This window comes from Mustela lutreola, chromosome 11 (genome assembly GCF_030435805.1).
Source record: "Mustela lutreola isolate mMusLut2 chromosome 11, mMusLut2.pri, whole genome shotgun sequence".
Lineage (NCBI taxonomy): Eukaryota > Metazoa > Chordata > Mammalia > Carnivora > Mustelidae > Mustela > Mustela lutreola.
The window spans coordinates 81,659,310-81,803,488 of record NC_081300.1 but is presented as its reverse complement, the minus strand read 5'-3'; positions in this window follow the sequence as shown (position 1 = coordinate 81,803,488).

The following is a 144,179-nucleotide window of genomic DNA, read 5'->3' as shown; positions in this document are numbered from 1 at the left end:
GGCATGAGAGAGGAGCTCAGTGGGCTTGGTCAGTGTCCCACCTAATGAAAGGCAGAGCAGATTCAGGCAAAATAAAAAATTATTAGTTCTTTCCAAATTAGATTTAATGGGATTCTATTTTTCATTTATGAATTCATTTTACATTTTATATTCTATCGATTTTTCTAAGCTTTGGCCAATGTTCACTGCATTTTTGAATAGCTTTTATCTATTATTGTAAATCATTTTTCTGCTACATTTGTTTAGTCATGGTTATCCATTTCTTCTTCCAAGTTTTTCAGATATGTGATATCATTTTCCAAATAAATTATTTAAAATGTTTATTTTTTATACTAAACTTCTATGAAAAACATTGATATATGTATTATGGCATATTGTTCCCCTTTTAACTTATTTTTTAAAATGTGAATGTGCCTTGGCAAATTCATATTGTTTCTTTTTATGTTTATGTAGATTCTTCATAATTTTCCCAAGTTCATTGGCTTATGGTTTATATTTTTTTAATAATTCTCCTACTGCCAATTAATAGATTTTTTTTTCCATTACATTGTCTAAGTTGCTATTGCCATTATAAGTAAAAAGCACCTGGAAATCTATATCCCTGTCCATTTTCCTCAAATCACTGATTATTTTCAGGATCCAGTTGGATTTTCTTACGGGTTCCAGGTGGACAAGCTTTTGAACTGGTGCTAATTATTTTTTCTGTTTCTGGCTTCCTGCATTTACCAGCTTCAGGGATCATTTTTAACAATTATGATGAAATGAGGCATCATATTCTTATTCTCAACTTCATTAATAATGATATTAGTATACCATGTCCTACAAGATAATAATAGATACATGTAAAATAATTTCATTGACCAAATAAATGTAAATAAAACACAGTGGCAACCAACTAGTCATTTCAAGTTGAGCTATTTTTTCCCCCTTTATCTCCCTGTCTCCTTAATTTCCTGTAGCACATTCCTACAATGTATTTTAAGGTGTTTTACATGCACATACATAGAGATCATCATGGAGTCTAAATCTAATAATTCCTTGTCAGTTTTAAATATTTTAAGTATTGTTCATTCCTATGTCAGTTGTCTATGAACTTTTTCTCCACACTGTACTTAATTACAAGGAAATATTTAATTTTAATATAAATTAATTAATCACTTTAATACATGCGTTTACCTTATGGATTAATCTTTGATGCTTATTTCTTAATTTTTTTAACTTTTAAAATTTTATTTAGAGAGAGAGAGAGAAAGAGAGAGAACAAGCACAAGCAGGGGAAGCTGCAGAGGGAGAGGGAAAAGAAGAAGCAGGTTCCCCACCAAGCAGGGAGTCAAGTTCAGTCTCAGGGCCTTGGGATCATGATCTGAGGTGAAGGCAGAGGCTTAGCTGACTGAGCCACTGAGTCTAATTGTTATCTTTGATATTTAAGGAAATACTTTATCATCTCTAATTGATCCCCTATGTCACAAATACAGTTTTCTCTATGGTGCTATTAATTTTATTGTCTTAAAATTAGACTCTTTTTCTAGAAGCATTTTTAATCATTCTCTTAGGTCTATACTTTAGTTTTTATACATTTCATTTAGTATTTTATTTTATCTTCATAATCTCTGAGTATTTCTGACCAGTACTCATTGGTCAAATATTTTTTATTAATCTATTCCAAAAATTTGTTTGATTCTATAATATTTTGTTATTACTGCTGTCGTTCTTAGGTTTTGCCTTTATATTCCTTTTGTTTTGTTTTGTTGTTTTATGCTTTGGTGTTTTTGTTGTATTGTTTTGTTTTTCTTTTGAATTAATACAATTAAACCTTTAGATTTCCTTAATACCTTTAATTATTGTCACTTATTTTCACAAATGATATTACCATAGTACAGTAATTCTAAATATTTCTGAATTAGCTGTATTATTTCTTTTTAGGTGTGAAGTTAACTTCCAGTTACATGGACTTAATATTTTGGTCATTATATTCTAGTTTTATTGCCTTATCATTGGAAAATATAGCCTGATACTTAACTCTAGGGAATGATGTGGGAGAGCTAGGTTCTTGTCTCTTGGAGTCAAAGAAGGAATCTCGTGGGCAATGGAGAGTGAGTAAGTGACAGAAGTTTATCAAGTGAATATATAGAAAAAGCTCTCACAACTAAGAGGGGTCCCCACACAGTTAACAATGAGTGCCTTCAGGGTTTATTTTTATAAAAAGGTAACCAGGCAACTTTAATCCTTTTAACATCTCTATCAATAACTCCTTCAGTGGCTTATCTCCTTTTTAGCCTCTGATTATTCTTTTTTGGTTACAGGTGATTATCATAGAGACACCCACCCCACATGACCCACCCCATACACCTAGGGCAGGGTGGTCCTCCATCCCACATGCCTAGATCAGGGTGCTCTTCCCTGGGGTAGGGTGGTCCAATTTATCTCTTTACTCTGGCTTTCCCACACCACATTTTGGGGATTTCTGAGAGCCTGTTCACAAAGTTCCCTATGGATCTCTTCCTCTCTAGCCCCGCCTGTCCGTTACTCATTTTGAGAGTTGATATTACCAAAGTACTGTAATTCTAAAAATTTCTGAATTAGCTGTATTATTTCTTTTTAGGTATGAAGTTAACTTCCAATTATATGAATTTAATATTTTGGTCATTGTTTTCTAATTTTATTGCCTTATTCTTGGAAAATATAGCCTGATATTTAACTCTCGGAATTGATTGGCATATACTTCTGGCCTAAATAATGGCCTGTTTGTGTAAATGTTCAACTTATGCTTATATACTTACTGAAGACTATTGTTTTGGGGTCAGGATGGCTACATTTATTAATAGATCAGGACTATTAGATTCTCTAAATTTTGATGTCTCTTAATTTAATCTAATTAAATTATCAGTTAATGAAAGAAGTTAAATTTTTATGTACTACTGAATCTAAACTTATCAAAGTCTTTTGCTATAATTAGACAAGTATGTCATCCTGTTTTTATACCAAGTCTTACATTAAAAAAAATCATACTATCTGAAATATTATTTCTTTATTATTATTATTATTATTTTAAAGATTGTATTCATTGGGGTACCTGAGTGGCTCAGTCAGTTAAGTGTCTAACTATAACTCAGGTGATAATACCCGGGTCCGGGGATAGAGCCCCGCAGGGGGTTCCCTGCTCAGTGGGGTGCTTCTCCCTCTCCCTCTGTTATTCCCCCTGCTGTGTGCATGTTTTTCTTTTCTCACTCTCTCTCAAATAAATAAGTAAAATTTAAAGATTATCTCTCTCAAATAAATAAGTCAAATTTATTTTCTCAATGGGAGGGAGAAGCAGACTCTCCACTGAGCAGGGAGCCTGATGCAGGGCTCAATACCAGGACCCTGGAGGGATCATGACCTGAGCTGAAGGCAGACACTTGAACCGACTAAGTCACCCAGGCACTCCAGTTGTTCATTCATTTATTTATTTTTATTATGCATATGTTTTATCTCTCTTTTCTTCAAGTCTTTTTTTCGATCTTTTTACTTTTTTCTTAAAACTGAATTATTTCAAGATGACTTGGTCATCCTCTTTTCCCCAACCCCATAGGTCATAGAGTACATTTTTACTGTTAAAATAATATTAGTATGTAAGTGCTGCCTACACAAATTAAGGCAAATTATCTGTGGTCTGTATTCCTGAAAATATTTTTTTTATTATGCCTTCCTATTCCAATGACATTTTATAAGGATCTAAATGTTTACATTGTGATTATTTTTTTCAAGATAATAAAGCTATTACTTCATTCTTTTTTATATCTGATGTTATTTAAAACTTTTCTGTCAATCTGAATCTTGTTTCTTTATTAATGAATTAATTTTTTTCTCTCTAACACTTATGAGTTTTTTTTTTTTTTTTTTTTTTGTCTTTGGTATATATGCCCTAGTTTGGGATTCATAGAGTCAACTATAGTCATGAATATTTTCTTTCTTTTCTTGTATGTAAGTTTCAATCCAGTGTCTTGACTATTTTATGCTTGAGAAATATATGTACATTAATATTCAAATATTTCTTTCCTTTTTTCTTCTTTCATTAAAAAAAAGTCATTTATTTTATTTTATTTAAAAAATATTTATTTATTTATGTGGAGTAGAGAGAGAGGGTCATGAAGAGTGGCTGATGATATACTTTCAATTTGGGAGGAGGATAGGGATAGCACAAGCCTCCAAGGTATTTTATAAACAAGGTTTCTAGCACCTTGAGGGGGCTAGCTATTGTTAGGGGAATATCATTTATTACTATTTAGTAAAAACTCAGGGAAGACACTCTTCTGATGTGTATCAGTGGGTATATGCTTGGGAGATGATTGCCAATGTATATCTTGAGGGCAGGGTTGGGGAGTAGAGATAAAGAAGTTTCCAAAGTAAGTTTTACATGTGAAAGTAGATTTTCGGTATCCTGGGGGGTGGACTAAGAATGCTTTTTGCCCTGAGTGGATGTGTCCACATTGAAGCAGCTGAGTCCCCAGAGGAACTTCAAGGACTTGTCAACAGGCTATGAGAAGTAAGGAAATCTAATTTTTTCTCTAGCTTTTGTTCCACACACATCACCTACATCTTACACCTCTTTTATATTGATAATTTTAATGCTTTGCTGGTATCCAGATGACTATATCCTTAAGTGACTTCTTATCTCTATTGAATCCATTACGTATTCTATCCATTGTATTCTTAATTCAACTAGATTACATATATTTAATCTATTAGTACCACTAGGTTCTTATTCCTGTTTTTATTTCAAACTCTTTCGTAATTTCCTTACACTATTTATTGGGTATATTTTAAACCCCTGATATACTCACTTATTATATATAAGCTGTCAACCTTATTCTTATTTTGAGGTAGCTATATCTTTTTGGGTTTTAGGACATCATACCAACAATGCCAAATAATTTTCAGACAACAGCAGGATCTCCAAGAATTCAACTAAATTCTGACACTATCTACCTGAACATAGTGTAAGATTTCATCAGTTAAGGGATCAGTCCTCCAAGACTATCTCCAACCCCACCTCAGATGCCTGTCTCACTGTAGGCCCCAGGTTATTACCTGTGCTTGTGACTGAGCAACTACAGGTTGGAGGTCCCAGTGGCCTAATTCTTACGTTCTTTTAATTTGCTACAGGGACTCACAAAACTCATAAAAATACTTAATTTATGTTTGCCAGCTTATTAAAAGATATAATAGAAGATTTAAATCAATAGATAGATAAAGAAGTGCACAGGGCAAGGTATGGAGAATGGGCACAGAGCTTCTATTACCTTCTGTAAGACTGCCACTCTTCCTGCCTTTTCATACATTTAACAAGCTAAAAGCTTTCTGAACCCAGTCCTTTCAGGTTTTCTGTGGAGGCTTCATGACATAGTCATGACTGACTAAATCATTGTCATTTGCTGATCTAATCTCCAGCTCCTCTTCCTTCCCCAGATAATCCTGAATTCAGAGGAAGGGGAGGCATGTTGGGAAAAAAGTTATGAAGGCTTTCACCAAGTGGGTGGTCCTTCAGGCAAACAGCCCTTGCCTTGAGAGAGGTCTGAAGGTCACTTCATTAACATAACAAAACACACCACTCTCACCCTTATCACAGGAAATTCCAAGAGTTTTAGGAGCTGTGAGTCAGTAGCCATGGTTGAAAACCAAATATTCAGATGACCAAAATATATTTCTTGTAAACCACTATATTACACTACATGCTTAAGTATTTAATTATGTGATCTTTTAAACTAATATTTTTCTAAGAGTATAAACTGTTCTGTCAGAAATCTGGATTGGGGAGTGATGTATTGCCAAATTTCTGTCGTTTTAGTCCAGGAAGGCAAAGAGAAACAACAGGAGAGCCCCTTATGGCAGGAAGTTCAAAGTAACAATGTTGACTACTACTCCCTTTTCTTGATTTTTTTTTTTTTAAACAAGCAAATCATCTCTTCAGAGTTGCAGTTTAAAGCCAAGAAAATGCGGAATTGCGAGAAAAAAATAGTTAAATTTGGAGACTTGCAGAGGTAGAATCAGAGGAGTGAAAGCCATTACAGTAACTGAACTAACTGAGGTCAACCTTTGGTGAATCACACAAACAGGTGGAGTTGTCAAACAAGGAATCTTTGTTTACAACATACAAGGAGATCACAGGGAATAAGTTCCAAAGCCTTGACTGTTTGAACAGGAGAGAGATTTTTATTTAGTATTTAAGATGAATACTCAGAAGGGAGAGTTTTATTATCCCGTGTATGGTTGGTCATAAGGTTGTGGATGCATGCACATCCACATATGTATTTGTACAATATGTATTGCATGTTCACCTGAATGAAGCTTGTATTCCACTGAGGGCAGAAACTTCACCGTTAGAATAAAGCAGAGGTAACTGTTGGACAAGGGAAAGGGACGCTGCAGGCTTCAAGAGCAGATATAAACAAGATGGGGTCTTGGGCTCATTTTCTGGGACAAGGAATGCAAGGCCTTGATTACTTTTAAAATAGCACTACGGAGTTTTACCACTGATTTATTGTCTCAATAGCTTAGGCTATTTCCTGGTCTGGTGGTGAATGTTAGTTTTCCCATTGCCTCATTCCCTCAAATTCCTTAAGTAGTGAGGTTTTTGCATTTCCTTGTAAGGACCTCCCAGGAAGTTTTGGAAGAAGTGTGCTTGGGCAAGTACACAGGTGGGGTATGGATCACTGAAAATAGCTGGAGACACAAAATGACTTTTCTTATGTCAGGAAAACTATATCTCATCTTTAATTTTCTGGGAACCTCTAACTCTTTCTGCTGATGTTACCAGCAGGCATCTGAGATATTACTGATTGTTCTCTTGAACCTAAGGAAAAGGAAATGTAGAAAGCAAAAGACAAAACTTTAAAATCTATCCTGCAACTCATCAATTCACTGCAGCCACCTCTCTGTCTTTCCCTTTCTCTTTTTCTCTCTTTCTCTTTCTCTCTCACTTTCTCTCTCACATACGCACAAGACACGCAAATCAACTTAAAACAATTTTTAATTTTCCCTATTCCATTTTAATATACTTGAGGCATGATCATTTTCTTAGTAAATACAAGAAAAAAAATATAGGATTCCATCTTTCTGTGTGATTAAAGTATTGAGGAATTTACTTCCAATAGCACTTATAAAAACATATTTTATTTAAGTAATATTATATAATCAGGTGCTTGCATTTTTCTTATTCTCCAACTACTGTTATTTGGCAATTAATATTTTGTCAATCAATATTACACTATATCTGAATGTGTGGGCAGTGAGAGATGAGTTAGAGGCAAGAATGGTGAAAAATGGGTTACACATTAGAAGACTGAGGGCACAACCTCCCACTTTGTGACTTCTGAGACCCTGGGCCTAACAAACCAGGAGACACTGGTACTGAAAATGTTCTCTCCTCTTCTACCTCTACACCAGAGTAACCCCTAGATCTATCATAATGCATTTGCATTGCCATCCCCATGTAAAATAGTTGCCATGATGGTTCCAGAACAAACCTTTTAAGGTAAAAAACAACTCTTCCCACCAGGCTCCCTCAAAAAAATAGAAAACTACAGAATAAACCAGCTCTCTTTACACCTTAAAGACCAGGAGAATCAACAACAAATTAAGCCAAACCCACATGCAAGAAGGGAAATAATCAAGATTAAAGCAGAGATCAATGAGATAGAAAGTAGAGATACAGTAGAACACATCAATGAAACTAGAAGCTGAATTTTGAAAGAATCAATAAGATTTATAAACTACTGGCCAAACTAATCCAAAGGAAAAGAGAGAATACCCAAATTAATAAAATTATGAATGAAAAGGGAAAGATCATGACTAATAGCAAGGAAATAGAAACAATCATCAGAAATTTTTATTGACGGTTGTAACAGTTATATGACAATAAGTTAGGCAACTAGACAAAATAGATGCATTCCTAGGAGCCTATAAACTTCCAAAACTGAATCAGGAAGAAATTGACAACCTGAATAGACCAATATCTAGTTAGGAGATCAAAGCAGTCATCAAAGACCTCCCAAAAAACAAGAGCCCAGGACCTGGTGAATTCCCTGGAGAATTCTACTAAACTTTCAAAGAAGAAATAACACCTATTCTTCTGAAGCTGCCTCCAAAAATAGAAACAGATGGCCAAACCAGGCAAAGACACTCTCCAAAAGAATTTCAGACCAATACCCCCGATGAATATGGATGCCAAGGTTCTCAACAAGATCCTAGCTAATAGGATCCAACAGTACACTAAAAAGATTATCCACCATGACCAGGTGGGATTTATCCATGGGATACAAGGGTAGTTCAACATTCACAAATCAGTAAATGTGATAGAACAAATCAATAAAAGAAGAGAGAATAACCACATGGTCCTCTCAATTGATGCAGAAAAAGCATTTGGCAAGATACAGCATCCACTCCTGATTAAAACACTTCAAAGTACAGGGATACAGGGAACATTCCTCAACTTCATAAAATCTATCGATGAAAAACCCACAGTGAATATCATCCTCAAACGGGAAAAGCTGACAGCCTACCAATTGAAATCAAGAACACGACAAGGATGTCCACTCTAAACCCTGTTATTCAACACAGTACTAAAAGTCCTAGAAACAACAATCAGACAACACAAAGAAGTAAAAGTATTCGAATTGGCAAAAAATAAGTCAAACTCTCTCTCTTTGCAGATGACATGATACTTTATATAGAAAACCCAAAAGACTCCACCCCCCAGCTACTAGAAGTCATAACAGCAATTCAGTAATGTGGCAGGATACATAATTAATGTACAGAAATCAGTTGATTTCCATAGAAAGGGAAATTAGAGAATTGATTCCATTTCCTATAGAACCAAGAAGCATAAAATACCTTGGAATAAACGTAACCAAAGAGGTAAATGTACTTGAGGAACTACAGAATACTCATGAAAGAAACTGAAGAAGACACAAAAAGAATGAAGATCATTCCACATGCATGGATTGGAAGAATAAACATTGTGAAAATGTCTATACTGCCTAGAGCCATCTATACTTTCAGTGCTATCCTGATCAAAATTCCACTGGAACTTTTCAAAGAGCTGGAACAAACAACAACAAACAATTCCAAACAATTTGTATGGAACCAGAAGAGACCCTGAAATGCTAAGGGAATGTTGAAAAAGAAAAAGCAAAACTGGGGGCTTCATGTTGCCTAATTTCAAGCTTTACTACAAAGCTGTGTTCACCAAGACAGCATAACACTGGCATAAAAACAGACATGTAGACCAGTGGAACAGAGTCGAGTGCCCAGATATGGACCATCAACTCTATGGCCAAAAAATCTTTGACAAAGCAGAGAAAATTATACAATGGAAAAAAGACAGCCTCTTCAATCAATGGTGCTGGAAAAATTGGACATCTATGTATGGAAGAATGACACTCAACCATTCTCTTATACCATACAGAAAGATAAATTCGAAATGGACAAAAGACCTCAACGTGAGGCAGGAATCTATCAAAATCCTAGAGGAGAACATAGGCAGTAACGTCTTGGACACTGGCCACAGCAAATTCTTTCAAGACATGTCCCCAAAGACAAAGGAAACAAAAGCAAAAATGAACTTTTGGGACTTCATCAAGGTCAAAAGTTTCTGCACAGCAAAGGAAACAGTCAACAAAATGAAGAGACAACCCTCGGAATGGGAGAAGATTTTCACAAAGGACATTACAGATAAAGGGCTGATATCCAAGATCTATAAAGAACTCCTCAAACTCAACACACACAAAACAGATAATCATGTCAAAAAATGGGCAGGAGACATGAACAGACACTTCTCCAAAGAAGACATACACATGGCAAACAGATGCATGAAAAAATGTTCATCATCATTAGCCATCAGGGAGATTCAAATCAAAAGCACATTGGGATACCACCTTACACAGTTAGAATGGCCAAAATTAACAAGGCAATAAACAACACGTGTTGGAGAGGATGTGGAGAATGGGGAACCCTCTTACACTATTGGTTAGAATGCCAGTTGGTGCAGCTACTTTGGGATACAGTGTGGAGACTCCTTAAGAAATTAAAATTATAGCTACACTATGACCCTGCAATTGCACTACTGAGTATTAACCCCTAAGATACAGATGCAGTGAAAAGAAGGGGCATCTGTACCCTAATGTTTATAGCAGCAATGGCCACAGTCAGTAAACTTTGGAAAGAACCAAGATGACCTTCAATGGATGAACAGATAAAGAAGATATGATCCATTTTTACAATGGAGTATTATGCTTCCTTCTGAAAGGAAGGACAACCAACTTTTGTATCAACATGGACGGGACAGGAGGAGATAATCGTGAGTGAAATAAGTCAAGCAGGGATTGTCAATTTTCATATGGTTTCACTTAATTGTGGAGCATAAAGAATAACATGGAAGTCACTGGGTGATCAAGAGGAGAAGTGAGTGGGGGGAAATTGGAGGGGGAGACAAACCATGAGAGACTCTGAGAAACAAACTGAGAGTTTTGAGGGGAGGGGGCAGAGGGTTGGGTAAGCCTGTTAATGGGAGTTATGGAGGGCACATATTGCATGGAGCACTGGGTGTGGTGCATAAACAGTGAATTTTGGAACCCTGAAAAAAATAAAATATAAATGACAACAACAACTCCACTTCCCAACCTGTGGTAGGAGTCCCCCAAATTATTGGAAGCAGCCTCCATTAGAGATCAATCCACTGCATGTTGAGGGTCCTCCCACTTCAAAAAGACCAAGGAATATCCAATCCCAAAACAAAGTAAGGGCCAGCTCCACCTCATGGAATACCACCTGCTCTCCCTTAGAGAGTGTGCTGTTGCTTTAATAAACCTGCCTTCTGGTTTCACTTTGGGCATTGATCTCTAATTCTCACGTGCCAACATAAAAATAATGATGGGTTATCTTTACAATTCATAGAAAAGGAGGTACATGGAAATTGAATGAAAGGGAATAACAAAGTAGGTTCATAAGTCCATGTTCCTTGTAAAAAAATTAACATGAAAGTGCGTTTCTACCACCTCTCTCCTGTTTGATCTCATAAAGAATGACCACGATACATGAATTATAGTTCGGGGTTTTGAATAACACAATTGCTTTATACCAACACTTGAGCTTTTTATTTATTTATTTATTTATTTATTTATTGCTAACAAGATAGCTCAATTTGATATGCGGTTCCTGACAACCAACCTCAGAAGTAATTCCATCTTCATGAGAAGTCAGAAAGAACCACAAACCAAACCTCAAAATAGATTCATAGAGAAAATACTCTTAAAAAAATTTCCCTTCCTGGGGCACCCGAGTGGCTCAGTTAGTTTGTCTCACTGGGCCTTTGCGTTTGGCTCAGGTCATGATCCTAGGGTCCTGGGATTGAGCCTCATGTCTGGCTCTCTGCTCAGCAGGGAGCCTGCTTCCACTTCTCTCTCTGCCTGCTCTCTGCCTACTTGTGATCTCTGTCAGTCAAATAAATAAATAAAATCTTTAAAAAAAATTTTCCTTGGGCACCTGGGTGGAAGAGTGAGTTAAAGCCTCTGCATTCGGCTCAGGTCATGATTCCAGGGTCCCGGGATCGAGCCCCACATCAGGCTCACTCCTCAGCAGGGAGCCTGTTTCTTTCTCTCTCTCTGCCTGCCTCTCTTCTACTTGTGATCTCTATCAAATAAATAAATAAAATCTTTAAAAATAAAATTTCCCTTCCTATCAGAAGCAGACCAAACCACCAACAAATTCCCCAGAAAGCTTCATCTAAAAGGTTGTACTTTCTTCAGACACCCAGCAGGACCTTCTTCTCTGGGCCTGGTATTTCTTCAATGGCCTATTCCAGAGAATAAGACACTAAACTACTGAGCACCAAGGGCCTCAGAACCACGAAAGATATGATGAGGGGCACAAAGCACGCCTCTGGTCACCAAGAGGGTTTGTAAACGTTTGCTGCTTTTCTGTATTTTTCAAAGCTGAGTTTTTAGCGGGAGGCCGCTCCTTTAGGATTAATTGCTGATACCTTATAGTAAAAGCTATTATATGATCTTTTACAAACCATTTCCTATCTTTGCATTCTCATGTGCCGAGACAGACACGGATTATTTATTTATTTATTTATTTATTTATTTATTTATTTTAAGATTTTATTTATTTATTTGACAGAGAGAAATCACAAGTAGATGGAGAGGCAGGCAGAGAGAGAGGGAAGCAGGCTCCCTGCTGAGCAGAGAGCCCGATGCGGGACTTGATCCCAGGACCCTGAGATCATGACCTGAGCTGAAGGCAGCGGCCTAACCCACTGAGCCACCCAGGCGCCCCCAGACACGGATTATTTAAAACCCTGAAGAGAGTGCTATTGCATTTAAATTGCCTGTAACCTTCGTGTAATAGATTTATGATTGATGATAGATTTAGTTAAAATATCACTGTTTTAAATATTTATTCTCAGTAAACGATTTCAGACTATGCTCATTTAAGTAAGTTGGTGCATAATCCCTTTTCTATTAAACCCTAGTGCAAGGACCAATGCCCCGCTTCCGAGAGAACCACAAGCTCTTTTTCTAGAATGGCCATATGCGTATGTATCAGGCATCCTCTTTTCACTCCCTTTCTGGAGCACCTACAATGGAGGTCATGTAATAACCAATAACGAAAAAACAAACAAAAAACCCAAACATCCAGGTCGAAGTGATTCAGGGGTGCCATCATGCAATGGCGGACCCTGCCTGGAGACGAGGAGACTGCTCAAACAGATCGCAGGCAGGCATCTCAGCCCAGGCCTGTGCTGGGGAAGCTGGTTCCCGGCTTTGCGCACAATCAGGAAGCCAGCGAATTGACCCGAGAGTGCAGCCGGGGTTTAGGGATGATGATCTTTTCGCAGCCAGGCAGCACGCAGACACCGGCTCTGGGAGCCAGGCTAGGAGGCCGACCAGCGCCCGCGCTGGCCATGCTCAGCAGGCCCCCGGGGCTTGGCCAGCCCCTGTGCCCCGGGCCGCGCCTCAGGACTGAAGGGGAGGGGGGCGGGGTTGGGGGCGGCCCGGAGAAGGGGCTTTGATAATTGAAGAAGCGGGAAATGAGCTTGCGGAGGATGGAGGAAGCGGGGGAGAGTCTGAGAGGAGGTGGAGGGGCTGGCAGAGAAGGGGCCCACAGTGCCAGGGTGCTGTACTGGGGCCCAGTCGGGACTGCAGGACCCCTGGAGTCGCCGTCCCTGCACTCCTGCGCTCCAGCCCAGCCCTTGAGGCCACGCTGTCCTGCTCCTGAGGCCTGCTGCCCCGCCCCGCCCCATGGCTTCTCCGGAGGACCCTCTGCGGGCAGGTAAAGTGACACCGCGCCGCACCCTCACCTGGAGCAGAAAGCGCCGGCCCTGAGCTCGCGGGGGTGTTGGGACCCAGCCTCCCGCGACCCCCGGGGCAGCGGGACCACCCCGGACGCCTTGCTGCACTGGGGTCCTAACGGGGTCGGGCCAGGGACGGAGCCACGCAGGTGCCCCCCGCCTATGAGCACAAAAGCCCCCATCGTTTGGCACCCCACGTGCGGGTGGCGAGGACCCCCTTCCCTCATCCCGTGCTGTGGCCCCGCCACTTTTGTTCTGGACTTGGGATCCCAGGTGGAAACTAGTCCCTCAGACCTCCCTGGCAGCAAGGAGCGCAGGGAGGGATTCGCGGTTTTTCCGCCCTGGTCTTCCTCTCTCCCCATTCACATGCCTTATTGAGTCCCTTTCCTCTCCTCATTGTCACTTTTATTAAATGGTTTTGTTCTGCATGTTGACCCGCAGAGCGATTTCATGAATTAATATGCAGGATACTGAGTGGGAGCCCACCTGTGAGAGCCCACCTGTGGAGGCCTTTCATTAGAATGGTCTCTGGTTCTAGCCTCAGTTCAGAATACTGCGTGTACCTGAGGACCGAGTCCAGATGTTTCTTTCATCTCTGACTTGAATTTGAAATCCTAACGTCACTATGACCTGGGAAGCCGAGGTCCACAGCATCTTCATCTGAAATTCCACTAGAGCTCCCATTTACCTAGTGCCCAGCCTGAGTCTGTTTTCCACTACTGTCAGGGTTCTAGAAGTTCATGCACTGCCCACCACTGACAGTAGGGGCATCTCTCTGTCCAGATTTTCCCTTTACATAAGGAGGACAGTTACAGGAGATTAGGGCCCACTCTAATGACCTCACTGTAATGTGATTGCATCTGTAAGGACTCTAGTTCCAAATAAGGTCACGTTCTGTGGTACCAGAGATAAGGACAGCAGCAAGGTTTCTGGGGGAAATGCAGGTCAGCTCTTAACAGTCCACTCTCTGGCTCCCCAAATTCGTGTCCTTCCCGTGTGCAAAATACCTTCACCCAATGCCCTCCAAAGCACTAATCATCCCAGAATCAACTCAAAATCTGAAATCTCATCTGTCCTCCTCCACTCAAAGACCCAGATCTCACCCAGACCATGGGACCCGAGGACTGCATCTAGAAGCCACCATCTCCTGGTAAAGCTGCCCATCAGGTCCTGACATCACCCTCACTCGTCCCAGCAGCCGAGGGCCTACAGTTCCTAGAGACAGTTTCTCAGAGGAAGTTTGAAGACCACCTCAGAGGGCATTCTTTGGAAGTGAATGAAGAGGGAAGGGGGTCAGAGCCTCCTGCCATTCCCAGGGCACCCAGAACCCAGACAGTGAGGCCTTGGGTGCTTTCTAGTGACAGATTCAAGGCAATTCTTCGACTTTGGGACTTAGAGTTAACTTAGTTTTCATTTGTGATTATTATTTTTGTGTGGGGGCCATAGCTTTTCTTTTGACCTATGGCTGCTTTCACTCTCAGTTCTGAAGAAGCCCCTAAATCCTAACCCTGTTTAGGAATCTGAAAGCTCTCAGAGCAGCAGTACTGGGGGACAGTGTGGACACATGGTTTGGTTTCTCCTCTGGCCTGATTCTGCGGCAGCCCCGCTCTGTCCTCCTCAGACTTCAGAGCAATAGCTGAATAAGTGGAGAAAGGACCATGGGGTCAGGAAGGTGGCCACCGAAGAGTGATTCTCTGGAGGGTGGCTGAGCTAGCCAGTGAGCGTATTAGTCCAGCTCTGCCTGCAGTCTGGATGGAGCTGAACAGGGGCCAGGGAAGGGGAGGAGGAGCAGAGAGCGGGGACAAAGGGACCAAAGAGTAGATTCAGACGAAGGGATGTAATTGGGAGGAGAGAAGAAACTCAGAATACTGCATGTACCTGAGGACCAAGTCCAGATGTTTCTTTCATTTCTGACTTGAATTTGAAATCCTCCTCAGACTTCAGCTTCCAGGATTTCTCCAGTCCTTGCTCTCCCACTGTCTTGGTGGGGATCCGCCATGAGTGGTGAACACAGGAATGAATGAGTGATATATACCCCCAGATCGCTGGGGCTTTGTCTTGTTTTGCTGAGGTTGGAAAGGCTTGGGAGAGACCCCCTGTATGCAGATACAGAGTTGCATGCAATTGCTTAGATAAACATGTTCCCCACTTAATTGCCTGGGCATTAAACATTTCGCCCATAACCCGTGGCTTGAGCAGTTAGGAGGAGACAATCTGGAGGTGAATCAGAAGATGGCTTAATCCACATGGTGGTGGGCTGGGTTTGGGAGATTTTCCTGGAGATTCTAAAGAAAGATCTAAATTCATCCAATGGGGAGTGGTAAACATTTTATCAATGGGAGATGGAAAATAAATTGTCTGGTTAACCTTTCCCTCCCCCTCAAAACCATTATTTGAAAAAACAAAAAAGGAAGTGAAGGGAGAAATCCTCCCACTCCCATCCCCACTCACCTCCATAGCCACCTCCTCTTCCAAGAACCTAACAGACAAGCTGCCAAGAAGTGTTAGGTACCAGCAGTGGTCTCAGAGCTCATTCAAGGATCATGGTGAAAGGCATTCAAAGAGATTGTGTGGGCACAGGGATCCAATTAAGGGGAACAAGTTTAAGGTTTGCCTGGTCCCCTACAAATTAATGGCACTAGAGAAGATGAGCTTTGGGAACTATAGCTTAATGGATACAACGTGTAAAAAGCTTCAGTGAGGCATGGTGGGAAGAGGCCATGAGGGCAGCAAAGACAGTCTTAGATGATGTTATTAATAGCACTACAGGCTCTAAATTTCCTGTGGTGGTGTTCTTGGAAGACCAGCCTGGCCAAAGTGGATACTCACAACGTGGAACAGAGGGTCTTGCAGATCCCAGCATGTGAGGTATGATGAGGGGGTAAAATGATAGGTGTCCTTTGGAAAGACCGTCTCCTTGACTTTAAAAGGGAGAACCCAAATCTTCAGGTGAAATCTTTTTGGCTACAAAGAAGTACGAGCCTCCTAAGGTCAAGGTCTCCTCGTCACTTGCAAAGATGTCGAAGAACATATTCAGACATTTCAAAGATGTCCTCATGTCCATCCGTTCCCACTCTGGAATTCTATAAATAAGGTGAGAGTTCCTCTAGTTGGAAAAAAGATCTAAAAAGACTTCCCTTTCTCATGTAATTTCTGTAACCTCCAGGACACACCCAACTACCCCTTCCAGCGCTGTAATGAAGCTACAGCTGGTGCCAATTTGTGGAACTCATTAAAGGCTATTTTCCCTTATATACCCCCGGACCTAGTTCCCATGCTCCCTCACCTGATTTCCTGCACTCACCTCCCACCTGGTGTGTTCACACCTGCACGTGCCTTTTACCAACCCCTTTGCCAAAAGGCAGCCAGAGTGACCTTTCAAAGACCTATCAGTTCCTGGCATTTGTCTCCATAGAAATCTGCACTGAACTTCTAACAAATTCTCAGTCCTCCAAAGGCATCCATAATCCTCCCACTCATCTCTTCCTACCCTTCTAATTGAATGATGCCTGTTCTGCCCTGTCTTTCTGCCCTTCAACCACGCTGCCTCCCTCTTCCTGTGGAGACCCCTCATGGCGCCTGCCTCCAAGCACAGGTGATTCCCATTAATGGGAAGACCCTCTTTTTCTCCCCCGTCTCCCCACTCCAGTTACTCCCACTTATTCGTGAGCTCACAAGCCCCATGGTACACACACTCCATGCAGCCTGCTCTCTCTTTTCTAACACTGGCCTCCGTTTCTAGCTGTGGTTGTGTCACGGATGTCCCTCCCCAGCCTGCCTCCAAGCCCTCCATCGGTTTAGCTCCAAGACCTGACACAGTGCCTGGCACGTAGTAAGCCCTGGCTAGCTTCTAAGAGCCTCACTGTGGGACTGAACGCATTTTAAAAAAGGTCACCACATAGTCTCCAAACTGTAGGCAGAAAAAGCTTTGCCTGGATTGACATTTTAGAGACGTATTCGTCAAGTTAGATGTGTTCACTGACTTTACCTTGTAAAATTAAAAAAAAAAGGGACCTCTGTATCACTTCGCATCTAATGAAGGCACATGTATACTATTAGACCACGTTATGAGCTTAATGGAAGGAGACAAGATTTTTTTGCTAAGAAAATGTATAAGACTGTGGAGGTCACGTGGGAGGAAATAGTCCGTTTGTTGGAGCATTGCTATCTTACTCTATCACAGCCACTAATAAAAATCTGACACGGGGTGAGTCAGAATTGTCTGTCGGAGATGAGTTAGATCTGTCTCATGTTCGTACAGACATGAAAGCCAGGAACGAAGAAGCAGGCTTTGAAAGCCTGGGTTGAGGAGGTGGTGTGGTTCACTGCGATGAGCTAAGTGCCCAGGGCCACCGGCAGACATGTGGGCCTGTGTCCTTCCTTTGTTCTGGAGTCCGTCTTGCACCATGTGGTGAGGTAGCAGCTGGGAGCAGCTCAGGACAGGACCCGGTGGCATCTTACCTCTCCCACCCTCCTGTAGGATCCAGTGGGCTCCAGTGGGTCCCGGGGACAGCCTGCCTTCCTTGCAAAGCCCAGTAGCACTGGGAGCAGAAACTGAGACCAAAGAGTGAGCACCCTGTTTGACAAGCCAGACCAGCCACCTCTTCTTCAGATGCAGGGGGAGCCCTGGCTTGCTGACTCCTCCCTTCTTCCTTTCCCTTTTCCTCCCTCCCTCCCTCTTCCCTTTCCCTCTCTCCTTCCCTGGTGGTGCCCTTTCCCGATGCCCACTTCATCCCTTTTCCTTTCTTACATGCCTGTCTTCTAGAGTTTCTTCTCTCCTCCCAATTACTTCCCTTCGTCTGAATCTCCTCTTTGGTTCCTTTGTCCCTGCTCTCTGCTCCTCCTCCCCTTCCCTGGCCCCTGTTCAGCTCCATCCAGACGGCAGACAGAGCTGGACTAACAGGCTCACTTGCTAGCTCTGCCACCCTCCAGAGAAGTCACTCTTCGGTGGCCACCTTCCTGACCCCCTGGTCCTTTATCCACTTATTCAGCTATTGCTCTGAAGTCTGAGGAGGACAGAGCGGGGCTGCCGCAGAATCAGGCCAGAGGAGAAACCAAACCATGTGTCCACACTGTCCCCCAGTACTGCTGCTCTGAGAGTTTTCGGAGTCCTCAACAGGGTTAGGATTTAGGGGCTTCTTCAGAATTGGAAGTGAAAACAGCCATAGGTCAAAAGAAAAGCTATGGCCCCCACACAAAAATAATAATCACAAATGAAAACTAAGTTAACTCTGAAGTCCCAAAGTCGAAGAATTGCCTTGAATCTGTCACTAGAAAGCACCCAAGGCCTCACTGTCTCGGTTCTGGGTGCCCTGGGAATGGCAGGAGGCTCTCACCCCCTTCCCTCTTCATTCACTCCCAAAGAATGTCCTCTGAGGTGGTCTTCAAACTTCCTCTGAGAAACTGTCTCTAGGAACTGTAGGCCCTCGGCTGCTGGGACGAATGAGGGTGATGTCAGGACCTGATGGGCAGCTTTACCAGGAGATGGTGGCTTCTAGATGCAGTCCTCGGGTCCCATGGTCTGGGTGAGATCTGGGTCTTTGAGTGGAGGAGGACAGATGAGATTTCAGATTTTTGAGTTGATTCTGGGATGATTAGTGCTTTGGAGGGCATTGGGTGAAGGTATTTTGCACACGGGAAGGACACGAATTTGGGGAGCCAGAGAGTGGACTGTTAAGAGCTGACCTGCATTTCCCCCAGAAACCTTGCTGCTGTCCTTATCTCTGGTACCACAGAACGTGACCTTATTTGGAACTAGAGTCCTTACAGATGCAATCACATTACAGTGAGGTCATTAGAGTGGGCCCTAATCTCCTGTAACTGACCTCCTTATGTAAAGGGAAAATCTGGACAGAGAGATGCCCCTACTGTCAGTGGTGGGCAGTGCATGAACTTCTAGAACCCTGACAGTAGTGGAAAACAGACTCAGGCTGGGCACTAGGTAAATGGGAGCTCTAGTGGAATTTCAGATGAAGATGCTGTGGACCTCGGCTTCCCAGGTCATAGTGACGTTAGGATTTCAAATTCAAGTCAGAGATGAAAGAAACATCTGGACTCAGTCCTCAGGTACACGCAGTATTCTGAACTGAGGCTAGAACCAGAGACCATTCTAATGAAAGGCCTCCACAGGTGGGCTCTCACAGGTGGGCTCCCACTCAGTATCCTGCATATTAATTCATGAAATCGCTCTGCGGGTCAACATGCAGAACAAAACCATTTAATAAAAGTGACAATGAGGAGAGGAAAGGGACTCAATAAGGCATGTGAATGGGGAGAGAGGAAGACCAGGGCGGAAAAACCGCGAATCCCTCCCTGCGCTCCTTGCTGCCAGGGAGGTCTGAGGGACTAGTTTCCACCTGGGATCCCAAGTCCAGAACAAAAGCTGCGGGGCCACGGCGCAGGACAAGGGAACAGGGTCCTCAGCATGCGCATAGGGGTGCCTAACGATTGGGGCTAGCGCGCCCTCTGGCGGTGGGCACCGCGCACAGCATATTCCAAGGCCCGACCCCATGCGAACTCAGGTGCTGCACGGCCTCCGGGGTGGTCCCGGTGCCCTGGGGGTCGCCGGAGGCTGGGTCCCGACACCCCAGTGAGCTCAGGGCCTGCGCTTTCTGCTCCAGGTGAGGGCACGGCGCGCTGTCACTTTACCTGTGCACAGAAGGTCGTCTGGAGAAGCCATGGGGCTGGGAGGGCAGCGGGCCGAGGGAGCAGGACAGCGCGGCCTCAGGGGCCGGGCTGGAGCGCTGGAGCTCACCAGAGGCGAGTCCGATGGGTACTGCAATCCCGACTGGGCCTCAGCTCAGCACCGCGGCGCTGCGCGTCCCTCCTCCGCCACCCCTCCTCCTCCTCCCAGACTCTCCGCTGCGTCCTCCACGAGCTCACTTCCCGCTTCAGCAATTAGCAAAGCCCCTTCTCCGGGCCTCTCCCGCCCCCCTCCTTCCTGAGGCGGGGGCGGGCCGAGGCCGGGCGCAAGGCGAAGCCCGGTGGCCTGCCAGCTCTGCCAGCGCCCGCGCTGGGCGGCCTCCTAGCCTGGCTACCTGAGCGGGTGTCCCGCGCGGCCTGGCTGCGAAAAGATCATAAGCCCTAATCCCCGGCTGCACTCTAGGGTCACTTCGCTGGCTTCCTGATTGCCACCGAAGCCAGGAACCAGCTTCCCCAGCACAGGCCTGGGCTGAGATGCCTGCCTGCGATCTGTTTGAGCAGTCTCCTCGTCTCCAGGCAGGGTCCGCCATTGCATGATGGCACCCCTGAATCACTTCGACCTGGATGTTTGGGTTTTTTGTTTGTTTTTTCGTTATTGGTTATTACATGACCTCCATTGTAGGTGCTCCAGAAAGGGAGTGAAAAGAGGATGCCTGATACATACGCATATGGCCATTCTAGAAAAAGAGCTTGTGGTTCTCTCGGAAGCGGGGCATTGGTCCTTGCACTAGGGTTTAATAGAAAAGGGATTATGCACCAACTTACTTAAATGAGCATAGGTTCAAATCGTTTACATAGAATAAATATTTAAAACAGTTATATTTTAACTAAATCTATCATCAATCATAAATCTATTACACGAAGGTTACAGGCAATTTAAATGCAATAGCACTCTCTTCAGGGTTTTAGATAATCCGTGTCTGTCTTGGCACATGGGAATGCAAAGATAGGAAATGGTTTGTAAAAAATCATATAATAGCTTTTACTATACGGTATCAGCAATGTACCCTAAAGGAGCGGCCTCCACCTAAAAACTCAGCTTTGAAAAATACAGAAAAGCAGCAAAAGTCTACATACCCTCTTGGTGACCAGAGGCGTGCGTTGTGCCCCTCATCATCTCTTTCCTGGTTCTGAGGCCCTTGGCACTCAGTAGGTTAGTGTCTTATTCTCTGGAATAGGCCATTGAAGAAATACCAGGCCCAGAGAAGAAGGTCCTGCTGGGTGTCTGAAGAAAGTAAAACCTTTTAGATGAAGCTTTCTGGGGAATTTGTTAGTGGTTTGGTCTGCTTCTGATAGGAAGGGAAATTTTTTTAAAAGATTTTATTTATTTATTTGACAGACAGAGATCACAAGTAGGCAGAGAGCAGGCAGAGAGAGAGGTGGAAGCAGGCTCCCCGCTGAGCAGAGAGCCAGACATGGGGCTCAATCCCAGGACCCTAGGATCATGACCTGAGCCGAATGCAGAGGCTTTAACTCACTGAGCCACTTGGGTGCCCCAGGAAGGGAAATTTTTTAAAGATTATTTTCTCTTTGAATCTATATTGAGGTTTGGTTTGTGGTTCTTTCTGACTTCTCTTGTAGGTGGAATTACTTCTCAGGTTGGTTGTCAGGAACCGCATATCAAATCGAGCTATTTTGTTAGCAAAAATAAATAAATAAATAAATAAATAAATAAAATGTCAAGTGTTGGTATAAAGCTATTATGGTTTTCAAAACCCCAAACTATAATTCATGTGTTGTGGTCATTCTTTATCATATGAAACAGGAGAGAGGTGGCAGAAATGCAATTTCAGGTTAATTTTTTTACAAGGAAGATTGACTTATGAACCTACTTTGTTATTCCTTTTCATTCAATTTCCCTGTACCTCCTTTTCTATTAATTGGAACGGTAACCCATCATTATTTTTATGTTGGCACGTGAGAATTAGATATCAAACCCCAAAGTGAAAGCAGAAGGCAGGTTTATTAAAGCAACAGCACACTCTCTAAGGGAGAGCAGGCGGTATTCCATGAGGTGGAATGGGCCCTTACTTTGTTTTGGGATTGGATATTTCTTGGTCTTTTGAAGTAGGAGGAGGACCTTCAACATGCAGTGGATTGATCTCTAACGGAGGTTGCTTCCAATCATTAGGGGGACTCCTACCACAGGTTGGATAGTGGAGTTGTTGTTGTCATTTTTATTTTATTTTTTTCAGGGTTCCAAAATTCATTGTTTATGCACCACACCCAGTGCTTCATGCAATATGTGCCCTCCATAACTCCCATTAACAGGCTTACCCAACCCTCTGCCCCCTCCCCTCAAAAATCTCAGTTTGTTTCTCAGAGTCCACAGTCTCTCATGGTTTGTCTCCCCCTCCAATTTCCCCCCACTCACTTCTCCTCTTGATCACCCAGTGACTTCCATGTTATTCTTTATGCTCCACAATTAAGTGAAACCATATGAATATTGACAATCCCTGCTTGACTTATTTCACTCAGGATAATCTCCTCCAGTCCCGTCGATGTTGATACAGAAGTTGGGTGTCCTTCCTTTCAGAAGGAAGCATAATACTCCATTGTAAAAATGGATCATATCTTCTTTATCCGTTCATCCATTGAAGGTCATCTTGGTTCTTTCCAAAGTTTAATGACTGTGGCCATTGCTGCTATAAACATTAGGGTACAGATGCCCCTTCTTTTCACTGCACCTGTATCTTAGGGGTATTCAGTAGTGCAATTACAGGGTCATAAGGTAGGTCTGATTTTAATTTCTTAAGGAGTCTCCACATTGTATCCCAGAGTAGCTGCACCAACTGGCATTCTCACCAATAGTGTAAGAGGGTTCCCCATTCTCTACATCCTCTCCAACACTTGTTGTTTATTGCCTTGTTAATTTTGGCCATTCTAACTGTGTAAGGTGGTATCCCAATGTGCTTTTGATTTGAATCTCCCTGATGGCTAATGATGATGAACATTTTTTCATGCATCTGTTTGCCATTTGTATGTCGTCTTTGGAGAAGTGACTGTTCATGTCTTCTGCCCATTTTTTGACATGATTATCTGTTTTGTGTGTGTTGAGTTTGAGGAGTTCTTTATAGATCTTGGATATCAGCCCTTTATCTGTAATGTCCTTTGTGAAAATCCTCTCCCATTCCGTGGGTTGTCTCTTCATTTTGTTGACTGTTTCCTTTGCTGTGCAGAAACTTTTGACCTTGATGAAGTCCCAAAAGTTCATTTTTGCTTTTGTTTCCTTTGTCTTTGGGGACATGTCTTGAAAGAATTTGCTGTGGCCAGTGTCCAAGACGTTACTGCCTATGTTCTCCTCTAGGATTTTGATAGATTCCTGCCTCACGTTGAGGTCTTTTGTCCATTTCGAATTTATCTTTCTGTATGGTATAAGAGAATGGTTGAGTGTCATTCTTCCATACATAGCTGTCCAATTTTTCCAGCACCATTGATTGAAGAGGCTGTCTTTTTTCCATTGTATAATTTTCTCTGCTTTGTCAAAGATTTTTTGGCCATAGAGTTGATGGTCCATATCTGGGCACTCGACTCTGTTCCACTGGTCTACATGTCTGTTTTTATGCCAGTGTTATGCTGTCTTGGTGAACACAGCTTTGTAGTAAAGCTTGAAATTAGGCAACATGAAGCCCCCAGTTTTGCTTTTTCTTTTTCAACATTCCCTTAGCATTTCAGAGTCTCTTCTGGTTCCATACAAATTGTTTGGAATTGTTTGTTGTTGTTTGTTCCAGCTCTTTGAAAAGTTCCAGTGGAATTTTGATCAGGATAGCACTGAAAGTATAGATGGCTCTAGGCAGTATAGACATTTTCACAATGTTTATTCTTCCAATCCATGCATGTGGAATGATCTTCATTCTTTTTGTGTCTTCTTCAGTTTCTTTCATGAGTATTCTGTAGTTCCTCAAGTACATTTACCTCTTTGGTTACGTTTATTCCAAGGTATTTTATGCTTCTTGGTTCTATAGGAAATGGAATCAATTCTCTAATTTCCCTTTCTATGGAAATCAACTGATTTCTGTACATTAATTATGTATCCTGCCACATTACTGAATTGCTGTTATGACTTCTAGTAGCTGGGGGGTGGAGTCTTTTGGGTTTTCTATATAAAGTATCATGTCATCTGCAAAGAGAGAGAGTTTGACTTATTTTTTGCCAATTCGAATACTTTTACTTCTTTGTGTTGTCTGATTGTTGTTTCTAGGACTTTTAGTACTGTGTTGAATAACAGGGTTTAGAGTGGACATCCTTGTCGTGTTCTTGATTTCAATTGGTAGGCTGTCAGCTTTTCCCGTTTGAGGATGATATTCACTGTGGGTTTTTCATCGATAGATTTTATGAAGTTGAGGAATGTTCCCTGTATCCCTGTACTTTGAAGTGTTTTAATCAGGAGTGGATGCTGTATCTTGCCAAATGCTTTTTCTGCATCAATTGAGAGGACCATGTGGTTATTCTCTCTTCTTTTATTGATTTGTTCTATCACATTTACTGATTTGTGAATGTTGAACTACCCTTGTATCCCATGGATAAATCCCACCTGGTCATGGTGGATAATCTTTTTAGTGTACTGTTGGATCCTATTAGCTAGGATCTTGTTGAGAACCTTGGCATCCATATTCATCGGGGGTATTGGTCTGAAATTCTTTTGGAGAGTGTCTTTGCCTGGTTTGGCCATCTGTTTCTATTTTTGGAGGCAGCTTCAGAAGAATAGGTGTTATTTCTTCTTTGAAAGTTTAGTAGAATTCTCCAGGGAATTCACCAGGTCCTGGGCTCTTGTTTTTTGGGAGGTCTTTGATGACTGCTTTGATCTCCTAACTAGATATTGGTCTATTCAGGTTGTCAATTTCTTCCTGATTCAGTTTTGGAAGTTTATAGGCTCCTAGGAATGCATCTATTTTGTCTAGTTGCCTAACTTATTGTCATATAACTGTTACAACCGTCAATAAAAATTTCTGATGATTGTTTCTATTTCCTTGCTATTAGTCATGATCTTTCCCTTTTCATTCATAATTTTATTAATTTGGGTATTCTCTCTTTTCCTTTGGATTAGTTTGGCCAGTAGTTTATAAATCTTATTGATTCTTTCAAAATTCAGCTTCTAGTTTCATTGATGTGTTCTACTGTATCTCTACTTTCTATCTCATTGATCTCTGCTTTAATCTTGATTATTTCCCTTCTTGCATGTGGGTTTGGCTTAATTTGTTGTTGATTCTCCTGGTCTTTAAGGTGTAAAGAGAGCTGGTTTATTCTGTAGTTTTCAATTTTTTTGAGGGAGCCTGGTGGGAAGAGTTGTTTTTTACCTTAAAAGGTTTGTTCTGGAACCATCATGGCAACTATTTTACATGGGGATGGCAATGCAAATGCATTATGATAGATCTAGGGGTTACTCTGGTGTAGAGGTAGAAGAGGAGAGAACATTTTCAGTACCAGTGTCTCCTGGTTTGTTAGGCCCAGGGTCTCAGAAGTCACAAAGTGGGAGGTTGTGCCCTCAGTCTTCTAATGTGTAACCCATTTTTCACCATTCTTGCCTCTAACTCATCTCTCACTGCCCACACATTCAGATATAGTGTAATATTGATTGACAAAATATTAATTGCCAAATAACAGTAGTTGGAGAATAAGAAAAATGCAAGCACCTGATTATATAATATTACTTAAATAAAATATGTTTTTATAAGTGCTATTGGAAGTAAATTCCTCAATACTTTAATCACACAGAAAGATGGAATCCTATATTTTTTTTCTTGTATTTACTAAGAAAATGATCATGCCTCAAGTATATTAAAATGGAATAGGGAAAATTAAAAATTGTTTTAAGTTGATTTGCGTGTCTTGTGCGTATGTGAGAGAGAAAGTGAGAGAGAAAGAGAAAGAGAGAAAAAGAGAAAGGGAAAGACAGAGAGGTGGCTGCAGTGAATTGATGAGTTGCAGGATAGATTTTAAAGTTTTGTCTTTTGCTTTCTACATTTCCTTTTCCTTAGGTTCAAGAGAACAATCAGTAATATCTCAGATGCCTGCTGGTAACATCAGCAGAAAGAGTTAGAGGTTCCCAGAAAATTAAAGATGAGATATAGTTTTCCTGACATAAGAAAAGTCATTTTGTGTCTCCAGCTATTTTCAGTGATCCATACCCCACCTGTGTACTTGTCCAAGCACACTTCTTCCAAAACTTCCTGGGAGGTCCTTACAAGGAAATGCAAAAACCTCACTACTTAAGGAATTTGAGGGAATGAGGCAATGGGAAAACTAACATTCACCACCAGACCAGGAAATAGCCTAAGCTATTGAGACAATAAATCAGTGGTAAAACTCCGTAGTGCTATTTTAAAAGTAATCAAGGCCTTGCATTCCTTGTCCCAGAAAATGAGCCCAAGACCCCATCTTGTTTATATCTGCTCTTGAAGCCTGCAGCGTCCCTTTCCCTTGTCCAACAGTTACCTCTGCTTTATTCTAACGGTGAAGTTTCTGCCCTCAGTGGAATACAAGCTTCATTCAGGTGAACATGCAATACATATTGTACAAATACATATGTGGATGTGCATGCATCCACAACCTTATGACCAACCATACACGGGATAATAAAACTCTCCCTTCTGAGTATTCATCTTAAATACTAAATAAAAATCTCTCTCCTGTTCAAACAGTCAAGGCTTTGGAACTTATTCCCTGTGATCTCCTTGTATGTTGTAAACAAAGATTCCTTGTTTGACAACTCCACCTGTTTGTGTGATTCACCAAAGGTTGACCTCAGTTAGTTCAGTTACTGTAATGGCTTTCACTCCTCTGATTCTACCTCTGCAAGTCTCCAAATTTAACTATTTTTTTCTCGCAATTCCGCATTTTCTTGGCTTTAAACTGCAACTCTGAAGAGATGATTTGCTTGTTTAAAAAAAAAATCAAGAAAAGGGAGTAGTAGTCAACATTGTTACTTTGAACTTCCTGCCATAAGGGGCTCTCCTGTTGTTTCTCTTTGCCTTCCTGGACTAAAACGACAGAAATTTGGCAATACATCACTCCCCAATCCAGATTTCTGACAGAACAGTTTATACTCTTAGAAAAATATTAGTTTAAAAGATCACATAATTAAATACTTAAGCATGTAGTGTAATATAGTGGTTTACAAGAAATATATTTTGGTCATCTGAATATTTGGATTTCAACCATGGCTACTGACTCACAGCTCCTAAAACTCTTGGAATTTCCTGTGATAAGGGTGAGAGTGGTGTGTTTTGTTATGTTAATGAAGTGACCTTCAGACCTCTCTCAAGGCAAGGGCTGTTTGCCTGAAGGACCACCCACTTGGTGAAAGCCTTCATAACTTTTTTCCCAACATGCCTCCCCTTCCTCTGAATTCAGGATTATCTGGGGAAGGAAGAGGAGCTGGAGATTAGATCAGCAAATGACAATGATTTAGTCAGTCATGACTATGTCATGAAGCCTCCACAGAAAACCTGAAAGGACTGGGTTCAGAAAGCTTTTAGCTTGTTAAATGTATGAAAAGGCAGGAAGAGTGGCAGTCTTACAGAAGGTAATAGAAGCTCTGTGCCCATTCTCCATACCTTGCCCTGTGCACTTCTTTATCTATCTATTGATTTAAATCTTCTATTATATCTTTTAATAAGCTGGCAAACATAAATTAAGTATTTTTATGAGTTTTGTGAGTCCCTGTAGCAAATTAAAAGAACGTAAGAATTAGGCCACTGGGACCTCCAACCTGTAGTTGCTCAGTCACAAGCACAGGTAATAACCTGGGGCCTACAGTGAGACAGGCATCTGAGGTGGGGTTGGAGATAGTCTTGGAGGACTGATCCCTTAACTGATGAAATCTTACACTATGTTCAGGTAGATAGTGTCAGAATTTAGTTGAATTCTTGGAGATCCTGCTGTTGTCTGAAAATTATTTGGCATTGTTGGTATGATGTCCTAAAACCCAAAAAGATATAGCTACCTCAAAATAAGAATAAGGTTGACAGCTTATATATAATAAGTGAGTATATCAGGGGTTTAAAATATACCCAATAAATAGTGTAAGGAAATTACGAAAGAGTTTGAAATAAAAACAGGAATAAGAACCTAGTGGTACTAATAGATTAAATATATGTAATCTAGTTGAATTAAGAATACAATGGATAGAATACGTAATGGATTCAATAGAGATAAGAAGTCACTTAAGGATATAGTCATCTGGATACCAGCAAAGCATTAAAATTATCAATATAAAAGAGGTGTAAGATGTAGGTGATGTGTGTGGAACAAAAGCTAGAGAAAAAATTAGATTTCCTTACTACTCATAGCCTGTTGACAAGTCCTTGAAGTTCCTCTGGGGACTCAGCTGCTTCAATGTGGACACATCCACTCAGGGCAAAAAGCATTCTTAGTCCACCCCCCAGGATACCGAAAATCTACTTTCACATGTAAAACTTACTTTGGAAACTTCTTTATCTCTACTCCCCAACCCTGCCCTCAAGATATACATTGGCAATCATCTCCCAAGCATATACCCACTGATACACATCAGAAGAGTGTCTTCCCTGAGTTTTTACTAAATAGTAATAAATGATATTCCCCTAACAATAGCTAGCCCCCTCAAGGTGCTAGAAACCTTGTTTATAAAATACCTTGGAGGCTTGTGCTATCCCTATCCTCCTCCCAAATTGAAAGTATATCATCAGCCACTCTTCATGACCCTCTCTCTCTACTCCACATAAATAAATAAATATTTTTTAAATAAAATAAAATAAATGACTTTTTTTTAATGAAAGAAGAAAAAAGGAAAGAAATATTTGAATATTAATGTACATATATTTCTCAAGCATAAAATAGTCAAGACACTGGATTGAAACTTACATACAAGAAAAGAAAGAAAATATTCATGACTATAGTTGACTCTATGAATCCCAAACTAGGGCATATATACCAAAGACAAAAAAAAAAAAAAAAAAAAAACTCATAAGTGTTAGAGAGAAAAAAATTAATTCATTAATAAAGAAACAAGATTCAGATTGACAGAAAAGTTTTAAATAACATCAGATATAAAAAAGAATGAAGTAATAGCTTTATTATCTTGAAAAAAATAATCACAATGTAAACATTTAGATCCTTATAAAATGTCATTGGAATAGGAAGGCATAATAAAAAAAATATTTTCAGGAATACAGACCACAGATAATTTGCTTTAATTTGTGTAGGCAGCACTTACATACTAATATTATTTTAACAGTAAAAATGTACTCTATGACCTATGGGGTTGGGGAAAAGAGGATGACCAAGTCATCTTGAAATAATTCAGTTTTAAGAAAAAAGTAAAAAGATCGAAAAAAAGACTTGAAGAAAAGAGAGATAAAACATATGCATAATAAAAATAAATAAATGAATGAACAACTGGAGTGCCTGGGTGACTTAGTCGGTTCAAGTGTCTGCCTTCAGCTCAGGTCATGATCCCTCCAGGGTCCTGGTATTGAGCCCTGCATCAGGCTCCCTGCTCAGTGGAGAGTCTGCTTCTCCCTCCCATTGAGAAAATAAATTTGACTTATTTATTTGAGAGAGATAATCTTTAAATTTTACTTATTTATTTGAGAGAGAGTGAGAAAAGAAAAACATGCACACAGCAGGGGGAATAACAGAGGGAGAGGGAGAAGCACCCCACTGAGCAGGGAACCCCCTGCGGGGCTCTATCCCCGGACCCGGGTATTATCACCTGAGTTATAGTTAGACACTTAACTGACTGAGCCACTCAGGTACCCCAATGAATACAATCTTTAAAATAATAATAATAATAATAAAGAAATAATATTTCAGATAGTATGATTTTTTTTAATGTAAGACTTGGTATAAAAACAGGATGACATACTTGTCTAATTATAGCAAAAGACTTTGATAAGTTTAGATTCAGTAGTACATAAAAATTTAACTTCTTTCATTAACTGATAATTTAATTAGATTAAATTAAGAGACATCAAAATTTAGAGAATCTAATAGTCCTGATCTATTAATAAATGTAGCCATCCTGACCCCAAAACAATAGTCTTCAGTAAGTATATAAGCATAAGTTGAACATTTACACAAACAGGCCATTATTTAGGCCAGAAGTATATGCCAATCAATTCCGAGAGTTAAATATCAGGCTATATTTTCCAAGAATAAGGCAATAAAATTAGAAAACAATGACCAAAATATTAAATTCATATAATTGGAAGTTAACTTCATACCTAAAAAGAAATAATACAGCTAATTCAGAAATTTTTAGAATTACAGTACTTTGGTAATATCAACTCTCAAAATGAGTAACGGACAGGCGGGGCTAGAGAGGAAGAGATCCATAGGGAACTTTGTGAACAGGCTCTCAGAAATCCCCAAAATGTGGTGTGGGAAAGCCAGAGTAAAGAGATAAATTGGACCACCCTACCCCAGGGAAGAGCACCCTGATCTAGGCATGTGGGATGGAGGACCACCCTGCCCTAGGTGTATGGGGTGGGTCATGTGGGTGGGTGTCTCTATGATAATCACCTGTAACCAAAAAAGAATAATCAGAGGCTAAAAAGGAGATAAGCCACTGAAGGAGTTATTGATAGAGATGTTAAAAGGATTAAAGTTGCCTGGTTACCTTTTTATAAAAATAAACCCTGAAGGCACTCATTGTTAACTGTGTGGGGACCCCTCTTAGTTGTGAGAGCTTTTTCTATATATTCACTTGATAAACTTCTGTCACTTACTCACTCTCCATTGCCCACGAGATTCCTTCTTTGACTCCAAGAGACAAGAACCTAGCTCTCCCACATCATTCCCTAGAGTTAAGTATCAGGCTATATTTTCCAATGATAAGGCAATAAAACTAGAATATAATGACCAAAATATTAAGTCCATGTAACTGGAAGTTAACTTCACACCTAAAAAGAAATAATACAGCTAATTCAGAAATATTTAGAATTACTGTACTATGGTAATATCATTTGTGAAAATAAGTGACAATAATTAAAGGTATTAAGGAAATCTAAAGGTTTAATTGTATTAATTCAAAAGAAAAACAAAACAATACAACAAAAACACCAAAGCATAAAACAACAAAACAAAACAAAAGGAATATAAAGGCAAAACCTAAGAACGACAGCAGTAATAACAAAATATTATAGAATCAAACAAATTTTTGGAATAGATTAATAAAAAATATTTGACCAATGAGTACTGGTCAGAAATACTCAGAGATTATGAAGATAAAATAAAATACTAAATGAAATGTATAAAAACTAAAGTATAGACCTAAGAGAATGATTAAAAATGCTTCTAGAAAAAGAGTCTAATTTTAAGACAATAAAATTAATAGCACCATAGAGAAAACTGTATTTGTGACATAGGGGATCAATTAGAGATGATAAAGTATTTCCTTAAATATCAAAGATAACAATTAGACTCAGTGGCTCAGTCAGCTAAGCCTCTGCCTTCACCTCAGATCATGATCCCAAGGCCCTGAGACTGAACTTGACTCCCTGCTTGGTGGGGAACCTGCTTCTTCTTTTCCCTCTCCCTCTGCAGCTTCCCCTGCTTGTGCTTGTTCTCTCTCTTTCTCTCTCTCTCTCTAAATAAAATTTTAAAAGTTAAAAAAATTAAGAAATAAGCATCAAAGATTAATCCATAAGGTAAATGCATGTATTAAAGTGATTAATTAATTTATATTAAAATTAAATATTTCCTTGTAATTAAGTACAGTGTGGAGAAAAAGTTCATAGACAACTGACATAGGAATGAACAATACTTAAAATATTTAAAACTGACAAGGAATTATTAGATTTAGACTCCATGATGATCTCTATGTATGTGCATGTAAAACACCTTAAAATACATTGTAGGAATGTGCTACAGGAAATTAAGGAGACAGGGAGATAAAGGGGGAAAAAATAGCTCAACTTGAAATGACTAGTTGGTTGCCACTGTGTTTTATTTACATTTATTTGGTCAATGAAATTATTTTACATGTATCTATTATTATCTTGTAGGACATGGTATACTAATATCATTATTAATGAAGTTGAGAATAAGAATATGATGCCTCATTTCATCATAATTGTTAAAAATGATCCCTGAAGCTGGTAAATGCAGGAAGCCAGAAACAGAAAAAATAATTAGCACCAGTTCAAAAGCTTGTCCACCTGGAACCCGTAAGAAAATCCAACTGGATCCTGAAAATAATCAGTGATTTGAGGAAAATGGACAGGGATATAGATTTCCAGGTGCTTTTTACTTATAATGGCAATAGCAACTTAGACAATGTAATGGAAAAAAAAATCTATTAATTGGCAGTAGGAGAATTATTAAAAAAATATAAACCATAAGCCAATGAACTTGGGAAAATTATGAAGAATCTACATAAACATAAAAAGAAACAATATGAATTTGCCAAGGCACATTCACATTTTAAAAAATAAGTTAAAAGGGGAACAATATGCCATAATACATATATCAATGTTTTTCATAGAAGTTTAGTATAAAAAATAAACATTTTAAATAATTTATTTGGAAAATGATATCACATATCTGAAAAACTTGGAAGAAGAAATGGATAACCATGACTAAACAAATGTAGCAGAAAAATGATTTACAATAATAGATAAAAGCTATTCAAAAATGCAGTGAACATTGGCCAAAGCTTAGAAAAATCGATAGAATATAAAATGTAAAATGAATTCATAAATGAAAAATAGAATCCCATTAAATCTAATTTGGAAAGAACTAATAATTTTTTATTTTGCCTGAATCTGCTCTGCCTTTCATTAGGTGGGACACTGACCAAGCCCACTGAGCTCCTCTCTCATGCCCAGTAATAGTAAAGTCATGGACATTAATTACTTCTGAGATGAATTTTAACCACTGTGGATAGGATGCAGAAGCCAGTGGGTTAAACAGATTCTTCCTTGTTTCAGGAAAATAATTCTGAGATGTATTCTGTGCATTAGGATTGATGCTCTGTTGCCTACAATCATAATCTACTCAGTCTGAACTCATATATGTTTCTCCTGGACCACTTAGCTCTTCTCATTCTCTCCTCTTCCACGTGATCAAATCCCAAAATAATTATTTAGGTTGTGTATGCAAGTCCTGATTTTGAAGGGAAACTCAGTTACAGAAAGAGATGAAAATAAAGATACAGGGAAAAAAATGGTGCACTTGGGTGACTCAATTAGATAAGCATCTGACTCTTGATTTCAGCTCAGGTTGTTATCTCAGGGCGATGAGATGAAGCCCCTATAGGCTCTGTGCTGGGCAAGGAGGTTGCTTAAGATTCTCTCTTCTTATCCCTTTCCTTCCACCCCTCACCTCCCATGCTGTATTTCTCTAAAATAATAAGCACTGCTGAACTATCTTAGATTCTGTACCTTCTCTCCAGCCATGAACCTATCACTGTCTTTAACTCTTGAAAACTTCATTAGACAAATTAATGTGGTGAAGGAAGCAATATGAGAAAGCCTCTTAATCTGATGAGCATGGATCTGAACAAACCCTATAGATACTATCCCTTTGACTTCAATATACTTCAATATACTATCAATACCTACAGTGAGTCACATACACACAAGATTATTGTTTTTATTGTATACTTCATATATTCATTAATATATGACTCGTTATCATTTTGTTGAAGTGCTAAACTATGGTAATAAACAAACTTTTAATTAACTTTTCCTCCTATGATACAAATATAATTTGCACTTGAGCTTTAGCTAATTTTATGTTCTAAAATTGTCAAAACAAAGTGATCAAGGTTTCTAGATTATTTACTGTATTTTCTACTATATAATATTGTTCTATCTCTTCTGTATAAAGAAAATGAATGCTTGGGGCTCTTGGGTGGCTCAGTGCGTTAAAGCCTCTGCCTTCTGCTCAGGTCATGATCCCAGAGTCCTGGGATAGAGACCCACACCAGGCTCTCTGCTCAGCAGGGACCCTGCTTCCCTTCCATTCTCTCTGCCTGCCTCTCTGTCTACTTGTGATCTCTGTCTGTCAAATAAATAAATAAAATCTTTAAAAAAAAAGAAAATGAATGCTTGATAACTAAATGAATGCTTTACTGAACAAATTAAATATGGCAATAGCATTTTATTTTATCATGCTTTACATTTAAACTATAATATTATATCACTGGTCTACAAATAATCTACTCACAAAGTCATTTGGAAGCTTTTAGCAAAAGAATTCTTCCTCCTGATTGTAGTATAAAAGCCACAGAAATATACAGAAGACTCCTAGGATAGAAAGTTAAATCCAGTTATCCGTGATGCCTTGAGTAGGACCTGACCTATGTATGTCCTGGGAAGCACTAGTAACTGTTACATGTGATAGGATTTTATTTAATATATACAGTTTCATTTACTTCACAAAGGAGATATAAATTTGAGAATAAAATATTTGATGAATCTATAAAGTCTATATCTATTTGTTACCAATGTGGTAGAATTAAGATGTTAATTTGAAAAAAAATTTCATTGAACACATACACATAGTCAATTGTTTTTATATATATAAACAGCATTATTTATTTATGTAAATAAATGCATTGTCAGTAAAATCCATTTACTTATCAATCATAAGGGTAATTTTAAGTACTAAGGATAAGAAATATGTGAAAAGATAAGTGTTCAAGAGTGCAGTTTGTGGTAATTAATACAATATGATAGGCTCATAAAAAAGATATATTACTTGTACTTAAAAGGTTCTATAATTAAGCGATGACCACTTGAAATTTGTAATTAGTCTTGCTGAGTTTTTCCTTGCACTTACTGCCCTTCCCCAGAAGTTCATTAAGAATTTCTGTGAATGTCCTTATGTTTAATCTCATTCATGGATTCCACTGCTGCTCACAAAACAAAGCCAAAAAGAGAGGTAACTCTATGTGGCACTCCATCCACAAGCAATACATTCATAAATAATTAAAAAGCTCTCTACTTCATTTGTTACCCATTCAGCTGATGATTTAAATGAGTAACTGAGGCCATTTTATCAGCATGTTTAATAGAATGCGACTCAGAAACTTAACAGTGTTATTTAAGAAGAAATGTTCATGTGTTAAGGTTTTTATTTTTTTTAAATCAACAAAATAATTTTCAAATATTAAAAGCAAATGTCCTCTTTTCCTCCAAGTTTCCTTGCTATGTCAAAGTTATAAATAAATACATTACAATCGTATTTTGAGTAGTAGATAAAAACAAATGTTTTGAAACGGTCTGTGCGTTGAGTGTCTGTGTTAACTTGTATAAATATCTGAACTCAATGTATTTAGACTTTATTAGATGGTTTATTTTAGACTATTTAAAAATACATGCTCAGATAATGACTTAACATTATTTTATTCATTTTAATAAATAAATTATTTTATTTAATTATGTTTAGATATTTATTTAATAAATTAATGATTTAATATTTAATAATCTAAATTTGAAATATTTTAAATTCTAAAAAATATTTATTTAATTAAATTGATATATTTAATAAAAATATTTAATAAATTGTTTAATCATTATTATAATTATGCAATACATTATGTATAGTGTAATAATTGCATTTTAATAAATAAATAAGTGTATTATTTACATTATTTTATTTTATTTTATTTAGTTGACAAAGAGAGGGCAAACGAAAGCAAAGGGAGCTGCAGGCAGAGGGAGAAGGAGAATTAGGCTCCCAGCTGAGCAGAAAGATCAACCTGGGGTTCCATCCCAGGACCCTGGGATCACCACCTGAGTCAAAGGCAGATGCTTAACTGACTGAGCCTTCTAGATGCCCAAGGTTTTGTATTCTTAGCTTCTAAATATTTATGCTGCTTCATCTCTGGAGTTAGTATATTGATGTTGAGAATTCATATCAAAGAATTGATAGTAGCTGTTAAGCAGAAACTTATAATTTAGTGGGAAAAAAAGAACAGAAGGAAGGGAAAGGGCAAAAGTCAAAAGCACATTAATATAAAATTTAATTAGATAAATAAAGCTGATATTCCTAAAGGGGGCTAATAAAAGAGCTGCAAAGAGCTGATAGGATTAGGAAAATTGTCCACTCCTGGTCATTTCATAATTTTAAACTATTCCTTATTAATAAATATACTTAGTTCCAGAAACACAACCACATAAGGACATTTCCACCAAGTTTCCTCTAACAGCATTTACAAATTAGACGTTCAAACAATGTAGTTCGTTACATGTTGCCTCTGTATCTTAAAGTTTACACACTTTCTGTGACACATTTTCTAACAATTAAAAAAAAAAAATATATATATATATATATATATATAAACCCTCACCCTAAATGGAAAAAAAAACATATATATATATATATATATATATATATATATATATACCTTATCCCTAAGTGAAACCTTTCTTTGTTTATTAGCTTAAATAGGTAAATTAGCAACAACAACAACAACAAACAGCTAATATTATAGAGGTAGGAACAATTTACCTTTTCATTCATTGCTATATTCTAAAAATTCCTATTTTTTTTCTCAAGTATGTCATAATAATTTTCTAAATCTCCTGCCTTATTCAATTTTTTTTAGTGGAAATCTCTATTTCATATTTATTTTCTCTTCCTCCACTCTTTGCTCTAATAATTCAATGTATTATTAGATTTTCTGTTTTTCTCTTTATCCAGATATATCTTTTCTTTCTTTCTTTCTTTCTTTTTTAAATAATTTGATTTGCTGGCACTTTACATCAGTACATGCTTTCTTATGGATGTTAGAAATGTCTCTGGAACTACTAGAAGAATAAACTTTTTACCTTTAAGAAGTTTACAGTCTAGAATGCCTGGGTGGCTCAGTTGGTTAAGTGTCTTCCTTCAGCTTAGGTCATGATGCCAGGGTACTAGGATCCAGTCCTGCATCAGCTGCCTGCTCAACAAGGAGTCTGGTTCTTCCTCTCCCTCTGCCCCTCCCTGCCCACTCTCTCTCTCTCTCTAATAAATAAATAAAATCTTAAAAAATAAAAGACTTACTGAAATCTGAGACTGAATTACTAAATTCAGTCTTAATAAAGACAGCTAAACAAAGCAATGATCACAACTGGAAAATTTAGTCAGATCATGGTTTAACATTTTTGGTTGACACAGGACCTCTTTCAGTAACAACTTTCCCTAAATATCAATTTCTTTTTAAGGCAAAAAATTTTGACAAGAAATTCAGATCCTTCTCATCATTTTCATATCAATTTAATGTGACATCCTCGGAGTATATAATCAAATATGTAATTATTCTATCTGTTGCTTTGTATATTGCCTGTATCTTTTTCAGACCCAAACTTTCATTGAGGTAGAGCTTTTTTGTTTTGTTTTGTTTTGTTTTAAAGCAGAGATTTTTAAAGTGTTTGATATATACAAGATACTTAATAAGTGTTTACAAAACCTATGTATTTCAGAAGCCTTAACAGGCTTTAAAATAATGTAGGTGATATTAGTATTCATATCAAAGAATTTGTAGGTTTCAGTCATGTAAAGAACTACATTTCTCAGAGACAGAGAAACATACAAATGATCTGGGTCCAGTAGGATAATGCTAGCATGTGCTGTAAATTCTCTTATATGACCTTATTCTTGCAAGAATTGGTTATGTGGCAGAAAAAAAGGTACCACTATCTTATACTTTATTATTTAAAGAGATTTATGGAAGTTATTAATATCTTACACTACCCCTTTGTTGCAAAAGACCCAGTTTCCATGGTAATGGTGAGAGGAAAGTAGGCAATTTAGGCAGCAGCAAAAGTCTCCTACAAGGCACTATAAAATAAGGCTTGTTCTAGATCATGGGTCTGTCCAAAGGGGAGTGTTAAGGGGTAGGATGGATGATGGATGCATTGTGGACTTATAACTATAAGATTAATACTGTTATGCCCCAATAATGGGTCTATGATTAAAGTAGCGAGACTGATGTAACGCGAAGGTCAAGCAAAGCTTTATTTCATGCCAAGCATCAAGAATCTAACCGAACGTTCATGGCCACACCTCTTACGAGAGAAGGCAACCCTTCTCTGTTTCACAGTCTAGCTTATAAGGGCAAAGGCCATGCAGTCAGGCCTGGCCACGCACAGGTGACCAATGAGATTTTAACACACACAGAAAACTCCACAGTGAGGCTAGGTGACCAATTGAGGTACAATTTACCCTAGTATAGACATTTGACCCAGCCTATTACACCTTGATTAGGATTGGTGCCAAAAAGGTTCCCAAAGGGTGGAGGAGTGGGGCATACTCCTTAGTATCTGGGAGACAGTGTGCAAATCCCCCCCCTCCCCGCTGATTGATGTCTCCACCTGGCCTGGCCGACCCTTGTATATGTGCTTTGTTACCTGGAGCTGATTTCCAGGACTTGTTTTTAAGTGAATCCCCTGGGGGAAGGGGAGCAAGGACAGTTTAAGGGTTAACCTCAATGAAAGACTCTTGCTAAAATATAAAAATATTAAATAGGTCCTTACATTACAACAACTCAATAGGGAAAGTCCCAGTGTGGTGATAAAAGACATGATGTAACTTGCATTGCACATTTGATTTTTAAAACGTGTTTAAGTTGTATTTTTCCCTGCCATGACATCATACTTTATCTTCATCTCTGTCTACTAGTTTAAAACTAGTTAAACAAACTCAACAATTCTTTTAAAAATATTTTTTTATTTATTTGAGAGCAAAAGCCAGAGAGAAGAGAGGGAGAGATAAAGAGCATGAGCAATATGGGGCTCGATCCCAGGACTCTTGAGATCATGATCCAAGCCAAAGGCAGACACTTAACTGACTGAGCAAATGAGACTCCCACAAACTCAACAATTTTATAAAATTTTTATTTGTTGGGGTGCCTGGCTGGATCAGTCAGTAAAACATGTAAATTTTGATCTTGAGTGTAGAGGTTTTTAAAAATAAAATCTTTAAAAATTTTTTTTTCATTTTTTTTAAAGCCATTGTATGGCAGTGTTGATCACTATATTGTACACCTGAAACTAATATTAACCTTATTTTAACTAACTGGAATTTAAATAAAAACTTTAAAAATAAAATAAAAATAATAATCATAAAAATAAAAAGAGGAAAAATTATTTGGCAGGCAATTTTCTTAATTGCATTATTATTTATTATTATATAGTGTGGGTGTGTCGGTGGGAAGTGGCTGGTATTACAGTGAGTTCCATATCTGTGTTACACTGACGTCCATGTCTGTAGTCAGTCTTTTTTTTTTCTTTTAATTTATTTTCAGTGATCCAAAATTCATTGTTTATGCACCACAACCAGTGCTTCATGCAATAAATTCCCTCCTTAATACCCACCACTGGGCTCACCCAACCACCTGCCACCCTCCTCTTCAAAACCCTCAGTTTGTTTCTCAGAGTCCATAGTCTATCATGGTTTGTCTCTCCCTCCGATTTTTCCCAGCACACTTCTCTCCATCTCCCAGTGTCCTCCACGTTATTCCTTATGTATTGAGTCTTCTAAAAACTTTTATTTTTTCCCTATTCTGCTTTGCATATGCTTACCTTAGATGTTAAAATATTATAAACCTCTCCTGCCTGGTCCATTTTCTCTCTCTGCTCTCATGATTTCTCATGCTCTCCCTGCCAATCCCACATGCCTTACAATATCTGGATATGACTAATCTCTTCCTGAGCTACTTTATTCTACTCTGCCATATGGTTGCCCTTCCCTCTTCTGTACCATAACTTCTATCCCCTGCATTTGTGCTTTAACAATACCTAATTCTTTTCACTACATCTGTATCTTTGAGGTCAATACTCAGTAGTGCAATCGCTGGGTCATAGGCTAACTCTATTTTACTGGAAAGAAGGGCCATATGCACCCCAGTGTTCGTAGCAGCAATGTCCACAATAGCCATTCTGTTGAAAGAGCCAAGATCCCCTTCAACAGACAAACGGATAAAGAAGATGCGATCTATGGATACAAGGGAAGATCACTCAGCCATCAGAAAGGATGAATACCCAACTTTTGCATCAACATGGATGGGACTGGAGGAGATTATGCTAAGTGAAATAAGTCAAGCAGAGAAAGTCAATCATCATATGGTTTCACTTATTTGTGGAACCTAAGGAATAGCAGCATGGAGGACATTAGGAGAAGGAAAGGAAAAATGAAGTGGGGGAATTGGAGGGGGAAATGGAACATGAAAAACTATGGACTCCAAGAAACAAACTGAGGGTTTTAAAGATGAGAAGGATGTGGGGATGGATGAGCCTGGTGTTGGTTATTAAGGAGGGCACATATTGCATGGGGCACTGGGTGTTTTACACAAACAATGAATCATGGAACACTACTTCAAAAACTAATGATGTATTGTATGGTAACTAACATAACATAATTAAAAAAAAAAGGAGGGGGACAATTCCTAACACTCAATTTTTCCTAGTTTCTTGTTTACCTCCTTTTAAGAGTAAGCTCATTAGTGGTTTTTTGTTTGTTTGTGTTGTCTCAACTAAAAGAAGAAAAATAATCCACATTATTTTGAAAACTTTTTGAACAGTGTACAAACCTTAGTCAAGTCCACAATGTCTTATCTCTTCCTCCTAACATGGCTATGTTGAAAAACCCTTTATCTGGGAAAAGATCATTCTTCTGCCACCTTGTGTAAGATTTTGGCTTTAGCTTAGATTATCCTTTCTTTCCTTTTCTGAAAATAAGTTGAAAATATTAATAGCCTCAGTTTCTTCTTCCAAAATATGACTGCTTCTTTACCAAGTGCAAAAGCAACCCATTTTGACCATAATAAACAGCTTGGACCTACTTTTTTGGCTCACTGTTTTAGTGAGACAAGTGGAGTGAAGATGACACACCATTTCCAAATGTATTAATAATTGGTAGACCATACTTCTAAATTGAAGTTTTGTTGCCATTAAACTACGACCAGACTCGCTATAATTACAGAGGTAAATTCTTTATATTTACTATATTTGAAATTACCATATAATACTGTTGGGCCCCAAGAGGCTAAGATGGCGCCGGGTGGCCTTCTCTTCCGGATCGGGAACCCACATTGCCGACCACAAAGGTGCCAAAGTGGCGGTTTCGGTTTCCCATCAGTTTCGTTTCCCGCGAGCCTCCACCCCCTGCAGAGCGTGTCTCTCCCAACTCCCGCCAACAGGGCACATCCCCATTGGCCCCCACTTTGCTGACCTCACTTCCCTTCCCTCACCCCATATAAGCCGCTGCCCTGCTCAATAAAGCGAGATCCTGCTTCGACAGATCCCCCAAGTCTGGTGTGGTTCGTTATTGCGCCTGGACTCGCGACACTCGCCATCCCGCTCAGCCCCAAGGGGAGCTACCGGCTGGCCCGGACGCTCTCCTCGTGCCTATCGGCCCGCAAAACCTACCGGAGTCCGACAACTGGTGCCCCGTGTGAGGACCCTCTCCTCGTTCTTCTCACTGACGGGCCAATCGGTCTTCGGGTGAGTGTACCCCCATAAATTATGGGGCAGTCATCTTCCTAAAGTGACCCTGCCCTCGAATCCCTGCGTTTCCTTTTGAGAAGACGCGGTCTTTCCCTCACGGATTCCCAAGCCCTTAGGACATGGGAGGCCTTTGTTAAGGTGGCTCCTTGGCTTCCGGAAGGTAACCTTTTTGATTGGGACACGTGGGATCGTATTGAACAGCTAATCCATAAAGCCCACGTAAACAGGGGGGAGATACCCCCTTTGGGTACTCTGGCGGCACTAAAGAGTTGCTTTCCACCCAGACCCCCAAAGGGGCTTAAGGAGTCACCTTGCCCCCCGAAATCTTGCACCCCTCCCCCTTCCCAATCCGAGGCAACCAAACTCCCTTCTGGGACGCCCACTCCGACTATATCAGACAAGCCACAAGAGAAGGCCACCCGGCGCCATGAGTCAGCTAGTAAACGTTCTCCTCACATATTGGATGGTAATTACGTAAGTAAGCCTTCTTCTAGTAAACCCGGGTTGCTGGGCCATCCCTAGCAAAGGGGACTCTGGCTTTATTTCTCTCTGTTTCTCCTAATAGATGTGGGAGCTTCTCCCTCACTCACTTCCCATGTTAATGGCTATAACTGGAGCCAACTGGGGTTGGTCTAACTCGAGACAGAGACCATAAGGAATATTCCCAAGCAGCTGCCGAAACTCTCTTTGTTTTGGGGAAGTTTCCCTGTGTTCTCTGGCCTGACTTGGACTGCCTAACCCCTTCCCCCTTGCTGGTGGGAAAGCATGGCGTCTGCTCCTCTGTTGGGGCTTATGAGCTCTAAAACCGGGAATCTTTTCTCTGCCTCCTGGCAGCACTTTGTTTCTTCTGTTTCCCCCTTATTGTGTTTCTGTACCAATGCGCGTGCAACCTGCATGACTAGCCTCTAGATCATGCACCACGGCTCCTTCTCTCTCCACTGTAAAGGAGCAAGAAGAGCACCCCCTGGACCTAACACCCACTCCGGATCTTCCCACGCATGTCTCAGGTAAACATTCAAAGTGGAGTGGGCCCAGGTGGAACGTAAATCGCTATTGGAACTAAGTTACGTTTGTTGGTTTAATTAAGATAAGACCTGTCTTTTAAGTTATCAGCAGTAAATGTGAAACTTCGAAGTTTACTGAAGGTCAAATAAGCTTGTGTTATTTATTAAAATTTGTTAGCAAAGAAATGACTAAACTGATGGTTAATTGTCTGTCTCAAAGTTCTAATGGGTAATTGCTGAAGTAGCTTTCAAAGTCTTTGGTAACCTGAAAGTTTTAAAGTTTTGCTTGGATGACAAATGGAATTAAATTGTGGACATCTAGGTCTTAACCAAACAGGATAAAATGCTAAGTCATTAATTTCTGGATGTAGGTTTGTGCTTTTGACTTCTTACTGCAAAGAAACTAAGAGTCTTTAAATCTGCTGGTAGACTTGTTTTCCATGTAACTGATTCATAAATTGCCACCTGAAGAATTCTGCTGTAACAGTTCACAATTGGTTAATAACTAAAGGTGTTTCTAAGAATACGAAGTTCTGCTTAGTGTAACTAAGACTGATGGAAATAAAGGGAAACTCTGTATGTAGGAAAGTAGGAGATATGTAAGAAAGATTTAAGGAATGGGAATACATTTTGTTGAAGGTAAAGGAAGGTAATTTTGTCCTAAATGAGATGGTTGTTTAGAAGGAAATGGCTTGGGACAAAACCTGAATGCAAAGGAAAGTTGTAGAAGGTTTGTGAAGGGAAATCTTCAGAAAAGGAATTTTAGCTATGGTCAAGAATGGATTAAGATTGAAATGAATGGGTTTTAAAGGTACATTGGTACAAGACTGAAATTCTCTGTTCAAAAGGACAATGTTTTCTTAGATCAATTGATCTGCTGTTAAGAAAATGTAAATAAATGGTTTTCTCTTTGCCTGCCCAGAAAAACCAGTTTCTATGTTCAGTTTTATCAGGTGTTTAACATCCCTAATTATATTTAGGCATGTGCTTTAAAACTTCATAAGATTTTAGCAAATGTTGACAAGATTTAAATCGTAAATCTCTTTAACTCAGGCTTTTCCTTGGTATGTGAAGTTGCTCATGAAGTACTACTGAACCAATGATAAACCTTGGGTTACATTTGGGAAAATACTATAACTATTCTAGAGATTCTACGCACTTCCTAAAGATTTAATGTTTTGAGAGATCACCGCTTGATACTGTAATTATGGAAATGTTATGTATCACAGAAATAACCTGATTTCCTTGCAGCTAAATTGTAAACTCCCGTGTCTCTTTAGCTCTAACCATATCCATTCTGAGTTTTTGTCATTTATAATTGTTTTAATTCTCTGGTATAATGAGTTTTATCTTCAAGGAGATTCCTATAAAGGACTTTCAGGACAAATACAGATATTTGATATGCTTGAAAATCCTAAAACTGAAATGGGTAAGAATTCCCAGAACAGATCAAGACTTATAATGGCCCCTGCTTCACTAGTCAGGCCCTCAAGGATTTCCTTACTACCTGGAATATCTCCCACTCCACGGGAATCCCCTATAATCCCAGGGGCCAAGCAATCATAGAAAGACAAAACCACACCCTTAAGGAAAATTTACAAAAACAAAAGGGGGAATCACTCCCCCCACACGACCAACTTAAGAAGGCATTATTTACCCTAAATATATTAAATTTTTCCAAATCGGATGGCCTATCCGCATTCCAGAGACACTGGGCCACTGCAGCCCCACATCCCGCTGTCCTGGTTAGATGGAAAGACCCCCTGACGGGCCAATGGAGAGGGCCCGACCCCCTCCTCACAGCAGGCAGAGGATTTGGATGTGTGTTCCCACCCTCTGAAAAGAAGCCCATTTGGGTGCCTGCCAGGGATCTTAAGTACCTCCCAGAGGCGAAGGAGATTGCTAACTCTGACCCAGAGGGTCCCCTTATTGATTCATAGGCCCACCAATCAGGATGTCTTGGGTGGCACTGCTTCTTCTTCTGCTGGCTCATGGACAAGTCACTCGCGCTGGCCTATGCTTAAAGAATGGGCCCCTACTGGCCCAGGCTTTCCTCACCAATGTCTCCCTGCTCCTTCCCACCATGAACTGCCCTCTTTGGCCTCCCAGAGACTATGTGTACATATCCCCCCTCTCTTCTAATGTCACCTGTCTTTGGGTGCCCCCGTTGGTGGACAATGGCTCTAATATTGACCTCGGGGCTATTGACCCCAGCTACTGTGACCAAAACACCACAGTAAACAATACTCAACTCTGCCCCCCCAATGCCACTGTATTCGTCTGTGGGGACCAGGCATTCAGCTTCCTCCCCACTAATTGGACTGGACTTTGTGCCTTAGCTTGGCTTCTGCCAGATCTCAACATTATTCCCAACAATCAGAGCCTTCGGATTCCTGCCTTCGATTGTCTCGGAGGGCGATCCAAAAGAGCCATCCAGGCCATCCCCATCATGCTGGGATTAGGGATCACTGCGGGAGTTGCAACCGGCTCTGCCGGGATAGGTACCTCTCTCCACTACTATAACACATTATCCCGACAGATGATTAATGACTTGGGTGCAGTCTCGGAGACCATCCTTGACCTCCAAACATAGATGGACTCGCTGGCTGTGGTAGTCCTCCAAAACCGGCGAGGCTTAGATCTATTAACAGCCGAAAAGGGGGGCATATGTTTGTTTTTACAGGAGGAATGTTGTTTCTTTGCCAACCGGTCGGGTATTGTATGAGACAAAACCAAGAAGCTACAGGAGGACCTAGAGAAGCGCCGCCACGCCCTGATGACCTCCCCCTTCTGGACAAGCTTTAATGGCTTACTTCCCTTTCTCCTCCCCCTCCTGGGGCCCATCCTAACCCTACTTCTCCTGCTGACCTTTGGCCCTGTATTATCAATAAGATTGCCCAATTCGTCCAAAAAAAGAGTGGAGACCATTCAACTCATGAACGTCCATGTTCAATACCAGAGACTGGCCACCCGTGACGACGAGTCCTACGAGGAGCCCCATCAATAGTCTCACGACCTATGGCGGATGGGATTCCTTGCAGGAACAACCCACACCAGGGCAGGGACCAAACCCCCATACAGGCATGATATTCAATGACGGGTAAGACCGGCGGGGGATGCAGAGCAACCTAAGACAGGGGGAACACCAAAGCAGTGTGATTCCCCAATGACGGGTAAGCCTGAAGGCCCACCGCCGGCAACCTAAGACAGAAGTCATGCATACAAAAACAAAAGGGGGAGATGTTGGGCCCCAAGAGGCTAAGATGGTGCCGGGTGGCCTTCTCTTCCGGATCGGGAACCCACATGGCCGACCACAAAGGCGCCAAAGTGGCAGTTTCGGTTTCCCATCAGTTTTGTTTCCCGCGAACCTCCACCCCCTGCAGGGCGTGTCTCTCCCAACTCCCGCCCACACGGCACATCCCCATTGGCCCCACTTTGCTGACCTCACTTCCCTTCCCTCACCCCATATAAGCCGCTGCCCTGCTCAATAAAGCGAGATCCTGCTTCGACAGATCCCCCGAGTCTGGTGTGGTTCGTTAATGCGCCTGGACTCGCGACACTCGCCATCCCGCTCAGCCCCAAGGGGAGCTACCGGCTGGCCCAGACGCTCTCATCGTGCCTGTTGGCCCGCAAAACCTACCGGAGTCTGACATAATACCAAAATAAAATTATGACTATGTGAAGAGTCTGTAATATTAAGAAGATGACTTTGAAATTATTGCTTATCTAAATGAAATTTCCCATTTTATAATCTTGTATAAGCTTCCGTTGTCATTTCCTATTTAAAATCTATTAGAAGGCACTCTTATTTTCCCTTAAGTGGGAAGTCAAATGTGGAACAAATTCATCCCAAAGGAATTGATTCTATATTCCACAGAAGACCAGGTGGCTTCCATGTGGCATTTTGCCTCTTGCATATTGTTCATCTCCTACAACAAATGGGGGTATGCTCTTTAGTAAACTAATTCAACTCAATTAGAGACATTGTCTTCAAGGGATAACATCATAGAGACTAGAATCAGAATCATACTTTTGGGAAAATTGGGCCCAGGTTTTTTGTGTTCTTTTGTTTTGTTTTAAGATTTTATTTATTTATTTGACAGACAGAGACCACAAGTAGGCAGAGAGGCAGAGAGAGAGAGGGGGAATCAGGCTCCCTGCTGAACAGAGAGCCTGATGTGGAGCTCGATCCCAGGACCCTGAGGTAATGGCCTGAGCCGAAGGCAGAGGCTTAACCCACTGAGCCACCCAGGCGCCCCTGGGCCCAGGTTTTGATGGCTTCTTTCCTCAATCTTATAAAACCTATTTGAACTCTACTGGATGCCAGAACTGCTTAAAAATATTTGGTCCCTTGTAATTTTAACCTTCCAGTATACAATGCACCTGATCCATGTAATATCCTATAGTATTTTTCAAGTGAAAACTCTCAAAGTGTGTTTATTGGGAGACACTTTTCAATTGGTTGCTTACATTATTGCATTTATTATTTGTTCTAGACCATCCTTTGAAGATGGTTGTATTGAATAGACTTGGAAGACAGAAATAGTATCTTTTTTTTTTACCTTAACCTGTTGTGTTTGCAAATATTATCTGCCTCTGTTTTGATTCTTCTTGTGGGAACTGAGGCTCAGAACTGATATATAACTCCTACCCCTACACAGACACACACACACACACAAATACAGTTAATGTTCTGGCTACATCTATTGCTGTGAATAATAAACTATATTATTTCTGAACCATGAGTCTGTGTCTTCTATGAACACCTAAGAAACCATAGCAGACTCATACACCAGCTTTTAAATAAGGGAAAATAATCTCAGATGCTTTATATTTTTTGATCGTGTTACCTACTTCTGAACATATGACTGAACACATAAAAAGCTGGAGCCATGACAATTTAGAGCTTCTTCTGTGGAAGAACTATGCATTCACTAGTAAACAAAAGTAGTTTCATCCTTTTTTTTTTTTCCTCCTGTACACAATTTCCGCTCTCACTCTGTTGCTCAAATTGGGGAGTCTAAGGTCCTTTGAGGAAATTTTTGTTTAATGACTCAAAATAAAATAGGAAGAATCTAAAGTGCTAAAAATAATTCTAGATAAAAGGAATAAGATCATGCCAGGAAGGATAGTAATTTTATCTAACAACTGCCTGTTCACCCCTTTATTTGTTCATTAACTAATCTCCAAATTCCTGACTAAATCCCTGTTGTAAGCCAGAATGTGAGCTAAAAACTGGGTATTTTAAAAAAGTTTTCATTTGAAATCCAGTTAGTTAACATATATGGTTGTATTAGTTTCATGTGTACAATATAACATATAACACTCAGTGCTCATCATGACAAGTGCCCTAATTAACCCCCATCATTTATTTAACCATCACTCCTTCCAGATCCCCTCAAGTAACCATCAGTTTGTTCTCCTTAATGAAATGTCTGTTTCTTGCTTTGTTTCTCTTTCTATGTCTTATTATTTTCCCCTTTGCTTATTTGTTTTGTTTCTTTTATTCCATATATGAGTAAATGTATTTGTCTTTCTCTGACTGACTTATTTCACTTTTAGCATTATACTCTCTAGTTCCATCCATGTTATTGCAAATGGCAAGATTTCAGTCTTTTTTTATGGCTGAATAATATTCCATTGTATATACATACCACTTATTCTTTATTCATTCATCAATTGATGGATACTTGGGCTCTTTCCATATCTTAGCTTTATAAATAATGCTGTTATGAACATAGGGGTGCTAGCATCCCTTTGAATAAGTTTTCTTATATTCATTGGGTAAATACACACCAACAGGATTGTTGGATCACAAAGGACTTCTATTTTTAAATTTTATGGAAATTCCATACTGTTTTCCAATATGGCTGTATCAGTTTGCATCACCACCAACAGTTCACAATTGTTACTTTTTCTTTTTTTTAAAAGATTTTATTCATTTGACAGAGAGAGATCACAAGTAGAGAGAGAGAGGAGGGAGCAGGCTCCATGCCTGCCAGAGAGCCCGATGTGGGACTTGATCCCAGGACCCTGAGATCATGACCTGAGCTGAAGGCAGAGGCTTAACCCACTGAGCCACCCAGGCAGCCCCCACAAGTGTGACTTTTTCACATCCTCTCCAACACCTTTTGTTTCTTGTAGTGTTGATTTTAGCCATTCTGACAGGTGTGAGGTGGTATCTCTTTCTAGTTTTGCTTTGCAATTTCCTGATGATACATGATGATGGACATCTTTTCATGTATCTACTGAAGATTTGAATGTGTTCTTTGGGGAAACACTTGTTCATGTCTTCTACCCATGTTTTTATTGGATTATTTGTTTTTGGATGTTGACTAAAAACTGGATATTAATTAACACACAAGACAGGTTTCCTTGAGCTTAAATTTTATTTGCATGAGTATCATTAACAGGAAAAAATATGCATATGTGTATGTACAAGTGTGTTTATGTATACATCTATCTATCTATCCTCTATCCCCTGTCTTCTAATTGTGGTAAATCCTGTAAGGTGGGGAATGGGATAGTCTGAAGAAATATGCTGCTGGATATGTTGGGTAAGCAAATTTAATTGCACTCAGATGCATTGGATATAAGTGAATCCCTCAAATGAGTTATTTAAAATTATATAGAAACAAATTAAAATTTTATGTAGTTGAAAATAATAGGTAGTTAAAATAATTTTTGTTGTTTGTTGTTTCTGTGTCTTTTTTTGTTTATATATACTATGGTGTGAATGTTTATGTCTCCCAAAATCATATTATGAAATCTAAATCTGGAAGTGATAGTATTAAAACATAGGGGCCTTTGGGAGGTGATTAGATCATAAGTGGGATTACAGTCCTTTTAAAGGAGACTCCAGAGAGTTCCTTTGCTTCATTCACCATGTATAGTTACAGTGAGAAGATAGCCATCTATGAGGAAGTGGGCTCTCCCTGGATCTGCCCATTCCTTAATCTTGAACTTCTCAGTTCTAGAACTGTGAGGAATAAATTCCTGTTCTTTATAAGCTATTCAGTCTATATTATGTCCGTTATAGCAGCCTGCATGCAGAAAGACAATATGACCAAAAACGAGAGCAATAAATATAAAGTTTCAGTAAAGTCAGTTGGTACAATGTTTTTTTCCTTAGAGAAGACATGCTGCTTCATGTTAAACCTTGATATTGTATATGTTTCTTGAAGGGCCACTTCTTACTCCTTTGTATGTTTTCCACAACGTCCAGGATGCTGCCTTACATAAAGGTAATATTTTATAAATACTGTTGGAAATATATACTTCTCTAAAATCTTATTTTGCCTACAGATTACTTGGATCCACTTTGCCTTGTGTAGAATATTTGAAATATATTAAGAACAGAATGTCTCTCTAAAAAACATTTAGGGCGCCTGGGTGGCTCAGTGGGTTAAGCCGCTGCCTTCGGCTCAGGTCATGATCTCAGGGTCCTGGGATCGAGTCCCGCATCGGGCTCTCTGCTCAGCAGGGAGCCTGCTTCCTCCTCTCTCTCTGCCTGCCTCTCTGCCTACTTGTGATCTCTGTCTGTCAAATAAATAAATAAAATCTTTAAAAAAATAAAAATAAAAAAAATAATAATAAAAAACATTTAGAATCATCATTAGTTTATGACTCCTGACTCATTTGTTTATGAAGTGATACTTACTGCAAGAACACTGAAGTTTGTAATATAATTTTTGAATTAATCACCAAGCTACTTTATTATAAATTATGAAAGAATAATTTCTCATGTTGTGTTTAATTCTGCTCTTACGTTATGGTCATGACATTTTCATTAAAATAAAGTAGAAAATAGAAGTAAATAATAAGTGAAAAATAAAAAATAATAAATTAAAAATAAAAGTAAAACTCTTGTGAAATGTTAAACTTTTCTTACTTATTTTGTTTTGCTTTTCCTCTACCATGCTGGCAAAGCTGTATTTTGCAGATAGATACAATTTTCTAGTTGCTAGGTTTGTTGCTTTTTTTTTTTTTTTTTAATAGATTTTATTTATTTTATTTGACAGAGAGAGATGACAAGCAGGCAGAGAGGCAGGCAGAGACAGAGTGGGAAACAGGCTCCCTGCTGAGCAGAGTGCCCGATGCGGGGCTCGATCCCAGGACACCGAGATCATGACCTGAGCCGAAGGCAGCGGCTTAATCCACTGAGCCACCCAGGCGCCCCAGGTTTGTTGCTTTTGCTAAAATTTTCAAAATATAAGAAGTTGAATAGTCATGGATTGTTTACTAAACTCCTTATCTACACTTATAAAAATAAAACAATGATGGTGACCTGGGTATTTCTAAAATTGTATTCTGTTTTTCCATATTATGTTTTACAATGTAATTAATAAAGATTCTGCATATAGTAACACCCATCCCCTTCTATCTCATCTGTATGTCCATTACAGAACATGTATGATTTTTATTCATTGCTATGTTGTGGTGAAGAGACTGTCTGAAGTAGTCCTATATTTATGCATGTAGATCTTAAGCTACAGTGCTCTTGTTTATTTGCTTGTTCGTGATCAGTATGTCTGAAAGATGGTAACTATTGCATCAGGTATGACGATTAAAAAATATTATTGGTGCCTGATACACTGTGATGAAATAGGTAAGTCGATTTATAATTTGTTAACTAAATTAGAAAAGAAATTCCTTTGAATTTGTCCTTCATTAAGAGATTTTGTTTTAAACGAATTCCTTGGGATCGTTTTTGTGTAATATATATCACATGCCTCAACCTTTAAATTTGAATGTAGGAAAGAGCCTAGAAAATATTTTTATGAAATATTTTTGTTCTGTTATATTATGATAACTTGGGAAATACTGGTAGTTTTTTTTATTAGCATTTCCTACTTTCCACATGCCCTTAGAGATGAGTTATCATGTTTTTCCTACTATTTTTATCGTGGTTGTTATATTCTTCATGATCAATAACAATCAATGAAAATTCATAACATTAATTTTCTTTGGGAAAGTGATATTTTAGCAAGAATCCATGACCAAAAATTTTAGCTGTTGTCCATCCAGTAGGTGAGACTATCAATGTTCCCGAAATTTCAAGAAATAGAACTTATTAATTGTGTTGGTTAATGTTTATTGTCTCTGAACTTAGAGGTGCATAATTCAATTTAAAATTTATTTTGAATTGAAAACAAGATCTTACTGAAGCTTAGTCATCCCACTTTATATCAGGCCTCCAGTACATTCTAATTTATGTATAGAAAATATCATAAACATGAATGTCACTTTTCCTATTGCATTTCTACTGAAACTGCAATGACTCAAAGATGTCAGATCTGAAAAATACTACCTTTCTATAATTTCTGTTTCCTAGGAAGAATGGATATACCATTTTAGCACAATTATCCAACAGTATTCAAAACCACCATGAATTTTAAAACATAGTTATTACACCCTAAAAATCAAGTATGAAAATGTATAAACAATCAAGTCTCTATCTGTAAATGAAGTACTCCCACTTAGACTGGTTTTAAAACTTTCTAACTTAAGGAATTTGATAGCACAGACTCAGGTAGTAGTTTCAGTGCCTATAGTATACTTTCAGGGAGAGAGTAGTATAGGCTCTGAGTCACTTTCTGCCTAGAGATGACCTAATAGTGGTTTTGGCATTGTTTGTTTGTTTTTGAAAATACTTTCCTGGGCGTCATTCAGAAAATGCAGAGTTTGGCAATCTATATAAATTAAGGATGATCTTTTTGAATGTTTGTCTTTCACTACATCAAATTAACATAATTGGACAGAAATTCCACTAAATTAAGCATTGTTAGGAAACGTGTAAATTGGAGCTGCTCAAATTAGTTGCTCTTTGAACTATGTGCTGTTGGCTCAGGATTAGATAAGGAGTTTGAAGGAAAACTTAAATCATTGCTTCCTTTTTTGAGAGAGTCTTAGCATATTTTCTTAAAATTAGCTGAAATAAACAATGTGTTTAGTCGCAAAGTGACTTGCATTTTTGCACAATCTCCCTATCTCCTTGAGAATTATAACAAATATTTCATGAAACATCATTGATCTTTACTTTGTTACACTGCTCTAAAGTACATTCAGAGTTGCCAGTTAAAAGTGTTAGTGTTGAGATGAAATGTCATGCATTTTTCTTCACTTCCATGCAAATGAACACAGTAATTTATTAAGACACAATGAAGAAAAAAAAATTGACAATGAGTTCCAGATGTTAAAAATCACTTGCCATTCAATCCAAATTGTGAGTTTGATCAGTTACCGAACACTTTATAATGCACCTCCGGTAATTTTACAGAGATTATTTTTTTCTTACAATTCTTGATTATTCTGTCTTGCAATGCAGAGAAAGCTAACTAATTTAAGATAAACTTCCGTTAATTTTGATTGTTATAAACTTAAATTTGATTAATTTCCATATACAGAGTTTAAAATGTTCACAGTTTACATTAAATATATATTCTGTGTATACCTTGGAAAAATTATACTGAAAATTGAAATTAAAATGATGTTGTATATAGCTGCAAGAAGCCGCCTGTCCCATTTCATATCTACTATATAAGTTGTGTCAGGTAATTTATAAAATCCCTACTGCATAACAAATCTATTTTTTGTTGGAATGGGTAGTAATATTTGTTCTTATTTCTAAATAAGAGTTGGTCTATGAGTGCATCTGCAACTGTATTTTTCCTAAGTGGCTTCAGGGTCTTGAACTGAGAAAACTCAGAACATTAAACATCTAAGTAATATAATTTGACATAATTAGACATCAAGGAAATGCAATTAAAATGACACTGAGATATCACTACACACTTATCAGAATGGCTAAAATAAAATATAATGACAAGACCAAAAGAAAAAAAATATACCATTTGATGATACACAATGGCAAGTTGTACCATCACATAACCATCTCAGACTAGTGTAGTGTTAAATTTGTTTTTCTAAGCAATGTTTTGTGTCACGTACCACTTTTCAAGGATATAAAGTGCTATCATTTTACTTAAAACTGTGAAATTTGGTCAGATTTAAGTTTCAATTTATGTTAAAACATTCTGTACACTGTGTTAAACTTTGACATTTGTTCCCTCTGTTCAGTGAATAACACTATATCATAGTCTGAAAAATACACTAATTTTCATTTTGAAAAATATCCCTTTTTCCTCTTATGGTAATTATTAATATGAATTAATAGAACTTGATATGGTTCCATATGACCATAAATACTTTATTGTATATTATCAAATTTAAGAATGAATATAATATACTTCTTTGACAATTTTTAAAGACCATTCTACTCTTTTTTTTAAGATTTCATTTACTTATTTGACAGAGAGTTCACAAGTAGTCGGAGAGGCTAGGAGAGAGAGAGAGAGGGAAGCAGGCTCCCCGCTGAGCAGAGAGCACGATGCGGGACTCGATCCCAGGACCCTGAGATCATGACCTGAGCCAAAGGCAGCGGCTTAATCCACTGAGCCACCCAGGCGCCCCAAGACCAGTGTACTCTTAAAAAAAAAAATGGAGACGCACTTCTTCAGTTCACACAAATTTCATTTTATTATATATAAACTCAGATAAATTTCAACAAATCATAATTTATTAAAATTATGTCTACTTCAAAATCTCATAGAAGAGTAAAACCATCAAAAATAAAAATAAACACACACAACACACACATCACCCATGTATTGGCAAATCACAATTGCTGTAACAATACATTAGGCATTCCACAGTTAAGGGCTATCAAAATTTCCATCAGTGACAAAGAGATTTGTATACAAATGGACTGATTTTCCAGAATCTAAGAAAAAGTCTCCTAGGATTTATTTAAATATTAAATATTTGAACAAATACTTCTTAAATTTAGGAAATTCAGAACATACGATTAAAGAATATTTGCAGTGCAGACTATATTCAATCCTTCCTTCAAAATGTGGCTTTGAGTACATAATTCTGTTTTCTCTATCTAAATTGAGCTTTCCTCCAAGGAAGTTTTCTAAAATGTGTGTCTCTGTGTGATAAATGTTCTAAGACCTAACATGCTTCATTGTATTTTTACTGTGCTCTCACATTTAATCAATAATTTGGCTTGACGTATAATATCTAGTTTCAAATATCTTTTCCATCTATACAAACACCCAGCTGTCTCCTTTATATGCTATTACTATTGAGAATTCTGCTGTCAGTATTATTCTTGTACATTTTAGGTGATCTGTTCTTGTCTTGGGCATCATTTATGCTCTTCCCTGTTTTTGATATTCTTAAAACTCACCATAATATATATGAGTGGTTTTTTGTGTGTGTGGTTTTTTTTTTTTTTTTTGTTTTGTTTCTGATTTCTCATGTTTGGCATCATTTTAAGTCTGGTATCTTTCATCTTTCTTTAATTCTCCAAAATTTATCTCAGTATGTACTTAAATATTTTCTTTTTTTTTTCTCTTCTGCTGCATTTGGGCAGAAGTCATTAATTTGTTTGTTTGTTTGTTTTCCCCAACTCATTTATTCATTTTACAGCTATATTCATCTTAGTCTCCATTTATTGTATTCTTTATTTCAACAATTTTCACGTAATTTATATTCACAGTATAGTATCTTTCTTTGCTTTGTATATATATATATCATTATTTTATCATATACGTTTAAGCTACTTTTTAAAATATTTTATTTATTTATTTGACAGTAAGAGATCACAAGTATGCAGAGAGGCGGGCAGAGAGAGAGGAAGGGAAGCAGGCTACCGGCTGAGCAGAAAGCCCGATGTGGGGCTTGATCCCAGGACCCTGAGATCATGACCTGAGCCAAAGGCAGCGGCTTAATCCACTGAGCCACCCAGGCACCCCTTTTAAGCGATTTTTTAAAAGTACAGTCATTCTGTTTTTTTAAGATTTTATTTATTTTTTTATTTGACAGAGAGAGATCACAAGTAGACGGAGGGCAGGCAGAGAGAGAGAGAGAGAGAGAGAGAGAGAAGCAGACTCCCTGCTGAGCAGAGAGCCTGATGCAGGACTTGATCCCAGGACCCTGAGATCATGACCTGAGCTGAAGGCAGTGGCTTAATCCACTGAGCCACCTAGGTGCCCCAAGCTATTTTTTTAATTCCTGTTCCAATAACACTTGGATTGCCATATAAAGTTAACTACATTATCTTTTTTAGGTAAGTAATTGTACTTTTTATGTGCATAGTTATTATGGTCCAAGAGTTCAGCTCCTCTTAGGATCATCAAATCTCTGTAAAGTCTGGGTATACTAGGATTTTCTAAGCAACAATAAAATACATTGAAACCTGGTAGCTTAATTATAATAATGTTTTCTTTCTCAATCATTCACAATAGCATTACATTCTGAGTAGCTTCCTTCTAATTTGCAGCTCTAGTGTTTGGAAAAACTTGGAATTGTGATATCAATGTGATAATGTGAAATAGTCAGGGTTTTTCAGAGAATCGGGAAGAGAAAAAAATGAAGATATTCTCCAGGGCCGACTCTAGAAGTGACTATTAAAACATCTCCCCAAATTCAATTGAACAAAACTTGGAAATGCCATCTCCAGTAAAATACAAAGAAGATTATATATAGTTCTGGGCACACACATCTCATTTGACCCAATGATGTACATCAATGAAAGACTGAAGGCCAATCACCACTCCATGGGAGAATTTAAAAATAAATTTACTAATGAGGCCAAGAATTCAGAATCACAAATACTTCAGAACTAATAATAACTGCCTTCACTTGATGTTATTCTATAAAATAAATCCTATGATCAAGTTTCCATTTTAAATTCTTAAAATTTTAAATTCTTAAATCCTTATGAAGAAGCATCATTTGGAGGGAGCAGTTTTCATAATTTATCATCCATCTGCCTTTTTTAAAGATTTTATTTACTTATTGAACACAGAGAGAGAGAGAGAGAGATTACAAGTAAGCAGAGAGGCAGGCAAGCAGGGAGGCATCCCAGGACCCAGAGACCATGACTTGATATGAAGGCAGAGGCTTTAACCACCACCCACGTGATGAGAGAGCCACTCAGGTGCCCCTCATCCATCAGCCTTAATTGTTTGGAGGAAAATGTGTGGAGGAATAATGCCTTAGGGAGCTAATCTCTCTAAAGAATCTTCAAGACTTTGCCCCTTCAAGGTTTTTGCACAGTTCTGATAGCCTCTAAACATCCAACTGATTTCTACAGTGACAGGCCTGTTAAAACCTGTACTCAAACCAGGAATAGAGATTGAAACATACCAGTCAAGAGCAACTTTGAGTCTCTTAAGGAATTTATCATCATTTCTTTGTGTTTCGTTAATATCTGAAATAGTTCTATATTACACTTGCATAATTTCTCCAGAGCTGACTTTGAAGGAGGCATCCCGTTCCAGCTAGTTCCATATTTTGGCAAGAACTATAATTCTATATTAAAAAAAACATATTTTAGAGCGCCTGGGTGGCTCAGCGGGTTAAAATCTCTGCCTTCGGCTTAGGTCATGATTCCAGGTTCCTGGGATTGAGTCCCACAGTGGGCTCTCTTCTGAGCAGGGAGCCTGTTTCCATTCCTCTCTCTCTGCCTGACTCTCTGCCTTCCTGTGATCTCTGTCAAGTAAATAAATAAAATTAAAAATATATATTTTATACCAGTAATTCATGTTTATTAACTAAGATATCAATACAAATAATACAAACAGTTGTTCTTTATTAATACCTACAACATGATTAAAAAAAATTATGTCATATTTTCTCCAAAATTTTATATCATCTGATAGGTCAGATATATATAAAATTACATTTAAAGTTTTTAAAATATCCGCAAATATTTTCATTTAAATGAAAATTTGAAAAAAGTCTACTTTTCCAAACACGACTTTTAATAATAATTTTTTAAATTTTGTGGACAACTGATCAATTGTTTAGCGAGAATGTAAATGTTAGATCGAATAAAATGATTAATAGATGTAGGTTCAAAATATTATGTTCCATTAAAAATGATTTAGTCTTTGATGAACATCTGTTTGGTAATATGTTGTATCCAGATATAGTAAAATATGGAGAAAATATGACAACGGGCATGTCCATGGTGCAGTGTGACAGGCTTTATTACCACAGGGAGATAAAAGACTGCCAAGGGTAGGTTGGAGCTGGGAAAAGCCACTTAGGAACAGATTTTCATTGGAGGTGATAGACAAGGGCAAAGCGAAGAATGAGGATGAGTGTGTCAAGTTTCAAAGTGCCAGGAGGCAGCACAGTGCATTTGGGAAACTACAGCAAGTTCATGACAACCGACAACTGATCTGGCAGCATCACATGGGGATGGAGGCTGAGCCCCGGGGTTAACACTGGGCTTGAGATGGTTTGTATACTATGCCGAGGAGGTGAGGTACTACACGGTGGGGGCACAGGGAGCTACCGGAGGATTTCAAATATCAGAATCGTAACCATAATAGAGTATTTAATTGCATCCTAGCTTTCATCACGTGTAAGATGTACTAGAGTTTATGTTCGACTAAGAAAGAGAAATGCTGTCAGTTAAACTAGGATAGGACATCAAGTGCAAGGTGAGTGCCACCTTAAAAGATATTAAAATGGGGTTGGGTGGACACATCTTAGAACAAGTAAATTGTGGTACTAGAATAATTAAGAAAGGTCGAACACTTGGATCAACAAAAAAAGTGATTATTGCTTACCATGTGACCCAAACTATATTAAGACTTAGAACAAAAGACGTTCTTCTCTTGATGCCCCGCAGCTGTTAGCCCCAAGGTACAGAGGGCAGTAGGCAACGACCAGCAGGCCTCAAGTGCCATGTGCAGACTCTAAGAGCAACTGCCTTTGAGAGAGGAAAGGGTAGAGAGTGGGCTTTCGGAGGTAGAGAATTACTAGCTGGGAAAGTAGGAAAATTGACACAGAATCGGGATTGATGCCACTACATGACAGAGTTGGTGAAACGTCCCTTCTCAGAGATCTTGAGGCTCCTCAGAAATGTATTTTTCATTTTGGACAGAACATTCAGGATAAATATGATCTGTTCGAGTTCCTGGTTCTCTCATCAGGACTGTTTCTTAGGCTTCACTGGCACAAGAAAAGGGTTTTGATGGTCCAGGGTAAATCCTGACCAAAGCAAAGCACGGTATCTATGAAAAACTAACCACTCAGAAGAGAACGACAGATAAAAAGCCAGGCCGACCTGACCCTGCAAAATAGGTAAGGTTGGTCCGGCAACAGGGGTAGAGGGGAAGTGCCCATCTCCTGCTAGAAGAGCTAGAGAAGACCCCTTCCGGAGAGACCACCAGGAGAGGAGAGCAGAAGGTGCTGATGAGGAAGAATATTTTAATCAGCAGAGAAGGTCAAAATGACAAAGTTCCAGGATCAGTGTAAACATATGGGATGAAAAAATAAAAAGGAAAAGAAAAGATCATTTTAAAATGACTTTTTTTTTTAAAAGGACTTGTGTAAACAAAAGTCCTTTTTAAGAGACAGTTGGCTGTTTAAAGCAGAAGTACAACTCACTGAGAGAATCACCGCACTATTTATTTGGGTAGAAAGGACCTGGAATGTAGAAAGGCCCATTCTGCAGAGGAAAAAAATAGAATCACTAACAGGCCTCGTGCCTTGCACAGCCAGTGGCTAGAATCCCTGCCTCATGAGACCCTGTGCTAGAAGGCCGCTAGAACCATCTACAACTATGGTAGTCTTTCTTGGAAGCCAACACGTGTTTGCCCAGTTAAGAGCAGAGTAACAATCAGTCACGTATTTGGTGATAATGTTTATCGATATCTTTAAAAGCCGTGTCAAGTTTCTTTTTGAGTAACCCTCACCCCACCCTTAGAGAAATTTATCTGAGGTTCACCTCTTTGAAATACCTCATTGTAGTTCCACATTTACCATATCCAAAAAACAAACAAACAAAAAAAAACCATTTTCTTAACAAAGTGTTCAGAAGGGGGCGCCACTGTAAACAATTAGAGCTTTCCCTGCCAGGACAATTTTGTTGCAGAAACAGCTGAAAGCAATCAGGTCAGACAGAGCCAAGGGCTGGAGGGAGTTTTAAATGACAAAAACCGATCCAAATCAAACCAAAACAAAAATCAAACCCAATGGCCAGGATTTCAAGTTTGCTACTAAAGGTGTGACATTCTCCTAAGACATGCGAGTGACTTGATCAATATATTTACATATTTATATTTGAAGAAGAAGGAACTATTTGATGCAGCAAATCCACGTTGATTAAAATATACCAGATATGGGGGCTCCTGGGTGGCTCAGTGGTTTAGGCCTCTGCCTTCGGCTCAGGTCATGATTTCAGGGTCCTGGGATGGAGCCCCACATCGGGCTCTCTACTCAGCGGGGAGCCTGCTTTCCCCCTCTCTCTCTGCCTACCTCTCTACCTACTTGTGATCTGTCAGAAAAATGCGTAAATCAGATCTTTAAAAAAAGAATTAGTAGATGTGAAATACATCGAGGGTATGGGGGAAGGAAAACGATTTCACCTGATCTGACTAGGAAGTGGTTGAAGCCTGAATTAAAGTGCTATAAAAAGAGTAAAGACCTGGGAATTCTATGGGGAAAAATCCCTAGAAAAACAGCAGTAATAACTGGCTGCTCTTTATTGATCCAGATGCTGCGGTAGGCAAAGAAGAGCTGGTTTTATTCAGAGGATGATCTCCATTTGACTTCCTGATCTGGCATTTCCTGCAAGCCAGGTATGGGGCTCTGCTCTAGAGCTGCAAATGCTGGGGGGCCCTCACTGTCCCTTTTCTCCTCTCAGGGGGACAACGGGCATGTCCACGGTGCAGTGGGACAGGCTTTACCACAGGGAGATAAAAGACTGCCAAGGGTAGGTTGGAGCTGGGAAAAGCCACTTAGGAACAGATTATCATTGGAGGTGATAGACAAGGGCAAAGCGAAGAATGAGGATGAGTGGGTCAAGTTTCAAAGTGCCAGGAGGCAGCACAGTGCATTTGGGAAACTACAGCAAGTTCATGACAACCGACAACTGATCTGGCAGCATCACCTGGGGATGGAGGCTGAGCCCCGGGGTTAACACTTGGCTTGAGATGGTTTGTATACGATGCCGAGGAGGTGAGGTACTACACTGTGGGGGCACAGGGAGCTACCGGAGGATTTCAAATATCAGAATCGTAACCATAATAGAGTATTTAATTGCATCCTAGCTTTCATCACATGTAAGATGTACTATAGTTTATGTTCGACTAAGAAAGAGAAATGCTGTCAGTTAAACTAGGATATGTCATCAAGTGCAAGGTGAGTGCCACCTTAAAAGATATTAAAATGGGGTTGGGTGGACACATCTTAGAACAAGTAAATTGTGGTACTAGAATAATTAAGAAAGGTCGAACACTTGGATCAACAAAAAAAGTGATTATTGCTTACCATGTGACCCAAACTCTATTAAGTCTTAGAACAAAAGACGTTCTTCTCTTGATGCCCCGCAGCTGTTAGCCCCAAGGTACAGAGGGCAGTAGGCAACGACCAGCAGGCCTCAAGTGCCATGTGCAGACTCTAAGAGCAACTGCCTTTGAGAGAGGAAACGGTAGAGAGTGGGCTTTCGGAGGTAGAGAATTACTAGCTGGGAAAGTAGGAAAATTGACACAGAATCGGGATTGATGCCACTACATGACAGAGTTGGTGAAACGTCCCTTCTCAGAGATCTTGAGGCTCCTCAGAAATGTATTTTTCATTTTGGACAGAACATTCAGGATAAATATGATCTGTTCGAGTTCCTGGTTCTCTCATCAGGACTGTTTCTTAGGCTTCACTGGCACAAGAAAAGGGTTTTGATGGTCCAGGGTAAATCCTGACCAAAGCAAAGCACGGTATCTATGAAAAACTAACCACTCAGAAGAGAACGACAGATAAAAAGCCAGGCCGACCTGACCCTGCAAAATAGGTAAGGTTGGTCCGGCAACAGGGGTAGAGGGGAAGTGCCCATCTCCTGCTAGAAGAGCTAGAGAAGACCCCTTCCGGAGAGACCACCAGGAGAGGAGAGCAGAAGGTGCTGATGAGGAAGAATATTTTAATCAGCAGAGAAGGTCAAAATGACAAAGTTCCAGGATCAGTGTAAACATATGGGATGAAAAAATAAAAAGGAAAAGAAAAGATCATTTTAAAATGACTTTTTTTTTTAAAAGGACTTGTGTAAACAAAAGTCCTTTTTAAGAGACAGTTGGCTGTTTAAAGCAGAAGTACAACTCACTGAGAGAATCACCGCACTATTTATTTGGGTAGAAAGGACCTGGAATGTAGAAAGGCCCATTCTGCAGAGGAAAAAAATAGAATCACTAACAGGCCTCGTGCCTTGCACAGCCAGTGGCTAGAATCCCTGCCTCATGAGACCCTGTGCTAGAAGGCCGCTAGAACCATCTACAACTATGGTAGTCTTTCTTGGAAGCCAACACGTGTTTGCCCAGTTAAGAGCAGAGTAACAATCAGTCACGTATTTGGTGATAATGTTTATCGATATCTTTAAAAGCCGTGTCAAGTTTCTTTTTGAGTAACCCTCACCCCACCCTTAGAGAAATTTATCTGAGGTTCACCTCTTTGAAATACCTCATTGTAGTTCCACATTTACCATATCCAAAAAACAAACAAACAAAAAAAAACCATTTTCTTAACAAAGTGTTCAGAAGGGGGCGCCACTGTAAACAATTAGAGCTTTCCCTGCCAGGACAATTTTGTTGCAGAAACAGCTGAAAGCAATCAGGTCAGACAGAGCCAAGGGCTGGAGGGAGTTTTAAATGACAAAAACCGATCCAAATCAAACCAAAACAAAAATCAAACCCAATGGCCAGGATTTCAAGTTTGCTACTAAAGGTGTGACATTCTCCTAAGACATGCGAGTGACTTGATCAATATATTTACATATTTATATTTGAAGAAGAAGGAACTATTTGATGCAGCAAATCCACGTTGATTAAAATATACCAGATATGGGGGCTCCTGGGTGGCTCAGTGGTTTAGGCCTCTGCCTTCGGCTCAGGTCATGATTTCAGGGTCCTGGGATGGAGCCCCACATCGGGCTCTCTACTCAGCGGGGAGCCTGCTTTCCCCCTCTCTCTCTGCCTACCTCTCTACCTACTTGTGATCTGTCAGAAAAATGCGTAAATCAGATCTTTAAAAAAAGAATTAGTAGATGTGAAATACATCGAGGGTATGGGGGAAGGAAAACGATTTCACCTGATCTGACTAGGAAGTGGTTGAAGCCTGAATTAAAGTGCTATAAAAAGAGTAAAGACCTGGGAATTCTATGGGGAAAAATCCCTAGAAAAACAGCAGTAATAACTGGCTGCTCTTTATTGATCCAGATGCTGCGGTAGGCAAAGAAGAGCTGGTTTTATTCAGAGGATGATCTCCATTTGACTTCCTGATCTGGCATTTCCTGCAAGCCAGGTATGGGGCTCTGCTCTAGAGCTGCAAATGCTGGGGGGCCCTCACTGTCCCTTTTCTCCTCTCAGGGGGACAACGGGCATGTCCACGGTGCAGTGGGACAGGCTTTACCACAGGGAGATAAAAGACTGCCAAGGGTAGGTTGGAGCTGGGAAAAGCCACTTAGGAACAGATTATCATTGGAGGTGATAGACAAGGGCAAAGCGAAGAATGAGGATGAGTGGGTCAAGTTTCAAAGTGCCAGGAGGCAGCACAGTGCATTTGGGAAACTACAGCAAGTTCATGACAACCGACAACTGATCTGGCAGCATCACCTGGGGATGGAGGCTGAGCCCCGGGGTTAACACTTGGCTTGAGATGGTTTGTATACGATGCCGAGGAGGTGAGGTACTACACTGTGGGGGCACAGGGAGCTACCGGAGGATTTCAAATATCAGAATCGTAACCATAATAGAGTATTTAATTGCATCCTAGCTTTCATCACATGTAAGATGTACTATAGTTTATGTTCGACTAAGAAAGAGAAATGCTGTCAGTTAAACTAGGATATGTCATCAAGTGCAAGGTGAGTGCCACCTTAAAAGATATTAAAATGGGGTTGGGTGGACACATCTTAGAACAAGTAAATTGTGGTACTAGAATAATTAAGAAAGGTCGAACACTTGGATCAACAAAAAAAGTGATTATTGCTTACCATGTGACCCAAACTCTATTAAGTCTTAGAACAAAAGACGTTCTTCTCTTGATGCCCCGCAGCTGTTAGCCCCAAGGTACAGAGGGCAGTAGGCAACGACCAGCAGGCCTCAAGTGCCATGTGCAGACTCTAAGAGCAACTGCCTTTGAGAGAGGAAACGGTAGAGAGTGGGCTTTCGGAGGTAGAGAATTACTAGCTGGGAAAGTAGGAAAATTGACACAGAATCGGGATTGATGCCACTACATGACAGAGTTGGTGAAACGTCCCTTCTCAGAGATCTTGAGGCTCCTCAGAAATGTATTTTTCATTTTGGACAGAACATTCAGGATAAATATGATCTGTTCGAGTTCCTGGTTCTCTCATCAGGACTGTTTCTTAGGCTTCACTGGCACAAGAAAAGGGTTTTGATGGTCCAGGGTAAATCCTGACCAAAGCAAAGCACGGTATCTATGAAAAACTAACCACTCAGAAGAGAACGACAGATAAAAAGCCAGGCCGACCTGACCCTGCAAAATAGGTAAGGTTGGTCCGGCAACAGGGGTAGAGGGGAAGTGCCCATCTCCTGCTAGAAGAGCTAGAGAAGACCCCTTCCGGAGAGACCACCAGGAGAGGAGAGCAGAAGGTGCTGATGAGGAAGAATATTTTAATCAGCAGAGAAGGTCAAAATGACAAAGTTCCAGGATCAGTGTAAACATATGGGATGAAAAAATAAAAAGGAAAAGAAAAGATCATTTTAAAATGACTTTTTTTTTTAAAAGGACTTGTGTAAACAAAAGTCCTTTTTAAGAGACAGTTGGCTGTTTAAAGCAGAAGTACAACTCACTGAGAGAATCACCGCACTATTTATTTGGGTAGAAAGGACCTGGAATGTAGAAAGGCCCATTCTGCAGAGGAAAAAAATAGAATCACTAACAGGCCTCGTGCCTTGCACAGCCAGTGGCTAGAATCCCTGCCTCATGAGACCCTGTGCTAGAAGGCCGCTAGAACCATCTACAACTATGGTAGTCTTTCTTGGAAGCCAACACGTGTTTGCCCAGTTAAGAGCAGAGTAACAATCAGTCACGTATTTGGTGATAATGTTTATCGATATCTTTAAAAGCCGTGTCAAGTTTCTTTTTGAGTAACCCTCACCCCACCCTTAGAGAAATTTATCTGAGGTTCACCTCTTTGAAATACCTCATTGTAGTTCCACATTTACCATATCCAAAAAACAAACAAACAAAAAAAAACCATTTTCTTAACAAAGTGTTCAGAAGGGGGCGCCACTGTAAACAATTAGAGCTTTCCCTGCCAGGACAATTTTGTTGCAGAAACAGCTGAAAGCAATCAGGTCAGACAGAGCCAAGGGCTGGAGGGAGTTTTAAATGACAAAAACCGATCCAAATCAAACCAAAACAAAAATCAAACCCAATGGCCAGGATTTCAAGTTTGCTACTAAAGGTGTGACATTCTCCTAAGACATGCGAGTGACTTGATCAATATATTTACATATTTATATTTGAAGAAGAAGGAACTATTTGATGCAGCAAATCCACGTTGATTAAAATATACCAGATATGGGGGCTCCTGGGTGGCTCAGTGGTTTAGGCCTCTGCCTTCGGCTCAGGTCATGATTTCAGGGTCCTGGGATGGAGCCCCACATCGGGCTCTCTACTCAGCGGGGAGCCTGCTTTCCCCCTCTCTCTCTGCCTACCTCTCTACCTACTTGTGATCTGTCAGAAAAATGCGTAAATCAGATCTTTAAAAAAAGAATTAGTAGATGTGAAATACATCGAGGGTATGGGGGAAGGAAAACGATTTCACCTGATCTGACTAGGAAGTGGTTGAAGCCTGAATTAAAGTGCTATAAAAAGAGTAAAGACCTGGGAATTCTATGGGGAAAAATCCCTAGAAAAACAGCAGTAATAACTGGCTGCTCTTTATTGATCCAGATGCTGCGGTAGGCAAAGAAGAGCTGGTTTTATTCAGAGGATGATCTCCATTTGACTTCCTGATCTGGCATTTCCTGCAAGCCAGGTATGGGGCTCTGCTCTAGAGCTGCAAATGCTGGGGGGCCCTCACTGTCCCTTTTCTCTTCTCAGGGGGACAACGGGCATGTCCACGGTGCAGTGGGACAGGCTTTACCACAGGGAGATAAAAGACTGCCAAGGGTAGGTTGGAGCTGGGAAAAGCCACTTAGGAACAGATTATCATTGGAGGTGATAGACAAGGGCAAAGCGAAGAATGAGGATGAGTGGGTCAAGTTTCAAAGTGCCAGGAGGCAGCACAGTGCATTTGGGAAACTACAGCAAGTTCATGACAACCGACAACTGATCTGGCAGCATCACCTGGGGATGGAGGCTGAGCCCCGGGGTTAACACTTGGCTTGAGATGGTTTGTATACGATGCCGAGGAGGTGAGGTACTACACTGTGGGGGCACAGGGAGCTACCGGAGGATTTCAAATATCAGAATCGTAACCATAATAGAGTATTTAATTGCATCCTAGCTTTCATCACATGTAAGATGTACTATAGTTTATGTTCGACTAAGAAAGAGAAATGCTGTCAGTTAAACTAGGATATGTCATCAAGTGCAAGGTGAGTGCCACCTTAAAAGATATTAAAATGGGGTTGGGTGGACACATCTTAGAACAAGTAAATTGTGGTACTAGAATAATTAAGAAAGGTCGAACACTTGGATCAACAAAAAAAGTGATTATTGCTTACCATGTGACCCAAACTCTATTAAGTCTTAGAACAAAAGACGTTCTTCTCTTGATGCCCCGCAGCTGTTAGCCCCAAGGTACAGAGGGCAGTAGGCAACGACCAGCAGGCCTCAAGTGCCATGTGCAGACTCTAAGAGCAACTGCCTTTGAGAGAGGAAACGGTAGAGAGTGGGCTTTCGGAGGTAGAGAATTACTAGCTGGGAAAGTAGGAAAATTGACACAGAATCGGGATTGATGCCACTACATGACAGAGTTGGTGAAACGTCCCTTCTCAGAGATCTTGAGGCTCCTCAGAAATGTATTTTTCATTTTGGACAGAACATTCAGGATAAATATGATCTGTTCGAGTTCCTGGTTCTCTCATCAGGACTGTTTCTTAGGCTTCACTGGCACAAGAAAAGGGTTTTGATGGTCCAGGGTAAATCCTGACCAAAGCAAAGCACGGTATCTATGAAAAACTAACCACTCAGAAGAGAACGACAGATAAAAAGCCAGGCCGACCTGACGCTGCAAAATAGGTAAGGTTGGTCCGGCAACAGGGGTAGAGGGGAAGTGCCCATCTCCTGCTAGAAGAGCAAGAGAAGACCCCTTCCGGAGAGACCACCAGGAGAGGAGAGCAGAAGGTGCTGATGAGGAAGAATATTTTAATCAGCAGAGAAGGTCAAAATGACAAAGTTCCAGGATCAGTGTAAACATATGGGATGAAAAAATAAAAAGGAAAAGAAAAGATCATTTTAAAATGACTTTTTTTTTTAAAAGGACTTGTGTAAACAAAAGTCCTTTTTAAGAGACAGTTGGCTGTTTAAAGCAGAAGTACAACTCACTGAGAGAATCACCGCACTATTTATTTGGGTAGAAAAGACCTGGAATGTAGAAAGGCCCATTCTGCAGAGGAAAAAAATAGAATCACTAACAGGCCTCGTGCCTTGCACAGCCAGTGGCTAGAATCCCAGCCTCATGAGACCCTGTGCTAGAAGGCCGCTAGAACCATCTACAACTATGGTAGTCTTTCTTGGAAGCCAACAAGTGTTTTGCCCAGTTAAGAGCAGAGTAACAGGGGGCACCTGGGTGGCTCAGTGGGTTGGGCCGCTGCCTTCGGCTCAGGTCATGATCTCAGGGTCCTGGGCACGAGTCCCGCATCGGGCTCTCTGCTGAGCAGGGAGCCTGCTTCCCTCTCTCTCTCTGCCTGCCTCTCCGACTACTTGTGATTTCTCTCTGTCAAATAAATAAATAAAATCTTAAAAAAAAAAAAAAAAGAGCAGAGTAACAATCAGTCACGTATTTGGTGATAATGTTTATCGATATCTTTAAAAGCCGTGTCAAGTTTCTTTTTGAGTAACCCTCACCACACCCTTAGAGAAATTTATCTGAGGTTCACCTTTTTGAAATACCTCACTGTAGTTCCACATTTACCATATCCAAAAAACAAACAAACAAAAAAAAACCATTTTCTTAACAAAGTGTTCAGAAGGGGGCGCCACTGAAAACAATTAGAGCTTTCCCTGCCAGGACAATTTTGTTGCAGAAACAGCTGAAAGCAATCAGGTCAGACAGAGCCAAGGGCTGGAGGGATTTTTAAATGACAAAAACCGATCCAAATCAAACCAAAACAAAAATCAAACCCAATGGCCAGGATTTCAAGTTTGCTACTAAAGGCGTGAAATTCTCCTAAGACATGCGAGTGACTTGATCAATATATTTACATATTTATATTTGAAGAAGAAGGAACTATTTGATGCAGCAAATCCACGTTGATTAAAAATTACCAGATATGGGGGCTCCTGGGTGGCTCAGTGGTTTAGGCCTCTGCCTTCGGCTCAGGTCATGATTTCAGGGTCCTGGGATGGAGCCCCACATCGGGCTCTCTGCTCAGCGGGGAGCCTGCTTCCCCCCTCTCTCTCTGCCTACCTCTCTACCTACTTGTGATCTGTCAGAAAAATGCGTAAATCAGATCTTTAAAAAAAGAATTAGTAGATGTGAAATACATCGAGGGTATGGGGGAAGGAAAACGATTTCACCTGATCTGACTAGGAAGTGGTTGAAGCCTGAATTAAAGTGCTATAAAAAGAGTAAAGACCTGGGAATTCTATGGGGAAAAATCCCTCGAAAAACAGCAGTAATAACTGGCTGCACCTTATTGATCCAGATGCTGCGGTAGGCAAAGGAGAGCTGGTTTTATTGAGAGGATGATCTCCATTTGTCTTCCTGATCTGGCATTTCCTGCAAGCCAGGTATGGGGCTCTGCTCTAGAGCTGCAAATGCTGGGGGGCCCTCACTGTCCCTTTTCTCTTCTCAGGGGGACTACGGGCATGTCCACGGTGCAGTGGGACAGGCTTTACCACAGGGAGATAAAAGACTGCCAAGGGTAGGTTGGAGCTGGGAAAAGCCACTTAGGAACAGATTTTCATTGGAGGTGATAAACAAGGGCAAAGCGAAGAATGAGGATGAGTGTGTCAAGTTTCAAAGTGCCAGGAGGCAGCACAGTGCATTTGGGAAACTACAGCAAGTTCATGACAACCGACAACTGATCTGGCAGCATCACCTGGGGATGGAGGCTGAGCCCCGGGGTTAACACTGGGCTTGAGATGCTTTGTATACTATGCCGAGGAGGTGAGGTACTACACTGTGGGGGCACAGGGAGCTACCAGAGGATTTCAAATATCAGAATTGTAACCATAATAGAGTATTTAATTGCATCCTAGCTTTCATCACGTGTAAGATGTACTAGAGTTTATGTTCGACTAAGAAAGAGAAATGCTGTCAGTTAAACTAGGATATGTCATCAAGTGCAAGGTGAGTGCCACCTTAAAAGATATTAAAATGGGGTTGGGTGGACACATCTTAGAACAAGTAAATTGTGGTACTAGAATAATTAAGAAAGGTCGAACACTTGGATCAACAAAAAAAGTGATTATTGCTTACCATGTGACCCAAACTCTATTAAGTCTTAGAACAAAAGACGTTCTTCTCTTGATGCCCCGCAGCTGTTAGCCCCAAGGTACAGAGGGCAGTAGGCAACGACCAGCAGGCCTCAAGTGCCATGTGCAGACTCTAAGAGCAACTGCCTTTGAGAGAGGAAACGGTAGAGAGTGGGCTTTCGGAGGTAGAGAATTACTAGCTGGGAAAGTAGGAAAATTGACACAGAATCGGGATTGATGCCACTACATGACAGAGTTGGTGAAACGTCCCTTCTCAGAGATCTTGAGGCTCCTCAGAAATGTATTTTTCATTTTGGACAGAACATTCAGGATAAATATGATCTGTTCGAGTTCCTGGTTCTCTCATCAGGACTGTTTCTTAGGCTTCACTGGCACAAGAAAAGGGTTTTGATGGTCCAGGGTAAATCCTGACCAAAGCAAAGCACGGTATCTATGAAAAACTAACCACTCAGAAGAGAACGACAGATAAAAAGCCAGGCCGACCTGACGCTGAAAATAGGTAAGGTTGGTCCGGCAACAGGGGTAGAGGGGAAGTGCCCATCTCCTGCTAGAAGAGCTAGAGAAGACCCCTTCCGGAGAGACCACCAGGAGAGGAGAGCAGAAGGTGCTGATGAGGAAGAATATTTTAATCAGCAGAGAAGGTCAAAATGACAAAGTTCCAGGATCAGTGTAAACATATGGGATGAAAAAATAAAAAAGAAAAGAAAAGATCATTTTAAAATGACTTTTTTTTTTAAAAGGACTTGTGTAAACAAAAGTCCTTTTTAAGAGACAGTTGGCTGTTTAAAGCAGAAGTACAACTCACTGAGAGAATCACCGCACTATTTATTTGGGTAGAAAGGACCTGGAATGTAGAAAGGCCCATTCTGCAGAGGAAAAAAATAGAATCACTAACAGGCCTCGTGCCTTGCACAGCCAGTGGCTAGAATCCCTGCCTCATGAGACCCTGTGCTATAAGGCCGCTAGAACCATCTACAACTATGTTAGTCTTTCTTGGAAGCCAACACGTGTTTGCCCAGTTAAAAGCACAGTAACAATCAGTCAAGTATTAGGTGATAATGTTTATCGATATCTTTAAAAGCCGTGTCAAGTTTCTTTTTGAGTAACCCTCATCCCACCCTTAGAGAAATTTATCTGAGGTTCACCTCTTTGAAATACCTCATTGTAGTTCCACATTTACCATATCCAAAAAACAAACAAACAAAAAAAACTTTTTCTTAACAAAGTGTTCAGAAGGGGGCGCCACTGAAAACAATTAGAGCTTTCCCTGCCAGGACAATTTTGTTGCAGAAACAGCTGAAAGCAATCAGGTCAGACAGAGCCAAGGGCTGGAGGGATTTTTAAATGACAAAAACCGATCCAAATCAAACCAAAACAAAAATCAAACCCAATGGCCAGGATTTCACGTTTGCTACTAAAGGCGTGAAATTCTCCTAAGACATGCGAGTGACTTGATCAATATATTTATATATTTATATTTGAAGAAGAAGGAAATATTTGATGCAGCAAATCCACGTTGATTAAAAATTAGCAGATATGGGGGCTCCTGGGTGGCTCAGTGGTTTAGGCCTCTGCCTTCGGCTCAGGTCATGATTTCAGGGTCCTGGGATGGAGCCCCACATCGGGCTCTCTGCTCAGCGGGGAGCCTGCTTCCCCCCTCTCTCTCTGCCTGCCTCTCTACCTACTTGTGATCTGTCAGAAAAATGCGTAAATCAGATCTTTAAAAAAAGAATTAGTAGATGTGAAATACATCGAGGGTATGGGGGAAGGAAATCGATTTCACCTGATCTGACTAGGAAGTGGTTGAAGCCTGAATTAAAGTGCTATAAAAAGAGTAAAGACCTGGGAATTCTATGGGGAAAAATCCCTAGAAAAACAGCAGTAATAACTGGCTGCTCTTTATTGATCCAGATGCTGCGGTAGGCAAAGAAGAGCTGGTTTTATTCAGAGGATGATCTCCATTTGTCTTCCTGATCTGGCATTTCCTGCAAGCCAGGTATGGGGCTCTGCTCTAGAGCTGCAAATGCTGGGGGGCCCTCACTGTCCCTTTTCTCTTCTCAGGGGGACAACGGGCATGTCCATGGTGCACTGGGACAGGCTTTACCACAGGGAGATAAAAGACTGCCAAGGGTAGGTTGGAGCTGGGAAAAGCCACTTAGGAACAGATTTTCATTGGAGGTGATAAACAAGGGCAAAGCGAAGAATGAGGATGAGTGTGTCAAGTTTCAAAGTGCCAGGAGGCAGCACAGTGCATTTGGGAAACTACAGCAAGTTCATGACAACCGACAACTGATCTGGCAGCATCACATGGGGATGGAGGCTGAGCCCCGGGGTTAACACTTGGCTTGAGATGGTTTGTATACGATGCCGAGGAGGTGAGGTACTACACTGTGGGGGCACAGGGAGCTACCGGAGGATTTCAAATATCAGAATCGTAACCATAATAGAGTATTTAATTGCATCCTAGCTTTCATCACGTGTAAGATGTACTAGAGTTTATGTTCGACTAAGAAAGAGAAATGCTGTCAGTTAAACTAGGATATGTCATCAAGTGCAAGGTGAGTGCCACCTTAAAAGATATTAAAATGGGGTTGGGTGGACACATCTTAGAACAAGTAAATTGTGGTACTAGAATAATTAAGAAAGGTCGAACACTTGGATCAACAAAAAAAGTGATTATTGCTTACCATGTGACCCAAACTATATTAAGTCTTAGAACAAAAGACGTTCTTATCTTGATGCCCCGCAGCTGTTAGCCCCAAGGTACAGAGGGCAGTAGGCAACGACCAGCAGGCCTCAAGTGCCATGTGCAGACTCTAAGAGCAACTGCCTTTGAGAGAGGAAACGGTAGAGAGTGGGCTTTCGGAGGTAGAGAATTACTAGCTGGGAAAGTAGGAAAATTGACACAGAATCGGGATTGATGCCACTACATGACAGAGTTGGTGAAACGTCCCTTCTCAGAGATCTTGAGGCTCCTCAGAAATGTATTTTTCATTTTGGACAGAACATTCAGGATAAATATGATCTGTTCGAGTTCCTGGTTCTCTCATCAGGACTGTTTCTTAGGCTTCACTGGCACAAGAAAAGGGTTTTGATGGTCCAGGGTAAATCCTGACCAAAGCAAAGCACGGTATCTATGAAAAACTAACCACTCAGAAGAGAACGACAGATAAAAAGCCAGGCCAACCTGACGCTGCAAAATAGGTAAGGTTGGTCCGGCAACAGGGGTAGAGGGGAAGTGCCCATCTCCTGCTAGAAGAGCTAGAGAAGACCCCTTCCGGAGAGACCACCAGGAGAGGAGAGCAGAAGGTGCTGATGAGGAAGAATATTTTAATCAGCAGAGAAGGTCAAAATGACAAAGTTCCAGGATCAGTGTAAACATATGGGATGAAAAAATAAAAAAGAAAAGAAAAGATCATTTTAAAATGACTTTTTTTTTTTAAAAGGACTTGTGTAAACAAAAGTCCTTTTTAAGAGACAGTTGGCTGTTTAAAGCAGAAGTACAACTCACTGAGAGAATCACCGCACTATTTATTTGGGTAGAAAGGACCTGGAATGTAGAAAGGCCCATTCTGCAGAGGAAAAAAATAGAATCACTAACAGGCCTCGTGCCTTGCACAGCCAGTGGCTAGAATCCCTGCCTCATGAGACCCTGTGCTATAAGGCCGCTAGAACCATCTACAACTATGTTAGTCTTTCTTGGAAGCCAACACGTGTTTGCCCAGTTAAGAGCACAGTAACAATCAGTCAAGTATTAGGTGATAATGTTTATCGATATCTTTAAAAGCCGTGTCAAGTTTCTTTTTGAGTAACCCTCACCCCACCCTTAGAGAAATTTATCTGAGGTTCACCTCTTTGAAATACCTCATTGTAGTTCCACATTTACCATATCCAAAAAACAAACAAACAAAAAAAACTTTTTCTTAACAAAGTGTTCAGAAGGGGGCGCCACTGAAAACAATTAGAGCTTTCCCTGCCAGGACAATTTTGTTGCAGAAACAGCTGAAAGCAATCAGGTCAGACAGAGCCAAGGGCTGGAGGGATTTTTAAATGACAAAAACCGATCCAAATCAAACCAAAACAAAAATCAAACCCAATGGCCAGGATTTCAAGTTTGCTACTAAAGGCGTGAAATTCTCCTAAGACATGCGAGTGACTTGATCAATATATTTATATATTTATATTTGAAGAAGAAGGAAATATTTGATGCAGCAAATCCACGTTGATTAAAAATTAGCAGATATGGGGGCTCCTGGGTGGCTCAGTGGTTTAGGCCTCTGCCTTCGGCTCAGGTCATGATTTCAGGGTCCTGGGATGGAGCCCCACATCGGGCTCTCTGCTCAGCGGGGAGCCTGCTTCCCCCCTCTCTCTCTGCCTGCCTCTCTACCTACTTGTGATCTGTCAGAAAAATGCGTAAATCAGATCTTTAAAAAAAGAATTAGTAGATGTGAAATACATCGAGGGTATGGGGGAAGGAAAACGATTTCACCTGATCTGACTAGGAAGTGGTTGAAGCCTGAATTAAAGTGCTATAAAAAGAGTAAAGACCTGGGAATTCTATGGGGAAAAATCCCTAGAAAAACAGCAGTAATAACTGGCTGCTCTTTATTGATCCAGATGCTGCGGTAGGCAAAGAAGAGCTGGTTTTATTCAGAGGATGATCTCCATTTGTCTTCCTGATCTGGCATTTCCTGCAAGCCAGGTATGGGGCTCTGCTCTAGAGCTGCAAATGCTGGGGGGCCCTCACTGTCCCTTTTCTCTTCTCAGGGGGACAACGGGCATGTCCACGGTGCAGTGGGACAGGCTTTACCACAGGGAGATAAAAGACTGCCAAGGGTAGGTTGGAGCTGGGAAAAGCCACTTAGGAACAGATTTTCATTGGAGGTGATAAACAAGGGCAAAGCGAAGAATGAGGATGAGTGTGTCAAGTTTCAAAGTGCCAGGAGGCAGCACAGTGCATTTGGGAAACTACAGCAAGTTCATGACAACCGACAACTGATCTGGCAGCATCACCTGGGGATGGAGGCTGAGCCCCGGGGTTAACACTTGGCTTGAGATGGTTTGTATACGATGCCGAGGAGGTGAGGTACTACACTGTGGGGGCACAGGGAGCTACCGGAGGATTTCAAATATCAGAATCGTAACCATAATAGAGTATTTAATTGCATCCTAGCTTTCATCACGTGTAAGATGTACTAGAGTTTATGTTCGACTAAGAAAGAGAAATGCTGTCAGTTAAACTAGGATATGTCATCAAGTGCAAGGTGAGTGCCACCTTAAAAGATATTAAAATGGGGTTGGGTGGACACATCTTAGAACAAGTAAATTGTGGTACTAGAATAATTAAGAAAGGTCGAACACTTGGATCAACAAAAAAAGTGATTATTGCTTACCATGTGACCCAAACTCTATTAAGTCTTAGAACAAAAGACGTTCTTCTCTTGATGCCCCGCAGCTGTTAGCCCCAAGGTACAGAGGGCAGTAGGCAACGACCAGCAGGCCTCAAGTGCCATGTGCAGACTCTAAGAGCAACTGCCTTTGAGAGAGGAAACGGTAGAGAGTGGGCTTTCGGAGGTAGAGAATTACTAGCTGGGAAAGTAGGAAAATTGACACAGAATCGGGATTGATGCCACTACATGACAGAGTTGGTGAAACGTCCCTTCTCAGAGATCTTGAGGCTCCTCAGAAATGTATTTTTCATTTTGGACAGAACATTCAGGATAAATATGATCTGTTCGAGTTCCTGGTTCTCTCATCAGGACTGTTTCTTAGGCTTCACTGGCACAAGAAAAGGGTTTTGATGGTCCAGGGTAAATCCTGACCAAAGCAAAGCACGGTATCTATGAAAAACTAACCACTCAGAAGAGAACGACAGATAAAAAGCCAGGCCGACCTGACGCTGCAAAATAGGTAAGGTTGGTCCGGCAACAGGGGTAGAGGGGAAGTGCCCATCTCCTGCTAGAAGAGCTAGAGAAGACCCCTTCCGGAGAGACCACCAGGAGAGGAGAGCAGAAGGTGCTGATGAGGAAGAATATTTTAATCAGCAGAGAAGGTCAAAATGACAAAGTTCCAGGATCAGTGTAAACATATGGGATGAAAAAATAAAAAAGAAAAGAAAAGATCATTTTAAAATGACTTTTTTTTTTAAAAGGACTTGTGTAAACAAAAGTCCTTTTTAAGAGACAGTTGGCTGTTTAAAGCAGAAGTACAACTCACTGAGAGAATCACCGCACTATTTATTTGGGTAGAAAGGACCTGGAATGTAGAAAGGCCCATTCTGCAGAGGAAAAAAATAGAATCACTAACAGGCCTCGTGCCTTGCACAGCCAGTGGCTAGAATCCCTGCCTCATGAGACCCTGTGCTATAAGGCCGCTAGAACCATCTACAACTATGTTAGTCTTTCTTGGAAGCCAACACGTGTTTGCCCAGTTAAAAGCACAGTAACAATCAGTCAAGTATTAGGTGATAATGTTTATCGATATCTTTAAAAGCCGTGTCAAGTTTCTTTTTGAGTAACCCTCACCCCACCCTTAGAGAAATTTATCTGAGGTTCACCTCTTTGAAATACCTCATTGTAGTTTCACATTTACCATATCCAAAAAACAAACAAACAAAAAAAACTTTTTCTTAACAAAGTGTTCAGAAGGGGGCGCCACTGAAAACAATTAGAGCTTTCCCTGCCAGGACAATTTTGTTGCAGAAACAGCTGAAAGCAATCAGGTCAGACAGAGCCAAGGGCTGGAGGGATTTTTAAATGACAAAAACCGATCCAAATCAAACCAAAACAAAAATCAAACCCAATGGCCAGGATTTCACGTTTGCTACTAAAGGCGTGAAATTCTCCTAAGACATGCGAGTGACTTGATCAATATATTTATATATTTATATTTGAAGAAGAAGGAAATATTTGATGCAGCAAATCCACGTTGATTAAAAATTAGCAGATATGGGGGCTCCTGGGTGGCTCAGTGGTTTAGGCCTCTGCCTTCGGCTCAGGTCATGATTTCAGGGTCCTGGGATGGAGCCCCACATCGGGCTCTCTGCTCAGCGGGGAGCCTGCTTCCCCCCTCTCTCTCTGCCTGCCTCTCTACCTACTTGTGATCTGTCAGAAAAATGCGTAAATCAGATCTTTAAAAAAAGAATTAGTAGATGTGAAATACATCGAGGGTATGGGGGAAGGAAATCGATTTCACCTGATCTGACTAGGAAGTGGTTGAAGCCTGAATTAAAGTGCTATAAAAAGAGTAAAGACCTGGGAATTCTATGGGGAAAAATCCCTAGAAAAACAGCAGTAATAACTGGCTGCTCTTTATTGATCCAGATGCTGCGGTAGGCAAAGAAGAGCTGGTTTTATTCAGAGGATGATCTCCATTTGTCTTCCTGATCTGGCATTTCCTGCAAGCCAGGTATGGGGCTCTGCTCTAGAGCTGCAAATGCTGGGGGGCCCTCACTGTCCCTTTTCTCTTCTCAGGGGGACAACGGGCATGTCCATGGTGCACTGGGACAGGCTTTACCACAGGGAGATAAAAGACTGCCAAGGGTAGGTTGGAGCTGGGAAAAGCCACTTAGGAACAGATTTTCATTGGAGGTGATAAACAAGGGCAAAGCGAAGAATGAGGATGAGTGTGTCAAGTTTCAAAGTGCCAGGAGGCAGCACAGTGCATTTGGGAAACTACAGCAAGTTCATGACAACCGACAACTGATCTGGCAGCATCACCTGGGGATGGAGGCTGAGCCCCGGGGTTAACACTTGGCTTGAGATGGTTTGTATACGATGCCGAGGAGGTGAGGTACTACACTGTGGGGGCACAGGGAGCTACCGGAGGATTTCAAATATCAGAATCGTAACCATAATAGAGTATTTAATTGCATCCTAGCTTTCATCACGTGTAAGATGTACTAGAGTTTATGTTCGACTAAGAAAGAGAAATGCTGTCAGTTAAACTAGGATATGTCATCAAGTGCAAGGTGAGTGCCACCTTAAAAGATATTAAAATGGGGTTGGGTGGACACATCTTAGAACAAGTAAATTGTGGTACTAGAATAATTAAGAAAGGTCGAACACTTGGATCAACAAAAAAAGTGATTATTGCTTACCATGTGACCCAAACTATATTAAGTCTTAGAACAAAAGACGTTCTTATCTTGATGCCCCGCAGCTGTTAGCCCCAAGGTACAGAGGGCAGTAGGCAACGACCAGCAGGCCTCAAGTGCCATGTGCAGACTCTAAGAGCAACTGCCTTTGAGAGAGGAAACGGTAGAGAGTGGGCTTTCGGAGGTAGAGAATTACTAGCTGGGAAAGTAGGAAAATTGACACAGAATCGGGATTGATGCCACTACATGACAGAGTTGGTGAAACGTCCCTTCTCAGAGATCTTGAGGCTCCTCAGAAATGTATTTTTCATTTTGGACAGAACATTCAGGATAAATATGATCTGTTCGAGTTCCTGGTTCTCTCATCAGGACTGTTTCTTAGGCTTCACTGGCACAAGAAAAGGGTTTTGATGGTCCAGGGTAAATCCTGACCAAAGCAAAGCACGGTATCTATGAAAAACTAACCACTCAGAAGAGAACGACAGATAAAAAGCCAGGCCGACCTGACGCTGCAAAATAGGTAAGGTTGGTCCGGCAACAGGGGTAGAGGGGAAGTGCCCATCTCCTGCTAGAAGAGCTAGAGAAGACCCCTTCCGGAGAAACCACCAGGAGAGGAGAGCAGAAGGTGCTGATGAGGAAGAATATTTTAATCAGCAGAGAAGGTCAAAATGACAAAGTTCCAGGATCAGTGTAAACATATGGGATGAAAAAATAAAAAAGAAAAGAAAAGATCATTTTAAAATGACTTTTTTTTTTAAAAGGACTTGTGTAAACAAAAGTCCTTTTTAAGAGACAGTTGGCTGTTTAAAGCAGAAGTACAACTCACTGAGAGAATCACCGCACTATTTATTTGGGTAGAAAGGACCTGGAATGTAGAAAGGCCCATTCTGCAGAGGAAAAAAATAGAATCACTAACAGGCCTCGTGCCTTGCACAGCCAGTGGCTAGAATCCCTGCCTCATGAGACCCTGTGCTATAAGGCCGCTAGAACCATCTACAACTATGTTAGTCTTTCTTGGAAGCCAACATGTGTTTGCCCAGTTAAGAGCACAGTAACAATCAGTCAAGTATTAGGTGATAATGTTTATCGATATCTTTAAAAGCCGTGTCAAGTTTCTTTTTGAGTAACCCTCACCCCACCCTTAGAGAAATTTATCTGAGGTTCACCTCTTTGAAATACCTCATTGTAGTTCCACATTTACCATATCCAAAAAACAAACAAACAAAAAAAACTTTTTCTTAACAAAGTGTTCAGAAGGGGGCGCCACTGAAAACAATTAGAGCTTTCCCTGCCAGGACAATTTTGTTGCAGAAACAGCTGAAAGCAATCAGGTCAGACAGAGCCAAGGGCTGGAGGGATTTTTAAATTACAAAAACCGATCCAAATCAAACCAAAACAAAAATCAAACCCAATGGCCAGGATTTCAAGTTTGCTACTAAAGGCGTGAAATTCTCCTAAGACATGCGAGTGACTTGATCAATATATTTATATATTTATATTTGAAGAAGAAGGAACTATTTGATGCAGCAAATCCACGTTGATTAAAAATTAGCAGATATGGGGGCTCCTGGGTGGCTCAGTGGTTTAGGCCTCTGCCTTCGGCTCAGGTCATGATTTCAGGGTCCTGGGATGGAGCCCCACATCGGGCTCTCTGCTCAGCGGGGAGCCTGCTTCCCCCCTCTCTCTCTGCCTGCCTCTCTACCTACTTGTGATCTGTCAGAAAAATGCGTAAATCAGATCTTTAAAAAAAGAATTAGTAGATGTGAAATACATCGAGGGTATGGGGGAAGGAAATCGATTTCACCTGATCTGACTAGGAAGTGGTTGAAGCCTGAATTAAAGTGCTATAAAAAGAGTAAAGACCTGGGAATTCTATGGGGAAAAATCCCTAGAAAAACAGCAGTAATAACTGGCTGCTCTTTATTGATCCAGATGCTGCGGTAGGCAAAGAAGAGCTGGTTTTATTCAGAGGATGATCTCCATTTGTCTTCCTGATCTGGCATTTCCTGCAAGCCAGGTATGGGGCTCTGCTCTAGAGCTGCAAATGCTGGGGGGCCCTCACTGTCCCTTTTCTCTTCTCAGGGGGACAACGGGCATGTCCACGGTGCAGTGGGACAGGCTTTACCACAGGGAGATAAAAGACTGCCAAGGGTAGGTTGGAGCTGGGAAAAGCCACTTAGGAACAGATTTTCATTGGAGGTGATAAACAAGGGCAAAGCGAAGAATGAGGATGAGTGTGTCAAGTTTCAAAGTGCCAGGAGGCAGCACAGTGCATTTGGGAAACTACAGCAAGTTCATGACAACCGACAACTGATCTGGCAGCATCACCTGGGGATGGAGGCTGAGCCCCGGGGTTAACACTTGGCTTAAGATGGTTTGTATACGATGCCGAGGAGGTGAGGTACTACACTGTGGGGGCACAGGGAGCTACCGGAGGATTTCAAATATCAGAATCGTAACCATAATAGAGTATTTAATTGCATCCTAGCTTTCATCACGTGTAAGATGTACTAGAGTTTATGTTCGACTAAGAAAGAGAAATGCTGTCAGTTAAACTAGGATATGTCATCAAGTGCAAGGTGAGTGCCACCTTAAAAGATATTAAAATGGGGTTGGGTGGACACATCTTAGAACAAGTAAATTGTGGTACTAGAATAATTAAGAAAGGTCGAACACTTGGATCAACAAAAAAAGTGATTATTGCTTACCATGTGACCCAAACTATATTAAGTCTTAGAACAAAAGACGTTCTTCTCTTGATGCCCCGCAGCTGTTAGCCCCAAGGTACAGAGGGCAGTAGGCAACGACCAGCAGGCCTCAAGTGCCATGTGCAGACTCTAAGAGCAACTGCCTTTGAGAGAGGAAACGGTAGAGAGTGGGCTTTCGGAGGTAGAGAATTACTAGCTGGGAAAGTAGGAAAATTGACACAGAATCGGGATTGATGCCACTACATGACAGAGTTGGTGAAACGTCCCTTCTCAGAGATCTTGAGGCTCCTCAGAAATGTATTTTTCATTTTGGACAGAACATTCAGGATAAATATGATCTGTTCGAGTTCCTGGTTCTCTCATCAGGACTGTTTCTTAGGCTTCACTGGCACAAGAAAAGGGTTTTGATGGTCCAGGGTAAATCCTGACCAAAGCAAAGCACGGTATCTATGAAAAACTAACCACTCAGAAGAGAACGACAGATAAAAAGCCAGGCCGACCTGACGCTGCAAAATAGGTAAGGTTGGTCCGGCAACAGGGGTAGAGGGGAAGTGCCCATCTCCTGCTAGAAGAGCTAGAGAAGACCCCTTCCGGAGAAACCACCAGGAGAGGAGAGCAGAAGGTGCTGATGAGGAAGAATATTTTAATCAGCAGAGAAGGTCAAAATGACAAAGTTCCAGGATCAGTGTAAACATATGGGATGAAAAAATAAAAAAGAAAAGAAAAGATCATTTTAAAATGACTTTTTTTTTTTAAAAGGACTTGTGTAAACAAAAGTCCTTTTTAAGAGACAGTTGGCTGTTTAAAGCAGAAGTACAACTCACTGAGAGAATCACCGCACTATTTATTTGGGTAGAAAGGACCTGGAATGTAGAAAGGCCCATTCTGCAGAGGAAAAAAATAGAATCACTAACAGGCCTCGTGCCTTGCACAGCCAGTGGCTAGAATCCCTGCCTCATGAGACCCTGTGCTAGAAGGCCGCTAGAACCATCTACAACTATGTTAGTCTTTCTTGGAAGCCAACATGTGTTTGCCCAGTTAAGAGCACAGTAACAATCAGTCAAGTATTAGGTGATAATGTTTATCGATATCTTTAAAAGCCGTGTCAAGTTTCTTTTTGAGTAACCCTCACCCCACCCTTAGAGAAATTTATCTGAGGTTCACCTCTTTGAAATACCTCATTGTAGTTCCACATTTACCATATCCAAAAAACAAACAAACAAAAAAAACTTTTTCTTAACAAAGTGTTCAGAAGGGGGCGCCACTGAAAACAATTAGAGCTTTCCCTGCCAGGACAATTTTGTTGCAGAAACAGCTGAAAGCAATCAGGTCAGACAGAGCCAAGGGCTGGAGGGATTTTTAAATTACAAAAACCGATCCAAATCAAACCAAAACAAAAATCAAACCCAATGGCCAGGATTTCAAGTTTGCTACTAAAGGCGTGAAATTCTCCTAAGACATGCGAGTGACTTGATCAATATATTTATATATTTATATTTGAAGAAGAAGGAACTATTTGATGCAGCAAATCCACGTTGATTAAAAATTAGCAGATATGGGGGCTCCTGGGTGGCTCAGTGGTTTAGGCCTCTGCCTTCAGCTCAGGTCATGATATCAGGGTCCTGGGATGGAGCCCCACATCGGGCTCTCTGCTCAGCGGGGAGCCTGCTTCCCCCCTCTCTCTCTGCCTGCCTCTCTACCTACTTGTGATCTGTCAGAAAAATGCGTAAATCAGATCTTTAAAAAAAGAATTAGTAGATGTGAAATACATCGAGGGTATGGGGGAAGGAAAACGATTTCACCTGATCTGACTAGGAAGTGGTTGAAGCCTGAATTAAAGTGCTATAAAAAGAGTAAAGACCTGGGAATTCTATGGGGAAAAATCCCTAGAAAAACAGCAGTAATAACTGGCTGCTCTTTATTGATCCAGATGCTGCGGTAGGCAAAGAAGAGCTGGTTTTATTCAGAGGATGATCTCCATTTGTCTTCCTGATCTGGCATTTCCTGCAAGCCAGGTATGGGGCTCTGCTCTAGAGCTGCAAATGCTGGGGGGCCCTCACTGTCCCTATTCTCTTCTCAGGGGGACAACGGGCATGTCCACGGTGCAGTGGGACAGGCTTTACCACAGGGAGATAAAAGACTGCCAAGGGTAGGTTGGAGCTGGGAAAAGCCACTTAGGAACAGATTTTCATTGGAGGTGATAAACAAGGGCAAAGCGAAGAATGAGGATGAGTGTGTCAAGTTTCAAAGTGCCAGGAGGCAGCACAGTGCATTTGGGAAACTACAGCAAGTTCATGACAACCGACAACTGATCTGGCAGCATCACCTGGGGATGGAGGCTGAGCCCCGGGGTTAACACTTGGCTTAAGATGGTTTGTATACGATGCCGAGGAGGTGAGGTACTACACTGTGGGGGCACAGGGAGCTACCGGAGGATTTCAAATATCAGAATCGTAACCATAATAGAGTATTTAATTGCATCCTAGCTTTCATCACGTGTAAGATGTACTAGAGTTTATGTTCGACTAAGAAAGAGAAATGCTGTCAGTTAAACTAGGATATGTCATCAAGTGCAAGGTGAGTGCCACCTTAAAAGATATTAAAATGGGGTTGGGTGGACACATCTTAGAACAAGTAAATTGTGGTACTAGAATAATTAAGAAAGGTCGAACACTTGGATCAACAAAAAAAGTGATTATTGCTTACCATGTGACCCAAACTATATTAAGTCTTAGAACAAAAGACGTTCTTCTCTTGATGCCCCGCAGCTGTTAGCCCCAAGGTACAGAGGGCAGTAGGCAACGACCAGCAGGCCTCAAGTGCCATGTGCAGACTCTAAGAGCAACTGCCTTTGAGAGAGGAAACGGTAGAGAGTGGGCTTTCGGAGGTAGAGAATTACTAGCTGGGAAAGTAGGAAAATTGACACAGAATCGGGATTGATGCCACTACATGACAGAGTTGGTGAAACGTCCCTTCTCAGAGATCTTGAGGCTCCTCAGAAATGTATTTTTCATTTTGGACAGAACATTCAGGATAAATATGATCTGTTCGAGTTCCTGGTTCTCTCATCAGGACTGTTTCTTAGGCTTCACTGGCACAAGAAAAGGGTTTTGATGGTCCAGGGTAAATCCTGACCAAAGCAAAGCAAGGTATCTATGAAAAACTAACCACTCAGAAGAGAACGACAGATAAAAAGCCAGGCCGACCTGACGCTGCAAGATAGGTAAGGTTGGTCCGGCAACAGGGGTAGAGGGGAAGTGCCCATCTCCTGCTAGAAGAGCTAGAGAAGACCCCTTCCGGAGAGACCACCAGGAGAGGAGAGCAGAAGGTGCTGATGAGGAAGAATATTTTAATCAGCAGAGAAGGTCAAAATGACAAAGTTCCAGGATCAGTGTAAACATATGGGATGAAAAAATAAAAAAGAAAAGAAAAGATCATTTTAAAATGACTTTTTTTTTTTAAAAGGACTTGTGTAAACAAAAGTCCTTTTTAAGAGACAGTTGGCTGTTTAAAGCAGAAGTACAACTCACTGAGAGAATCACCGCACTATTTATTTGGGTAGAAAGGACCTGGAATATAGAAAGGCCCATTCTGCAGAGGAAAAAAATAGAATCACTAACAGGCCTCGTGCCTTGCACAGCCAGTGGCTAGAATCCCTGCCTCATGAGACCCTGTGCTAGAAGGCCGCTAGAACCATCTACAACTCTGGTAGTCTTTCTTGGAAGCCAACAAGTGTTTTGCCCAGTTAAGAGCAGAGTAACAATCAGTCACGTATTTGGTGATAATGTTTATCGATATCTTTAAAAGCCGTGTCAAGTTTCTTTTTGAGTAACCCTCACCCCACCCTTAGAGAAATTTATCTGAGGATCACCTCTTTGAAATTCCTCATTGTAGTTCCACATTTACCATATCCAAAAAACAAACAAAGAAAAAAAACCATTTTCTTAACAAAGTGTTCAGAAGGGGGCGCCACTGAAAACAATTAGAGCTTTCCCTGCCAGGACAATTTTGTTGCAGAAACAGCTGAAAGCAATCAGGTCAGACAGAGCCAAGGGCTGGAGGGAGTTTTAAATGACAAAAACCGATCCAAATCAAACCAAAACAAAAATCAAACCCAATGGCCAGGATTTCAAGTTTGCTACTAAAGGTGTGACATTCTCCTAAGACATGCGAGTGACTTGATCAATATATTTATATATTTATATTTGAAGAAGAAGGAACTATTTGATGCAGCAAATCCACGTTGATTAAAATATACCAGATATGGGGGCTCCTGGGTGGCTCAGTGGTTTAGGCCTCTGCCTTCGGCTCAGGTCATGATTTCAGGGTCCTGGGATGGAGCCCCACATCGGGCTCTCTGCTCAGCGGGGAGCCTGCTTTCCCCCTCTCTCTCTGCCTACCTCTCTACCTACTTGTGATCTGTCAGAAAAATGCGTAAATCAGATCTTTAAAAAAAGAATTAGTAGATGTGAAATACATCGAGGGTATGGGGGAAGGAAAACGATTTCAGCTGATCTGACTAGGAAGTGGTTGAAGCCTGAATTAAAGTGCTATAAAAAGAGTAAAGACCAGGGAATTCTATGGGGAAAAATCCCTAGAAAAACAGCAGTAATAACTGGCTACTCTTTATTGATCCAGATGCTGCGGTAGGCAAAGAAGAGCTGGTTTTATTCAGAGGATGATCTCCATTTGTCTTCCTGATCTGGCTTTTCCTGCAAGCCAGGTATGGGGCTCTGCTCTAGAGCTGCAAATGCTGGGGGGCCCTCACTGTCCCTTTTCTCTTCTCAGGGGGACTACGGGCATGTCCACGGTGCTGTGGGACAGGCTTTACCACAGGGAGATAAAAGACTGCCAAGGGTAGGTTGGAGCTGGGAAAAGCCACTTAGGAACAGATTACCATTGGAGGTGATAGACAAGGGCAAAGCGAAGAATGAGGATGAGTGTGTCAAGTTTCAAAGTGCCAGGAGGCAGCACAGTGCATTTGGGAAACTACAGCAAGTTCATGACAACCGACAACTGATCTGGCAGCATCACCTGGGGATGGAGGCTGAGCCCCGGGGTTAACACTTGGCTTGAGATGGTTTGTATACGATGCCGAGGAGGTGAGGTACTACACTGTGGGGGCACAGGGAGCTACCGGAGGATTTCAAATATCAGAATCTTAACCATAATAGAGTATTTAATTGCATCCTAGCTTTCATCACATGTAAGATGTACTATAGTTTATGTTCGACTAAGAAAGAGAAATGCTGTCAGTTAAACTAGGATATGTCATCAAGTGCAAGGTGAGTGCCACCTTAAAAGATATTAAAATGGGGTTGGGTGGACACATCTTAGAACAAGTAAATTGTGGTACTAGAATAATTAAGAAAGGTCGAACACTTGGATCAACAAAAAAAGTGATTATTGCTTACCATGTGACCCAAACTCTATTAAGTCTTAGAACAAAAGACGTTCTTCTCTTGATGCCCCGCAGCTGTTAGCCCCAAGGTACAGAGGGCAGTAGGCAACGACCAGCAGGCCTCAAGTGCCATGTGCAGACTCTAAGAGCAACTGCCTTTGAGAGAGGAAACGGTAGAGAGTGGGCTTTCGGAGGTAGAGAATTACTAGCTGGGAAAGTAGGAAAATTGACACAGAATCGGGATTGATGCCACTACATGACAGAGTTGGTGAAACGTCCCTTCTCAGAGATCTTGAGGCTCCTCAGAAATGTATTTTTCATTTTGGACAGAACATTCAGGATAAATATGATCTGTTCGAGTTCCTGGTTCTCTCATCAGGACTGTTTCTTAGGCTTCACTGGCACAAGAAAAGGGTTTTGATGGTCCAGGGTAAATCCTGACCAAAGCAAAGCACGGTATCTATGAAAAACTAACCACTCAGAAGAGAACGACAGATAAAAAGCCAGGCCGACCTGACCCTGCAAAATAGGTAAGGTTGGTCCGGCAACAGGGGTAGAGGGGAAGTGCCCATCTCCTGCTAGAAGAGCTAGAGAAGACCCCTTCCGGAGAGACCACCAGGAGAGGAGAGCAGAAGGTGCTGATGAGGAAGAATATTTTAATCAGCAGAGAAGGTCAAAATGACAAAGTTCCAGGATCAGTGTAAACATATGGGATGAAAAAATAAAAAAGAAAAGAAAAGATCATTTTAAAATGACTTTTTTTTTTAAAGGACTTGTGTAAACAAAAGTCCTTTTTAAGAGACAGTTGGCTGTTTAAAGCAGAAGTACAACTCACTGAGAGAATCACCGCACTATTTATTTGGGTAGAAAGGACCTGGAATGTAGAAAGGCCCATTCTGCAGAGGAAAAAAATAGAATCACTAACAGGCCTCGTGCCTTGCACAGCCAGTGGCTAGAATCCCTGCCTCATGAGACCCTGTGCTAGAAGGCCGCTAGAACCATCTACAACTATGTTAGTCTTTCTTGGAAGCCAACACGTGTTTGCCCAGTTAAGAGCACAGTAACAATCAGTCAAGTATTAGGTGATAATGTTTATCGATATCTTTAAAAGCCGAGTTAAGTTTCTTTTTGAGCAACCCTCACCCCACCCTTAGAGAAATTTATCTGAGGTTCACCTCTTTGAAATACCTCATTGTAGTTCCACATTTACCATATCCAAAAAACAAACAAACAAAAAAAACTTTTTCTTAACAAAGTGTTCAGAAGGGGGCGCCACTGAAAACAATTAGAGCTTTCCCTGCCAGGACAATTTTGTTGCAGAAACAGCTGAAAGCAATCAGGTCAGACAGAGCCAAGGGCTGGAGGGATTTTTAAATTACAAAAACCGATCCAAATCAAACCAAAACAAAAATCAAACCCAATGGCCAGGATTTCAAGTTTGCTACTAAAGGCGTGAAATTCTCCTAAGACATGCGAGTGACTTGATCAATATATTTATATATTTATATTTGAAGAAGAAGGAAATATTTGATGCAGCAAATCCACGTTGATTAAAAATTAGCAGATATGGGGGCTCCTGGGTGGCTCAGTGGTTTAGGCCTCTGCCTTCGGCTCAGGTCATGATTTCAAGGTCCTGGGATGGAGCCCCACATCGGGCTCTCTGCTCAGCGGGGAGCCTGCTTCCCCCCTCTCTCTCTGCCTGCCTCTCTACCTACTTGTGATCTGTTAGAAAAATGCGTAAATCAGATCTTTAAAAAAAGAATTAGTAGATGTGAAATACATCGAGGGTATGGGGGAAGGAAAACGATTTCACCTGATCTGACTAGGAAGTGGTTGAAGCCTGAATTAAAGTGCTATAAAAAGAGTAAAGACCTGGGAATTCTATGGGGAAAAATCCCTAGAAAAACAGCAGTAATAACTGGCTGCTCTTTATTGATCCAGATGCTGCGGTAGGCAAAGAAGAGCTGGTTTTATTCAGAGGATGATCTCCATTTGTCTTCCTGATCTGGCATTTCCTGCAAGCCAGGTATGGGGCTCTGCTCTAGAGCTGCAAATGCTGGGGGGCCCTCACTGTCCCTTTTCTCTTCTCAGGGGGACAACGGGCATGTCCATGGTGCAGTGGGACAGGCTTTACCACAGGGAGATAAAAGACTGCCAAGGGTAGGTTGGAGCTGGGAAAAGCCACTTAGGAACAGATTTTCATTGGAGGTGATAGACAAGGCCAAAGCGAAGAATGAGGATGAGTGTGTCAAGATTCAAAGTGCCAGGAGGCAGCACAGTGCATTTGGGAAACTACAGCAAGTTCATGACAACTGACAACTGATCTGGCAGCATCACCTGGGGACGGAGGCTGAGCCCCGGGGTTAACACTGGGCTTGAGATGGTTTGTATACTATGCCGAGGAGGTGAGGTACTACACTGTGGGGGCACAGGGAGCTACCGGAGGATTTCAAATATCAGAATCGTAACCCTAATAGAGTATTTAATTGCATCCTAGCTTTCATCACGTGTAAGATGTACTATAGTTTATGTTCGACTAAGAAAGAGAAATGCTGTCAGTTAAACTAGGATATGTCATGAAGTGCAAGGTGAGTGCCACCTTAAAAGATATTAAAATGGGGGGGGTGGACAAATCTTAGAACAATTAAATTGTGGTACTAGAATAAATAAAAAAGGTCGAACACTTGGATCAACAAAAAAAGTATTTATTGCTTACCATGTGACCCAAACTATATTAAGTCTTAGAACAAAAGACGTTCTTATTTGATGCCCCGCAGCTGTGGGCCCCAAGGTTCAGATGGCAGTAGCCAACGACCAGCAGGCCTCAGAGTGCCATGTGCAGACTCTAAGATCAACGGCCTTTGAGAGAGGAAACGGTAGAGAGTGGGCTTTCGGAGGTAGAGAATTACTAGCTGGGAAAGTAGGAAAATTGACACAGAATCGGGATTGATGCCACTACATGACAGAGTTGGTGAAACGTCCCTTCTCAGAGATTTTGAGGCTCCTCAGAAATGTATTTTTCATTTTGGACAGAACATTCAGGATAAATATGATCTGTTCGAGTTCCTGGTTATCTCATCAGGACTGTTTCTTAGTCTTCACTGGCACAAGAAAAGGGTTTTGATGGTCCAGGGTAAATCATGACAAAAGCAAAGCACGGTATCTATGAAAAACTAACCACTCAGAAGAGAACAACAGATAAAAAGCCAGGCCGATCTGACCCTGCAAAATAGGTAAGGTTGGTCCGGCAACAGGGTAGAGGCGAAGTGCCCATCTCCTGCTAGAAGAGCTAGAGAAGACCCCTTCCGGAGAGACCACCAGGAGAGGAGAGCAGAAGGTGCTGATGAGGAAGAAAATTTTAATCAGCAGAGAAGGTCAAAATGACAAAGTTCCAGGATCAGTGTAAACATATGGGATGAAAAAATAAAAAAGAAAAGAAAAGATCAGTTTAAAATGACTTTTTTTTTTAAAGGACTTGTGTAAACAAAAGTCCTTTTTAAGAGACAGTTGGCTGTTTAAAGCAGAAGTACAACTCACTGAGAGAATCACCGCACTATTTATTTGGGTAGAAAGGACCTGGAATGTAGAAAGGCCCATTCTGCAGAGGAAAAAAATAGAATCACTAACAGGCCTCGTGCCTTGCACAGCCAGTGGCTAGAATCCCTGCCTCATGAGACCCTGTGCTAGAAGGCCGCTAGAACCATCTACAACTATTTTAGTCTTTCTTGGAAGCCAACAAGTGTTTGCCCAGTTAAGAGCACAGTAACAATCAGTCACGTATTAGGTGATAATGTTTATCGATATCTTTAAAAGCCGTGTCAAGTTTCTTTTTGAGTAACCCTCACCCCACCCTTAGAGAAATTTATCTGAGGTTCACCTCTTTGAAATACCTCATTGTAGTTCCACATTTACCATATCCAAAAAACAAACAAACAAAAAAAACTTTTTCTTAACAAAGTGTTCAGAAGGGGGCGCCACTGAAAACAATTAGAGCTTTCCCTGCCAGGACAATTTTGTTGCAGAAACAGCTGAAAGCAATCAGGTCAGACAGAGCCAAGGGCTGGAGGGATTTTTAAATTACAAAAACCGATCCAAATCAAACCAAAACAAAAATCAAACCCAATGGCCAGGATTTCAAGTTTGCTACTAAAGGCGTGAAATTCTCCTAAGACATGCGAGTGACTTGATCAATATATTTATATATTTATATTTGAAGAAGAAGGAAATATTTGATGCAGCAAATCCACGTTGATTAAAAATTAGCAGATATGGGGGCTCCTGGGTGGCTCAGTGGTTTAGGCCTCTGCCTTCGGCTCAGGTCATGATTTCAAGGTCCTGGGATGGAGCCCCACATCGGGCTCTCTGCTCAGCGGGGAGCCTGCTTCCCCCCTCTCTCTCTGCCTGCCTCTCTACCTACTTGTGATCTGTCAGAAAAATGCGTAAATCAGATCTTTAAAAAAAGAATTAGTAGATGTGAAATACATCGAGGGTATGGGGGAAGTAAATCGATTTCACCTGATCTGACTAGGAAGTGGTTGAAGCCTGAATTAAAGTGCTATAAAAAGAGTAAAGACCTGGGAATTCTATGGGGAAATATCCCTAGAAAAACAGCAGTAATAACTGGCTGCTCTTTATTGATCCAGATGCTGCGGTAGGCAAAGAAGAGCTGGTTTTATTCAGAGGATGATCTCCATTTGTCTTCCTGATCTGGCATTTCCTGCAAGCCAGGTATGGGGCTCTGCTCTAGAGCTGCAAATGCTGGGGGGCCCTCACTGTCCCTTTTCTCTTCTCAGGGGGACAACGGGCATTTCCACGGTGCAGTGGGACAGGCTTCACCACAGGGAGATAAAAGACTGCCAAGGGTAGGTTGGAGCTGGGAAAAGCCACTTAGGAACAGACTTTCATTGGAGGTGATAGACAAGGCCCAAGCGAAGAATGAGGATGAGTGTGTCAAGTTTCAAAGTGCCAGGAGGCAGCACAGTGCATTTGGGAAACTACAGCAAGTTCATGACAACCGACAACTGATCTGGCAGCCTCACCAGGGATGGAGGCTGAGCCCCGGGGTTAACACTGGGCTTGAGATGGTTTGTATACTATGCCGAGGAGGTGAGGTACTACACTGTGGGGCCTCAGGGAACTACCGGAGGATTTCAAATATCAGAATGGTAACCATAATAGAGTATTTAATTGCATCCTAGCTTTCATCACGTGTAAGATGTACTATAATTTATGTTCGACTAAGAAAGAGAAATGCTGTCAGTTAAACTAGGATATGTCATCAGGTGCAAGGTGAGTGCCACCTTAAAAGATATTAAAATGGAGGGGGGGTGGACACATCTTAGAACAAGTAAATTGTGGTACTAGAATAATTAAGAAAGGTCGAACACTTGGATCAACAAAGAAAGTGATTATTGCTTACCATGTGACCCAAACTATATTAAGTCTTAGAACAAAAGACGTTCTTATCTTGATGCCCCGCAGCTGTTAGCCCCAAGGTACAGAGGGCAGTAGGCAACGACCAGCAGGCCTCAAGTGCCAGGTGTATACTCTAAGAGCAACTGCCTTTGAGAGAGGAAACGGTAGAGAGTGGGCTTTCGGAGGTAGAGAATTACTAGCTGGGAAAGTAGGAAAATTGACACAGAATCGGGATTGATGCCACTACATGACAGAGTTGGTGAAACGTCCCTTCTCAGAGATCTTGAGGCTCCTCAGAAATGTATTTTTCATTTTGGACAGAACATTCAGGATAAATATGATCTGTTCGAGTTCCTGGTTCTCTCATCAGGATTGTTTCTTAGGCTTCACTGGCACAAGAAAAGGGTTTTGATGGTCCAGGGTAAATCCTGACAAAAGCAAAGCACAGTATCTATGAAAAACTAACCACTCAGAAGAAAACAACAGATAAAAAGCCAGGCCGACCTGACCCTGCAAAATAGGTAAGGTTGGTCCGGCAACAGGGGTAGAGGCGAAGTGCCCATCTCCTGCTAGAAGAGCTAGAGAAGACCCCTTCCGGAGAGACCACCAGGAGAGGAGAGCAGAAGGTGCTGATGAGGAAGAATATTTTAATCAGCAGAGAAGGTCAAAATGACAAAGTTCCAGGATCAGTGTAAACATATGGGATGAAAAAATAAAAAAGAAAAGAAAAGATCAGTTTAAAATGACTTTTTTTTTTAAAGGACTTGTGTAAACAAAAGTCCTTTTTAAGAGACAGTTGGCTGTTTAAAGCAGAAGTACAACTCACTGAGAGAATCACCGCACTATTTATTTGGGTAGAAAGGACCTGGAATGTAGAAAGGCCCATTCTGCAGAGGAAAAAAATAGAATCACTAACAGGCCTCGTGCCTTGCACAGCCAGTGGCTAGAATCCCTGCCTCATGAGACCCTGTGCTAGAAGGCCGCTAGAACCATCTACAACTATGTTAGTCTTTCTTGGAAGCCAACACGTGTTTGCCCAGTTAAGAGCACAGTAACAATCAGTCAAGTATTAGGTGATAATGTTTATCGATATCTTTAAAAGCCGTGTTAAGTTTCTTTTTGAGTAACCCTCACCCCACCCTTAGAGAAATTTATCTGAGGTTCACCTCTTTGAAATACCTCATTGTAGTTCCACATTTACCATATCCAAAAAACAAACAAACAAAAAAAACTTTTTCTTAACAAAGTGTTCAGAAGGGGGCGCCACTGAAAACAATTAGAGCTTTCCCTGCCAGGACAATTTTGTTGCAGAAACAGCTGAAAGCAATCAGGTCAGACAGAGCCAAGAGCTGGAGGGATTTTTAAATTACAAAAACCGATCCAAATCAAACCAAAACAAAAATCAAACCCAATGGCCAGGATTTCAAGTTTGCTACTAAAGGCGTGAAATTCTCCTAAGACATGCGAGTGACTTGATCAATATATTTATATATTTATATTTGAAGAAGAAGGAAATATTTGATGCAGCAAATCCACGTTGATTAAAAATTAGCAGATATGGGGGCTCCTGGGTGGCTCAGTGGTTTAGGCCTCTGCCTTCGGCTCAGGTCATGATTTCAGGGTCCTGGGATGGAGCCCCACATCGGGCTCTCTGCTCAGCGGGGAGCCTGCTTCCCCCCTCTCTCTCTGCCTGCCTCTTTACCTACTTGTGATCTGTCAGAAAAATGCGTAAATCAGATCTTTAAAAAAAGAATTAGTAGATGTGAAATACATCGAGGTTATGGGGGAAGGAAATCGATTTCACCTGATCTGACTAGGAAGTGGTTGAAGCCTGAATTAAAGTGCTATAAAAAGAGTAAAGACCTGGGAATTCTATGGGGAAAAATCCCTAGAAAAACAGCAGTAATAACTGGCTGCTCTTTATTGATCCAGATGCTGCGGTAGGCAAAGAAGAGCTGGTTTTATTCAGAGGATGATCTCCATTTGTCTTCCTGATCTGGCATTTCCTGCAAGTCAGGTATGGGGCTCTGCTCTAGAGCTGCAAATGCTGGGGGGCCCTCAATGTCCCTTTTCTCTTCTCAGGGGGACAACGGGCATGTCCATGGTGCAGTGGGACAGGCTTTACCACAGGGAGATAAAAGACTGCCAAGGGTAGGTTGGAGCTGGGAAAAGCCACTTAGGAACAGATTTTCATTGGAGGTGATAGACAAGGCCAAAGCGAAGAATGAGGATGAGTGTGTCAAGTTTCAAAGTGCCAGGAGGCAGCACAGTGCATTTGGGAAACTACAGCAAGTTCATGACAACCGACAACTGATCTGGCAGCATCAACTGGGGATGGAGGCTGAGCCCCGGGGTTAACACTGGGCTTGAGATGGTTTGTATACTATGCCAAGGAGGTGAGGTACTACACTGTGGGGGCTCAGGGAGCTACCGGAGGATTTCAAATATCAGAATCGTAACCATAATAGAGTATTTAATTGCATCCTAGCTTTCATCACGTGTAAGATGTACTATAGTTTATGTTCGACTAAGAAAGAGAAATGCTGTCAGTTAAACTAGGATATGTCATCAAGTGCAAGGTGAGTGCCACCTTAAAAGATATTAAAATGGGGGGGGTGGACAATTCTTAGAACAATTAAATTGTGGTACTAGAATAAATAAAAAAGGTCGAACACTTGGATCAACAAAAAAAGTGATTATTGCTTACCATGTGACCCAAACTATATTAAGTCTTAGAACAAAAGACGTTCTTACTTGATGCCCCGCAGCTGTGGGCCCCAAGGTTCAGATGGCAGTAGCCAACGACCAGCAGGCCTCAGAGTGCCATGTGCAGACTCTAAGATCAACGGCTTTTGAGAGAGGAAACGGTAGAGAGTGGGCTTTCGGAGGTAGAGAATTACTAGCTGGGAAAGTAGGAAAATTGACACAGAATCGGGATTGATGCCACTACATGACAGAGTTGGTGAAACGTCCCTTCTCAGAGATTTTGAGGCTCCTCAGAAATGTATTTTTCATTTTGGACAGAACATTCAGGATAAATATGATCTGTTCGAGTTCCTGGTTCTCTCATCAGGACTGTTTCTTAGGCTTCACTGGCACAAGAAAAGGGTTTTGATGGTCCAGGGTAAATCCTGACCAAAGCAAAGCACGGTATCTATGAAAAACTAACCACTCAGAAGAGAACGACAGATAAAAAGCCAGGCCGACCTGACCCTGCAAAATAGGTAAGGTTGGTCCGGCAACAGGGGTAGAGGCGAAGTGCCCATCTCCTGCTAGAAGAGCTAGAGAAGACCCCTTCCGGAGAGACCACCAGGAGAGGAGAGCAGAAGGTGCTGATGAGGAAGAATATTTTAATCAGCAGAGAAGGTCAAAATGACAAAGTTCCAGGATCAGTGTAAACATATGGGATGAAAAAATAAAAAAGAAAAGAAAAGATCAGTTTAAAATGACTTTTTTTTTAAAGGACTTGTGTAAACAAAAGTCCTTTTCAAGAGACAGTTGGCTGTTTAAAGCAGAAGTACAACTCACTGAGAGAATCACCGCACTATTTATTTGGGTAGAAAGGACCTGGAATGTAGAAAGGCCCATTCTGCAGAGGAAAAAAATAGAATCACTAACAGGCCTCGTGCCTTGCACAGCCAGTGGCTAGAATCCCTGCCTCTTGAGACCCTGTGCTATAAGGCCGCTAGAACCATCTACAACTATGTTAGTCTTTCTTGGAAGCCAACACGTGTTTGCCCAGTTAAGAGCACAGTAACAATCAGTCAAGTATTAGGTGATAATGTTTATCGATATCTTTAAAAGCCGTGTTAAGTTTCTTTTTGAGCAACCCTCACCCCACCCTTAGAGAAATTTATCTGAGGTTCACCTCTTTGAAATACCTCATTGTAGTTCCACATTTACCATATCCAAAAAACAAACAAACAAAAAAAACTTTTTCTTAACAAAGTGTTCAGAAGGGGGCGCCACTGAAAACAATTAGAGCTTTCCCTGCCAGGACAATTTTGTTGCAGAAACAGCTGAAAGCAATCAGGTCAGACAGAGCCAAGGGCTGGAGGGATTTTTAAATTACAAAAACCGATCCAAATCAAACCAAAACAAAAATCAAACCCAATGGCCAGGATTTCAAGTTTGCTACTAAAGGCGTGAAATTCTCCTAAGACATGCGAGTGACTTGATCAATATATTTATATATTTATATTTGAAGAAGAAGGAAATATTTGATGCAGCAAATCCACGTTGATTAAAAATTAGCAGATATGGGGGCTCCTGGGTGGCTCAGTGGTTTAGGCCTCTGCCTTCGGTTCAGGTCATGATTTCATGGTCCTGGGATGGAGCCCCACATCGGGCTCTCTGCTCAGCGGGGAGCCTGCTTCCCCCCTCTCTCTCTGCCTGCCTCTCTACCTACTTGTGATCTGTCAGAAAAATGCGTAAATCAGATCTTTAAAAAAAGAATTAGTAGATGTCAAATACATCGAGGGTATGGGGGAAGGAAATCGATTTCACCTGATCTGACTAGGAAGTGGTTGAAGCCTGAATTAAAGTGCTATAAAAAGAGTAAAGACCTGGGAATTCTATGGGGAAAAATCCCTAGAAAAACAGCAGTAATAACTGGCTGCTCTTTATTGATCCAGATGCTGCGGTAGGCAAAAAAGAGCTGGTTTTATTCAGAGGATGATCTCCATTTGTCTTCCTGATCTGGCATTTCCTGCAAGCCAGGTATGGGGCTCTGCTCTAGAGCTGCAAATGCTGGGGGGCCCTCACTGTCCCTTTTCTCTTCTCAGGGGGACAACGGGCATGTCCATGGTGCAGTGGGACAGGCTTTACCACAGGGAGATAAAAGACTGCCAAGGGTAGGTTGGAGCTGGGAAAAGCCACTTAGGAACAGATTTTCATTGGAGGTGATAGACAAGGCCAAAGCGAAGAATGAGGATGAGTGTGTCAAGTTTCAAAGTGCCAGGAGGCAGCACAGTGCCTTTGGGAAACTACAGCAAGTTCATGACAACCGACAACTGATCTGGCAGCATCAACTGGGGATGGAGGCTGAGCCCCGGGGTTAACACTGGGCTTGAGATGGTTTGTATACTATGCCAAGGAGGTGAGGTACTACACTGTGGGGGCTCAGGGAGCTACCGGAGGATTTCAAATATCAGAATCGTAACCATAATAGAGTATTTAATTGCATCCTAGCTGTCATCACGTGTAAGATGTACTATAGTTTATGTTCGACTAAGAAAGAGAAATGCTGTCAGTTAAACTAGGATATGTCATCAAGTGCAAGGTGAGTGCCACCTTAAAAGATATTAAAATGGGGGGGGGTGGACAATTCTTAGAACAATTAAATTGTGGTACTAGAATAAATAAAAAAGGTCGAACACTTGGATCAACAAAAAAAGTGATTATTGCTTACCATGTGACCCAAACTATATTAAGTCTTAGAACAAAAGACGTTCTTACTTGATGCCCCGCAGCTGTGGGCCCCAAGGTTCAGATGGCAGTAGCCAACGACCAGCAGGCCTCAGAGTGCCATGTGCAGACTCTAAGATCAACGGCTTTTGAGAGAGGAAACGGTAGAGAGTGGGCTTTCGGAGGTAGAGAATTATTAGCTGGGAAAGTAGGAAAATTGACACAGAATCGGGATTGATGCCACTACATGACAGAGTTGGTGAAACGTCCCTTCTCAGAGATTTTGAGGCTCCTCAGAAATGTATTTTTCATTTTGGACAGAACATTCAGGATAAATATGATCTGTTCGAGTTCCTGGTTCTCTCATCAGGACTGTTTCTTAGTCTTCACTGGCACAAGAAAAGGGTTTTGATGGTCCAGGGTAAATCCTGACAAAAGCAAAGCACGGTATCTATGAAAAACTAACCACTCAGAAGAGAACAACAGATAAAAAGCCAGGCCGACCTGACCCTGCAAAATAGGTAAGGTTGGTCCGGCAACAGGGGTAGAGGGGAAGTGCCCATCTCCTGCTAGAAGAGCTAGAGAAGAACCCTTCCGGAGAGACCACCAGGAGAGGAGAGCAGAAGGTGCTGATGAGGAAGAATATTTTAATCAGCAGAGAAGGTCAAAATGACAAAGTTCCAGGATCAGTGTAAACATATGGGATGAAAAAATAAAAAAGAAAAGAAAAGATCAGTTTAAAATGACTTTTTTTTTTAAAGGACTTGTGTAAACAAAAGTCCTTTTCAAGAGACAGTTGGCTGTTTAAAGCAGAAGTACAACTCACTGAGAGAATCACCGCACTATTTATTTGGGTAGAAAGGACCTGGAATGTAGAAAGGCCCATTCTGCAGAGGAAAAAAATAGAATCACTAACAGGCCTCGTGCCTTGCACAGCCAGTGGCTAGAATCCCTGCCTCATGAGACCCTGTGCTAGAAGGCCGCTAGAACCATCTACAACTATGTTAGTCTTTCTTGGAAGCCAACAAGTGTTTGCCCAGTTAAGAGCACAGTAACAATCAGTCACGTATTAGGTGATAATGTTTATCGATATCTTTAAAAGCCGTGTCAAGTTTCTTTTTGAGTAACCCTCACCCCACCCTTAGAGAAATTTATCTGAGGTTCACCTCTTTGAAATACCTCATTGTAGTTCCACATTTACCATATCCAAAAAACAAACAAACAAAAAAAACTTTTTCTTAACAAAGTGTTCAGAAGGGGGCGCCACTGAAAACAATTAGAGCTTTCCCTGCCAGGACAATTTTGTTGCAGAAACAGCTGAAAGCAATCAGGTCAGACAGAGCCAAGGGCTGGAGGGATTTTTAAATTACAAAAACCGATCCAAATCAAACCAAAACAAAAATCAAACCCAATGGCCAGGATTTCAAGTTTGCTACTAAAGGCGTGAAATTCTCCTAAGACATGCGAGTGACTTGATCAATATATTTATATATTTATATTTGAAGAAGAAGGAAATATTTGATGCAGCAAATCCACGTTGATTAAAAATTAGCAGATATGGGGGCTCCTGGGTGGCTCAGTGGTTTAGGCCTCTGCCTTCGGCTCAGGTCATGATTTCATGGTCCTGGGATGGAGCCCCACATCGGGCTCTCTGCTCAGCGGGGAGCCTGCTTCCCCCCTCTCTCTCTGCCTGCCTCTCTACCTACTTGTGATCTGTCAGAAAAATGCGTAAATCAGATCTTTAAAAAAAGAATTAGTAGATGTCAAATACATCGAGGGTATGGGGGAAGGAAATCGATTTCACCTGATCTGACTAGGAAGTGGTTGAAGCCTGAATTAAAGTGCTATAAAAAGAGTAAAGACCTGGGAATTCTATGGGGAAAAATCCCTAGAAAAACAGCAGTAATAACTGGCTGCTCTTTATTGATCCAGATGCTGCGGTAGGCAAAAAAGAGCTGGTTTTATTCAGAGGATGATCTCCATTTGTCTTCCTGATCTGGCATTTCCTGCAAGCCAGGTATGGGGCTCTGCTCTAGAGCTGCAAATGCTGGGGGGCCCTCACTGTCCCTTTTCTCTTCTCAGGGGGACAACGGGCATGTCCATGGTGCAGTGGGACAGGCTTTACCACAGGGAGATAAAAGACTGCCAAGGGTAGGTTGGAGCTGGGAAAAGCCACTTAGGAACAGATTTTCATTGGAGGTGATAGACAAGGGCAAAGCGAAGAATGAGGATGAGTGTGTCAAGTTTCAAAGTGCCAGGAGGCAGCACAGTGCATTTGGGAAACTACAGCAAGTTCATGACAACCGACAACTGATCTGGCAGCATCAACTGGGGATGGAGGCTGAGCCCCGGGGTTAACACTGGGCTTGAGATGGTTTGTATACTATGCCAAGGAGGTGAGGTACTACACTGTGGGGGCTCAGGGAGCTACCGGAGGATTTCAAATATCAGAATCGTAACCATAATAGAGTATTTAATTGCATCCTAGCTGTCATCACGTGTAAGATGTACTATAGTTTATGTTCGACTAAGAAAGAGAAATGCTGTCAGTTAAACTAGGATATGTCATCAAGTGCAAGGTGAGTGCCACCTTAAAAGATATTAAAATGGGGGGGGGTGGACAATTCTTAGAACAATTAAATTGTGGTACTAGAATAAATAAAAAAGGTCGAACACTTGGATCAACAAAAAAAGTGATTATTGCTTACCATGTGACCCAAACTATATTAAGTCTTAGAACAAAAGACGTTCTTACTTGATGCCCCGCAGCTGTGGGCCCCAAGGTTCAGATGGCAGTAGCCAACGACCAGCAGGCCTCAGAGTGCCATGTGCAGACTCTAAGATCAACGGCTTTTGAGAGATGAAACGGTAGAGAGTGGGCTTTCGGAGGTAGAGAATTATTAGCTGGGAAAGTAGGAAAATTGACACAGAATCGGGATTGATGCCACTACATGACAGAGTTGGTGAAACGTCCCTTCTCAGAGATTTTGAGGCTCCTCAGAAATGTATTTTTCATTTTGGACAGAACATTCAGGATAAATATGATCTGTTCGAGTTCCTGGTTCTCTCATCAGGACTGTTTCTTAGTCTTCACTGGCACAAGAAAAGGGTTTTGATGGTCCAGGGTAAATCCTGACAAAAGCAAAGCACGGTATCTATGAAAAACTAACCACTCAGAAGAGAACAACAGATAAAAAGCCAGGCCGACCTGACCCTGCAAAATAGGTAAGGTTGGTCCGGCAACAGGGGTAGAGGGGAAGTGCCCATCTCCTGCTAGAAGAGCTAGAGAAGAACCCTTCCGGAGAGACCACCAGGAGAGGAGAGCAGAAGGTGCTGATGAGGAAGAATATTTTAATCAGCAGAGAAGGTCAAAATGACAAAGTTCAAGGATCAGTGTAAACATATGGGATGAAAAAATAAAAAAGAAAAGAAAAGATCAGTTTAAAATGACTTTTTTTTTTAAAGGACTTGTGTAAACAAAAGTCCTTTTTAAGAGACAGTTTGCTGTTTAAAGCAGAAGTACAACTCACTGAGAGAATCACCGCACTATTTATTTGGGTAGAAAGGACCTGGAATGTAGAAAGGCCCATTCTGCAGAGGTAAAAAATAGAATCACTAACAGGCCTCGTGCCTTGCACAGCCAGTGGCTAGAATCCCTGCCTCATGAGACCCTGTGCTAGAAGGCCGCTAGAACCATCTACAACTATTTTAGTCTTTCTTGGAAGCCAACAAGTGTTTGCCCAGTTAAGAGCACAGTAACAATCAGTCAAGTATTAGGTGATAATGTTTATCGATATCTTTAAAAGCCGTGTCAAGTTTCTTTTTGAGTAACCCTCACCCCACCCTTAGAGAAATTTATCTGAGGTTCACCTCTTTGAAATACCTCATTGTAGTTCCACATTTACCATATCCAAAAAACAAACAAACAAAAAAAACTTTTTCTTAACAAAGTGTTCAGAAGGGGGCGCCACTGAAAACAATTAGAGCTTTCCCTGCCAGGACAATTTTGTTGCAGAAACAGCTGAAAGCAATCAGGTCAGACAGAGCCAAGGGCTGGAGGGATTTTTAAATTACAAAAACCGATCCAAATCAAACCAAAACAAAAATCAAACCCAATGGCCAGGATTTCAAGTTTGCTACTAAAGGCGTGAAATTCTCCTAAGACATGCGAGTGACTTGATCAATATATTTATATATTTATATTTGAAGAAGAAGGAAATATTTGATGCAGCAAATCCACGTTGATTAAAAATTAGCAGATATGGGGGCTCCTGGGTGGCTCAGTGGTTTAGGCCTCTGCCTTCGGCTCAGGTCATGATTTCAGGGTCCTGGGATGGAGCCCCACATCGGGCTCTCTGCTCAGCGGGGAGCCTGCTTCCCCCCTCTCTCTCTGCCTGCCTCTCTACCTACTTGTGATCTGTCAGAAAAATGCGTAAATCAGATCTTTAAAAAAAGAATTAGTAGATGTCAAATACATCGAGGGTATGGGGGAAGGAAATCGATTTCACCTGATCTGACTAGGAAGTGGTTGAAGCTTGAATTAAAGTGCTATAAAAAGAGTAAAGACCTGGGAATTCTATGGGGAAAAATCCCTAGAAAAACAGCAGTAATAACTGGCTGCTCTTTATTGATCCAGATGCTGCGGTAGGCAAAAAAGAGCTGGTTTTATTCAGAGGATGATCTCCATTTGTCTTCCTGATCTGGCATTTCCTGCAAGCCAGGTATGGGGCTCTGCTCTAGAGCTGCAAATGCTGGGGGGCCCTCACTGTCCCTTTTCTCTTCTCAGGGGGACAACGGGCATGTCCATGGTGCAGTGGGACAGGCTTTACCACAGGGAGATAAAAGACTGCCAAGGGTAGGTTGGAGCTGGGAAAAGCCACTTAGGAACAGATTTTCATTGGAGGTGATAGACAAGGGCAAAGCGAAGAATGAGGATGAGTGTGTCAAGTTTCAAAGTGCCAGGAGGCAGCACAGTGCATTTGGGAAACTACAGCAAGTTCATGACAACCGACAACTGATCTGGCAGCATCAACTGGGGATGGAGGCTGAGCCCCGGGGTTAACACTGGGCTTGAGATGGTTTGTATACTATGCCAAGGAGGTGAGGTACTACACTGTGGGGGCTCAGGGAGCTACCGGAGGATTTCAAATATCAGAATCGTAACCATAATAGAGTATTTAATTGTATCCTAGCTTTCATCACGTGTAAGATGTACTATAGTTTATGTTCGACTAAGAAAGAGAAATGCTGTCAGTTAAACTAGGATATGTCATCAAGTGCAAGGTGAGTGCCACCTTAAAAGATATTAAAATGGGGGGGGGGTGGACAAATCTTAGAACAATTAAATTGTGGTACTAGAATAAATAAAAAAGGTTGAACACTTGGATCAACAAAAAAAGTGATTATTGCTTACCATGTGACCCAAACTATATTAAGTCTTAGAACAAAAGACGTTCTTACTTGATGCCCCGCAGCTGTTAGCCCCAAGGTACAGAGGGCAGTAGGCAACGACCAGCAGGCCTCAAGTGCCAGGTGTATACTCTAAGAGCAACTGCCTTTGAGAGAGGAAACGGTAGAGAGTGGGCTTTCGGAAGTAGAGAATTACTAGCTGGGAAAGTAGGAAAATTGACACAGAATCGGGATTGATGCCACTACATGACAGAGTTGGTGAAACGTCCCTTCTCAGAGATCTTGAGGCTCCTCAGAAATGTATTTTTCATTTTGGACAGAACATTCAGGATAGATATGATCTGTTCGAGTTCCTGGTTCTCTCATCAGGACTGTTTCTTAGGCTTGACTGGCACAAGAAAAGGGTTTTGATGGTCCAGGGTAAATCCTGACAAAAGCAAAGCACGGTATCTATGAAAAACTAACCACTCAGAAGAGAACAACAGATAAAAAGCCAGGCCGACCTGACCCTGCAAAATAGGTAAGGTTGGTCCGGCAACAGGGGTAGAGGCGAAGTGCCCATCTCCTGCTAGAAGAGCTAGAGAAGACCCCTTCCGGAGAGACCACCAGGAGAGGAGAGCAGAAGGTGCTGATGAGGAAGAATATTTTAATCAGCAGAGAAGGTCAAAATGACAAAGTTCCAGGATCAGTGTAAACATATGGGATGAAAAAATAAAAAAGAAAAGAAAAGATCAGTTTAAAATGACTTTTTTTTTTAAAGGACTTGTGTAAACAAAAGTCCTTTTTAAGAGACAGTTGGCTGTTTAAACCAGAAGTACAACTCACTGAGAGAATCACCGCACTATTTATTTGGGTAGAAAGGACCTGGAATATAGAAAGGCCCATTCTGCAGAGGAAAAAAATAGAATCACTAACAGGCCTCGTGCCTTGCACAGCCAGTGGCTAGAATCCCTGCCTCATGAGACCCTGTGCTAGAAGGCCGCTAGAACCATCTCCAACTATGTTAGTCTTTCTTGGAAGCCAACACGTGTTTGCCCAGTTAAGAGCACAGTAACAATCAGTCAAGTATTAGGTGATAATGTTTATCGATATCTTTAAAAGCCGTGTTAAGTTTCTTTTTGAGCAACCCTCACCCCACCCTTAGAGAAATTTATCTGAGGTTCACCTCTTTGAAATACCTCATTGTTGTTCCACATTTACCATATCCAAAAAACAAACAAACAAAAAAAACTTCTTAACAAAGTGTTCAGAAGGGGGCGCCACTGAAAACAATTAGAGCTTTCCCTGCCAGGACAATTTTGTTGCAGAAACAGCTGAAAGCAATCAGGTCAGACAGAGCCAAGGGCTGGAGGGATTTTTAAATTACAAAAACCGATCCAAATCAAACCAAAACAAAAATCAAACCCAATGGCCAGGATTTCAAGTTTGCTACTAAAGGCGTGAAATTCTCCTAAGACATGCGAGTGACTTGATCAATATATTTATATATTTATATTTGAAGAAGAAGGAAATATTTGATGCAGCAAATCCACGTTGATTAAAAATTAGCAGATATGGGGGCTCCTGGGTGGCTCAGTGGTTTAGGCCTCTGCCTTCGGCTCAGGTCATGATTTCAGGGTCCTGGGATGGAGCCCCACATCGGGCTCTCTGCTCAGCGGGGAGCCTGCTTCCCCCCTCTCTCTCTGCCTGCCTCTCTACCTACTTGTGATCTGTCAGAAAAATGGGTAAATCAGATCTTTAAAAAAGAATTAGTAGATGTGAAATACATCGAGGGTATGGGGGAAGGAAATCGATTTCACCTGATCTGACTAGGAAGTGGTTGAAGCCTGAATTAAAGTGCTATAAAAAGAGTAAAGACCTGGGAATTCTATGGGGAAAAATCCCTAGAAAAACAGCAGTAATAACTGGCTGCTCTTTATTGATCCAGATGCTGCGGTAGGCAAAGAAGAGCTGGTTTTATTCAGAGGATGATCTCCATTTGTCTTCCTGATCTGGCATTTCCTGCAAGCCAGGTATGGGGCTCTGCTCTAGAGCTGCAAATGCTGGGGGGCCCTCACTGTCCCTTTTCTCTTCTCAGGGGGACAACGGGCATGTCCATGGTGCAGTGGGACAGGCTTTACTACAGGGAGATAAAAGACTGCCAAGGGTAGGTTGGAGCTGGGAAAAGCCACTTAGGAACAGATTTTCATTGGAGGTGATAGACAAGGCCAAAGCGAAGAATGAGGATGAGTGTGTCAAGTTTCAAAGTGCCAGGAGGCAGCACAGTGCATTTGGGAAACTACAGCAAGTTCATGACAACCGACAACTGATCTGGCAGCATCACCTGGGGATGGAGGCTGAGCCCCGGGGTTAACACTGGGCTTGAGATGGTTTGTATACTATGCCGAGGAGGTGAGGTACTACACTGTGGGGGCTCAGGGAGCTACCGGAGGATTTCAAATATCAGAATCGTAACCATAATAGAGTATTTAATTGCATCCTAGCTTTCATCACGTGTAAGATGTACTATAGTTTATGTTCGACTAAGAAAGAGAAATGCTGTCAGTTAAACTAGGATATGTCATCAAGTGCAAGGTGAGTGCCACCTTAAAAGATATTAAAATGGGGGGGGGGGTGGACACATCTTAGAACAAGTAAATTGTGGTACTAGAATAATTAAGAAAGGTCGAACACTTGTATCATCAAAAAAAGTGATTTTTGCTTACCATGTGTCTCAAAATATATTAAGTCTCCAAAAATTTATATCATCTGTTAGTTCAGATATATATAAAATTACATTTAAAGATTTAAAAATATCAGCAATCATTTTCATTTATATGAAAATTTCAAAGAAAATATACTTTTCCAAACACGAATTTTTATCCTATTTTTTTGAATTTTGTCAACAACTGATAAAATGTTTAGCGAGACTATAAATGTTAGATCGAAAAAAATGTTTAATAAATGTAGGTTCAAATTATTATGTTCCATTAAAAATGAATTAGTCTTTGATGAACATCTGTTTGCTAATATGTTGTATCCAGATATAGTAAATTAATGACATATATAAAATTTCAGGGAATGACACGTTTTGTTCCATTATGAGTAGAGTTTTTAAAATGCTATTGTAAAATTTTTTATAAAGATTTTATTTATCTTTTTGACAGAGAGAGAGATCACAAATAGGCAGAGAAACAGACAGAGAGAGAGATGAGGAGAAGCAGGCTCCCTGCTGAGCAGAGAGCCCTATCGGGACTCGATCCCAGGCCCCTGGGATCATGACCTGAGCCGAAGGTAGAGGCTTAACCCACTGAGCCACCCAGGTACCCCATCGTTATGGTAAACTTTGAAGTCAGTCCTCAGTCTTTGTTCTCCTTCAACACTATGTTGACTATTGTGAGTCTTTGCCTCTCCATATAAACTTTAAAATAAATTTGTTAATTATAAAAAAAAAGAACTTGCTGGAATGCATTAATTGTATGGATAAACTTGGAAACCAGTGACCTCTTGAGCTTAGCATGAGATAGAAGATGGACATCAGTTGTCACAGTGGTGCCTCTGGCAGAACCTATTGCAAATCCCTAGGCAAAATGAGACCTCAAGGATCTGAGAGAATGTCTAAGAAGTACTTGATACATCCCTTTGGTATGGTTTATTGAAGTGTCCACCTGTCTGAAAGTTGGGAAATCTAGGTAAGGGAGGGAAAATTAGTTATGATAAAACATATCAACAAACATCAATAAATTTTGTAAAACTAATTGTCATGGCTCATATACAATATGACCAACAGAGGGACCATCAAAAGGAAAGCATCAGTTATGTTTATTGTGAAATTTTTTATTCAATATAAAGCAATGAGGGAGAAGACACAATGAGAAAATTACCATTTTTTAAAAGGTAAACTTCTTACAAAAAGGAATAGGTTTTATATTCTAAGTAGTATATTGAAAAGTAAAACATTGGGGCGCCTGGGTGGCTCAGTGGTTTGGGTTGCTGCCTTCAGCTCGGGTCATGATCTCAGGGTCCTGGGATCAAGCCCCGCATCGGATTCTCTGCTCCGCAGGGAGCCTGCTTCCCTCTCTCTCTCTCTCTCTGCCTGCCTCTCTGCCTACTTGTGATCTCTGTCTGTCAAATAAATAAATAAAATCTTAAAAGAAAAGAAAAGAAAAGTAAAACATTAAAAAATAAAATTTTAATTTAAAAAAATTATGTAATTTTTAAAAAAGGGTAAAAATAGCAGAACCATTTTTCTTATAACTAGAAAATACATTGTATATATATCTATCAAAAATTACTTGTCATGGGGGAGCCTAGGTGACTCAGTGGGTTAAAGCCTCTGCCTTCAGCTCAGGTCATGATCCCAGGAACCTGGGATCGAGTCCCACATCGGGCTCTCAGCTCAGCAGGGAGCCTGATTCCTCCTCTCTCTCTGCCTGACCCTGCCTACTTGTGATCTCTTTCAAATAAATAAATAAAATCTTTTATTAAAAAAATTTAAAAAAATAACTTGTCATATCTGGAATCAGGAGCATATGGAAAAAAATAATATCTGAGGACAATACTTCTGCCATGTTTTGTGCCTTGTTAGTATTTTTAAACAGTCAGGCAACTTTTAGCTTCATTGAAATACCTGCTAAGATACCAGCAGTGCCTTTTGGAGCCCTATGACTAATAAAATTAATTGCAAATATTCAAAATGTTTACTATGGTGTCACTATTTAGGGCCACCACCAAGTATGTTTCAGAAGTAAGCATAACTGTTACTCTTCTGTAAGGCAAAAGGGCATGTTTTCAGGAGTTCCATCTGCTGTACCAGGAGGTGAATCAAGTAATGATTTCTGTCCTAAAATAATTCACTTTTCAATCTAACATTCCTCATTCCACATTATAATAATAAAAACTAAGAGGAGACTAAGACAAACAAACAACTACAACTACAACAACCAGCTTTTCCTTCAGTGGAAAAGTAAATATAACCCTATGAGTAGCCTGAAATTTATTTTTAAATATTTTTAAGATAAACGTTTTTGTTAGAAAACCATATATTTTATATTACTAAGAAATAACAGGCGAAGTTTTATTAACTTCTAAAAAGTCTAGTTACTTTTATTTATCTATTAACTCATCTCTTTATGAAGTAGAACATGATCACACCTATTGTATCTACCCGTTTGTATGCTTTGGTTATTTTATGTTTGCTATTTTCTTGCTTAGTTTTTACAATATTTGATACATAATAATATCTTTAAGTCAATCTACGGTTTCACAGAATTTGTTTGAACTTCATAAAAATGTACCATACTTTTTGCACTGTCCTTTTTTTACTTCTCTATTAACTTTCCAAGATTTATTCACTTTAGATTGTGTAGCTATCATTTATTTTTATTCCTCTATAATGCTATGTTTACAAATTTGTATTTATCTGTACTTTTAAAAATATCTTAATTATATACCATTTCTCATCGCACGCAACACTCATGTTACTTCTACACTTATCAGATATTATGTAATTGAAAACCACAACTCAGCAACAATATAGCACCATTTTTCAAAATTGAATGGCTTACCAGAATTCTTTAATTCTACCCTTTATTCTGGTATTTGGCATTGTTCATATGGAGGAAAACTTATAAGTTGATATTCCATAAATAGAAGGATTTATTATGATTGATTATTTTCATTTAGAATGCATAGAATATGGTTGATTTAATATTTCTTTCTTACTCTCAGCCTGGAACATAGTGCTATCTATGTAATAGCCACTAAAATATTAAGTTAATTACCTAGACTTTAAACTTCATATGAATAGGAATAACATACAGAACTCTTCTCTGATTGGGACACCTGGGTGGCTCAGTCAGTTAAACACCTGAGCCTTTAGCTCAGGTCATGATGTTAGGGTTCTGAGACTCAGTTCTGCAACAGATTCCCTGCTTAGCCGGGAGTTTGATTCTCCCTCACCCTGCTGCTCCCCCTGCTTGTGCTCTCTCTCACTCACAAATAAATAAAATTAAAAAAATAAATTCTTCTCAGATAGCTAATATAGAATATCATCTATGTATTCATCAAAGGGAAAGGGCCATATAATAATGAAATTCAGACTACTTCAAATTCATTTTTTATCCAGTAAGAAAGTACTGGAAACAAGCCAAAAATGTCTTCAATGAATTAAAGAAATAGATTGAATTTCAATATCTTAATGTTTCTAAAATAAATTGCAAGATTTTTATACTAGATATCAGTGTAAATATTCATTATACAAGGATATTCTAAAAATAAACGTGAGAAAACTACTTGACATATATGATGACAAAAACGAGTTTGACAAAAGTCAGTTTGGGTAAAACTTACAACACCTGAAACTCTTGTTCTATAATTTAATTATTTTAATTTACAAAAATACAAAAATAATATATCAGCGTAAGTCTATTGATAGCTTTGAAGGTATGCTCTGGTTGTGCACTGTTTACTATTTAAAGGGGAAACAAATATGTGATGCTTATGGTGTGACTATATTAAAATTCAACAAGTTCAGAAGCATACGAGGAATAGAATAAAGACAAAAGATGACCCTTACTTATCCTAAAGATAGACAATGGTATATATGTGCTAGTTGGGGAGAGAATCCAGTCAGTAGATGGAGGATGTGGTAGCGGAAAAAAAAAGACACAACGTTTTTGTTGAACATTTAGCACTATATTTAACAAAGTGAAATTGTGTGTTAATAGCCTTGAATAAAATCCAAAAAATATTTTCAATTAATTGAAGATTATTTAGGAAAAACTTGAAAAGTACAACTTGATAAGGATTCCAATAAAAGATTCATAAGCAATACAAGTTTCAGAATTTTTAGTATATTTTCCCTAAAAAGCCATTTGATTTAAATTAAAAAGAATTCTATTTACCTGCCACTTAAATAAGAGGAAATTATTTGGTTTTGTAATAAGTCAATAAAATAAATTATCATATCTTTAGAAAACAGATATGCACACTAATTTAAAAATAATAGTGCTTAAGCTGTTCAGCAAACATTTGTAAAATTCCTTGCCATCAGCTAGCTCTGGAGTTCTGCTAGGTGAGTAAGACCATGTATGTTACTGCTCAGAGTACTGACACAAAGCAATTGTCCCCATCACATACATTTTTTGCTGTTGATATGTCATGCTATGTTGTTTAGAGATACATAGATGGCCCTACACGAAGGCCTTTTTTTGTGTGTATATGGGTGACTGTGATTTAATTTTCAAATCAGATGGCTATTGATTTACAATGATTCAACTTACGATATATTTGGCAATGATGTGAAAGTGAAAGTGATTCAGTAGAAACTGTACTTTGAATTTTGAATTTGGGTCTTTATAAAAAGGGCCAGTGACATGTGATATGGTGCCGTCTTGTGATGCTGGGCAGGGGCAGTGAGCCACAGCTCCCAGTCAGCTAGAAGATTACAGGGGTGAACACCTGATATTCTTACAACCATTCTATATATAAACATTATTTTTTTAGTGTAATATTTAATAAATTGCATGTGACATTTGATACTTTGTTATAAAATAGGCTTTGCTGAAGATGATTTTGCCCAAATGCTGGCAAATGTAAGTGTTCTGAGTATGTTTGAATAAGCTTAAGGTAAGCTATGATATTTGATAGTTTAGGGGTATTAAATGCATTTTCAATTTTTTATGTGTTTCTCTGTACATAGCCCCCTTGTAAGCTGAGGAACATCTCTATATGTATATGCAGCCTTGGTATGGCTTACATATTATTGGCACAAAACATCTAGAACAGTACGTGTGCCATATAATTGTCTACAACATCAAACAAGTTTCTTGAAAACTTGTGGCAAAGGGGTTATGTCTTTAAGAATTCTTATTTCAGAAGGGTTCTCTCAAATGTAAGATTTTTCAGAAGTTAAGTCAAAATCTGACCAAACTAAACACTTTTCCATTTTCCCTAGTGAGCAATGATAGCTAAAATCTATCTGCCATTTTCAACACTGTACTCAACGATTGTAATTCTAAATTAAGAACAGATTATTTATATCAAAACCACATGTTGGCCTAATCTTATACAATATTCATAAATCTCACTCAGAGCCTTGGACACTTTTATATGTTGTCTATATGGTACTACGGACATTCATCTTTTTTGACCTCATAGCTTCATGTATGTCTATACTTTTGAAAATACATGCATCATAGTTCCATTGTATAATGTCTGGGTTATAAATTGTTCTATGCTATCAAAATGGTAAGAAGAACATACAAATGACCTGATGTAATGAACTGGACCAGATTGCCAGATATCACATTTCATACCAGAAAGATTCAGTGGTAAGTTTTAAAATGGCCAGCTATACTTCGACTGAATTATAACTCATTTAAATTCTCTCTTTGTGTACAGTATTATACATTAGTCAGTATTATAGTAAATAAGTACTTTGGACAGATGTAAATATGCTGTAATAAAAAATGTTTTTCTTCTTTCTCTTAGTCCTTTTTATTTGTAAGACTAGCCACAAATACCATGCCTCTCCCAAAATAATTTGCAATCCAAATTTATCTCTAAATGAATTTATTTCACAGAAAAAAAATGTATATATATATACACTTACAGTAGACATGTTCAAAATAGTTACACAACAGCAAAGCCCTAAATGTAAGCAGTATAGTTGTTTTGTTTTGTTTTTTTCTTTAAAAAAAAGAGGTTATGTGAAATATTGGAATTTTATTTCGAGGCCTAGTATTTCAAGACAGTTAACTACACTTATGGTGTGAACAGCCTCTTGTTGGCAGTATGATTTTATTGGCTCCATGGAATAACAGCAAGAATTTACTATTGCTTCTTTCTTTTATGACACACACAGAAAAAAAAAATTGACACATTTGCTCAAGACCAACCAGTATCATTTTAACCTATCAAAATTGATGGGAGACCTTCACTGCCAAAGTCCCTGCTGGGTTTTCACAATTAGTGCAGACAATCTGCTACTCACATTATGAAAAAGGAGAGAAGAGTCATAATCAGGGAAGAAAGCTTGATTAATACTTGTAATTATCATTGAATTATTTAGCCTGCTATAAGATTATTATTATTAGTGTCATTTGATAATTTTCTCTCATTTTATTAAACACAACTGTGAGTAATTACCCTACCTAATATTTCTCTGTATTGGCTGACTAGCTAGCAAACATTCATGAAAATATCCATTAGCCACACATATAAAATGCTGCATTATGATGCTGTTGAATCAGAACATACCACTACCTGATCCTGTAGCTCTTTGAGGATTTGCAAATCAATTAATTATATGTTTCTTGGATTCTTCCCATACAATTAGAAAATTTATAATAGAGTCCGTGAACATGATTAGTTTTACCATTTTAAACCAGCAATCACACTTTGATTTTTACAACAAAAGCAGAAATATAAACACACACATTTGGATCAGTTTTCTGTTAGTCTGTCCGGAGTTCAAAATCCTATTCCTCAAGATAATGCACACCAAAGTTCTGGATTAAACAAGAAATTAGATGGCACCTGAACACTTGGTTTAATATTCTCAAAAGGACTATGCAACTTATTTCTTACATTATGACATTGTTTTACAAAGATCCACACTTTTATAATGTTAGTATTTTTAATAATCAATAAAGTCAATTAATCATGATTAAAAATCAAACATAAAAATTTCTACTTTTGCTTTTGCCCCCTCCATTTAGAACTTATTTATAGCCTGATAATTCAATGGTCCCTATGTTTATGAAAATCTGGACAGAAATAGCTCTAAGGTCCCATTCAGAACTTGATATTAATCTAAGTCTTTTGGCTCCATTTATCCTGAGAGCAAAGAGTAGGACAAAGGATTTGAGTACTGTTAGTTTATCTGGGAGATTATCCAAGGTAGAAAAGAATGGGAAAGTGATACAGTGAAGAAGCAACTTCATCAAAGAGGTACATTGTTGATATAATTGTTGTGGATAGAAAATGAAGGCTTGCTTTTACTGAAAGGTCCTGAGAAATTTCTTTAAGTTGTCCTCATGAAGACCTGAAAACTGACAATTTTATCTATGGTTCTTATTTCCACTTCACTGAGAGCTGTCCTCAGAGGACATTAACTCTCCTACACTTTTGGGTTGTGTTGGAGACATTCTAAAATGAGAGAGAGAACATGCGATGCTATCAGTGTTAAGTAACTGCAATTTCCCATGGAACTATCCACCACAGGTTTGGCTATAATCAGGTGTTGGGCCTTGATATCAGAGGGATTTGAGGCAGTATCATTTTAGGTTAATCATTATATCTGAAATTTCCAAAAACTTCAACTGATGAAACTTTGATTATAAATCTATAAATATAACAATAAATCTACAGTATTCAAATTATTTTCAGAGAAATACACAGACAAAGCATCAATTGATTAATATTTAAATGTTACAAAATACTGAACTGAAAGAATTTGGTCATATAACAACGTGTAAGAAGTAGAACTTAGGTTTAGGTTAGAACTCAGGATGCATTTGAGACTCCGTTAGAAATTGAATGGAGGGACGCCTGGGTGGCTCAGTGGGTTAAGCCACTGTCTTCTGCTCAGGTCATGATCCCAGGGTCCTGGGACTGAGCCCCAAATCGGGCTCTCTGCTCAGCAGGGAGACTGCTTCCTCCTCTCTCTCTGCCTGTCTCTCTGCCTGCTTGTCATCTCTCTCTGTCAAATAAATAAATAAAATCTTTAAAAAAAAAAAAGAAATTGAATGGATGTCTATCTTATAGGTTTGCTAAAAATCAGTGACTTTGTGTTCACGTGTGGCTATGCAGGAATTTTTAACTTTCTCTAAGAAGTTATTAGGTTTGATTATATAATGGCAGTAAAGGATGGGGAAAAGCAAAGTACAAACCCCATAAAGACAAAGACACTGAGTATGAGAAAAGAGTAATAGATAAGAAGAATCAGTGCATTTGAGGAAAATGGGAATTGAAATACACAATGATTGTTGATTTTTTTAGATGGAGAAAACAAAACTAGCTTGCAAGAAGGAAATAACAGAAGACATGTTGTGATGTGATACAGAATCCTGGAAAAGGCAGTAACGTGAAATAAAGGAGTAGGGAGAGCATATCTGGTAATTTGGATAGGAAGGAGTTCGTAGATAATTGCTTGATAAATTTTATATGGCCCACTTATATGCACAGATTTCTCTTCTTTAATTTATATGGAGAACAGGGTGTCCTTTCTCTTCCCTTTCAGAGCACCAGAGGTGTACTCTTTCAGACTGAAAACCTGAAAAGCTCAGGACTCAGTTGCTTAAGCACAGCAGAGAGGACATATTTCAATTAAGATTTACATTTTGCTGTATGTAGTAGACTGTCAAAAGTGGTTTAACCATATTTTTTTCATTTAACAAGAAGACTACAGAGAGTGTTTTCTGGTCTTGGCTCAGAGTGTCCATCCCTCTAAACAGATTTTTCTCTCAAAGTCCGGGGCAAGAAACCAATTGTTACATATGTATTCACTAAAAAAGCAGCTGGAAGATGCTGAGCACTGTGGCCCATGAGATAAGGCACCAGCACACACTTGTGAGTGGTGAGCTCCGAAGGCTGGAGGAAAATTCTAGAATAGAGTGCTCATTAGAGAACCATACCTTTTCTCCTGTTTTCTTACCTCTCTGTACTACTCTCTTGTATCCACAGCATTGGAAATGCTTTTAGCAACACACCACACTGAATCACCACAAATTATGGGATTCTCTTGGTGGAAAACCAAACACTGTGTAAAAACTGTGGTTTTCTAGTTCATGCTTCTGGATGGAAAATAATTCAGAATAAGCTGATAGGAGTAGCCAAGAGAGATTTAATCTTCTGTTTGGAAAAGGGCTTCTATATAAGTGAGTAGAGGAACCGTTAAGAATTATTCATGTTTAGGGGCACCTGGGTGGCTCAGCGGGTTAAGCCTCTGCCTTTAGCTCAGGTCATGATCCTGTCTGTCTCTCTGCTCAGCGGGGAGCCTGCTTCCACTTCTCTCTCTGCCTGCTCTCTGCCTACTGGTGATCTATGTCTGTCAAATAAATAAATAAAATCTTTAAAAATAAAATTTCCCTTCCTATCAGAAGCAGACCAAACCACTAACAAATTCCCCAGAAAGCTTCATCTAAAAGGTTGTACTTTCTTCAGACACCCAGAAGGACCTTCTTCTCTGGGCCTGGTATTTCTTCAATGGCCTATTCCAGAGAATAAGACACAAACTACTGAGCACCAAGGGCCTCAGAACCATGAAAGAGATGATGAGGGGCACAAAGCACGTCTCTGGTCACCAAGAGGGTATGTAAATGTTTGCTGCTTTTCTGTATTTTTCAAATCTGAGTTTTTAGCTGGAGGCTGCTCCTTTAGGATAAATTGCTGATACCTTATAGTATAAGCTATTATGTGATTTTTTACAAACGATTTCCTATCTTTGCATTCTCATGTACCAAGACAGACATGGATTATTTAAAACCCTGAAGAGAGTGCTATTGCCTTTAAATTGCCTGTAACCTTCATGCAATAGATTTATGATTGATGATAGATTTAGTAAATATAACTATTTTAAATATTTATTCTCAGTAAATGATTTCAACCTATGCTCATTTCAGTAACTTGGTGGATAATCCCTTTTCTATTAAACCATAGTGCAAGGACCAATGCTGCGCTTCCAAGAGAACCCCAAGCTCTTTTTCTAGAATGGCCATATGCATATGTATCAGGCGTCCTCTTTTGACTCGCTTTGTGGAGCACCTACCATGGAAGTCATGTAATAACCAATGACCAAAAAACAAACAAAAACCCCTAACATCCAGGTCGAAGTGATTCGCGCCTGCCATCATGCAAAGGCAGACCCTGCCTGGAGACCAGGAGACTGCTCAAATAGCAGGCAGGCATCTCAGCCCAGGCCTGTGCTGGGGAAGCTGGTTCCCGGCTCCGGGCGCAATCATGAAGCCAGCGAAGTGAACCCAGAGTGCAGCCGGGTTTAGGACTGATGATCTTTTCGCAGCCAGGCTGCCCGCGGATACCCGCTCGGGGAGCCAGGCTAGGAGGCCGCGGAGCGCCGGCGCTGGCCACACTCGCAGGCCCCCGGGGCTTCACCCCATTCCCAGGCCCCAGCCTCCCCGTCAGGAAGGAGGGGGCGGAGTCGGGGGCCACCCGGAGTAGGGGCTTTGCTAATTGCGGACGCGGGAAGTGAGCTCCCGGAGGACGTGGCAGAGAGTCTGGGAGGAGGTGGAGGGGCTGGCGGAGGAGGGGCTGGAGGAGGAGGGGCGTGCAGCGCGGCGGTTCTGTGCTGCGGCCCAGTCGGGACTGGAGGACCCACAGGACTTGCTGCCCTTGCGCTCTTGCGCTCCAGCCCAGCCCTGGAGGCCGCGCTGACCCTCCCAGCCCCATGGCTTCTCCAGATGACCCTCTGTGCACAGGTAAATTGAAACCGCACCGCGCCCTCACCTGGAGCAAAAAGCGCAGGCCTCGAGCTCTCGGGGATGTGGGGACCCAGCCTCCCGGGACCCCCGGGGCACCGGGACCACCCCAGATACCGCGCCACATACGGGTCCGCACGGGGTCGGGCCAGGGATGGCGCCGCCCGAGGTGCCCCCCCCCGCCAGCGGGGGCGCTAGCTCCCATCCTTCGGCACCCCCATGCGCGCATGTCAAGGTCCCCCTTCCCTTGTCTCCCACCATGGCCCCACCGCTTTTGTTCTGGACTTGGGATCCCAGGTGGAAACTAGTCCCTCAGACCTCCCTGGTAGCAAGGAGCGCAGGGAGGGATTCTCGGTTTTTCCACCCTGGCTCTTCCTCTCTCCACATTCACATGCCTTCTTGTGTCCCTTTCCTCTCCTCATTGTCACTTTTATTAAAAGGTTTTGTTCTGCATGTTGACCCGCAGAGTGATTTCATGAATGAATATACAGGAAACTGAGTGGGAGCCCACCTGTGAGAGCCCACCTGTGGAGGCCTTTCATTAGAATGGTCTCTGGTTATAGCCTCAGTTCAGAATATTGCGTGTACCTGAGGACGGAGTCCAGATGTTTCTTTCATCTCTGACTTGAATTTGAAATCCTCCTCAGACTTCTTCTTCCAGGATTTCTTCCGTCCTTGCTCTCCCACTGTCTCGGTGGGGATTCGCCATGAGTGTTGAACACAGGAATGAATGAATGATATATACCCCCAGGTCGCTGGGGCTTTTTCTTATTTTGCTGAGGTTGGAAAAGTTTGGGAGAGACCCCCTGTATGCAGATACAGAGCTGCATGCAATTGCTTAGATAAACGTGTTCCCCACTTAATGCTTGGGCATTGAACATTTCCCCCTTAACCTGAGGCTTGAGCAGTTAGGAGGAGACAATCTGGAGGTGAATCATAAGATGGCTGAATCCACATGGTGGTGAAGATTTTGGGAGATTTTCCTGGAGATTCTAAAGAAAGATCTAAATTCTTCCAATGGGGAGTGGTAAACATTTTTACAATGGGAGATGGAAAATAAATTGTCTGGTTAACCTTTCCCTCCCCCTCAAAACCATTATTTGAAAAAACAAAAAAGGAAGTGAAGGGAAAAATCCTCCCAATCCCATCCCCACTCACCTCCATAGCCACCTCCTCTTCCAAGAACCTAACAGAAGGTGCCAAGAAGTGTTAGGTACCAGCAGTGGTCTCAGAGCTCATTCAAGGATCATGGTGAAAGGCATTCAAAGAGATTGTGGGGGCACAGGCATCCAATTAAGGGGAACAAGTTTAAGGTTTGCCTGGTCCCCTACAAATTAATGGCACTAGAGAAGATGAGCTTTGGGAACTATAGCTTAATGGATACAACGTGTAAAAAGCTTCAGTGAGTCATGGTGGGAAGAGGCCATGAGGGCAGCAAAGACAGTCTTAGATGATGTTATTAATAGCACTACAGGCTCTAGATTTCCTGTGGTGGTGTTCTTGGCAAGACCAGCCTGGCCAAAGTGGATACTCACAACCTGGAACAGAGGGTCTTGCAGATCCCAGCATGTGAGGTATGATGAGGGGGTAAAATGATAGGAGGTGTCCTTTGGAAAGACCATCTCCTTGACTTTAAAAGGGAGAACCCAAATCTGTAGGTGAAATCTTTTAGGCTACAAAGAAGTATGAGGCCTCCTAAGGTCAAGGTCTCCTCGTCACTTGCAAAGATGTCGAAGAACATATTCAGACATTTCAAAGATGTCCTCATGTCCATCCGTTCCCACTCTGGAATTCTATCAATAAGGTGAGAGTTCCTCTAGTTGGAAAAAAGATCTAAAAAGACTTCCCTTTCTCATGTAATTTCTGTAACCTCCAGGACACACCCACCTACCCCTTCCAGCGCTGTAATGAAGCTACAGCTGGTGCCAATTTGTGGAACTCATTAAAGGCTATTTTCCCTTATATACCCCTGGACCTAGTTCCCATGCTCCCTCACCTGATTTCCTGCACTCACCTCCCACCTGGTGTGTTCACACCTGCACGTGCCTTTTACCAACCCCTTTGCCAAAAGGCAGCCAGAGTGACCTTTCAAAGACCTATCAGTTCCTGGCATTTGTCTCCATAGAAATCTGCACTGATCTTCTAACAAATTCTCAGTCCTCCAAAGGCATCCATAATCCTCCCACTCATCTCTTCCTACCCTTCTAATTGAATGATGCCTGTTCTGCCCTGTCTTTTTGCCCTTCAACCATGCTGCCTCCCTCTTCCTGTGGAGACCCCTCATGGCGCCTGCCTCCAAGCACAGGTGATTCCCATTAATGGGAAGACCCTCTTTTTCTCTCCCGTCTCCCCACTCCAGTTACTCCCACTTATTCATGAGCTCACGAGGCCCATGGTACACACTCTCCATGCAGCCTGCTCTCTCTTTTCTAGCACTGGCCTCCATTTCTAGCTGTGGTTGTGTCATGGATGTCCCTCCCCAGCCTGCCTCCAAGCTCTCCATTGGTTTAGCTCCAACACCTGACACAGTGCATGGCACGTAGTAAGCCCTGGCTAGCTTATAAGAGCCTCACTGAGGGACTGAAAGCATTTTAAAAATGTCACCACATAGGCTCCAAATGGTAGGCAGAAAAAGCTTTGCCTGGATTGAAATTTTAGAGATGTATTCATCAAGTTAGATGTGTTCACTGACTTTACTTTGTAAAATTAAAAAAAAAAGGGACCTCTGTATCGCTTCGCATCTAACGAAGGCACATGTATACTATTAGACCATGTTATGAGCTTAATGGAAGGAGACAAGATTTTTTCGCTAAGAAAATGTATAAGACTGTTGAGGTCACGTGGGAGGAAATAGTCCGTTTGTTGGAGCATTGCTATCTTACTCTATCACAGCCACTAATAAAAATCTGACACGGGGTGAGTCAGAATTGTCTGTCGGAGATCAGTTAGATCTGGCTCATGTTTGTACAGACATGAAAGCCAGGAACTAAGAAGCAGGCTTTGAAAGCCTGGGTTGAGGAGGCGGTGTGGTTCACTGCGATGAACTAAGTGCCCAGTGCCACCGGCAGACATGCAGGCCTGTGTCCTTCCTTTGTTCTGGGGTCCGTCTCGCACCATGTGGTGAGGTAGCAGCTGGGAGCAGCTCAGGACAGGACCCGGTGGCATCTTACCTCTCCCACCCTCCTGTGGGCTCCAGTGTGCTCCAGTGGGCTCCAGTGGGTCCCAGGGGACAGCCTGCCTTCCTTGCAAAGCCCAGTAGCACTGGGAGCAGAAACTGGGAGAAAAGAGTGAGCACCCTGTTTGACAAGCCAGACCAGCCACCTCTTCTTCAGATGCAGGGGGAGCCCTGGCTTGCTGACTCCTCCCTTCTTCCTTTCCCCTTTCCTCCCTCCCTCCCTCTTCCCATTCCCTCTCTCCTTCCCTGGTGGTGCCCTTTCCCTATGCCCACTTCATCCCTTTTCCTTTCTTACATGCCTGTCTTCTAGAGTTTCTTCTCTCCTCCCAATTATTTCCCTTCATCTGGATCTCCTCTTTGGTCCCTTTGTCCCGCTCTCTGCTCCTCCTCCCCTTCCCTGGCTCCTGTTCAGCTCCATCCAGACTGCAGGCAGAGCTGGACTAACAGGCTCACTCGCTAGCTCAGCCACCCTCCAGAGAAGTCACTCTTCAGTGGCCACCTTCCTGACCCCATGGTCCTTTCTCCACTTATTCAGCTATTTCTCTGAAGTCTGAGGAGGACAGAGTTGGGCTGCCGCAGAATCAGGCCAGAGGAGAAACCAAACCATGTGTCCACACTGTCCCCCAGTACTGCTGCTCTGAGAGCTTTCAGAGTCCTCAACAGGGTTAGGATTTAGGGGCTTCTTCAGAACTGGGAGTGAAAGCAGCCATAGGTCAAAAGAAAAGCTATAGTCCCCAACACAAAAATAATAATCACAAATGAAAACTAAGTTAACTCTAAGTCCCAAAGTCGAAGAATTGCCTTGAATCTGTCACTAGAAAGCACCCAAGGCCTCACTCTCTGGGTTCTGGGTGCCCTGGGAATGGCAGGAGGCTCTGACCCCCTTACCTCTTCATTTGCTTCCAAAGAACGTCCTCTGAGGTGGTCTTCACACTTTCTCTCAACTGTCTCTGGGAACTGTAGGCCCTCGGCTGCTGGGACGAATGAGGGTGATGTCAGGACCTGATGGGCAGCTTTACCAGGAGATGGTGGCTTCTGGATGCAGTCCTCGGGTCCCATGGTCTGGGTGAGATCTGGGTCTTTGAGTGGAGGAGGACAGATGAGATTTCAGATTTTGAGTTGATTCTGGGATGATTAGTGCTTTGGAGGGCATTGGGTGAAGGTATTTTGCACACGGGAAGGACACGAATTTGGGGAGCCAGAGAGTGGACTGTTAAGAGCTGACCTGCATTTCCCCCAGAAACCTTGCTGCTGTCCTTATCTCTGGTACCACAGAACGTGACCTTATTTGGAACTAGAGTCCTTACAGATGCAATCACGTTACAGTGAGGTCATTAGAGTGGGCCCTAATCTCCTGTAACTGTCCTCCTTATGTAAAGGGAAAATCTGGACAGAGAGATGCCCCTACTGTCAGTGGTGGGCAGTGCATGAACTTCTAGAACCCTGAGAGTAGTGGAAAACAGACTCAGGCTGGGCACTAGGTAAATGGGAGCTCTAGTGGAATTTCAGATGAAGATGCTGTGGACCTCGGCTTCCCAGGTCATAGTGACGTTAGGATTTCAAATTCAAGTCAGAGATGAAAAAAACATCTGGACTCGGTCCTCAGGTACACGCAGTATTCTGAACTGAGGCTAGAACCAGAGACCATTCTAATGAAAGGCCTCCAAAGGTGGATTCTCACAGGTGGCCTCCGACTCAGTATCCTGTATATTCATTCATGAAATCGCTCTGCGGGTCAACATGCAGAACAAAACCATTTAATAAAAGTGACAATGAGGAGAGGAAAGGGACTCAATAAGGCATGTGAAAGGGGAGAGAGGAAGACCAGGGCGGAAAAACCAAGAATCCCTCCCTGCGCTCCTTGCTACCAGGGATGTCTGAGGGACTAGTTTCCACCTGGGATCCCAAGTCCAGAACAAAAGTGGCGGGGCCACGGCACAGGACGAGGGAACAGGGTCCTCAGCATGTGCATAGGGGTGCCTAATGAATGGGGCTAGCGGGCCCTCTGGTGGGGGGCACCGCGCCTAGCACCGTCCAAGGCCCGACCCCCTGCGGACTCATGTGCTGCGCGGCCTCCGGGGTGGTCCCGGTGCCCCGGGGGTCCTGGGAGGCTGGGTCCCGACTCCCCAGTGAGCTCAGGGCCTGCACTTTCTGCTCCAGGTGAGGGCGAAGTGCGGTGTCACTTTACCTGTGCACAGAGGGTCGTCTTGAGAAGCCATGGGGCTGAGAGGGCAGCGGGCCACGGGAGCAGGACAGCGCGGCCTCAGGGGCTGGGCTGGAGCACGAGAGCGCACCAGAGGCGAGTCCAATGGGTCCTGCAATCCCGACTGGGCCTCAGCTCAGCACTGCAGTGCTGCCCATCCCTCCTCCGCCAGCCCCTCCTCCTCCTCCCAGACTCTCCGCTGCGTCCTCCGCGAGCTCACTTCCCGCTTCGGCAATTAGCAAAGCCCCTTCTCCGGGCCTCCTAGCCTGGCTCCCGGGCTGCGAAAAGGTCATCAGCCCTAATCCCTGGCTGCACTCTAGGGTCACTTCGCTGGCTTCCTGATATCGCCCCAAGCCAGGAACCAGCTTCCCCAGGACAGGCCTGGGCTTAGATGCCTGCCTGCGATCTGTTTGAGCAGCCTCCTTGTCTCCAGGCAGGGTCCGCCATTGCATGATGGCACGCGCGAATAACTTCGACCTGGATGTTTGGGTTTCTTGTTTGTTTTTTGGTCATTGGTTATTACATGACCTCCATGGTAGGTGCTCCAAAAAGGGAGTGAAAAGAGGACGCCTGATATATACGCATTCGGCCATTCTAGAAATGGAGCTTGGGGTTCTCTTGGAAACGCCGCATTGGTCCTTGCACTAGGGTTTAATAGAAAAGGGAATATGCACCAAGTTACTTAAATGAGCATAGGTTGAAATCGTTTACTGAGAATAAATATTTAAAATAGTTATATTTTAACTAAATCTATCATCAATCATAAATCTATTACACGAAGGTTACAGGCAATTTAAATGCAATAGCACTCTCTTCAGGGTTTTAGATAATCCGTGTCTGTCTTGGCACATGAGAATGCAAAGATAGGAAATGGTTTGTAAAAAATTATATAATAGCTTTTACTATACGGTATCAGCAATTTATATTAAGGAGCGGCCTCCAGCTAAAACTCAGCTTTGAAAAATGCAGAAAAGCAGCAAAAGTCTACATACCCTCTTGGTGACCAGAGGCGTGCGTTGTGTCCCTCATCATCTCTTTCCTGGTTGTGAGGCCCTTGGCGCTCAGTAGGTTAGTGTCTTATTCTCTGGATTAGGCCATTGAAGAAATACCACGCCCAGGGTGTCTGAAGAAAGTACAGCCTTTTAGATGAAGCTTTCTGGGGAATTTGTTAGTAACCACTAACAAATGGTCTGCTTCTGATAGGAAGGGAAATTTTTTTTAAAGATTTTATTTATTTATTTGACAGACAGAGATCACAAGTAGGCAGAGAGCAGGCAGAGAGAGAGGTGGAAGCAGGCTCCCCGCTGAGCAGAGAGCCAGACATGGGGCTCAATCCCAGGACCCTAGGATCATGACCTGAGCTGAATGCAGAGGCTTTAACTCACTGAGCCACTCGGGTGCCCCAGGAAGGGAAATTTTTTTAAGAGTATTTTCTCTTTGAATCTATGTTGAGGTTTGGTTTGTGGTTCTTTCTGACTTCTCATGTAGGTGGAATTACTTCTGAGGTTGGTTGTCAGGAACCGCATATCAAATCGAGCTATTTTGTTAGCAATAAATAAATAAATAATAAATAAATAAATTAAATGTCAAGTGTTGGTATAAAGCTATTATGGTTTTCAAAACCCCAAACTATAATTCATGTATTGTGGTCATTCTTTATCATATCAAACAGGAGAGATGTGGCAGAAATGCAATTTCAGGTTAATTTTTTTACAAGGAAGATTGACTTATGAACCTACTTTGTTATTCCTTTTCATTCAATTTCCCTGTAACCGCCTTTTCTATTAATTGGAACGGTAACCCATCATTATTTTTATGTTGGCATGTGAGAATTAGAGATCAATGTCCAAAGTGAAAGCAGAAGGCAGGTTTATTAAAGCAACAGCACACTCTCTAAGGGAGAGCAGGTGGTATTCCATGAGGTGGAGCTGGCCCTTACTTTGTTTTGGGATTGGATAGTTCTTGGTCTTTTTGAAGTAGGAGGACCTTCAACATGCAGTGGATTGATCTCTAACGGAGGCTGCTTCCAATCATTTGGGGGACTCCTACCACAGGTTGGGTAGTGGAATTGTTGTCATTTTTATTTTATTTTTTTCAGGGTTCCAAAATTCATTGTTTATGCACCGCACCCAGTGCTTCATGCAATATGTGCCCTCCATAACTCCCATTAACAGGCTTACCCAACCCTCTGCCCCCTCCCTCAAAACTCTGTTTGTTTCTCAGAGTCCACAGTCTCTCATGGTTTGTCTCCCCCTCCAATTTCCCCCCACTCACTTCTCCTCTTGATCACCCAGTGTCTTCCGTGTTATTCTTTATGCTCCACAATTAAGTGAAACCATATGAAAATTGACAATCCCTGCTTGACTTATTTCACTCAGGATAATCTCCTCCAGTCCCGTCCATGTTGATACAAAAGTTGGGTATCGTTCCTTTCAGAAGGAAGCATAATACTCCATTGTAAAAATGGATCATATCTTCTTTATCCATTCATCCATTGAAGGTCATCTTGGTTCTTTCCAAAGTTTAATGACTGTGGCCATTGCTGCTATAAATATTAGGGTACAGATGCCCCTTCTTTTCACTGCACCTGTATCTTAGGGGTATTCCGTAGTGCAATTGCAGGGTCATAGGGTAGCTCTGATTTTAATTTCTTAAGGAGTCTCCACACTGTATCCCAAAGTAGCTGCACCAACTGGCATTCTCACCAATAGTGTAAGAGGGTTCCCCATTCTCCACATCCTCTCCAACACTTGTTGATTATTGCCTTGTTAATTTTGGCCATTCTAACTGTGTAAGGTGGTATCCCAATGTGCTTTTGATTTGAATCTCCCTGATGGCTAATGATGATGAACATTTTTTCATGCATCTTTTTGCCATTTGTATGTCTTCTTTGGAGAAGTGTCTGTTCATGTCTCCTGCCCATTTTTTGACATGATTATCTGTTTTGTGTGTGTTGAGTTTGAGGAGTTCTTTATAGATCTTGGATATCAGCCCTTTATCTGTAATGTCCTTTGTGAAAATCTTCTCCCATTCTGTGGGTTGTCTCTTCATTTTGTTGACTGTTTCCTTTGCTGTGCAGAAACTTTTGATCTTGATGAAGTTCCAAAAGTTCATTTTTGCTTTTGTTTCCTTTGTCTTTGGGGACATGTCTTGAAAGAATTTGCTGTGGCCAGTGTCCAAGACGTTACTGCCTATGTTCTCCTCTAGGATTTTGATAGATTCCTGCCTCACGTTGAGGTCTTTTGTCCATTTCGAATTTATCTTTCTGTATGGTATAAGAGAATGGTTGAGTGTCATTCTTCCATACATAGCTGTCCAATTTTTCCAGCACCACTGATTGAAGAGGCTTTTTTCCACTGTATAATTTTCTGTGCTTTGTCAAAGATTTTTTGACCATAGAGTTGATGGTCCATATCTGGGCACTCGACTCTGTTCCACTGGTCTACATATCTGTTTTTATGCCAGTGTCATGCTGTCTTGGTGAACACAGCTTTGTAGTAAAGCTTGAAATTAGGCAACATGAAGCCCCCAGTTTTGCTTTTTCTTTTTCAACATTCCCTTAGCATTTCAGGGTCTCTTCTGGTTCCATACAAATTGTTTGGAATTGTTTGTTGTTGTTTGTTCCAGCTCTTTGAAAAGTTCCAGTGGAATTTTGATCAGGAAAGCACTGAAAGTATAGATGGCTCTAGGCAGTATAGACATTTTCACAATGATTATTCTTCCAATCCATGCACATGGAATGGTCTTCATTCTTTTTGTGTCTTCTTCCGTTTCTTTCATGAGTATTCTGTAGTTCCTCAAGTACAGATCCTTTACCTCTTTGGTTACGTTTATTCCAAGGTATTTTATGGTTCTTGGTGCTATAGGAAATGGAATCAATTCTCTAATTTCCCTTTCTATGGAAATCATCTGATTTCTGTACATTAATTATGTATCCTGCCACATTACTGAATTGCTGTTATGACTTCTAGTAGTTGGGGGGTGGAGTCCTTTGGGTTTTCTATATAAAGTATCATGTCATCTGCAAGGAGAGAGAGTTTGACTTATTTTTTGCCAATTCGAATACCTTTTATTTCTTTGTGTTGTCTGATTGTTGTTTCTAGGACTTTTAGTACTGTGTTGAATAACAGGGTTTAGAATGGACATCCTTGTCGTGTTCTTGATTTCAATTGGTAGGCTGCCAGCTTTTCCCGTTTGAGGATGATATTCACTGTGGGTTTTTCATAGATAGATTTTATGAAGTTGAGGAAATTTCCCTGTATCCCTGTACTTTGAAGTGTTTTAATCAGGAGTGGATGCTGTATCTTGCCAAATGCTTTTTCTACATCAATTCAGAGAACCATGTGGTTATTCTCTCTTCTTTTATTGATTTGTTCTATCACATTTACTGATTTGTGAATGTTGAACTACCCTTGTATCCCATGGATAAATCCCACCTGGTCATGGTGGATAATCTTTTTAGTGTACTGTTGGATCCTATTAGCTAGGATCTTGTTGAGAATCTTGGCATCCATATTCATCAGGGGTATTGGTCTGAAATTCTCCTTTGGGAGGGTGTCTTTGCCTGGTTTGGCCATCTGTTTCTATTTTTGGAAGCAGCTTCAGAAGAATAGGTGTTATTTCTTCTTTGAAAGTTTAGTAGAATTCTCCAGGGAATTCACCAGGTCCTGGGCTCTTGTTTTTGGGAGGTCTTTGATGACTGCTTCGATCTCCTAACCTGATATTGGTCTATTCAGGTTGTCAATTTCTTCCTGATTCAGTTTTGGAAGTTTATAGGCTCCTAGGAATGCATCTATTTTGTCTAGGTTGCCTAACTTATTGTCATATAACTGTTACAACCGTTGATAATAATTTCTGATGATTGTTTCTATTTCCTTGCTATTAGTCATTATCTTTCCCTTTTCATGCATAATTTTATTAATTTGGGTATTCTCTCTTTTCCTTTGGATTAGTTTAGCCAGTAGTTTATCAATCTTATTGATTCTTTCAAAATTCAGCTTCTAGTTTCATTGATGTGTTCTACTGTATCTCTACTTTCTATCTCATTGATCTCTGCTTTAATCTTGATTATTTCCCTTCTTGCATGTGGGTTTGGCTTAATTTGTTGTTGATTCTCCTGGTCTTTAAGGTGTAAAGAGAGCTGGTTTATTCTGGAGTTTTCAATTTTTTGAGGGAGCCTGGTGGGAAGAGTTGTTTTTTACCTTAAAAGGTTTGTTCTGGAACCATCATGGCAACTCTTTTCCATGGGGATGGCAATGCAAATGCATTATGATAGATCTAGGGCTTACTCTGGGCTAGAGGTAGAAGAGGAGAGAACATTTTCAGTACCAGTGTCTCCTGGTTTGTTAGGCCCAGGGTCTCAGAAGTCACAAAGTCGGGAGGTTGTGCCCTCAGTCTTCTAATGTGTAACCCATTTTTCACCATCCTTGCCTCTAACTCATCTCTCACTGCCCACATGTTCAGATATAGGGGAATATTGATTGACAAAATATTAATTGCCAAATAACAGTAGTTGGAGAATAAGAGAAATGCAGGCACCTGATTATATAATATTACTTAAATAAAATATGTTTTTATAAGTGCTATTGGAAGTAAATTCCTTAATACTTTAATCATACAGAATGATGGAATCCTAGATTTTTTTTCTTGTATTTATAAGAAAATAATCATGCCTCAAGTATATCAAAATGGAATAGGGAAAATTAAAAATTGTTTTAAGTTGATTTGCGTGTCTTGTGTGTATGTGAGAGAAAAGTGAGAGAGAAAGAGAAAGAGAGAAAAAGAGAAAGGGAAAGACAGAGAGGTGGCTGCAGTGAATTGATGAGTTGCAGGATAGATATTAAAGTTTTGTCTTTTGCTTTCTACATTTCCTTTTCCTTAGGTTCAAGAGAACAATCAGTAATATCTCAGATGCCTGCTGGTAACATCAGCAGAAAGAGTTAGAGGTTCCCAGAAAATTAAAGATGAGATATAGTTTTCCTGACATAGGAAAAGTCATTTTTTGTCCCCAGCTATTTTTTTTTAAAGATTTTATTTATTTATTTGACAGACAGAGATCACAAGTAGGCAGAGAGGCAGAGAGAGAGAGAGGAGGAAGCAGGCTCCCTGCTGAGCAGAGAGCCCGATGCGGGGCTCGATCCCAGGACACCGAGATCATGACCTGAGCCGAAGGCAGCGGCTTAACCACTGAGCCACCCAGGCGCCCCTGTCCCCAGCTATTTTTAATGATCTATACCCCACCTGTGTACTTCCCAAGCACACTTCTTCCAAAACTTCCTGGGAGGTTCTTACAAAGAAATGCAAAAACCTCACTAGTTAAGGATTTTGAGGGAACGAGGCAATGGGAAAACTAACAGTCACCACCAGACCAGGGAATAGCCTAAGCTATTGAGACAATAAATCAGTGCTAAAACTCCTAGTGCTATTTTGAAAGTAATCAAGGCCTTGCATTTCTTGTCCCAGAAAATGAGCCCAAGACTCCATCTAGTTTATATCTGCTCTTGAAGCCTGCAGCGTCCCTTTACCTTGTCCAACAGTTACCTCTGCTTTATTCTAACGGTGAAGTTTCTGCCCTCGGTGGAATACAAGCTTCATTCAGGTGAACATGCAATACATATTGCACTAATACATATGTGGATGTGCATGCATCCACAACCTTATGACCAACCATACACGGGATAATAAAACTCTCCCTTCTGAGTATTCATCTTAAATACTAAATAAATATCTCTCTCCTGTTCAAACAGTCAAGGCTTTGGAACTTATTCCCTGTGATCTCCTTGTATGTTGTAAACAAAGATTCCTTTGTTTGACAACTCCACCTGTTTCTGTGATTCACTAAAGGTTGACCTCAGTTAATTCAGTTACTGTAATGGCTTTCACTCCTCTGATTCTACCTCTGCAAGTCTCCAAATTTAACTATTTTTTTCTCCCAATTCCGCATGTTCTTGGCTTTAAACTGCAACTCGGAAGAGATGATTTGCTTGTTTAAAAAAAAAATCAAGAAAAGGGAGTAGTAGTCAACATTATTACTTTGAACTTCCTGCCCTAAGGGGCTCTCCTGTTGTTTCTCTTTGACCTCCTGGACTAAAACGACAGAAATTTGGCAATACATCACTCCCCAATCCAGGTTACTGACAGAACAGTTTATAGTCTTAGAAAAATATTTGTTTAAAATATCACATAATTAAATACTTAAGCATGTAGTGTAATATAGTGGTTGAGAAGAAATATATTTTGGTCATCTGAATATTTGGTTTTCAACCATGGCTACTGACTCACAGTTCCCAAAACTCTTGGAATTTCCTGTGATAAGGGTGAGAGAGGTGTGTTTTGTTATGTTAATGAAGTGACCTTCAGACCTCACTCAAGGCAAGGGCTGTTTGCCTGAAGGACCAACCACTTGGTGAAAGCCTTCATAACCTTTTGCCCAACATGTCTCCCCTTCCTCCCAATTCAGGATTATCTGGGGAAGGAAGCGGAGCTGGAGATTAGATCAGCAAATGACAATGATTTAGTCAGTCATGACTATGTCATGAAGCCTCTACAGAAAACCTGAAAGGACTGGGTTCAGAAAGCTTTTAGTTTGTTAAATGTATGAAAAGGCAGGAAGAGTGGCAGTCTTACAGAAGGTAATAGAAGCTCTGTGCCCATTCTCCATACCTTGCCCTGTGCACTTCTTTATCTATCTATTGATTTAAATCTTCTATTATATCTTTTAATAAGCTGGCAAACATAAAGGAAGTATTTTTCTGAGTTTTGTGAGTCTCTGTAGCAAATTAAAAGAATGTAAGAAGTAGACCACTGGGACCTCCAACCTGTAGTTGCTCAGTCACAAGCACAGGTAATAACCTGGGGCCTAGAGTGAGACTGGCATCTGAGGTGGTGTTGGAGATATTCTTGGAGGACTGATCCCTTAACTGATGAAATCTTACGCTATGTTCAGGTAGATAGTGTCAGAATTTAGTTGAATTCTTGGAGATCCTGCTGTTGTCTGAAAATTATTTGGCATTGTTGGTATGATGTCCTAAAACCCAAAAAGATATAGCTACCTCAAAATAAGAATAAGGTTGACAGCTTATATATAATAAGTGAGTATATCAGGGGTTTAAAATATACCCAATAAATAGTGTAAGGAAATAAGGGAAGAGTTTGAAATAAAAACAAGAATAAGAACCTAGTGGTACTAATAGATTAAATATATGTAATCTAGTTGAATTAAGAATACAATGGTTAGAATATGTAATGGATTCAATAGAGATAAGAAGTCACTTAAGGATATAGTCATCTGGATACCAGCAAAGCATTAAAATTATCAATGTAAAAGAGGTGTAAGATGTAGGTGATGTGTGTGGAACAAAAGCTAGAGAAAAAATTAGATTTTCTTACTACTCATAGCCTGTTGACAAGTCCTTGAAGTTCCTCTGGGGACTCAGCTGCTTCAATGTGGACACGTCCACTCAGGGCAAAAAGCATTCTTAGTCCACCTCCCAGGATACTGAAAATCTACTTTCACATGTAAAACTTACTTTGGAAACTTCTTTATCTCTACTCCCCACCCCTGCCCTCAAGATATACATTGGCAATCATCTCCCAAGCATATACCCACTGATAAACATCAGAAGAGTCTCTTCCCTGAGTTTTTACTAAATAGTAATAAATGACCTTTCCCTACCAATAGCTAGCCCCCTCAAGGTACTGGAAACCTTGTCTATAAAAAACATTGGAGGCTTGTGCTATACCTAACCTCCTCCCAAATTGAAAGTATATCATCAGCCACTCTTCATGACCCTCTCCCTCTACTCCAAATAAATAAATAAATAAACATTTTTTAAATAAAATAAAATAAATGATTTTTTAAATGAAAGAAGAAAAAAGGAAAGAAATATTTGCATATTAATGTACATCTATTTCTCAAGCATAAAATAGTCAAGACACTGGATTAAAACTTACATACAAGAAAAGAAAGAAAATATTCATAACTATAGTTGACTCTATGAATCCCAAACTTGGGCATACATACCAAAAACAAACAAACAAAAAATCATAAGTGTTAGAGAGAAAAAAAATTAATTCATTAATAATGAAGCAAGAATCAGACTGACAGAAAATTTTTAAAAACATCTGATTTATAAAAGAATGAAGTAATAGCTTTATTATCTTGAAAAAATAATCAAAAATGTAAACATTTAGATCCTTATAAAATGTCGTTGGAATAGGAAGACATAATAAAAAAAATATTTTCGGGAATACAGACCACAGATAATTTGCCTTACTTTGTGTAGGCAGCACTTAAACACTAATATTTTAACAGTTAAAATGTACTCTATGACCTATGGGGTGGGGGAAAAGAGGATGACCAAGTCATCTTGAAATAATTCAGTTTTATGAAAAAAGTAAAAAGATCGAAAAAAAGACTTGAAGAAAAGAGAGATAAAACATATGCATAATAAAAATAAATAAATAAATGAACAACCGGAGTGCCTGGGTGACTTAGTCGGTTCAAGTGTCTGCCTTCAGCTCAGGTCATGATCCCTCCAGGGTCCTGGTATTGAGCCCTGCATCAGGCTCCCTGCTCAGTGGAGAGTCTGCTTCTCCCTCCCATTGAGAAAATAAATTTGACTTATTTATTTGAGAGAGATAATCTTTAAATTTTACTTATTTATTTGAGAGAGAGTGAGAAAAGAAAAACATGCACACAGCAGGGGGAATAACAGAGGGAGAGGGAGAAGCACCCCACTGAGCAGGGAACCCCCTGCGGGGCTCTATCCCCGGACCCGGGTATTATCACCTGAGTTATAGTTAGACACTTAACTGACTGAGCCACTCAGGTACCCCAATGAATACAATCTTTAAAATAATAATAATAATAATAATAATAATAATAATAAAGAAATAATATTTCAGATAGTATGATATTTCTTAATGTAAGACTTGGTATAAAAACAGGATGACATACTTGTCTAATTATAGCAAAAGACTTTGATAAGTTTAGATTCAGTAGTACATAAAAATTTAACTTCTTTCATTAACTGATAATTTAATTAGATTAAATTAAGAGACATCAAAATTTAGAGAATCTAATAGTCCTGATCTATTAATAAATGTAGCCATCCTGACCCCAAAACAATAGTCTTCAGTAAGTATATAAGCATAAGTTAAACATTTACACAAACAGGCCATTATTTAGGCCAGAAGTATATGCCAATCAATTCCGAGAGTTAAATATCAGGCTATATTTTCCAAGAATAAGGCAATAAAATTAGAAAACAATGACCAAAATATTAAATTCATATAATTGGAAGTTAACTTCATACCTAAAAAGAAATAATACAGCTAATTCAGAAATTTTTAGAATTAAAGTACTATGGTAATATCAACTCTCAAAATGAGTAACGGACAGGTGGGGCTAGGGAGGAAGAGATCCATAGGGAACTTTGTGAACAGGCTCTCAGAAATCCCCAAAATGTGGTGTGGGAAAACCAGAGTAAAGAGATAAATTGGACCACCCTACCCCAGGGAAGAGCACCCTGATCTAGGCATGTGGGATGGAGGACCACCCTGCCCTAGGTGTATGGGGTGGGTCATGTGGGGTGGGTGTCTCTATGATAATCACCTGTAACCAAAAAAGAATAATCAGAGGCTAAAAAGGAGGTAAGCCACTGAAGGAGTTATTGATAGAGATGTTAAAAGGATTAAAGTTGCCTGGTTACCTTTTTATAAAAAATAAACCCTGAAGGCACTCATTGTTAACTGTGTGGGGACCCCTCTTAGTTGTGAGAGCTTTTTCTATATATTCACTTGATAAACTTCTGTCACTTACTCACTCTCCATTGCCCACGAGATTCCTTCTTTGAGTCCAAGAGACAAGAACCTAGCTCTCCCACATCATTCCCTAGAGTTAAGTATCAGGCTATATTTTCCAATGATAAGGCAATAAAACTAGAATATAATGACCAAAATATTAAGTCCATGTAACTGGAAGTTAACTTCACACCTAAAAAGAAATAATACAGCTAATTCAGAAATATTTAGAATTACTGTACTATGGTAATATCATTTGTGAAAATAAGTGACAATAATTAAAGGTATTAAGGAAATCTAAAGGTTTAATTGTATTAATTCAAAAGAAAAACAAAACAATACAACAAAAACACCAAAGCATAAAACAACAAAACAAAACAAAAAGAATATAAAGGCAAAACCTAAGAACGACAGCAGTAATAACAAAATATTATAGAATCAAACAAATTTTTGGAATAGATTAATAAAAAATATTTGACCAATGAGTACTGGTCAGAAATACTCAGAGATTATGAAGATAAAATAAAATACTAAATGAAATGTATAAAAACTAAAGTATAGACCTAAGAGAATGATTAAAAATGCTTCTAGAAAAAGAGTCTAATTTTAAGACAATAAAATTAATAGCACCATAGAGAAAACTGTATTTGTGACATAGGGGATCAATTAGAGATGATAAAGTATTTCCTTAAATATCAAAGATAACAATTAGACTCAGGGGCTCAGTCAGCTAAGCCTCTGCCTTCACCTCAGATCATGATCCCAAGGCCCTGAGACTGAACTTGACTCCCTGCTTGGTGGGGAACCTGCTTCTTCTTTTCCCTCTCCCTCTGCAGCTTCCCCTGCTTGTGCTTGTTCTCTCTCTTTCTCTCTCTCTCTCTAAATAAAATTTTAAAAGTTAAAAAAATTAAGAAATAAGCATCAAAGATTAATCCATAAGGTAAACGTATGTATTAAAGTGATTAATTAATTTATATTAAAATTAAATATTTCCTTGCATTTAAGTACAGTGTGGAGAAAAAGTTCATAGACAACTGACATAGGAATGAACAATACTTAAAATATTTAAAACTGACAAGGAATTATTAGATTTAGACTCCATGATGATCTCTATGTATGTGCATGTAAAACACCTTAAAATACATTGTAGGAATGTGCTACAGGAAATTAAAGAGACAGGGAGATAAAGGGGGAAAAATAGCTCAACTTGAAATGACTAGTTGGTTGCCACTGTGTTTTATTTACATTTATTTGGTCAATGAAATTATTTTACATGTATCTATTATTATCTTGTAAGACATGGTATACTAATATCATTATTAATGAAGTTGAGAATAAGAATATGATGCCTCATTTCATCATAATTGTTAAAAATGATCCCTGAAGCTGGTAAATGCAGGAAGCCAGAAACAGAAAAAATAATTAGCACCAGTTCAAAAGCTTGTCCACCTGGAACCCGTAAGAAAATCCAACTAGATCCTGAAAATAATGAGTGATTTGAGGAAAATGGACAGGGATATAGATTTCCAGGTGCTTTTTACTTATAATGGCAATAGCAACTTAGATAATGTAATGGAAAAAAAATCTATTAATTGGCAGTAGGAGAATTATTTAAAAAATATAAACCATAAGCCAATGAACTTGGGAAAATTATGAAGAATCTACATAAACATAAAAAGAAACAATATGAATTTGCCAAGGCACATTCACATTTTTAAAAATAAGTTAAAAGGGGAACAATATGCCATAATACATATATCAATGTTTTTCATAGAAGTTTAGTATAAAAAATAAACATTTTAAATAATTAATTTGGAAAATGATATCACATATCTGAAAAACTTGGAAGAAGAAATGGATAACCATGACTAAACAAATGTAGCAGAAAAATGATTTACAATAATAGATAAAAGCTATTCAAAAATGCAGTGAATATTGGCCAAAGCTTAGAAAAATCTATACAATATAAAATGTAAAATGAATTCATAAATGAAAAATAGAATCCCATTAAATCTAATTTGGAAAGAACTAATAATTTTTTTTTTTTTTGCCTGAATCTGCTCTACCTTTCATTAGGTGGGACACTGACCAAGCCCACTGAGCTCCTCTCTCATGCCCAGTAATAGTAAAGTCATGGACATTAATTACTTCTGAGATGAATTTTAACCACTGTGGATAGGATGCAGAAGCCAGTGGGTTAAACAGATTCTTCCTTGTTTCAGGAAAATAATTCTGAGATGTATTCTGTGCATTAGGATTGATGCTCTGTTGTCTACAATCATAATCTACTCAGTCTGAACTCATATATGTTTCTCCTGGACCACTTAGCTCTTCTCATTCTCTCCTCTTCCACGTGATCAAATCCCAAAATAATTATTTAGGTTGTGTATGCAAGTCCTGATTTTGAAGGGAAACTCAGTTACAGAAAGAGATGAAAATAAAGATACAGGGAAAAAAATGGTGCACTTGGGTGACTCAATTAGATAAGCATCTGACTCTTGATTTCAGCTCAGGTTGTTATCTCAGGGCGATGAGATGAAGCCCCTATAGGCTCTGTGCTGGACAAGGAGGTTGCTTAAGATTCTCTCTTCTTATCCCTTTCCTTCCACCCCTCACCTCCCATGCTGTATTTCTCTAAAATAATAAGCACTGCTGAACTATCTTAGATTCTGTACCTTCTCTCCAGCCATGAACCTATCACTGTCTTTAACTCTTGAAAACTTCATTAGGCAAATTAATGTGGTGAAGGAAGCAATATGAGAAAGCCTCTTAATCTGATGAGCATGGATCTGAACAAACCCTATAGATACTATCCCTTTGACTTCAATATACTTCAATATACTATCAATACCTACAGTGAGTCACATACACACAAGATTATTGTTTTTATTGTATACTTCATATATTCATTAATATATGACTCGTTAGCATTTTGTTGAAGTGCTAAACTATGGTAATAAACAAACTTTTAATTAACTTTTCCTCCTATGATACAAATATAACTTGCACTTGAACTTTAGCTAATTTTATGTTCTAAAATTGTCAAAACAAAATGATCAAGGTTTCTAGACTATTTACTGTATTTTCTTCTATATAATATTGTTCTATCTCTTCTGTATAAAGAAAATGAATGCTTGGGGCTCTTGGGTGTCTCAGTGCGTTAAAGCCTCTGCCTTCTCCTCAGGTCATGATCCCAGAGTCCTGGGATAGAGACCCACACCAGGCTCTCTGCTCAGCATGGACCCTGCTTCCCTTCCATTCTCTCTGCCTGCCTCTCTGTCTACTTGTGATCTCTGTCTGTCAAATAAATAAATAAAATCTTAAAAAAAAAAGAAAATGAATGCTTGATAACTAAATAAATGCTTTACTGAACAAATTAAATATGGCAATAGCATTTTATTTTATCATGCTTTACAGATTAAACTATAATATTATATCACTGGTCTACAAATAATCTACTCACAAAGTCATTTGGAAGCTTTTAGCAAAAGAATTCTTCCTCCTGATTGTAGTATAAAAGCCACAGAAATATACAGAAGACTCCTAGGATTGAAAGTTAAATCCAGTTATCCGTGATGCCTTGAGTAGGACCTGACCTATGTATGTCCTGGGATGCACTAGTAACTGTTACATGTGATAGGATTATATTTAATATATACAGTTTCATTTACTTCACAAAGGAGATATAAATTTGAGAATAAAATATTTGATGAATCTATAAAGTCTATATCTATTTGTAACCAATGTGGTAGACTTAAGATGTTAATTTGAAAAAAAATTTCATTGAACACATACACATAGTCAATTGTTTTTATATATATATACAGCATTATTTATTTATGTAAATAAATGCATTGTCAGTAAAATCCATTTACTTATCAATCATAAGGGTAATTTTAAGTACTAAGAATAAGAAATATGTGAAAAGATAAGTGTTCAAGAGTGCAGTTTGTGGTAATTAATACAATATGATAGGCTCATAAAAAAGATATATTACTTGTACTTAAAAGGTTCTATAATTAAGCAATGACCACTTGAAATTTGTAATTAGTCTTGCTGCAGTTTTTCCTTGCACTTACTGCCCTTCCCCAGAAGTTCATTAAGAATTTCTGTGAATGTCCTTATGTTTAATCTCATTCATGGATTCCACTGCTGCTCACAAAACAAAGCCAAAAAAGAGAAGTAACTCTATGTGGCACTCCGTCCACAAGCAATACATTCATAAATAATTAAAAAGCTCTCTACTTCATTTGTTACCCATTCATCTGATGATTTAAATGAGTAACTGAGGCCATTTTATCAGCACGTTTAATAGAATGCGACTCAGAAACTTAACAGTGTTATTTAAGAAGAAATGTTCATGTGTTAAGGTTTTTATTTTTTTTAAATCAACAAAATAATTTTCAAATATTAAAAGCAAATGTCTCCTTTTCCTCCAAGTTTCCTTGCTATGTCAAAGTTATAAATAAATACATTACAATCGTATTTTGAGTAGTAGATAAAAACAAATGTTTTGAAACTGTCTGTGGGTTGAGTGTCTGTGTTAACGTATAAATATCTGAACTCAATGTATTTAGACTTTATTAGATGGTTTATTTTAGACTATTTAAAAATACATGCTCAGATAATGACTTAACATTATTTTATTCATTTTAAAAAATAAATTATTTTATTTAATTATGTTTCGATATTTATTTAATAAATTAATGATTTAATATTTAATAATCTAAATTTGAAATATTTTAAATTCTAAAAAATATTTATTTAATTAAATTGATATATTTAATATAAATATTTAATAAATTGTTTAATCATTATTATAATTATGCAATACATTATGTATTGTGTAATAATTGCATTTTAATAAATAAATAAGTGTATTATTTACATTATTTTATTTTATTTAGTTGACAAAGAGAGGGCGAGCACAAGCAAAGGGAGCTGCAGGCAGAGGGAGAATTAGGCTCCCAGCTGAGCAGAAAGATCAACCTGGGGTTCCATCCCAGGACCCTGAGATCACCACCTGAGTCGAAGGCAGATGCTTAACTGACTGAGCCATCTAGATGCCCAAGGCTTTGTATTCTTAGCTTCTAAATATTGATGCTGCTTCATCTCTGGAGTTAGTATATTGATGTTGAGAATTCATATCAAAGAACTGATAGTAGCTGTTAAGCAGAAACTTATAATTTAGGGGAAAAAAAGAACAGAAGGAAGGGAAAGGGCAAAAGTCAAAAGCACATTAATATAAAATTTAATTAGATAAATAAAGCTGATATTCCTAAAGGGTGCTAATAAAAGAGCTGCAAAGAGCTGATAGGATTAGGAAAATTGTCCACTCCTGGTCATTTCATAATTTTAAACTATTCCTTATTAATAAATATACTTAGTTCCAGAAACACAACCACATAAGGACATTTCCACCAAGTTTCCTCTAACAGCATTTACAAATTAGACGTTCAAACAATGTAATTCATTACATGTTGCATCTGTATCTTAAAGTTTACACACTTTCTGTGACACATTTTCTAACAATTAAAATTTAAAAATATATATATATATAAATATATATATATACACCTTATACCTAAATGGAATATATATATATATATATATATATATAGAGAGAGAGAGAGAGAGAGAGAGAAAACTTATCCTTAAATGAAACCTTTCTTTGTTTATTAGCTTAAATAGGTAAATTAGCAACAACAACAACAACAAACAGCTAATATTATAGAGGTAGGAACAATTTACCTTTTCATTCATTGCTATTTTCTAAAAATTCCTATTTTATTTTTTTCTCAAGTCTGTCATAATAATTTTCTAAATCTCCTGCCTTATTCAAATTTTTTCTTTTAGTGGAAATCTCTATTTCATATTTATTTTCTCTTCCTCCACTCTTTGCTCTAATAATTCAATGTATTATTAGATTTTCTGTTTTTCTCTTTATCCAGATATATCTTTTCTTTCTTTCTTTTTTAAATAATTTGATTTGCTGGCATTTTACATCAGTACATGCTTTCTTATGGATGTTAAAAATGTCTGTGGAACTACTAGAAGAATAAACTTTTTACCTTTAAGAAGTTTACAGTCTAGAGTGCCTGGGTGGCTCAGTTGGTTAAGTGTCTTCCTTCAGCTTAGGTAATGATGCCAGGGTACTAGGATCCAGTCCTGCATCAGCTGCCTGCTCAACAAGGAGTCTGGTTCTTCCTCTCCCTCTACCCCTCCCCACCCACTCTCTCTCTCTCTCTAATAAATAAATAAAATCTTAAAGAAAAAGACTTACTGAAATCTGAGACTGAATTACTAAATTCAGTCTTAATATAAGACAGCTAAACAAAGCAATGATCACAACTGGAAAATTTAGTCAGATCATGGTTTAACATTTTTGGTTGACACAGGACCTCTTTCAGTAACAACTTTCCCTAAATATCAATTTCTTTTTAAGGCAAAAATTTTGACAAGAAATTCAGATCCTTCTCATCATTTTCATATCAATTTAATGTGACATCCTCAGAGTATATAATCAAATATGTAATTATTCTATCTGTTGCCTTGTATATTGCCTGTATCTTTTTCAGACCCAAAGTTTCATTGAGGTAGAGTTTTTTTGTTTTGTTCTTTTTAAAGCAGAGATTTTTAAAGTGTTTGATATATACAAGATACTTAATAAGTGTTTACAAAACCTATGTATTTCAGAAGCCTTAAACAGGTTTTAAAATAATGTAGGTGATATTAGTAGTCATATCAAACAATTTGTAGGTTTCAGTCATGTCAATAACTACATTTCTCAGAGACAGAGAAACATACAAATGATCTGGGTCCAGTAGGATAATGCTAGCATGTGTTGTAAATTCTCTTATATGACCTTATTCTTGCAAGAATTGGTTATGTGGCAGAAAAAAAGGTACCACTATCTTATACTTTATTATTTAAAGAGATTTATGAAAGTTGTTAATTTCTTACACTACCCCTTTGTTTCAGTGGACCCAATTTCTGTGGTAATGGTGAGAGGAAAGTAGGCAATTTAGGCAGCCGCAAAATTCTCCTACAAGGCACTATAAAATAAGGCTTGTTCTAGATCATGGGTCTGTCCAAAGGGGAATGTTAAGGGGTAGGATGGATGATGGATGCATTGTGGACTTATAAGATTAATACTATTATGCCCCAATAATGGGTCTATGATTATAGGAGCGAGACTGATATAAAGCGAAGGTCAAGCAAAGCTTTATTTCATTCCAAGCATCAAGAATCTAATCGAATGTTCGGGGCCACACCTCTTACGAGAGAAGGCAACCCTTCTCTGTTTCACAGTCTAGCTTTTAAGGGCAAAGGCCATGCAGTCAGGCCTGGCCACGCACAGGTGACCAATGAGATTTTAACACACACAGGAAACTCCACAGTGAGGCTAGGTGACCAATTGAGGTTCAATTTACCCTAGTATAGACATTTGACCCAGCCTAATACACCTTGAATAGGATTGGTGCCAAAAAGGTTCCCAAAGGGTGGAGGAGTGGGGCATACTCCTTAGTATCTAAGGGACAGTGTGCAAATCCCCCCCCCTCACCGCTGATTGATGTCTCCACCTGGCCTGACCCACCCTTGTATATGTGCTTTGTTACCTGGAGCTGATTTCCAGGACTTGTTTTTAAGTAAATCCCCTGGGGGAAGGGGAGCAAGGACAGTTTAAGGGTTAACCTCAATGAAAGCCTCTTAGTAAAATATAAAAATATAAAATAGGTCCTTACATTACAACAACTCAGTAGGGAAAGTCCCAGTGTGGTGATAAAAGAAGTGATGTAACTTGCATTACACATTTTATTTTTAAAACGTGTAAGTTGTATTTTTCCCTGTCATGACATCATACTTTATCTTCATCTCTGTCTACTAGTTTAAAACTAGCCAGAGAGAGAGAGAGAGCATGAGCAATATGGGGCTCGATCCCAGAACTGTTGAGATCATGATCTGAGCCAAAGGCAGACACTTAACTGACTGAGCAAATGAGACTCCCACAAACTCCACAATTTTATAAAATTTTTATTTGTTGGGGTGCCTGGCTGGATCAGTCAGTAAAACATGTAACTCTTGATCTTGGGGTTGTACGTTTGAATTCCACCTTGGGTGTAGAGGTTTTTAAAAATAAAATCTTTAAAAAATTTTTTTTCATTTTTTTAAGCCATTGTACGGCAGTGTTGATCACTATATTGTACACCTGAAACTAATATTAACCTTATTTTAACTAACGAATTTAAATAAAAACTTTAAAAATAAAATAAAAATAATAATCATAAAAATATAAAAGGAAAAATTATTTGGCAGGCAATTTTCTTAATTGCATTATTATTTATTATTATCATAGTGTGTGTGTGTCGGTGGGAAGTGGCTGGTATTACAGTGAGTTCCATATCTGTGTTACACTGAGGTCCATGTCTGTAGTCAGTCTTTTTTTTTCTTTTAATTTATTTTTAGTGATCCAAAATTCACTGTTTATGCACCACAGCCAGTGCTTCATGCAATAAATTCCCTCCCTAATACCCACCACTGGGCTCACCCAACCACCTGCCACCCTCCTCTTCAAAACCCTCAGTTTGTTTCTCAGAGTCCACAGTCTCTCATGGTTTGTCTCTCCCTCTGATTTCCCCCAGCACACTTCTCTCCATCTCCCAGTGTCCTCCACGTTATTCCTTATGTATTGAGTCTTCTAAAAACTTTTATTTCTTTCCCTATTCTGCTTTGCATATGCTTACCTTAGATGTTAAAATGTTATAAACCTCTCCTGCCTGGTCCATTTTCTCTCTCTGCTCTCATGATTTCTCATGCTCTCCCTGCCAACCGCACATGCCTTACAATATCTGGATATGACTAATCTCTTCCTTAGCTACTTTATTCTACTCTGCCATATGGTTGCCCTTCCCTCTTCTGTACCATAACTTCTATTCCCTGCATTTGTGCTTTAACAATACCTAATTCTTTTCACTATATCTGTATCAGTAGTGCAATCACTGGGTCATAGGCTAGCTGTATTTTACTGGAAAGAAGGGCCATATGCACCCCAGTGTTCGTAGCAGCAATGTCCACAATAGCCATTCTGTTGAAAGAGCCAAGATCCCCTTCAACAAACAAACGGATAAAGAAGATGCGATCTATGGATACAATGGAAGATCACTCAGATCTTCAAAGTCATCTTCTTAATATTACAGACTCTTCACATAATCATAATTTTATTTTGGCATTATATGGTAATTTCAAATATAGTAAATATAAAGAATTTACCTCTGTAATTATAGCGAGTGTGGTCGTAGTTTAATGGCAACAGAGAGGATGAATACCCAACTTTTGCATCAACATGGATGGACTGGAGGAGATTGTGCTAAGTGAAATAACTCAAGCAGAGAAAGTCAATCATCATATGGTTTCACTTATTTGTGGAACCTAAGGAATAGCATGGAGGACATTAGGAGAAGGAAAGGAAAAATGAAGTGGGGGAATTGGAGGGGGAAATGAAACATGAAAAACTATGGACTCCAAGAAACAAACTGAGGGTTTTAAAGATGAGAAGGATGTGGGGATGGGTGAGCCTGGTGTTGGGTATTAAGGAGGGCACATATTGCATGGGGCACTGGGTGTTTTACACAAACAATGAATCATGGAACACTACTTCAAAAACAAATGATGTATTGTATGGTAACTAACATAAAATAATTAAAAAAAAAGGAGGGGGACAATTCCTAACACTCAATTTTTCCTAGTTTCTTGTTTACCTCCTTTTAAGACTAAGATCATTAGTGGTTTTTTGTTTCTTTGTTTTTTTTTTTTGTCTCAACTAAAAGAAGAAAACTAATACACATTATTTTGAAAACTTTTTGAACAGTGTACAAACCTTAGTCAAGTCCACAATGTCTCATCTCTTCTTCCTCCTAACATGGCTAAGTTGAAAAACCCTTTATCTGGGAAAAGATCATTTTCCTGCCACCTTGTGTAAGATTTTGGCTTTAGCTTAGATTATCCTTTCTTTCCTTTTCTGAAAATAAGTTGAAAATATTAATAGCCTCAGTTTCTTCTTCCAAAATATGACTGCTTCTTTACCAAGTGCAAAAGCAACCCATTTTGACCATAGTAAACTGCTTGGACCTACTTTGTTTGGCTCACTGTTTTAGTGAGACAAGTGCAGTGAAGATGACACACCATTTCCAAATGTATTAATAATTGGTAGACCATACTTCTAAATTGAAGTTTTGTTGCCATTAAACTACGACCACACTCGCTATAATTACAGAGGTAAATTCTTTATATTTACTATATTTGAAATTACCATATAATGCCAAAATAAAATTATGATTATGTGAAGGGTCTGTAATATTAAGAAGATGACTTTGAAATTATTGCTTATCTAAATGAAATTTCCCATTTTATAATCTTGTATAAGCTTCCGTTGTCATTTCCTATTCAAAATCTATTAGAAGGCACTCTTATTTTCCCTTAAGTGGGAAGTCAAATGTGGAACAAATTCATCCCAAAGGAATTGATTCTATATTCCACTGAAGACCAGGTGGCTTCCATGTGGCATTTTGCCTCTTGCATATTGTTCATCTCCTATAACAAATGGGGGTATGCTCTTTAGTAAACTAATTCAACTAAATTAGAGACATTGTCTTCAAGGGATAACATCATAGAGACTAGAATCAGAATCATACTTTTGGGAAAATTGGGCCCAGGTTTTATTTGTTTTGTTTTGTTTTAAGATTTTATTTATTTATTTGACAGACAGAGACCACAAGTAGGCAGAGAGGCAGAGAGAGAGGGGGAAGCAGGCCCCCGGCTGAACAGAGAGCCTGATGCGGAGCTCGATCCCAGGACCCTGAGATCATGGCCTGAGCCGAAGGCAGAGGCTTAACCCACTGAGCCACCCAGGCGCCTCTAGGCCCAGGTTTTGATGGTTTCTTTCCTCAATCTTATAAAACCTATTTGAACTCTACTGGATGCCAGAACTGCTTAAAAATATTTGGTCCCTTGTAATTTTCACCTTCCAGTATTCAATGCACCTGATCTATGTAATATCCTATAGTATTTTTGTCAAATGAAGACTCTCAAAGTGTGTTTCTTGGGAGACACTTTTCAATTGGTTGCTTACATTTCTGCATTTATTATTTGTTCTAGACCATCCTTTGAAGATGGTTGTATTGAATAGTCTTGGAAGACAGAAATAGTATCTTTTTTTTAACTTAACCTGTTGTGTTTGCAAATATTATCTGCCTCTGTTTTGATTCTTCTTGTGGGAACTGAGGCTCAGAACTGATATATAATTCCCACTCCTACACACACACACACACACACACACACACACACACACACACACAAAACTGTTAATATTCTGGCTACCTCTAGTGCTGTGAATTATAAACTATATTATTTCTGAACCATGAGTCTGTGTCTTCTATCAGCACCCAAGAAACCATGGCAGACTCATACACCAGCTTTCAAATAAGGGAAAATAATCTAAGATGCTTTATATTTTTTGAAAGTGTTACCTACTTCTGAACATATGACTGAACACATATAAAGCTGGAGCCATGACCATTTAGAGCTTTTTCTGTGGAAGAACTATGCATTCACTAGTAATCAAAAGTAGTTTAATCTTTTTTTTTTTTTCCTCCTGGACACCATTTCGTCTCTCACACTGTTGCTCAAATTGGATAGAGTCTAAGGTCCTTTGAGAAAATTTTTGTTTAATGACTCAAAATAAAATAGGAAGAGTCTAAAGTGCTAAAAATAATTCTATATAAAAGGTATACGATCATGCCAGAAAGGATAGTAATTTTATTTAACAACTACCTGTTCACCACTTTATTTGTTCATTAACTAATCACCAAATTCCTGACTAAATCCCTTTTGTAAGCCAGAATGTGAGCTAAAAACTGGGATTTTAAAAAAGTTTTCATTTGAAATCCAGTTAGATAACATATATGGTTGTATTAGTTTCATGTGTACAATATAACATATAACACTCAGTGCTCATCATGACAAGTGCCCTAATTAACCCCCATCATTTATTTAACCATCACTCCTTCCAGATCCCCTCAAGTAACCATCAGTTTGTTCTCCTTAATGAAATGTCTGTTTCTTGCTTTGTTTCTCTTTCTATGTCTTATTATTTTCCCCTTTGCTTGTTTGTTTTGTTTCTTTTATTCCATATATGAGTAAAGGTATTTGTCTTTCTCTGACTGACTTATTTCACTTTTAGCATTATACTGTCTAGTTCCATCCATGTTATTGCAAGTGGCAAGATTTCAGTCTTTTTTATGGCTGAATAATATTCCATTGTATATACATACCACTTATTCTTTATTCATCAATTGATGGACACTTGGGCTCTTTCCATATCTTAGCTTTATAAATAATGCTGCTATGAACATAGGGGTGCTAGCATCCCTTTGAATAAGTTTTCTTATATTCATTGGGTAAATACACAACAGGATTGTTGGATCACAAAGGACTTCTATTTTTAAATTTTATGGAAATTCCATACTGTTTTCCAATATGGCTGTATCAGTTTGCATCACCACCAACAGTTCACAATTGTTACTTTTGATTTTATTTTCTTTTTTTTTTAAGATTTTATTCATTTGACAGAGAGAGATCACAAGTAGAGAGAGAGAGGAGGGAGCAGGCTCCATGCCTGGCAGAGAGCCCAATGTGGGACTTGATCCCAGGACCCTGAGATCATGACCTGAGCTGAAGGCAGAGGCTTAACCCACTGAGCCACCCAGGCAGCCCCAACAAGTGTTACTTTTTCACATCCTCTCCAACACCTTTTGTTTCTTGTAGTGTTGATTTTAGCCATTCTGACAGGTGTGAGGTGGTATCTCTTTCTAGTTTTGCTTTGCAATTTCCTGATGATACATGATGATGGACATCTTTTCATGTATCTACTGAAGATTTGAATGTGTTCTTTGGGGAAACACTTGTTCATGTCTTCTATCCATGTTTT